The sequence below is a fragment of the Anomaloglossus baeobatrachus genome, chromosome 2 (genome assembly GCF_048569485.1).
Source record: "Anomaloglossus baeobatrachus isolate aAnoBae1 chromosome 2, aAnoBae1.hap1, whole genome shotgun sequence".
Classification (NCBI taxonomy): domain Eukaryota; kingdom Metazoa; phylum Chordata; class Amphibia; order Anura; family Aromobatidae; genus Anomaloglossus; species Anomaloglossus baeobatrachus.
Genome location: NC_134354.1, coordinates 174,600,180 through 174,744,358, shown reverse-complemented (window position 1 = coordinate 174,744,358; position 144,179 = coordinate 174,600,180). Strand labels below are relative to the sequence as shown.

The following is a 144,179-nucleotide window of genomic DNA, read 5'->3' as shown; positions in this document are numbered from 1 at the left end:
CGGTTCATCGCCTGAAATGCGATGTGGCGACACGCTGGAATTCAACTCTACACATGTTACAGCGACTGTGGCAGCACCGCAGAGCCCTGGTGCAATACGTCATGACGTATAGCCTGGGCCAACGAGATGCAGAGGTGGGGCAGATCACCCTGATGGAGTGGTCTCAGATCAAGGACCTATGCACCCTTCTGCACAGTTTCGACATGGCGACGAATATGTTTAGCTCTGACAATGCCATTATCAGCATGACGATTCCAGTCATTTACATGCTGGAGCACACGCTAAACACTATTCGGAGTCAGGGGGTGGGACAACATGAAGGGGAGGAACTACAGGAGGATTCATATGTGCAAGGGACAACAACATCACCAAGATCCAGACGTTCATCATCACCAACGCAGCAGGCATGGGACCATGGGGAACAGGGATCGACAAGGGCGCATAGTAGCAGGCGAAATGTTGAGCAAGGTGCAGGAGAACATGAAGAAATGGAGGACGAACTGTCCATGGACATGGAAGACTCAGCGGATGAGGGAGACCTTGGTCAAATTTCAGTTGAAAGAGGTTGGGGGGAGATGTCAGAGGAAGAAAGAACGGTTAGCACCTCTATGCCACAAACACAGCGTGGACTTGGTCCGCATGGCTGCGCAAGACACATGAGTGCCTTCTTGTTGCACTACCTCCAACATGACAGTCGTATTGTCAAAATTAGAAGTGATGATGACTACTGGATTGCCACACTATTAGATCCCCGGTACAAGTCCAAATTTTGTGACATAATTCCAGCCATAGAAAGGGACGCACGTATGCAGGAGTATCAGCAGAAGCTGTTACTCGATCTTAGCTCAGCTTTTCCACCAAACAACCGTGCAGGTGCAGGGAGGGAATCTCCCAGTTGTAACTTGACAAACATGGGACGGTCTCGTCATCTTCACCAGTCTACCCGTACCAGTAGGACCGTATCTGGTGCCGGTAACAGCAATTTTATGGAATCTTTTCATAATTTTTTTAGACCCTCTTTTGCAAGGCCACCAGAGACAACAAGTCTGACACATACTCAACGGCTGGAGAGGATGATACAGGAGTATCTCCAAATGAACATCGATGCCATGACTGTGCAACTGGAGCCTTGCTCCTTTTGGGCTTCAAACATAGAAAAATGGCCAGAGCTCTCCAGTTACGCCTTGGAGATTTTGTCGTGTCCAGCTGCCAGCGTTGTCTCTGAACGTGTATTCAGTGCTGCTGGGTGTGTGCTGACAGATAAGCGCACGCGTCTGTCCAGTGACAATGTGGACAGACTGACGTTCATCAAAATGAACAAGTCATGGATCCAGAAGGAATTTACTACCCCTGTGTCATCCTGGGGAGAGTAAATGCTTGTGGATTTGGCATGTGCTTGATGCAAATCAAAACATCCTGTTTGCAACTAGGGCCCAAGTGCTGCCACTGATGGGGTGGGTGTCTGTGTGGCCCAATTTTTGGAAAAAAAGGGAGACTCCGCTTGGAGTAACCCTTGCTTACATTGTTTTTAAAAGAAGCCAAGATGAACAAGTCATGGATCAGCAAAGACTTTATCTACGTACCCCGGTGTCATCCTGGGGACGGATAAGAATGGCGTATTTTTGAATGTGCTTGATGCAAATCAAAACATCCTGTTTGCAACTAGGGCCCAAGTGCTGCCACTGATGGGGTGGGTGTCTGTGTGGCCCAATTTTTGGAAAAAAGGGAGACTCCGCTTGGAGTAACCCTTGCTTGCTGTGTTTTTAAAAGAAGCCAAGATGAACAGAGCTGGGATCAGGAAAGACTTTGCTACCTACCCCGGTGTCATCCTGGGGACGGATAAGAATGGCGTATTTTTGAATGTGCTTGATGCAAATCTAGCTGTGAAGTGTACAACTGGGGCACAACTGCTGCCACTGAAGGGGTGGGTGTGTGTGGGCCCAATTTTTGGAAAAAAGGGAGACTCCGCTTGGAGTAACCCTTGCTTGCTGTGTTTTTAAAAGAAGCCAAGATGAACAGAGCTGGGATCAGGAAAGACTTTGCTACCTACCCCGGTGTCATCCTGGGGACGGATAAGAATGGCGTATTTTTGAATGTGCTTGATGCAAATCAAAACATCCTGTTTGCAACTAGGGCCCAAGTGCTGCCACTGATGGGGTGGGTGTCTGTGTGGCCCAATTTTTGGAAAAAAAGGGAGACTCCGCTTGGAGTAACCCTTGCTTACATTGTTTTTAAAAGAAGCCAAGATGAACAAGTCATGGATCAGCAAAGACTTTATCTACGTACCCCGGTGTCATCCTGGGGACGGATAAGAATGGCGTATTTTTGAATGTGCTTGATGCAAATCAAAACATCCTGTTTGCAACTAGGGCCCAAGTGCTGCCACTGATGGGGTGGGTGTCTGTGTGGCCCAATTTTTGGAAAAAAGGGAGACTCCGCTTGGAGTAACCCTTGCTTGCTGTGTTTTTAAAAGAAGCCAAGATGAACAGAGCTGGGATCAGGAAAGACTTTGCTACCTACCCCGGTGTCATCCTGGGGACGGATAAGAATGGCGTATTTTTGAATGTGCTTGATGCAAATCAAAACATCCTGTTTGCAACTAGGGCCCAAGTGCTGCCACTGATGGGGTGGGTGTCTGTGTGGCCCAATTTTTGGAAAAAAAGGGAGACTCCGCTTGGAGTAACCCTTGCTTACATTGTTTTTAAAAGAAGCCAAGATGAACAAGTCATGGATCAGCAAAGACTTTATCTACGTACCCCGGTGTCATCCTGGGGACGGATAAGAATGGCGTATTTTTGAATGTGCTTGATGCAAATCAAAACATCCTGTTTGCAACTAGGGCCCAAGTGCTGCCACTGATGGGGTGGGTGTCTGTGTGGCCCAATTTTTGGAAAAAAGGGAGACTCCGCTTGGAGTAACCCTTGCTTGCTGTGTTTTTAAAAGAAGCCAAGATGAACAGAGCTGGGATCAGGAAAGACTTTGCTACCTACCCCGGTGTCATCCTGGGGACGGATAAGAATGGCGTATTTTTGAATGTGCTTGATGCAAATCTAGCTGTGAAGTGTACAACTGGGGCACAACTGCTGCCACTGAAGGGGTGGGTGTGTGTGGGCCCAATTTTTGGAAAAAAGGGAGACTCCGCTTGGAGTAACCCTTGCTTGCTGTGTTTTTAAAAGAAGCCAAGATGAACAGAGCTGGGATCAGGAAAGACTTTGCTACCTACCCCGGTGTCATCCTGGGGACGGATAAGAATGGCGTATTTTTGAATGTGCTTGATGCAAATCAAAACATCCTGTTTGCAACTAGGGCCCAAGTGCTGCCACTGATGGGGTGGGTGTCTGTGTGGCCCAATTTTTGGAAAAAAAGGGAGACTCCGCTTGGAGTAACCCTTGCTTACATTGTTTTTAAAAGAAGCCAAGATGAACAAGTCATGGATCAGCAAAGACTTTATCTACGTACCCCGGTGTCATCCTGGGGACGGATAAGAATGGCGTATTTTTGAATGTGCTTGATGCAAATCAAAACATCCTGTTTGCAACTAGGGCCCAAGTGCTGCCACTGATGGGGTGGGTGTCTGTGTGGCCCAATTTTTGGAAAAAAGGGAGACTCCGCTTGGAGTAACCCTTGCTTGCTGTGTTTTTAAAAGAAGCCAAGATGAACAGAGCTGGGATCAGGAAAGACTTTGCTACCTACCCCGGTGTCATCCTGGGGACGGATAAGAATGGCGTATTTTTGAATGTGCTTGATGCAAATCAAAACATCCTGTTTGCAACTAGGGCCCAAGTGCTGCCACTGATGGGGTGGGTGTCTGTGTGGCCCAATTTTTGGAAAAAAAGGGAGACTCCGCTTGGAGTAACCCTTGCTTACATTGTTTTTAAAAGAAGCCAAGATGAACAAGTCATGGATCAGCAAAGACTTTATCTACGTACCCCGGTGTCATCCTGGGGACGGATAAGAATGGCGTATTTTTGAATGTGCTTGATGCAAATCAAAACATCCTGTTTGCAACTAGGGCCCAAGTGCTGCCACTGATGGGGTGGGTGTCTGTGTGGCCCAATTTTTGGAAAAAAGGGAGACTCCGCTTGGAGTAACCCTTGCTTGCTGTGTTTTTAAAAGAAGCCAAGATGAACAGAGCTGGGATCAGGAAAGACTTTGCTACCTACCCCGGTGTCATCCTGGGGACGGATAAGAATGGCGTATTTTTGAATGTGCTTGATGCAAATCTAGCTGTGAAGTGTACAACTGGGGCACAACTGCTGCCACTGAAGGGGTGGGTGTGTGTGGGCCCAATTTTTGGAAAAAAGGGAGACTCCGCTTGGAGTAACCCTTGCTTGCTGTGTTTTTAAAAGAAGCCAAGATGAACAGAGCTGGGATCAGGAAAGACTTTGCTACCTACCCCGGTGTCATCCTGGGGACGGATAAGAATGGCGTATTTTTGAATGTGCTTGATGCAAATCAAAACATCCTGTTTGCAACTAGGGCCCAAGTGCTGCCACTGATGGGGTGGGTGTCTGTGTGGCCCAATTTTTGGAAAAAAAGGGAGACTCCGCTTGGAGTAACCCTTGCTTACATTGTTTTTAAAAGAAGCCAAGATGAACAAGTCATGGATCAGCAAAGACTTTATCTACGTACCCCGGTGTCATCCTGGGGACGGATAAGAATGGCGTATTTTTGAATGTGCTTGATGCAAATCAAAACATCCTGTTTGCAACTAGGGCCCAAGTGCTGCCACTGATGGGGTGGGTGTCTGTGTGGCCCAATTTTTGGAAAAAAGGGAGACTCCGCTTGGAGTAACCCTTGCTTGCTGTGTTTTTAAAAGAAGCCAAGATGAACAGAGCTGGGATCAGGAAAGACTTTGCTACCTACCCCGGTGTCATCCTGGGGACGGATAAGAATGGCGTATTTTTGAATGTGCTTGATGCAAATCAAAACATCCTGTTTGCAACTAGGGCCCAAGTGCTGCCACTGATGGGGTGGGTGTCTGTGTGGCCCAATTTTTGGAAAAAAAGGGAGACTCCGCTTGGAGTAACCCTTGCTTACATTGTTTTTAAAAGAAGCCAAGATGAACAAGTCATGGATCAGCAAAGACTTTATCTACGTACCCCGGTGTCATCCTGGGGACGGATAAGAATGGCGTATTTTTGAATGTGCTTGATGCAAATCAAAACATCCTGTTTGCAACTAGGGCCCAAGTGCTGCCACTGATGGGGTGGGTGTCTGTGTGGCCCAATTTTTGGAAAAAAGGGAGACTCCGCTTGGAGTAACCCTTGCTTGCTGTGTTTTTAAAAGAAGCCAAGATGAACAGAGCTGGGATCAGGAAAGACTTTGCTACCTACCCCGGTGTCATCCTGGGGACGGATAAGAATGGCGTATTTTTGAATGTGCTTGATGCAAATGTAGCTGTGAAGTGTACAACTGGGGCACAAGTGCTGCCACTGAAGGGGTGGGTGTGTGTGGCCCAATTTTTGGAAAAAAGGGAGACTCCGCTTGGAGTCACCTTGCGGTGTTTTACATGATTTTAGAAGGGCGTGCCATGCCTATATCTGTGTGTCCTCCTCTTTTTCCTTGTCCAGCTGTTTTGTTTTCGCATGAGTATATGTCCTTGTCACTTTCCAATGTGTTTGAGTTGTTTGTCACCTTTAGGACACCTTTGAGGGTGTTTTCTAGGTGTTTTTCTGTGTTTGTGATTGCCTGCCATTGTTTCCTATGCAGTTCGAGTTCGGTTCGTCGAACGTTCGACGAACCGAACTCGAACGGGAGGTCCGTTCGGCGAACCAACCTCGAGCCGAACCGCGACCGGTTCGCTCATCTCTAGTAAATACATACAAAAATAGTGAAAATATTTTAAATCTACACACAATAAACCATGCAGACACATGAATATGTACAAAAACATAAAAATATATAAAATCTATACACAAAAAACACGCAGACGCATAAATATATAAAAAAGCATAAAAATATTTAAAAGAAATATACACAAAATAAACATCCAGACGAACACCTATAAGTACATACAAAAAATGATAAATACAGTATATATATATATATATATTGTATATATATCTATATATACATATATAATTGCCTTATTCTGTCTCTCTGTCTGTCTTGCTCCAAAATGACGTCATTACAGTGACAACTGTTGCATTGGTGGCTCGGCCCCGCCCCCCGCACGCATTTGCCGCTCAGCCCGGCCATGCCCCCTGCACACTGTGCCCGCTCGGCCATGCCCCCTGCACACTGTGCCCGCTCGGCCATGCCCCCTGCACACTGTGCCCGCTCAACCACGCCCCCCGCACACTGTGTTTGCTCGACCACGCCCCTCGCACACTGTGCCTGCTCGGCCACGCCCCCCGCACACTGTGCCCACTCGGCCACGCCCCCGCACACTGTGCCCACTCGGCCACACCCCCGCACACTGTGCCCGCTTGGCCACGGCCCCCGCACACTGTGCCCGCTCGGCCAACCAACCGCACACATTGGTCACCTATTAATTAGACACCTCCCCCAGGACTATGCCACCTATTAGACTCCTCCCCCCCAGGACTACTCCACCTATTGGACTGCTGCCCCCAGGACTACTCCACCTATTAGACTCCTCTCCCCCAGGACTACTCCTATTATACTCCTCCCCCCAGGACTACTCCACCTATTGGACTCCTCCCCCAGGACTGCTCCTCCTATTAGACTCCTCTCCCCCCAGGACTACTCCTCCTATTATACTCCTCTCCCCCCAGGACTATTCCTCCTATTATACCCCTCTCTTCCCAGGACTACTCCTCCTATTATACTCTTCTCTCCCCAGGAGTACTCCTCTTATTATACTCCCCTCTCCCCAGGAGTACTCCTCCAAGACACACACAATGCACAAAACATGCCTCCCCCAAAACACACACACGTACCCCGCACACACACAAACCATGCAACACACACAGCACCACACACACAACGCTGCAGACACACAGTGCTCCACAAACAATGCAACACACACAACACAACACACAAACAACACCGCTCTCACACACCCGCACACCCAGACAACACCCAGAACATTTACAGTGCCCTACACAAACACTTGGCAACTACACATAACAACATCTATATATATATATATATATATATATATATATATATATATATATACAGTGCTGGCCAAAAGTATTGGCACCCCTGCAATTCTGTCAGATAATACTCAGTTTCTTCTTGAAAATGATTGCAATCACAAATTCTTTGGTATTATTATCTTCATTTAATTTGTCTTCAATGAAAACATATAAAACAAAAATTGTCATAAAGCCAAATTGGATATAATTCCACACCAAAAATAAAAAAGGGGGTGGACAAAAGTATTGGCACTGTTTGAAAAATCATGTGATGCTTCTCTAATTTGTGTAATTAACAGCACCTGTAACTTACCTGTGGCACCTAACAGGTGTTGGCAATTACTAAATCACACTTGCAGCCAGTTGACATGGATTAAAGTTGACTCAACCTCTGTCCTGTGTCCTTGTGTGTACCACATTGAGCATGGAGAAAAGAAAGAAGACCAAATAACTGTCTGAGGACTTGAGAATGCAAATTGTGAGGAAGCATGAGCAATCTCAAGGCTACAAGTCCATTTCCAAAGACCTGAAAGTTCCTGTGTCTACGGTGCGCAGTGACATCAAGAAGTTTAAAGCCCAAGGCACTGTGGCTAACCTCCCTAGATGTGGAAGGAAAAGAAAAATTGACGAGAGATTTCAACACAAGATTGTGCGGATGGTGGATAAAGAACCTCGACTAACATCCAAACAAGTTCAAGCTGCCCTGCCGTCCAAGGGTACAACAATGTCAACCTGTACTATCCGTCAGCGTCTGAATGAAAAGGGACTGTATGGTAGGATACCCAGGAAGACCCCACTTCCTACCCCGAGACATAAAAAAGCCAGGCTGGAATTTGCCAAAACTTACCTGAGAAAGCCTAAAACGTTTTGGGAGAATGTTCTCTGGTCAGATGAGACAAAAGTAGAGCTTTTTGGGAAAAGCCATCAACATAGAGTTTACAGGGAAAAAAAAAGAGGCATTCAAAGAAAAGAACACTGTCCCTACAGTCAAACATGGCGGAGGTTCCCTGATGTTTTGGGGTTGCTTTACTGCCTCTGGCACTGGACTGCTTGACCATGGCATTATGAAGTCTGAAGACTACCAACAAATTTTGCAGCATAATGTAGAGCCCAGTGTGAGAAAGCTGGGTCTTCCTCAGGAGTCATGAGTCTTCCAGCAGGACAATGACCCAAAACACACTTCAAAAAGCATTAGAAAATGGTTTGATAGAAAGCACTGGAGACTACTAAAGTGGCCAGCAATGAGTCCAGACCTGAATCCCATAGAACACCTGTGGAGAGATCTCAAAATGGCAGTTTGGAGAAGGCACCCTTCAAATCTTAGGGACTTGGAGCAGTTTGCCAAAGAAGAAGGGTCTAAAATTCCAAGAGAGCATTGTAAGAAACTCATTGATGGTTACCGGAAGCGGTTGTTCGCAGTAATTTTGGCTAAAGGTTGTGCAACCAAGTATTAGGCTAAGGGTGCCAATACTTTTGTCTGGCCTATTTTTGGAGTTTTGTGTGAAATGATCAATGATTTGATTTTTGTTTCATTCTCTTTTGTGTTTTTTCATTGCAAGCAAAATAAATGAAGAGAATAATACCAAGGAAAAAAAAAAAATGCACGGTTTCGCTGCGCTGCTCAGAAAGGTAGTGATAAGGTTATTTGGGATGTAGATTTATTAATTATTTACATGCCACCTTTTTTATGTTTGGTGTGGAATTATATCCAATTTGGCTTTATGACAATTTTTGTTTTATATGTTTTCATTGAAGACAAATTAAATGAAGATAATAATACCAAAGAATTTGTGATTGCAATAATTTTCAAGAAGAAACTGAGTATTATCTGACAGAATTGCAGGGGTGCCAATACTTTTGGCCAGCACTGTATATATATATAACAAGAATCATACATTAACTACAATAAATTCTAGAATACCCGATGCATTAGAATCGGGCCACCTTTTAGTATATATATATACAGTTAGGTCCAGAAATATTTGGACAGTGACACAAGTTTTGTTATTTTAGCTGTTTACAAAAACATGTTCAGAAATACAATTATATATATAATATGGGCTGAAAGTGCACACTCCCAGCTGCAATATGAGAGTTTTCACATCCAAATCGGAGAAAGGGTTTAGGAATCATAGCTCTGTAATGCATAGCCTCCTCTTTTTCAAGGGACCAAAAGTAATTGGACAAGGGACTCTAAGGGCTGCAATTAACTTTGAAGGCGTCTCCCTCATTAACCTGTAATCAATGAAGTAGTTAAAAGGTCTGGGGTTGATTACAGGTGTGTGGTTTTGCATTTGGAAGCTGTTGCTGTGACCAGACAACATGCGGTCTAAGGAACTCTCAATTGAGGTGAAGCAGAACATCCTGAGGCTGAAAAAAAAGAAAAAATCCATCAGAGCGATAGCAGACATGCTTGGAGTAGCAAAATCAACAATCGGGTACATTCTGAGAAAAAAGGAATTGACTGGTGAGCTTGGGAACTCAAAAAGGCCTGGGCGTCCATGGATGACAACAGTGGTGGATGATCGCCGCATACTTTCTTTGGTGAAGAAGAACCCGTTCAAAACATCAACTGAAGTCCAGAACACTCTCAGTGAAGTAGGTGTATCTGTCTCTAAGTCAACAGTAAAGAGATGACTCCATGAAAGTAAATACAAAGGGTTCACATCTAGATGCAAACCATTCATCAATTCCAAAAATAGACAGGCCAGAGTTAAATTTGCTGAAAAACACCTCATGAAGCCAGCTCAGTTCTGGAAAAGTATTCTATGGACAGATGAGACAAAGATCAACCTGTACCAGAATGATGGGAAGAAAAAAGTTTGGAGAAGAAAGGGAACAGCACATGATCCAAGGCATACCACATCCTCTGTCAAACATGGTGGAGGCAACGTGATGGCATGGGTATGCATGGCTTTCAATGGCACTGGGTCACTTGTGTTTATTGATGACATAACAGCAGACAAGAGTAGCCGGATGAATTCTGAAGTGTACCGGGATATACTTTCAGCCCAGATTCAGCCAAATGACGCAAAGTTGATCGGACGGCGCTTCATAGTACAGATGGCCAATGACCCCAAGCATACAGCCAAAGCTACCCAGGAGTTCATGAGTGCAAAAAAGTGGAACATTCTGCAATGGCCAAGTCAATCACCAGATCTTAACCCAATTGAGCATGCATTTCACTTGCTCAAATCCAGACTTAAGACGGAAAGACCCACAAACAAGCAAGACCTGAAGGCTGCGGCTGTAAAGGCCTGGCAAAGCATTAAGAAGGAGGAAACCCAGCGTTTGGTGATGTCCATGGGTTCCAGACTTGGCAGTGATTGCCTCCAAAGGATTCGCAACAAAATATTGAAAATAAAAATATTTTGTTTGGGTTTGGTTTATTTGTCCAATTACTTTTGACCTCCTAAAATGTGGAGTGTTTGTAAAGAAATGTGTACAATTCCTGCAATTTCTATCAGATATTTTTGTTCAAACCTTCAAATTAAACGTTACAATCTGCACTTGAATTCTGTTGTAGAGGTTTCATTTCAAATCCAATGTGGTGGCATGCAGAGCCCAACTCGCGAAAATTGTGTCACTGTCCAAATATTTCTGGACCTAACTGTATATATATATATATATATATATATATTATACACACGGTATATATAAATATACAGTATATAAGAAGAGCAGCCAAATGCATACAGAAGGAAAAAATGATGAAGTACTCACCCTTTACTTAAAATATTGCCTTACAAAATGCAAGGTAATTTTAAATAAAATGATGAAGCGGGTAGTTACACAGCTCACATTTATTCACCCCTTTACCTCCTGGGCGACTTTCCTGGCCCGCCGGTACCGAACCGGGGAGCGGAGTGAAGCTAAGCACAAAGGCAGGGCCATCAGACCCCGACCAGGCTAGGAGCCGCCAACAATGGTCGAATCAGATAGTGACCGGAACGCCCGGGGTTCCCTAACACCCAAGACCCGACAGAAGGCAATCGTCCACACCGTGAGGATAGAAAGCCACCGCCATAGGCTAGAGATCCAAGGGCCAGCGCCAGCGGGCAAAACGGGCTCCTTCGTTACCTATACGCCGGGGAGCGGACAACCGTTGGGAAACCATTGGAGTCAATACAAGCTACAAAGGTGCAGGGAAAGACAGCCACCATCAGCCGTCCAGGGAGAGCAGAGACACTGCAGCCAGCTGCGGGACCTGTCCATGCAGCCGTTTGGTTTACTAGAGACTCTCTGCATCTGTGTCTGAGTGAGTACACACCAGTGTATACACCTGTTTATACACCAGTGCCATCCGGCACCGCGCCGCGCTGCCTCCGCAACCCTGCACCCCAGCTACCCTGCCTCCCCGTATCACCAGCGGGCCCCGGGATCACCAACCCCCTACCCACGGAGGGGACAACATCCCAGCTGCTCCCTACCATCTCTCCCGGGATCCCCGTCACCAGCAGCGGTGGTGCCAATAATCACCACGACCCGTGGGTGGCGTCACAAACTATCTCCCCAAACAAACCACCCACTTTTCACTCGTGGGCGAGGAGCGCTGCTCGAGTCCCCGGGTCCAGCCCACCTCTCGAGCCACCAAGCAGCAGCAGAAGCCCCGGACCCGAGCGTAGCGAGCCCGGCCCCTCCGCCCGCGACACTATACAGAGCAGTATATCAGCACTGCTCTGTAAATCACAATCTCCTATGAACACCGGTGTCACGTCCTTATCAGAGTCCACTCCTGCGACTTCTGCTTTGGTCAACAGGCACAGCCGTATTTTCACCATGGACTGTGCTGGCGATGGGAGAGGAGTTGGTGCCAGTGGCTCTGGTAGGCGCAGGCTCCGCTCATCCACTAAGCTGGATTTCCCTGGGACCTGCAGTACAACATGTGTCTTCCAGCTGAAGTTACCACAGTTCAACTACAGCCAATGGAAGACATCACACCCTTCTTATTCTTCCTCCTGTCTGCTGGTCCCTGCCAGATATAGTTTTGTTTTCCTGAAAGTGTCTGGTTCCTGTCCTGTTCTAACTATTTATCCCCGTGTTTGACCCCTGCCTACTCTCGGACTACTCTCCTGCATTCCGTTGTTGTACCTCACTGACATGTCCAGTTTTCACCTGTGCCTGATTTCCTAACTACACTCCTGCCTGACAATTTTGTCCATTTTTGTGCCTCCTGGTTTGGACCTTGCCTGACGACCACTCTTTCCTGGATTGCAGCCTTCCATAGGCAGCGGTCTCCTGGACCTCGTGTAATTCCAAATCCCTGTACAGGGGTTAAAGGGTTTCAGGGTTCTTGAGATCCTGCCGACTTGGTGGCTAGCCCTAGTCTGTCCGTGACAGTCATCCTGAGTCTGTGGTCAAGGTCAGATGTCACAACAGGCATGGGTCTGCATTCATAAGAGGAACATAATGACAGGCACAAGAGCAGACCCCCGGCTGTCATGGAAACTGATCGACGCCTTGTGATCACGTCCTGGACATAGAGATGAGCAGGAGGAATGACCACCCCCCAGCTGGCGCATGTTAAATTCTGCTGTCAGAGATTGGCAGCAGGATTTAACAGGTTAAGAGCCATGGGAGGAACTGAAATTAAGTCAGCCATCATGTGTGGGGAAAGATGCGGGCTCAGCGTGTGAACCCGCATCATTCAGGGATCCGGCATAAGACATACCTGTACATCATGTGTTGGTAAAGTGTTGAAGCAAGATCACCTCCATATAGCAAAATACTGGCAACTACTAAGAGGTGACATGAAAATTAGATGTGTCTAGTGTTTCATGGCTGGGGAGTGGGGACCCTTTAGAAGAATGTTTCACCTTTTAGAAAACAAATGATAGTTGTTTTTTTTCTCTTACCGGTGGGGATAGTTGCGGTGGTGGAGAGGGGGTCACAGGAGTCAGGGGCAGTGGTGGAGCAGATTGATGCGGCAGGTTGTGCAGCAAGCAGATGTCCCAGATGCTGTGTAGTAGGCAGCTTCCAGAAACTGTCAGCGGTGCAGGTTTCAACAATATGACACCCGGAGTTGGAACGTGCGCAGATTAAGCTATTGGCTCAATGACAAGCTGAAATGCGCCACCTCCGGGCACCATTATTTGAACCCCTCACTGCCGACATTTTCAAGATGTCCCTGCCTCACCACCTGCGACACAGCCCACTGCACAGCCCACTGTACAGGCCCTAGTACAGCCTGCCCTACAGGCCCCAGCACAGCGCCCCGCAGGCCCCAGCACAGCCCGCCACATGCCCCAGCACAGCGCCTGCCTCCTGTGACACCTCCACACCACCTCCCAGTAAGGTGCATTCAAATTATAAGACGCACCCCTCATTTTCCTCCTGATTTTTTGGGAGGAAAAGTGCATCTTATAATCCGAAAAATACTGTAATGAAAAATGGCCAGAAAGGTGAAGTTTTGGAATTCTGTTCTATGATAGTGTGGTGGATCAAAAATAAATAAGTAAATTAATCTTCTATTTTCCTGTGCATAACAATGATAAATATTCCTGCATTTCAGAGGGTGGGGGTTGTTAATTATTTTGTGACATTTTTACAAAATAAAATTATGACAGACCTGAAAGCTGCAGCCATAGCAGTGTGCAACCAAAGGCTACAGCCCCGAAAGTGGCCATGGTTGGGTAATATCTTTCCAAGCAGCACTAAATCAACTCATGATGTTTGGATGTGCGGTCTATGTCTTTTTCAAAAGCTTTTGTATATGGAGCATTGATCTACAGCAGGGGTGGGGAACCTCCGGCCCACAGGCCGCATGCGGCCCGCCATGACCTTTTATGTGGCCCCCGGGCAGATTCCCGGGGGAGCCAGTGCTGGTGCTGTCATCGCGGTCTTGCTGCCGCCGGCCCTTTAAATCCACACATTGCTGTTTGTGCTGCAATTTGTTCTCCCGTCGGCCAGTGCTTACTTTGTGGGCGGGTCCACAGCAGCCTCACAGCTTCCAGCCTTGTGTGTCCGCCCCCTGTCCTCCGGAGATCAGTGCCCGCCTTCTCCTTCTGATGCAGTGTTCGGCCCCTGCACTCCGGTGATGTGAATGCAATGCTGCTGTGAGTCCAGCGCCGGCCCTCTGCTGCTATGTGCCCTGCCCAATGCTTTGTGCCTCCCCACACCAGTTCTGTAAACCCTCTCCCCCAGAGTTGCATGAAACTCTCAGCGCAGTGTTCACCCCTCCCCCAGTCCTGTGTGCACCCCACCCCCAGTCCTGTGTGCAGCCCCCCAATGTCCTGTGTACACCCCTCCCCCAGTCCTGTGTGCAGCCCATCACCCAGTAGTCCTGTTTGCACCCCCCCAGTCCTGTGTGCACCCCCCCAGTCCTGTGTGCGCCCCCCAGTCCTGTGTGCACCCCCCCAGTCCTGTGTGCGCCCCCCCAGTCCTGTGTGCATCCCCCCAGTCCTGTGTGCGCCCCCCCCAGTCTTGTGTGCGCCCCCCCAGTCCTGTGTGCGCCCCCCCAGTCCTGTGTGCGCCCCCCAGTCCTGTGTGCGCCCCCCCAGTCCTGTGTGCACCCCCCCAGTCCTGTGTGCGCCCCCCCAGTCCTGTGTGGGCCCCCCCTGTCCTGTGTGTGCCCCCCAGTCCTGTGTGCGCCCCCCCAGTCTTGTGTGCGCCCCCCCAGTCCTGTGTGCGCCCCCCCAGTCCTGTGTGCAGCAGCCCCCCCAGTCCTGTGTGCAGCAGCCCCCCCAGTCTTGTGTGCAGCAGCCCCCCCAGTCTTGTGTGCAGCAGCCCCCCAGTCTTGTGTGCAGCAGCCCCCCCCAGTCTTGTGTGCAGCAGCCCCCCCCAGTCTTGTGTGCAGCAGCCCCCCCAGTCTTGTGTGCAGCAGCCCCCCCCAGTCTTGTGTGCAGCAGCCCCCCCCAGTCTTGTGTGCAGCAGCCCCCCCCAGTCTTGTGTGCCACAGCCCCCCCCCAGTCTTGTGTGCAGCAGCCCCCCCAGTCCTGTGTGCAGCAGCCCCCCCAGTCTTGTGTGCAGCAGCCCCCCAGTCTTGTGTGCAGCAGCCCCCCCCAGTCTTGTGTGCAGCAGCCCCCCCCAGTCCTGTGTGCAGCCTGTGCCTCCCCCCAGTGATGTCCGTGCCTCCCCCCAGTGATGTCTGTGCCTCCCCCCAGTGATGTCTGTGCCCCCAGCCCCGCGTGTGGTGTCTGTGCCCCCAGCCCCGCGTGTGGTGTCTGTGCCCCCAGCCCCGCGTGTGGTGTCTGTGCCCCCAGCCCCGCATGTGGTGTCTGTGCCCCCAGCCCCGCGTGTGGTGTCTGTGCCCCCAGCCCCGCGTGTGGTGTCTGTGCCCCCAGCCCCGCGTGTGGTGTCTGTGCCCCCAGCCCCGCGTGTGGTGTCTGTGCCCCCAGCCCAGCGTGTGGTGTCTGTGCCCCCAGCCCAGCGTGTGGTGTCTGTGCACCCAGCCCCATGCCCTCAGTTAATTAATTGCTTCACCCAATATAGCAGGGTCATTTAAACATTGATAATTTTGTGCGGCCCCCGAAGGTTAGTAGAAATTTCCAAATGGCCCCCGACAGAAAAAAGGTTCCCCACCCCTGATCTACAGTATAACCCCAGCAGCATGCAGGCAGAGAGCATAGAGAGCACTTCTTTGGTCACGTTTGGCTTAAAAGGAAGCAAACATCATTTTTTTTCAATGTAATCTGAGAGCAACATGATGTAGGGGATGTGACCCTGATTCCAGTGATTTGTCACTTACTTTGCTGTGTTTTGTTGCTTCAATACAACCCAACTTTATTAGCAGGAGATTATAATTAAAGGTCTAATAGGAGTAGGTAATTTGTGCCTGCTAGTCAACTTCTCTGTTTAACCTCACCACCGCCACTGATTAGCAGCTTTCTGTACAGCAGTGTAAAGGGAAAGCTGTCAATCAGTGGTGTGGGTGGAGTTATACAGAGCTCAACATTCAGAGAACTGGTAGATCTGCAGAAGAGAAAACAGTGATCAAAGTTACAAAAATCAGCTCAGTGACACACCACTGGAATCAGGGACTCAGCCCTTACATCATGCTGCTCTCAGATTATATAGTAAAAAAATTTCCTTTAATTAGCGTTTATAGATACATTTGATGTATATGTACAGAGCTTTCCAAGCACTTATGGCCAATGTACACTGTAAATGCAAAGTGGGTGCACTATTACAGCCAGAGATAGACAGGTTAAAAGAAGAAGAGTGGGACATGGCTGATCTTCTGGGACATATCAAATATTCTTTTTATTATTTTCAAACTTTTATTATAATATCAAACAAAGTAAGATCATAGGAAGAGATGACAGTAAAAGAGATTTTTCTTATATTTTGTATGCAATATTTATTGTAAAAAATAAACTTTACAAAAAATAAATCTATGGATAACTTTATTAAATTACGCAGTGTTCAAGGATTCTTAACTATGGGTTACACCAAATGATTGAGGAGGACAAAATCAGCAATATTTAGTAGAAGAAACAATTAAATCCTCCAATATTTAATTCCTGCATCATTAAAACTGTATCATTAAAACTTCAATAAAAGCTAATTACAGGACAGATAACGGTCTTTATTTCCAGTTTATTGCAAATAATTTAAATATTTAATGAACACTTAAATATACGTGGAAAACAATGATAGAAATGGAGAGCTAACTAATTGATAATTATTTTAAGTAATGCCGAGTGTGAGTTGAACATTGCATTCAGTAATGAGCGTAATTATAAAGAATAATAGGAATAGTCAATTATTTTACTTTGATAACTTGTATCAATATCTGCTGATGGCGCCAGGAGAGCAGTATTGAAGAACTATATGCTGGGAATTGCCACACAGGTATTTCTGTCACATGTGATTTTACATGGTGAAAGTCAAAAAACAGGACCGAGGCACTCACCAATAGTGAATTACGTCTTCTTTATTTCATAGCAAAAATTAAAATACGAAAGACCGGGAAGCGACCAGCAAGTAGCATTACCGGCAATAATGTTGTGAAGTCACGCTCCTGCGGGCTCGGAGGATGCGCTAAGACTATTCCTTTTCTCAGTGTACCTCACATGTGAATTTACCCCAATGATTTTCCTATTCTATTTTTCTAACGTTTAACTAAGTAAACTACATGTGGTGATTGATCAGTACAAACTGAAATATTTACATTAAGTGGTAGATCTGCAGTATTACTACGGTTAATGCACAGAGACAGGAGTGGACAATGGAAGTGGAAAAGTGACATTTCTAGCTACTGTTCCTGTTAAAAGGAACCTGTCACCAGGTTTCTGCTACCGCATCTGAGAGCAGCCTAATGTATGATAAGGGACCTTGATTCCAATGATGTATCACTTAGTTTACTGGATGTAACAGCTGTGACACAATCAGAGTTCTTAGATGTAGGATGTAACAGAGTCAGAAAGCTAACCCCGCCCACACACAGCTTTCTATGTATAATGTGTATTGACAATGAGCTGCTGATCTGAGGAAGAGTAATGGTCGGTTGACATGGCATGAGGCAGCTAGGATAATATACTAGTGATAAAACCTTAATTGTAAGTAAACAGCACACCACTTAATAAATGATACATTGCTGAAATCTGGGTTTAAACCCTTATCCACTGCTGTTTTCAGATTACATACCAAAAACCTTCAGATTCCTTTTGAATAGGAATTACATAGCAGATCCTTAACCCCTTCAAGACCTTGAATGTACCAGTACGTCCAATGTCGTGACTATCCCTTTAATATGGGCTCGAGAGGCAAGCCTGTGTGACGCCCTGGCCTATCAGGTCGTCACAGGGTGTTGCATAATTTTCCTTTCTGTGCAGCATCTATCTCTCTCCCTTGGTTCCATCTGCCACCCAGTGATGTGCTAAGACCAGCATGCAAATCACACACACACAAACCAGGGGCCAGGTCCAGTGAGGAAAGGGCCACCCCCGAAGGGTTAAGCAGACTGGGTGGGAGGTGGCTAGTTAGTCGTCGGCTGGGGAGCAAAGAGAGCAGAGGGCTCTCAAGTAGCTCTCAGTGAGGAGAGCAGGCTGGGGAGTTGGAGCTCCCAGACAGCGTGAGAGAGCAGCCTCAGAGAGTGAGGGGCCGTGGAAGTGGAGGCTCCCGGAGGGTCAGACTAGACCAAAGCACACTAGTAACATCACTGGGAACGGTCACCTGGATATGCTCCCCCTTAGCGGCAGCGGTACTGCAGGACATTTGGTTGAATCACTGCCTGTGTGTTCATTGATCTCACAAATCAGCACAGCCTCATCCAGCACCACGACAACCACTGTAAGTTTCTCTGCTCCCTGACTCCCAGGCCTACAGCCCACGGCTCCCATTCTCCACCATCACTGGGCCCCGGGGCACAAACCCCCTATCCACGGAGGGGTTAAACACCTTGGTGCTATACCACCGCTACCGGGCTCCCCCACTAACAGCAGCGGTGGTACACCATCTTACCACATACTTTGGGTGGCGTCACGAACTTCCAATCCCCCTGTACATAGTCCCCCTTTTATTGAGTGGCCGCATGACCTCCGGGTCCGGAGACCCCTCGAGCCACCGCGGATCTGGATTCTAGCAGCCCAGCTGCTGGCACGGGGGCGGCACACCTGCATTTTTCCCTGCACATGGTGCGAGTGGAACAGAGAGCCACCCATGCCTGTGAACCTACGCAACTGTCCTGGGTCAACTGAAGCGCAGATCTGTACATCAAAAGTGATCAGAGTTTATAAGCTTCACAAACCCTAGTAAAAAAACAATAAAAAAAGTTTGAAAAAATAAAACACAAAAGTTCCTATCAATCTTCTTTTGCCCCATTGAAAATAAAACGATAAAAAAATCCACATATTTGGCATTGCTGAGCTCAGAAATGCCCAATCTATCAAAATATAAAATAAATTAATTTGATCAATAAAAGGCGTAATGAGAAAAACAATCAAAACTCCAGAATGACTAATTTTTTTTTTGGTCGCTGCAACACTGCAATAAAATGCAATAACAGGTGATCAAAACATCACATCTACCCTAAAATGGTATGATTAAAAACATCAGCTCAGGGGGCAAAATATAAGCCATCACTCAGCCCCAGATCCACAAAAATGAGAACGTTATGGGCGACAAAAATGCAAATATTTTTGGATAAATTTCTGAATTTGTTTTCACTACTTAAATAAAAAAAAAATAGTAAGTAACAGTGAAAACAGTAAATAAACCCCCAAAAACAGTTGTGATTGTACTTACCGTATTTTTCGGACCATAAGACGCACTTTTTTTCCCCCAAATGTTGGGGGAAAGTGGGTGGTGCGTCTAATGGTCTGAACGTAGGGCATGGCTGCGGTGAATGAGGGTGCTGCGGTGGAGCGGGTCATCGGGGGCACAAGCAGGCTGCAGCAGCGCCTGCCGTGACCACGTGGGCCCGCTCATTACATATGCACGCCCATCTTCCCGCCCATCTCTCAGCTCTGAAGCTGGCACTGGTGTGTGGGCGGGGTGATGGGCGGGGACGTGCGCATAATTAACAGCCGGCCGTGATCACCCCTGGCAACTACAGCCTGGAGTGATCATGTGCAGCTGTATTCACTGCTCCCCGTGCATCATCATCAGCATGGGGTGCAGTGAATCAATGTACTCACCGTTCCCCTGCAGCATAGCGATGTCCTCCAGTCTGCCGGCCGCGCTGTGTGGACTGGAGACTAGCGGTGCTCACAGCGATGACGTCATCGCTGTGCGCACGTGTGTCCTCACAGCCACGCCAACAGACAGGAGGACATCGCGGTGCTGCAGGGAACGTGGCCAGCTCAACACAGCGCTGCTGGCACAGACAGGAGGAGGAGCAAGCGAGGAAAGGTGAGTGTAAACGTTTATTTTTGCCGCAGGATGGGATATATGAGCAGGATGATGGGGGTATATGAGCAGGATAATGGGGTATATGAGCAGGATGATGGGGGTATATGAGCAGATGATGGGGGTATATGAGCAGGATAATGGGGTATATGAGCAGGATGATGGGGGTATATGAGCAGAAGATGGGGGTATATGAGCAGGATAATGGGGGTATATGAGCAGGATAATGGGGGTATATGAGCAGGATGATGGGGGTATATGAGCAGGATGATGGGGGTATATGAGCAGGATGATGGCGTATATGAGCAGGATGATGGCGTATATAGCAGGATGGGAGCACATACCAGGATGGCAGTATATAGCAAGATGGGGCTATACCAGGATGAGGGACATAAATATATACACAAGGCAGGAGGATCATTACCAGGATGGGGTACCTTAGTAGAGAATTTGGGGACATTACCCCCATAATAGTGTCAGCAGCAGATCCTCGCCCCATAACAGTGTGTCATGACCACATTTTTTGCTTAAAATTTTATTTTCTTATCTTCCTTCACTAAAACCAGGGTGCGTCTTATAGTCCGGTGCGTCTTATAGTCCAAAAAATATGGTATTTTATGCAATTTCACCGTAATTGGAATTTTTTTCCCCATTTTCCAGTAAAATATGTGACATAATGAATGGTGTCATTTGAAAGTACAACTCGTCCTGTAAAAAACAAGCCCTCAAATGGCTATAATGACGGCAAAATAAAACAAATATGGCTCTTGGAGGAAAAATGAAAACAAAAAACGGAAAATTGCTGGGTGGTGTAGGGGTTAATATGACACGCCACTGGCAAACACAGATGTAATAGGGCCCCTGTGCAAGAACAATATATGGGCACTTTGCAGTCCAATATCTCATCATAATGCACAATTCCACCTGCTTTGGAGGTGGTAATGGGCCCCCTTACGGCTGCACAGTTTGCACCAAGGATATATCTGCCCCTATGTCATGCGCATAGGTTTCAATACATTTTATGTGTATGGCCTTCCTGGTAGTTAACACAGAAATTTGATCAAAAACACAGACCGTACAACAACACTAAATAATTAAGGTGTAAGGGAATTGGTACATATCCAGAAATAATAATAGTGTGTGGGTCATATGGACGTGGTTGACCTACGGTAACATAACAAGGCACCAAAACAGAACAAAAAATTCAAGAGAAAACCGATTAAGTCAAACAGTATAACAATTTTATTATTAAAAATGATTGCCAAAATGGCAGAGAACCTAAAAACAGTGGCATCACATGTATAAATATTTTGTACAGTGGGAGCCGGTATCAAGGTACAGGTACTATATTATTCATCTGAGGCAAAAAAATGGCATACAAAAATGTAAAAACTTCAGCTGATAGTTGGTTAGAATGCAATGAAAAAAGGGGGGGGGGGTTGGTGGAGTACCAAAATGATTCAACATCAATAGTGCAGTCATACAGGGAAAAACCAACAAATAACAGCCTGCACATGTATTTTAGTGTGAATGATAGTAATGAGTGAAGGTTTAAATGAAGGAAGTGTACCAGTGAGGCATATGCAAGAACAGTTGATAACATGCATAAGGATTATAAGATCTATGGTGCAAGGGGTAACTGAGGCAAAGAATTCAGCCAGGGTTTAAGTACAAGAAAGCATATGAAGAGGGTTTTTTTACCTAGACACAGAGATACCAGTGCTCGCATGTGATGCCAGCCCCGACGCGCACGTTTCGGCGTCACCTTCGTCAGGGGGTAGTTAGTCTGAATGCTGTTTTTAAAGCGACTCAAGAGGAATCCCGGAAGACACTTTAAAGACACAGTGGAAATATAAGCTAAAATAGGCTATGTTCACACATGTTTCTTAGCCACAAAGATGCAGCGTTTTTGGCCCCAAAAGACACACCCATGGCAAAAGTGCATAAAAAAAGCAGGCGTGTTTGACGCGTTTTTACCACGTTTTTCCCAATGCTTTTTTTAAGTCAAAACATGAAAATAATTGACATGCTGCGTCTTGGGTGCATCTTCAAAAACACAGCCAAGATGCAGCCAAAAAAAGATGACCAGTTTGGACGGCAAAATAGAAATCTCAGACTTTGCTGGGGGAAGGAAATGCATACATTTAGGTGTTTCTTTGTGACCTAAAAAATGCACCAAAAACGCAGCAAAATATGCAGTGTGTGAACATAGCCATACAATGTAGTGCTCAATATTCTTACTGCATCAATTTCAATGCCCTAGAACTTATAGGGGAAGACTTTAAAAAAAAGAGATGGTGTCATGCAACATTCATACGATTGATCAAATTGAAAAATAATTAGGTATACAGTAAGTGGTAAATATTAAGTAATATTAACATTAATGCCAGTACATAGGGTTTCCTACCTGAACATTTGCCCAGATCATCAAACTGTCTCTGCTGGATTGATTTGTTTCCAAAGTGCATCATTGTTCAATCTATTAAAGGAGTACGCATTCAGCTAGTCACAAAATGTAAAAGAAAACTTGAATCATTAAGCCATGTCAACCTCTCCCATTTCTCCATAGTCCAGATCTGATGCCGATGTGCCCATTGTAGTTGTTTTCAGAGTTAGACAGGTGTCAACACGGGCAAAGACCTGCCTGTGATTAATTAGTCCTGTACACAGCAATGTGTGATACACTGTGCGTTCTGACAATTTACTGTCATAGACAATATTATTTTTATTCTGTGATTTGGGGTACAATAATATGTGGCGCCCCTGAGACTTCAGTCGCCACAGAGGTACTGCACCTCATCCAGAGATGTGGTATTGCATCCTGGGTATGGAGGAGGTCACCACCCGTTCACACAAAACACAACACTCTCACTCAGCAACACCTCAGCAAGGGCGTGCTGTACCCAAAGCCAGGCCGGGGGATGGAGTCTTCGTTGTGGTAACATAAAGTTGTGGAGTTTCAGTCGGACTAAGAGAGTTGGAAGGAGCAGTGGAGGAAGAAAGACCTGTGGTCTGGACCCGGCGCCATTCGACAAAGGCGCAAGACAGAAGGGGTCCTAGAGACCACGGGAGGTGTAATATCCTCCCGTGGCCTTGTTCCACATATAATCTTTGGGTTGAAGGACTTGGTCGCAAATTGGGGTCTAGTCCTTAGGCTAGAGGAGAAGAACCTACATACTCCGCTAGTAAAGCAAGCGGCTGAGGTGACTGCAAGTACAGAGGCCACATCCGCACACAAATTTGCTAGAAGGTGACCCTACGAGACCAAAGGTATAGAGCTTCGCGCCACCCAAAAGGGTCCACGGGCATCTGCTCAGGGTTCAGTGAGCGAGGGCGCAAGGCAGGAGGGAGAAGCAAGCGCAGGAAGACAACCAGAGAAGGTACACATAAGAAAGGTGCACCGGACTCGACCTCCAAACTACCCGGGATCGGCTGGAGCCCATCACTGTGAAACCCCAGCACTTCAAAGGTGGTCACTGGCATGTCGTGTTACCTTGGAACCTGCTACAGTGAGTAAAAACCTTGAGACTGCATCCCTATGTCGCTCCGTTATTCACCTGTGCCTCTGCCCCTGCAATCCCTGCCTACTACTACCCTCATCTGCCCTGTGGCCCAGCTCTACCTGGGGAGAGTTGCACCATCCCAGCTGTGTCACCATCTGCCTTAGAGGCCACCCAATTTTGCAGCAGCGGCACCTAACTTGACGCATACCACAGGTGGCGTCACGAATAAACTGTCATCATCCCCTTCCTATTTCAGAAGCGACACTGCTGGGGTCACGGAACCGGGCCTCGCCACCGTGGAGCCCCAGAGCCAGAACCGCACTCCGGTAACGAGTCTCCCCATGGCCCTGGCATGGGCATGTCAAATACAAATGCTGTGTAGATGCAAAAAGAGAGACAGTGGCGCACTTATTGCAGTGCTCAAATTTTTGTGCTTTATGTACAGCACTATACATACCATGAAGACACATGACAGACTGTGAATGTTGTGGATAGCCGATCCAATAGGCTGACATTAGTTTTTCTCAATATTAATATCAACATATTAATTAGAATTTAGTTTATATTGATATTAATTCTATCACTTAATTTTGAACAGATTTAAGTATGCTTACATACACCTATATACCATATGAGCTGACACAAAGCGCCCCTATAATCAGCATGTGTCCACACACAGCCTCCCTATAAACAGCATGAGCCTCCACATAGCCCCCTATATACCATATGAGCCCACACAGAGCCCTTATATTTACAATATAAGCCCACACACAGCCCTTCTATATACAGTAGGAGCCCATACACAGCCCCCTCTACATACAGCATGAGCCCCGACATAGCTCCTATATACCAAGTGACCCCACACACAGCCTCTCTATACATAGTATGAGTCCACACACAGCACCTTCTATATACAGCATGAATCCATACACAGTCCCCCTATATACAACATGAGCCTCACAGCAATTATATACAGTTTAAGCCCCACATAGCCTCCCTATATAATGGATGAGCTCTCATATAGCATCCCTACATACAGTGTGAACCCCCACATAACCTCCTTTATTACACGATGAGCTCCCACATATACTTTATATAGGAAGGCTAAGTCCCCACATAGCCTCCCAATACACAGGATGAGCCCTCACTTAGCCCCCTATATACAGTGTGAAACGCCACATAGCCCCTATATACAGTGTGAGCCTTCACATAGCCTCCCTATATACAGTACATAGCCCACCCCTACATACAGTAATGAGCTCCCACATAGCCCCTGTATATAACATGAGCTCCCAAATAGCTCCCCTATATACCGAATAAGCTTATACAGAGCCCTACTATATATATAGTATGAGCCAACACACAGCCCCTCTATATACAGCATGAGCCCACACATAGTCCCTATATAAATTATGAGCTTATACACAGCTCCCAATATACAGGGTTGGTCATAAGTATGGATACACCCTGATAAAATGGAAGTGGTTGCTGATATCACCTTACCATTTGTGGCATATTAGTACATGGGAGGGGCCAAACATTTAAAGCCGAGTGATGCCCATGGCGGCCATCTGCAAAGCCGTTATTTTGAATTCAACTTTAATTTTTTTAAATGGGAAGGGGGTCATGTGACACATCAAATACATAGAGAATTTCACAAGAAAAACAATGGTGTACTCATTTTCAATGTAGCTTTAGTGATTTTCATGTTATTGACATGTTTGTGACATGGAACAACAACGATAAACCCACTAAAGGATGTGCTCAAAGTGTTTCCCATTGTGTTGAATTGTCAACGTGATTCTCTTCTCCCATCGTTGACACACTGAGAGCAATACCACAGAAAAAATGCTACCACAGGCCTCCTGTATCCGTTGTTTCAGGTGCCCCACATCCTGGATCCTGGATCTGCGGTATTGCTCTCGGAATCCTCTTCCACTCCTCCATGATGACATCAAGAAGCTAGTGGAAGTCAGACACCTTGCATTCTTCCATCTTTCATTTGAGGATGCCCCATAGATGTTCAATAGGGTTTGGGTTTGGAGATATGCTCGGCCAGTCCAGTATCTTTACCCTCAGTTTCTTTAGCAAGGCAGTGGTCATTTTGGAGATGTGTTTGGGGTTATGTTGCAATGCCACGCCATGCTGCCCAGTTTCCGATGGGAGGGGATCATGCGTTGCTTCAGTATGTCAAAGCACATGTTGGGAGCACATGTTGGGATTCATGATTCCTTCAATGACTTCAATGACCCACAGTCGGCAGCACTCATGCAGCCCCAAACCATAACTTTCCTACAACCATGCTTGACTGTAGGCAAGACACACTTGTCTTTATACTCCTCACCTGGTTGCCGCCACACTCTTTTGACACCATCTAAAACAAATGAGTTTACCTTGGTCTCATCAGATCACAGGACATGGTTCCAGTAATCCATTTCCTTAGTCTGCTTGTGCTCAGAAAATTGTTTATGGGCTTTCTTGTGCATCATCTTTATAACAGACTTTCTTCTGGGACAACAGCCTTGCAGACCAATTTGATGCAGTGTGCGTTGTATGGTCTGAGCACTAACAGCCTGACACCCACCCCTTTAATCTCTCCAGCAATGTTTGCAGTACTCATTCACCTATTTTGGAAAGACAACCTCTGGTTATGATGCTGAGCACGTGCACTCAATTTCTTTGGTCAACCATGCCGAGGCCTGTTGTAAGTGGCACCTGTCTTGTTAAACCGCTGTATGATCTTGGCCACCATGCTGCGCCTAAGTTTCAGGGTGTTGGCAATATTCTTATAGCCTAGGCCATCTCTATGTAGAAGAACATTTTTTTTTTCAGATCCTTAGATGATTCTTTTTCATGTGGTGTTATGTTGAACTTCTAGTGACCCGTATGAGTCAGTGTGTGGGCGTTAATGCCAAATTTTACACACCTGCTCCCCACTCACACCTAGAACCTTGTAATACTATTGAATCACATGACACCAAGAAGGCAAAATTGCTAAATGTTAACAGCGGTTTTTACATTAATGGCTGTGTGTTGAGTTATTTAGGGGGCACACCAAATTTACACCATTATACAAGCTGTATTCTGACTACTTTACAATACTTTGTAGCAAAGTGTCATATCTTCAGTGTCCTGCATATGTGGCGCCCTGGACTAGCCAGGTTGTCACAGGTAACACACAAACACCCCCACCCCCACTAGACAGTAACATTAGCCAAACACAAAACCCTTGTTGCCTCCCTCCAGGGTCTGATGTCCACACCAGGTGGGGCGGAGCCAAGTGGTTTGCCCCACCCACCGAGGAGTTCACAGGCCTGGAGGCAGGAAAAAGAGACAGTTTAGTCCAGGAGGTGGAAGTGAGAGGAGTGAAGTGGAGAGTGTCTGGGTTTGTGGCCCAGGCACTGACAACAAGGTTGGCAGACGGTGGTGGCCATCTGCAGGAGTGGTGAATCAACGCGGAACCGTAGGACCGGGGTCGGGAGTTGGCCCACCGGTACCGACCAGGGAGCGAAGTGAAGCCAGCACACACAGGCAGGGCCATGGGACCCCGGCTGGGCTTGGAGTCACCGTCAACAGTCAAATCCGAGTGTGACAGGAACCCCAGGGGTTTCCTAACAGCCGAAGACCCGTTAGAAGGCAACCGCCCACACCGTGAGGGTATACAGCTACCGCCTAAGGCTAGAGACCCAAGAGCCAGCGCCTGCGGGCAAACGGGCTCCTCCGGCATCCATACACCGGGGAGCGGACTACCGTTGTGGATCCATCATAGTCAAACAAGTACACAAAGGTGCAGGGAAAGACAGCCGCCATCACCTGTCCGGGGAGAGACACTGCAGCCGGCTGCGGAACCCGTCCATCCAGCCGTTTGGTTTACCGAGGACTTTGTGCATCTCTTACTGAGTGAGTACACCCGCGCCATCCGGCACCGCGCCGCGCTGTCTCTGCAACCCTGCACCTCACCAGCCCTGCCTCCCCGTCCCACCACCAGGACCACCGACCCCTACCAACGGAGGGGGAAAACAACATCCCAGCTGCTCCCTACCATCGCTCCCGGGATCCCCGTCATCAGCAGCGGTGGTGCCCATCTTCACCACAACCCGTGGGTGGCATCACGGACTAAATCCCTCAAACCAACGACCCTTTTCACTCACGGGCGAGGAACGTCGCTCAAGTCCCCGGATCCGGCCCACCGCTTGAGCCACCGAGCAGCAGCGCTGGACCCGAGCATTAGCGAGCGCGGCAGCGGCGTCCTCCCCGCCCGCGACAAAACTTGGCGTCACGAACAGGATTGAACCCATCTACTTACCAGTAGAAGTGCGCCTTGTGATCTCCGCCGGCGGTGGCCGGCCGAAAATTTTGAAGTGGCGCCATCTTTGGCGCGAAAATCTCCCGTTCGTGCGTCTTCTCCTAGCAGGGAAGGCGCGGAAGCGAAGCCCCGCCCCCAACAAGCGGAAGTGCTGAAAAGAACCAAGGAGGGACGGGAAAAAGATGTCAGCGCCCGACTGAGCTGTTGGAGGAGTGGCGGTCGCAGCCGCCGCCGCACCCGTAGTTGGAAACCGGATAGACCATGCTCCGGCCGCAGGAGCGGGGGAGGCCGTGGGCCCAGCGGTTGCCCAGGTGATACCGTTCTCCCTGCCCTATGTGCCCGGTGCTACCTGGCTACCGCAGTACGATGGGAAGCCTGATGCTTTGCAGGTGTTCCGGAAAAAGATTAGCCCGGTCCTCGATTTATATCGCTTGGCTGATAGGCAATGGGCAGCGGCAGTGCTAGGACAGCTAACCGGCGCGGCTGAGCAGGAGGCGGAGACCTGGATTGACGCGGACCGGGCCTCGGGGACTACCATTTTAGAGAAACTACAAATCACTTTTGAAACCCGCACGAAAGCGGAATTGCAGATGCAGTTCTATCAGTGTCGACAGCAGCCTGCGGATAATATAAGAGACTATGCCCTGCGCCTGCAAACAGCCCTCCATACGCTGAAGTGGGTGGACACTATTAATGATGTGGACAGCAATAAGATGCCAGTGGAACAATTCCTGCAAGGGCTGGGGTCTGTGGAGGACCGCAAGCAGCTACGGCTGTGGGCCCTAGAACACCCCAATCTGGACTTTGCAGTATTGAAAGAGCGGGCCATCAAGGCCCCACAGGCCCCAACACCAGACGCTCCTGAGGCACCTCCATGGCCGGCTGAGACCGCTCCTATCACGGTGGCACCTCCACGCCCGGCTCTACCGGCCCCTGCAGCGCCCGTCGGGATGATGGAGGAACTAGCGGCCCAGGTCCGCCGCATGGATCCTCGCCGCACTCCAGCTGCCGTCGAGAGTCAAGCCCCCAGGAGGGATTCAGCTCGCCGACAGCCCGGAGGACGTCCCCTGGATGCAGCGGAGAAGGACCAATGACTCACGGTATGGGCCTCCTATTTGTTACAGGTGCAGCAAGCCTGGCCACTACTCTAGACGGTGCCCATTAAACGAGCAACTCCTGGGGCCAAGGGCCAATCCTCAGGAGTAGACACCAACATCCCCCCCCTATTGGCGAGACCGGTACGTCAGAGCTCGCCCCATCATCCCTCTGGCAGTGGATGGCATCCCGCTCATAGCCCTCTTGGACACAGGATCACAGGTAACCACTATACCATACACACTGTACCAGCAGTACTGGGGTACTGACGAACTTGCCCCCTCTGATGATAGCCTGACCCTGGTCGCAGCCAATGGACTCCCTCTAACCCAAGTGGGATACAAACAAGTGACCCTGACCATAAGGCGTGCAGAGTTAAAGGACCAAGGAATGATTGTGGTAATGAATGAACCCAGCGACCATAACCCTAAAGTAATCCTAGGGGCCAATGTGATGGAGCATTGTATGAGTGAGGTGCTGAGTCTGTTGCAGCAGTTGGCCGCCACAGCAGGAGGAGGCAGACAGAGGGCTGTGCAGCGTGAGATCCGGGCCTTTCTGTATCGGCAGCAAGTGAACACAACTGGTGGAGAGATTGGTGGAGTAAGGGTGATGGATGTGGCCCCCTTGGTAGTGCCACCCCGAAGTGAGATGATGATTTGGTGCAGGGCAGCAGTAGGCCCCAAGGGGCGCGACTAGCCGGCGATGGTGGAACCCACGCCTTCTGAACACTGGCCCACGGTGATGGCGGCCAGAGGGGTGGTTGACGTTAAAAAGGGGAGAGTGAGTGAATTGTGGAGAGGAGGAAGTCAGGCTCCCCCGTTATGCTACCCTCGCCAAGTTGCTTACCCTAGACCCTCACACCATTCACGAAGCCCCTCCTACCTCAGCATCCCCGGCCAGTAACCTTGCACCCCCTGAACAGTTAGAAGAGTGGTGCCAGGAACTACACGTAGGTACTGAAACCACACCCATGCATCACAAAGAGGGGGTATACAGGGTAGTGCAAGAGTATGAACAGGTTTTCAGCAAGCACCCATTAGATTTCGAGAGGATTAAGGGGGTTCAACACCATATCCCTACAGGCCTACACCCACCCATCAAAGACAGGTATAGGCTCATTCCGCCAGCACACTATCAATGCGCCAAAGACATGTTGAGGAACATGAAGGAGGCAGGGGTCATTCGGGATAGTTGTAGTCCCTGGGCAGCCCCACTGGTGCTGGTAAAAAAGAAAGACGGCACCATGAGAATGTGTGTGTATTACTGGAAGATCAACCAGATCACGCATAAAGATGCCTATCCTCTTCCCCGTATCGAAGAGTCGCTAGCTGCGCTGAGAACTGCTAACTTCTTCTCTACCCTTGACCTTACTAGCGGGTACTGGCAGGTAGCGGTCGCACCAGAGGATCGTGAGAAGACTGCATTCGCCACTCCCATGGGACTCTGCCAGTTTAACAGCATGCCGTTCGGGCTGTGTAATGCCCCTGGAACCTTCCAATGGCTCATGGAGTGCTGCCTGGGACATCTCAATTTCAAAACGGTCCTACTGTACCTGGACGATGTGATCGTGTATTCCCAGACGTACGAGGCCCATCTGGAACATCTGGCTGAAGTGTTCGCCTCCCTAGCCAAATATGGGATGAAATTGAAGCCCTCTAAGTGCCACCTACTGAAACCCAGGGTTCAGTACCTCGGACATGTGGTGGACACGGAAGGCGTCGCCCCAGATCCCAAAAAGATCACTGCTGTTCAGGACTGGCCGAGGCCGACCACGGTGAGAGAGGTGAGACAGTTCCTGGGCCTGGTGGGCTACTATCGCCGCTTCATTAAGGGATACACGAAGATGGCTGCCCCCATGCAAGACCTCCTCATGGGACAGACCAAGGGTGGCAGGTCCCCTGGAACCCCGTTGGCGTGGGAAGAAAAGCATGAAGAGTCCTTCCGCCAACTGAAGGCGACCTTGACCGGGGAAGATCCTGGCGTACCCCGACTACAGTCTCCCATTCATCCTCTACACCGATGCCAGTAATGTAGGCTTGGGAGCAGTCCTGTCCCAGGTCCAGAACGGAAGGGAAAAAGTGATCACCTACGCCAGCAGAAAACTCCGGCCCACGGAAAGGAACCCTGAGAATTACAGCTCCTTCAAGCTTGAGTTCCTAGCCCTGGTGTGGGCCATTACCGAGCGATTCCGCCATTACCTCGCAGCAGCTAAGTTCACAGCCTATACGGACAATAATCTGTTAATCCATCTGGACACGGCCAAGCTGGGCGCGTTGGAGCAGCGGTGGGTGGCCAGGCTGTCTAATTATGACTTCACGATCAAGTACCGAGCCGGCCGCAAGAACACCAACGCGGACGCGCTATCCCGGATGCCCCACCTACCGGATGAGGGGTCGGAAGGCGATGATCTCGAAGAAATCGAGTTGCCCGCATTTCACCGGCCACCGGTCGAGAAGTTGCATGTCAAACAGCAACAGGCGAACCTGGACCCGCTACCCAGTCAGGGATAGCAAGAAGCCCAAGACCAAGCGCCTGCTGTCCAAGTGGTCAAAACCATGATTGAACAAGGTTCTGCTAGAATGGACCCTGCTGCTCCTCCCGAGGACCAACGGCTTTTCACAAGTGGAGCTCTTTTTTGCTGAGGTATGGCCTCCCATTCTTCTTCAAGGACAGCCCTCTGATCATTGAGGTTCTGGGATAAAGCGTTACGAGCCTCTAAACGGTGACTCAGCTGATCCCATAGGTTTTCTATGTGGTTCAGGTCTGGATAAAGTGCAGGCTACTCCATTTGAGGTAGCCTAGTTTCCAGCAGTCATTCCCTAATGATGTAAGCTTGATGAGCTAGAGCATTGCCGTCCATGAAGATAAAAGTAGGCCTGCATTGTTCATGCACATCTTAAACATCGTTAGCAGCTATCATTCTTGCTCAGTATGAATTGACATTCACTAATGAACAGCACAGAGGCCCACTGGTCCTTCATTCAGCTAAACGATGACGTCCGTGCCTGTGATGTGGTCAGATACTCTTGCAAGTCATCTAGCATGTAGACCACACTGATGTAAATGGTTTTGAATGGTCTGACGTGGCACTTGGGTATCTCTCACCTTTCTTGAATTTGCCTGGATTCCTGTGGTATTCATAATCATTGTTCACAATGATGCAGTAATCAGTGTTGGATGTGGCAAAGGGACGTTCACGCCTATGACTTTCTGTGACTCTTCCAGTCTGTGTGTTTCAACCTGCTAATGACACTCTGTGACACTCTAAGTGGCCACTTTCGTCTGAGAATATCTTGCTTGAAACTTTGCAATTGAGAGGTACTGATGTACAATTGTTAGGTGTTGTCTTAGTTTCATGATGTCAAAATGTGAACAGCACGATGAGGGGGTCTGTTTAAATACCAATTCCAATTGATCCCCAAAATGTATTTGGCGTTTCATGGTTAAAACCCTTGTTGTGAAGTTTGCCATTAAGTTTCTTTTTAGAATAAAGCAAGTTATACAAAAATAGCTGAAACATTGAACAGTTGGACATGTGCATTCAAAAGTTTAGAGAAGGTCATATTAAGTTTATTTGAAAAGGTTAGAGTGCATTTTAGGATCATCCTGAAATTTCACCCAAAAGACCCTAACTTTTTGTAAGTAGAGAATATGTAATGCTCCAAAGTTGGTGATTACATTAATGTGAATTTTATACATATGTGATTTTGGAATTTGAAGTTTGCACTGTTTTATATGAGAAATGAAACACACAGACATTAACTAGTTAACAGTCCTCACTAGCTGGTAACCTAGGAACAAGCCTGGTGGGTGGAGTTTTAGTTTTGTGCACAAAAGTTACTGCAGTGAGTTTTGCAAACCAGAGTAGTCTGAGCAGTCACAGAGAGCAGCCACAGCAAACATGTATCCCCTTGTCCCTGCAGGTCATATGGGCAGAAGACTTGTCTGAAGATCTGTGCAGGGCAGCATATCCATTTGTACTCTTGGCAATGAGGAATACCTTGGTTCCCTAGGAACTTGGAGGCCCATTATTGAACACACTACCCTAGTGGGGTGGAAGACTTTCCATAGTGCCAATATAGGACTTCAGCTTAGACTGCTTTCACACATCAGTTTTTTGCCATTAGGCACAATCCGGCAAAAACATGAAAAAAACGGATCTGGCGTCTGTTGCCGGATCCGTTTTTTCCCCCATAGATTTTCATTAGCGCCGGATTGTGCCGGATGGCCTTGCGTTTCATCCGTTTTTTACCGGATCCGGCAAAATTTACTTGTCCGGCGGCCGGATGAAATGTTGAAGTGAACGTTTTTGTGTTCGGCAAAAAAAATGGATCGCACCGGATCTGGCTTCGTACGGCATGTTTTATAATAAAAGCGTATGTTCGACGGATCCGGCCACCGGATCCGTTTTTTTGAACTGAGCATGCTCAGTATCACACCGGATCTGTCAAAAAACTGAAGGAACTGATGGAAAAAACTGATGCAACTGATCCGTTTTTTTGCCGGATCTGTCGCATCAGTTTTTTCACCGGATCGTGCCTGATGCCAAAAAACTGATGTGTGAAAGCAGCCTAAAGGGGGCTTTACACGCTGCGACATCGCTAATGCGGAGTCGTTGGGGTCACGGAATATGTGACGCACATCCGGCCGCATTAGCGATGTTGCTGCGTGTGACACCGATGAGCGATTTTGCATCGTTGCAAAAACGTGCAAAATCGCTCATCGGTGACATGGGGGTCCATTCTTGATTATCGTTACTGCAGCAGTAACGATGTAGTTCGTCGCTCCTGCGGCAGCACACATCGCTATGTGTGACACCGCAGGAACGAGGAACCTCCTTACCTGCCTCCCGGCCGCTATGAGGAAGGAAGGAGGTGGGCGGGATGTTCCGGCCACCCATCTCCGCCCCTCCGCTTCTATTGGGCAGCCGCTCAGTGACGTCGCTGTGACGCCGCACGGACCGCCCCCTTAGAAAGGAGGCGGTTCGCCGGTCACAGCGACGTCGCCGGGCAGGTAAGTATGTGTGACGGGTCTGCGCGATGTTGTGCGGCACGGGCAGCGATTTGCCCGTGTCGCACAACAGATGGGGGCGGGTACCCACGCTAGCGATATCGGGACCGATATCACAGCGTGTAAAGTAGCCTTTAGACACCTGTGGGACTTGCTGCTGTGTATTCCTCAGAAAGTCAATTTTCTTTATCTGTTGCAGAAAGCTTGTGTCTTGAAACCCGCTGTATGAGTTATGTCATCTGCTGTAACCATCTGCTGCTGTTAAGTAAAAGTTTATACTTGGTTTAACATCGACCTTGCCTGCTGACTCTCTCTTGCTTTTCTGCATCAACATCATGGGGAACACCACTAACCACCTAGCTACAGGGAAACTGTAATGCCTGCGTTAATTACCACACTTCCACAGCCATGAGCGGTTCACTGTCACCAGAGTGCTAGGTGCCAGACACAGCCACCACCATCTGGCACATGCTAGAGGATTCGACCCATGCCCGTCGTCCTGGGTACACTGTGAACAGTGTGTTACACATTTATAAATGTATATGGTAAATGATTAATATATGTGTGTGTATGTATATGTGACGACCCAGGACTGTGGTATACTCAGTCCCAGGCTCTGTAGTGCTCGGTGGGGTCAGTCGTGGTCGTGGCGTGGTACCGTGGCCCTTGGGGTGCCGTCCCTCAGGAAAGAAAAAGGGGTTTTTGGTAAAAATAAAAGAAAATATTAAGAGTGTTTGTCGACTATGCCAATTGCGGTGGGCAGCCAGGTTATTTGGGGCCGCCGTTGCAGGTTTCTGCTGGGGCTGATGGAGTGATGCAGCCTGGATGGTTAGAGCCTTCTGCAAGCAGGGACAGGCCCCAGCAGTGGATTATGGGGGTTGTAGTGGGGAAAGAGTCTATGTGAGTGCATGCCGTCAAGGAAACAGTCCACACCAGTGTTGCAGTTTAACTTGCCTTGTTTACTTTTGGTGATGGAGCCACGGGTGCCGGTTCCAGGTGTACCCTCTCCCCTTGTTCTCCATGCCAGCTGGACTCAGGATGGCTGTCCTCCGTGCACACTTGTGATTGGACTCCCGTGGTCTGGAGCTACTTGTAAGTCCCTTCTCTTCAGTCTGGGCCCTAAAGTAGGCAGCCTGGACTATTTAAGGGGTTCAGTCCCCGGTCCCATCTTTGCTGCTTGTGCGTTAGGCTTTCTTAGATTAACGATTGACCCTGGAGATCTTCTCGCCTGGCAGAGGTAACAGCTGACCATAAAGTGTCCCACTGTCCTAGGGTCTGCACCCCGCCTTGTGATGAGTACTGTGAGCCTTGGTTCCGAACTTCCACAGGCCCTCCGTGGTTCCTGGAGCTTGCTGCTTCCACAGGTAACCCACAGTGCCTGGAGTCCTGGTTTGATACTCCACAGTTCTCACTCCTTTTACAGCACTCCGTTGTCTCTACAGGTCTCTTTTTGTACTTTACTCTCTCCTTCACATCACTCCTCTCTCCTTCTCCTCCTCACTACACTCCTACTACTCCTCAACTGACTTTCACAGACTCTCTCTTCAGATTCTCCTGGCTGACTACACTACATTTCCTCCCGCCTTTTCCAACTGACCACTGATCCCTCCCAATCGCTGGGTCTCTCCCTCAGGTTGGGTGGTTACTATCCTATCAGTGCCCTTCCCTTTTACCTGGGGACTGTTTTGGTTCGTGGTCTTTAAAAGGAGTACAGAAAGCAACCTGCTTCACTTGAGATTTCAGATGATGATTTTTCCGTGGGGGCTAATTGATATCTGCATTTGAGGCCACATTGCAGAGTCTGTCTTTTTTTTTTGCACAACAAATAGTGCAGAATACTGTTTTTTGTAATATGACAGGTGCCATGATGACAGGCTCTATCTTGTGTAAAACCTTGTCCCTCAAGTGACAGATCAGAAAAACAAATAAGAAGCAAAAAAAACAGAATTCAAACTGCTAATGTGAAGCCAGGCTAATACCATCAGCCTTGGTGGTTTAAGGGCAGATAAATACCTAAACTTCTGGGTGGGGTTGCAAAATCTGTACTAGGCCTTCCATCTACCACATACTGCTTATTTAAAGGGGTGGTTCACCCATATTTGTTATTGTCTAGATCGATATTATATTGAGAATCAATGTTTCTCTCAAATACCTTGTGTTGGCAATAGTGCCTGTGAGAGGCGCTATTGCAGACCGCTGTTCCCCGTCCAGTGACGTACCCATCAAGTGCTGCACACGTCACATCCGTGCAGCCGGCTGCATTCTGAACCCATCTGCTCCCTGCTTCTCCTCCCTCCTCCCTCACAGCATAGCGCGTCTCTTGCTTGCAGCGTTCTGCGAGGAGGGAGGAGGAGCAGGAGACGCGCTGTGCTGTGAGGGAGGAGGGAGGGGGAGCAGGAGACGCACTGTGCTGTGAGGGAGGAGGGAGGGGGGAGCAGATGGGCTGTGACAGCAGTGAAACACCGCTCACAGCTCAGAGTCTGGAAGAATGTAGCCGGCTGCACGGATGTGACGTGTGCAGCATTTGACGGTGACGTCACTGGACGGGGAACAGAGGTCTGCAATAGCGCCTCTCACAGGCACTATTGACAACACAAGGTATTTGAGAGAAACATTGTTTCTCAATATAATATTGAACTAGACAATAAAAAATATGGGTGAACCACCCCTTAAAGAAGGCCACGTTCCCACATTGGGTATTTGCTGAGTTTTTTTTACCTTAGTAAGCAAAAACCAAGAGTGGAATAACCAGGGGAAAAGTGTAATAGAAACACAGGCACCACTTCTGCATTGTTTACCCACTCCTGATTTTGGCGTACAGATACTGAGGTAAAATACTGACTAAAAACTGAGCAAATACTGAAAATGTAATTGTGGCCAAACCGTGTTTGTGTGGCAGCGCAGCATATGCAGCTACACTTAATAGTGGAGTAACAACATATCACCAGACTATTTTATCATAGCAGCACATATACTGTATGTAGGGCTCAAACCTTTATAGGGGCCGTGAAGCAGTCCATACAGTTTTACCTATATTAATGAGGTTTTAGTCATATTATCATCATCTGTATTTTCAGTGTATAGACTTTTCAGTGCCAGGATAGAAAACATACAAACAGCTAACTAGAAAAAGCTTCTTAGCAATTTATCGTAACATAACATCAAAAACAGATAACTAAACAAAATATCAATCATCTGAAAGTGTATAGATATTGTATACATCAAAGTATTCAACTATGGCAAAATACATCTGCTAGAATCTGGAGGAACACAACCACTGCCGTCCATTATTCCAGCCACAAAGCTAATTTTTTATTTCAGACTGCAAAATACAGATTATTACCCTGCTACCTACATACAGTATATAATCCAATGAAATGTAACAACTTATCTATATTTTCTCACTTTACTGCACATTGTTTCTCCCTATGTTTCAGTGCATTAATTATATACTCTTTTTTTTCAGGCTTTTTTATATATAATTTTATCCCAATGTTGCATGATTTAATGATTGTTTGATCATTTATGCACATAGGACTATACTGTGTATACTCAGACAGTGGGCCACTGATTACCCAAACAATAAGTCAACGTTGCTTCCTGTTTGAGTGCTATACAGAAAATATATCACAGGACTAGATGTCTTTATATTTCAGTTTGAGGCTATGTGCGCACGTGTGCGTAATTCATGCAGTTACGCTGCGCTTTGTAGCGCAGCGTAACTGCATGCGTCCTGCGTCCACTGCACAGTCTATGGAGATTGTGCAGGGGCCGTGCGCACGTGGCGTCTTAGAGCGCAGCGCTTCGGCTGCTGCCCGAAGCGCTGCGTTCAAGAAGTGACATGTCACTTCTTCCGTGCGCTTTGCCGGCAGCTCCTGCTCTGTCTATGGCAGGAGCTGCAGGCAGAGCGCATGGAATCGGCTTTTTTTTTTTTCTCTACGGACATTTTCTGCAGCGATTTGAAGCGCACATGTGCTCTTCAGATCGCTGCAGAAAATTCTGCAGTGACTGTACGCAACGTGCGCACATAGCCTTAATCAGATTAGTTTTCATTTTTATGTAGGCTGTACTATACATATTTTGGAGGCCCTTGGATAACGTGGTCCTTATGGCACTTGTTATGTCGACACAATGACTGACATTATAGAGATAATGTGATCATTGCGGAAGCTCTGTAGATATTCTGTATGGTGCTGTGTATGTTACTGTAATGAGGCACTGGGACATGTTAGTTATGGCAGCACTGTAGTATAATTATGGAGGCACTGTGTCTCATTTATGGGAGGACTTTAAGCCGGCTAAGTTATGGGGTCATTGTGACAAGCACAGCTATGAGAACACTGTAACATATTTAGTTATGTGTGGTCATTGTGACAAGTTAGTTATTAGGGCACTGTGACTAGTTCAGTAATGAAGCCCTGTGGTTGGATGTTTTAAGATCATTTAGACTGGATTGGAACTGGAGCACTATTGCTGGAATTATAATTAGGGTACTATGAATCCTAACAATGTTATGGAGGTGTAAGAGGATGGACTGTGGTGGTCATGTTCCTGCCCCTGAAGACAACAGTCGCGTCAATGTCTTGTAGTGTAAATCATGTATTGCGTCTTTTGTTTATAATATGTAATGTGTCTTGTGAATTATTATTGTGACATAGTGTGATAATGTATAATATATAACATAAGATGGAGCGGTGCTGATGCTGTTAATGCAATGTAAGGTATAATGCATAGTGAATAAGATATAGTAATGTAAGATGGGATAATGCAGAGTATTATAATATGCATGTTTAGAAAATGTATAATGTTAGAGTCTGCCCAGTAAGGCTATGTGTCCACGGGAGAATGTATCTGCAGATTTTTCTGCATCAAAATCCGCAGCTTTCCCTCAAAATCCACACCTTTTCAAAGGTGCGGAATTGCCGCGGATTTGATGCGGATTTTGGTGCGGATTTCCGCAACAATAATTGACATGTTGCAGATTTTTCCGAACGAAAATCCGCACGATTTCCGCTGCGGAAAAATCCACAGCGTGGGCACAGCATTTCCAAAATACCATAGAAATGGCTGGGAAGTACCTGTGCTGCAGATTTTCGAGAAATCCGCGGCAAAATCCGCGCATTTTCCGCAGCGTGGGCACATAGCCTAACAGACTGCAGGGACAGACACAGTTAAGGTTGGGACTAGCCCACCCTGGGAGGGGTCCTGTAAGGAACAAAATGATGGTTTCTGCTAGACAGTGTAGTTCGAAGTAGTAGTTAAGAGAACCTAGTGTAAAGTAACACCTGACGAACGTTTGCTGCTGTCGAGGCCACGTGCACTGGGTAACTTGTGGCAGGAGGAGAGAGAGACCGGATGGGAGATAATATGAATGCTGATAGTGGGTCGAGAATGGATGAGAACATTGAGAAGGATAAAGATTATTGATTATCAAATACCTCAAATATTCGGCTTCGCGAATATTTGCCGAATAGGTCGAGACTATGCGAATATTCGATGCACAATGTAAGTCTATGGAAAACCCAAATAACAACTATTCATAACTATTCGGGCATCCCATAGACTTATATTGCGCATTGAATATTCGTCAAGCGGCGACCTATTCGTTGGATATTCGCGAAGCCGAATATTTGAGGTATTCGATCATCAATAATAAAGATCAATGGAATGGTGACAGGTAATTGGAGCCAGAGTACAGACAGAGCCAGGGATTTTTTAACCATAAGCCTATGTTCCCATGACCAGGATCAGTTGAGATTTTGACGCTGCAGAATTTCTGCACCATCTCTACACCTTAGGTTACTTGTGTTTTCTTATTGCGTTTTTGACAGTGTGTTTTTATTGTGGTATTGACTTGTACTTTCTGTCTCTGTTTGGTGCGTCATTATTTAATTAAAGCTGTTTTTTTTCAACTTCCTGGTATTGACATCATTAGGTGCGGATTACATGCGGTTTTGGTGTGTTTCCACAGATGAGTTTATGCAGCGTAAAATGAAGCACATGAGATTTCTATTTATCCCATCCACTTTGCTTGTTATAATTGGAACAATCTCACCCGTTCTGGTGCATTCATTATAACATTAAGGGCAATGCTACGAATGTGACACTGGTCTCTGGTATTTCCATAGTTCTTTATTGAGGATAGTCCTATTTGTTTGAATCAACCCATATTATTTGATTCAGATTTTGAGACCTGATTTATTACCATCTGTTGCGTGCCATTGTGGCAGGGTGCACTAGTCCCTAAGAATATTAGGGTGAGCAGTGATACGGTAGCATATTTGGCAGTGACTAATAGATTTTAACAGAGGAAGGTGTTCCTTGCTTCCTTTTAATGGTATATGTTAAAAGTTATGTTTTAAGGTATTTTTTGCTGTTTTTGATGACTTTACAGTAGGACCAAAATACTTTATGTGAGTTGGCATATATACAGCTCTGTTATGGCACATTCATTATAATACAAAAAATTGTACGGACATAATAGGATATTAATATCTAGGGATGGACATTTGTGTGAAAAATGTATGTATTCCTGGATTGAGGCCCAGTGTAAAACCAGGGTCAGGGGACTTAGGGGCACTTTGCACACTACGACATCACAAGACAATGCTTGCGATGCCGAGCGCGATAGTCCCCGCCCCCGTCATCCCGCCCACCTCTGTCCTTCCGCATAGCTGGCGTGAGCCGCAGGACGCAGGTAGGAGATGTTCCTCGCTCCTGCGGCTTCACACACACCGATGTGTGATGCCGCTGGAACGAGGAACAACATCGTAACATCGGTCATTTCCAAATTATGGAAATTACCAACACTACACCGATGATACGATTACGACGATTTTGCGCTCGTTAATCGTATCAAAAAGGCTTTACACACTACGATATCGCCTGCGACGCCGGAGGTGCGTCACTTTCAATTTGACCCCACCGACATTGCACCTGCGATGTCGTAGTGTGCAAAGTGCCCCTTAGATTTAATGCACCACTCCAGCAGTGAAATTAATAAAACAAAGTTGGAGTTGTGCTTTAATTTGTCTTCACCTCAATTAAAATGTAGAAGCAAGAATATATAATAGACTTTGGTCACTTGTACAAAAATACTGTTAAAGTCACTTAACATAAAATAATTAAATGCATTAAATAAATATATTTCTCATCATAATGTATAAACCAGGCAGCCGACTGTGAGTATCATTGAATGTGAACTTGAAAAAAGAAGTAAGAAGCTCAGATTAAAGAGAGACTTAGCGTATGTGCACTCAGTGTCTTCTTCAGGTTCTACCTGGAACCCATCTGAAAGGGCACTAGATAAATAGAGTGAACGTTTGCACAGTGAATTTTTTTGTGCATATTCTCCATCTTTTTCAACGTTTCACCTCTACAGGCTTCAAAAGTCGTGAAGCGGCTATCAGTTCTGACTTATCTATTCTTCTGGCATTTTTGACTTGGAATCCATCACTATTTTGTATATGGAATGTATATAAAAAAGACGCTGTTGGCAGAACTGCCGCAAAAACCTTCCAACCAGATGTAAGGAAAAGCACTTCATGTTAATCACCGCCATCCTGTTAAAAAATAATGCGGGTACGCAGACATATAAAAAATGCACATACCCAAACCAGAGGTTGTATACATGTATTTCTCGTAATATAAAGATTTAGATTAAATACTTCTCTTCATCTGTTTGTAGTAGTTTTTAGGGTTTTTTTATTATAAAATACTCTGAAATTCTCAAATTTTAGGTGAGAAATTCATATCTACTCACAAACATGCAATATAGCAAAGCAAAATGGCTGATCTTGAGTGACGTGCATTTGTCAGCGTCCATTACGGAGGGTGTATCATACATCATTGTGAGGATTCTGTTCATGTCTTGATCCTTTAAGACCTGGTGTGGCATGTTTTAGTTTCAAAGCCTAAATATAATTTGGACTTTTTGTTCCACTGTCTAATTAAAATGAGGGAAAAAGTCCTTCAAAATAATCCAGCACTTTTGCAGCTTATTCCTCCCATATGCAATGTACGGTCTAGTTGAACATAATGGATTCGGGGTCTTGATTAGCCATCTGAGCCATGTGTCTTAAAACATCCTTTTTCGTTATAATACCCAGAAGCCTCCTGTAGGAAAGAAACAGGAACAAGACATAAAAGATCATTAGAAAACAGTTCACTACATTTCATTTTACTGCGCACGTGGCCCCTGTAAATCACACAAAATCTGTCTCTGCGCCTCCATAAAACAGTGAGAAACGAGAAGAAAAAGACATGATGTGTTATTTGTTCATTTCCATTTGGACGGGGGAAATTTGAGCAGATGTGGTGTTGAAATGACTGCGCGCATTAGAAGCTGTGCTTTCTGACAATCAACACTTTTACCTAGCAGGTCATACATTGCGTTTTCTGTACCTTTCTGAAAAAATATATATTTTTTTTTAATTAAAATGGCTCCCAAGGGCATGAGAAGGGCGCCATGTTTCACAGTAACACAGGTGTTAAGACTTTGTACCAGGAATGTGCTGAAGCATTTAGGAAACTCAGCTGCCTCCTTTTTTAATTATAGCTTCTTGTTAGCATTTTGCCATAGAAAATAGAAGCACGAGATACTTTTATTGGCAGCTCAGTTATTTCTGTTTATATAGAGGGTTCCCACTTTATAGCATCCGCCAGAAACACCAAAAAATGAGTGAAAGCAATTGTGCTTCACAATGAGGGGGTAATAAAATAATTCTAGGATGGCCTGAAAGAATCATCTGTAATGAAGGGTAGCCAGGACAAAAAAGGATCATACTCGGATCGTGGTTATTCAATGGGGCAGTGAAGATGAATGATTATTTTCACTGACGAATTTGACTTGAGAAAAAAATCACAGCATGCATGATTTTGCTCCGAAAATCGTATGGCACACAGTCATTCAGGTCTACTATTAGTCTGTGAAAAACATCGAATCCTACTCAGATGACAATCAAGTGCGGTGTGATTTTCATGGACTGACATAATGGAGAAGGTGGAGAAAGTTTTTTTTTCTGTTAACCTCCAAGAAAAACTGATTACACCATGATCCCACTCAGATCAGAGTCTGATTTTCACATGTACCAAGCCAACTGATGTGCAAAACTGGCCTTAAAGGGGTTATCTGGGACGTTTACATCGATGACCAATCATTACCATAGGTCATCAATATATAATTGGTGGGGTGCAACACCCGGCACTCATGCCGATCATCTGTTCCTATTGATTTGAATAGGGAGCAGAATGTGCAGCACCTGTTCGTGGCAACTATACCGTTGAGTGAGCTGTACCATGCAGTACCACAACTGAGCACTTCCGGATGTTGTAGGCAACAGCTGATTAGCATGAGTTCAGCATGTCGCAATCTCACCAATCAATAATGATGACTAAGGATAAGCTGCATTTCATCAGCCTTAACAGTGGTGTTTTTTGTTTCCCATTAGGGACACAACCACCTGGATCTATAGAGTAGGTGATAGGTTATAAATTAATGAGCATCAGACCGGTAAGATCCTACCAATCTACAGATCATGGTTGAGCTTGTGCTCTGCACTCAAATGTGAGAAAGTGTAGGGTGGCGTGGAGTGGTAGTCGTGGGAAAGCGATTGACTCCAGATGCCCTTGCACGCTACATGAAAGATCTGGTCCTGCATGGGTGTGGGAACTTTCATATATTACACACTTTTTTAAATAAAAACTTCTGTTTGTTACATTTTTTAATAAAAGGCATAAAATTAAAAGTTTTCCGTATGACATGATTTTTCATATTTGGAGTAAATGAGAGCTACATGATATTTTAAGTATATTCAGTGCAAATATTGCAAACTCCTGTTGGAGGTATACCAATATATAGGTAATAATCAAGATGTATACCTGTGACTGAAGCAAACAAATACTTGTGACTGAAGCCTTAAAGGGAACCTGTCACCAGATCTTTCCCTATTAAACTAAACATATCACTTTCTGCAGCTCCTGGGCTGCATTCTATGAAGGTGCACCTTGTTGCTGACCCCCTTTCCAGACCTACAAAATAACTTTATAAAATATTACCTTTCGCCTTCTGTCCCCCTTCTGCTGTTCGCCATTCCCCAGTCTTGATTTGCATGGATGACGAGGGCTGCATCATCCTCCACGCTGATGCTGAAGTCTCGCGCAGGAGCAGTTAGCAGAGGCCACTATCGCGGGCCTGAGCAGAAACTATCCCTCTCGCGTGCCTGTGATTTATTTGTGTAGGCTTGACATTATGGGCAGGTACTAGGATGATGCTGGTGAGGTCATGCAGAGCGCTGCCTATAATCTCGAGCCTGCACAAAAACATCACCGGCGCACAAAAGTGATAGTTTCTGTTGAGGCCCGCGATAGTGGCCTCTGCTAACTGCGCCTGCGCGAGACTTCGGCATCAGTGTGGAGGATGACGGGGCCATCATCATCCATTCAAATCAAGACTGGGGGATGGCGAACAACGGCAGGAGGGGGGACAAAAGGTGAAATACAGTCCGCCCATCTGGCCAACCAAACTAATTTGCTTACGAAAAGGTAATATTTTATAAAGTTGTTTTGGAGGTCTGAAAAGGGGGCCAGCAAAAGGTGCACCCATCTAGAATGTAGCCCAGGAGCTGAAGAAGGTGATATTTTTGGTTTAATAGGGAAAAATCTGGTGACAGGTTTCCTTTAAATGGAATGTGTCTGCTAATTTATGCTACCTGAACCACACTGCTGAATGCACCTGTATATTTCATGCTGAAATATTTTACAGAAAATATATTTAGAAAATTCTCTATGGACTATATTACTCAAATGTCTAGTCCAATAGAGGTCCCAGATGGCTTCTTCCTGCTTCACTTGACTGACAGGTGTCTCTCTATACTCACTTACAGGGAGAGACCTGTTAGTCAAAGGAAGTTGTGCAGAGAGAAACCGCCAAGGACCTGCCTTGCACTACTCATCTAAGATATATAGGCCCCAATTGATTGAAGTGTTTTCCACAGAAATCTTGAGTAAATACTGATAAGTCACAAAATAATAGCTCAACTTTAGATTGCAAAAAATATTGCAAATTTTGGTGTTTTTATGCCGTTTTTGGCAAGCTGTGAGAGAGTTGTCGGAGCTGGGGAGAGACGGGGACAGAACATTATTTGTGACACCATAACTTAGCTAATTCATGACAGCTGTGGTGTATCTTACGCTAGAAAATGGAGTTGAGAGGCACACACTAATTTTCATATGTGCCTGAACCATTAAGAGCCATACGTCTCTAAATGAAACCAATGCTTTTGATTCCAACACACCACTTCATCAACCCCAATGAGAACAATGGCGGTCTTGAATTGGGACATGAGTTCCTGGCCAGTTGTACAAACTATTTTTTCACTGAAATGCCCCAACGTTTTGGAATAAAGTACAAACGGCTGAGGAAAAACTCAGTTCTACTTAGAGAATAAAACAAATGAGGATAAAAGAAGGGGGATGAATCTATATATAATATTTATTCTGCGATGTACATGATAGGAAGAGCTCAAAATCCACTTAAAATGATTCTTACCCACTCCGAGTGACAAGACATTGCCTCAAGCCAAGCTTTCTAAAGATGTCTACGACAGTTTCCATAGGTGTGTGGTCAGTAACAGTGAAAGGACTTAGGTTAAGAATACGTCTCAGTTTCAGAGGATGAGGACTGTTAGCTGGAAGTTCTGGTGGATCTTCTGTGAAATATATGATTGAGTTGCTCACCACTCCATCTTGCCTTTGTCTGGCATTCTCTAGAAATGAAGCACATTATTCTGTAAGTATCATTTCCCAAAGATATTAATAACCACAGAACAAAGTAATTTAATGACCAATCCCACACATGATGATACATTTCCAGATGCTACACAATGAATGTGTCATCTAAATATTCTGAATATAAAATAAACAGTATTTTACTGGTTTTAACAGCTAGCCCATCAGCTATGTATGTATTTATTGTGGTAGAATATACCAGGTGATATTTTATTTACTGTTGCCCACTGACTAGAAAAGCATGATTGATTACAGTAAAAAATATATCCTGAAGTTTACCAACTCATAGTGGGACAAACAGATGCATAGAGGGACCAGTGGAGCATACGTCAGGGAATATTCTGGTCAAAGACCAGCAACTTACTTAAAAAATGGGAGATGAACAGAGCCTAATAAAGCCGTCAGTCATTCTATTTTATATTTTTGGAAATGTACACTTACATTTATGTAGAAACCCACTTTACAGTGGCATGCAAACGTTTGTGAATAGTTAAGCAAGTTGAAGATTAATTGATTTCTAAAAGGAATGAAGTTAAAGATGACACATTTCCTTTGTATTTTAGGAAGAAAAATATTTTCATCTTTTACATTTTAAAAATTGCAAAAAGGAAAATGGGCCAATGCAAAAATTTGGGCACCCTTGGAGATTTGTGTGCTCCGATAAATTTGACTAAGGTTTCAGACCTTAACTAGCCTGTTAGTGTTATGGATTGTTCACTATCATGGTTAGGAAAGGCCAGGTGATGCAAATTTCACAGCTTTATAAAAACCCAGCCTCCTCTAAGTTTGTGCCAAAAACAGCAGCCATTTGTTCTGCTAAGCAGCTGTCTAGTAGAGATAAGCAAACCCGTGGAAGTTTGGTTAGGTGGGTGCAGCTGAACTGAAACACCACTGGTTTGGACTTGACTCGAACCCCAAAGGACTTGATTGGCAGATTGGCAGTTTGAGTCTCCACTCACATACAGCCAACCATAAGCAGAATACTTCTGTGGGATGGTGGGCCGGGTTTTTTCCATTTTTGGAGGAGTTGCACACTACATCCAATCATGCTGTTGTAACCCCCAGTGTGAGCTGTTCAAAGATTGCAAGCATCTCGCACTGGGCTGAGCACTGAACATACCTGAGCACAACAATGCTCGTGTGAGTGGTCAGCATACGTAAAGCACCCAAACGCCGAACGCCAACTCTGTTTTGTTTTTTTTAAAGTCGGTGTTCGGCCGAAAACCGAACACCAAACCTCAGGCTCGCTCATCTCTACTGTCTAGCACTCTGAAAATTAAAATGGAGGAAGCCCACAAATCAGGATAAACCTATAAGAAGATAGCAAAGTGTTTTCAAGTTGACATTTCGAAATGTAATTCAAAAATGGCAGTTAACAGGAACAATGGAGGGCAAGATAAGGTCTGGAAGTTCAAGCTAAATTTCTGTGAAAGTAGGATTGCTAGAGAGGCAAATCAAAACCCCCGCTTGACTGCAAAAGACTTTCAGGAAGATTTAGCAGACTCTAGAGTTGTTTTACATTGTTCTACTGTTCAGAGACACCTGCACAAAAATGGCCTTCATGGAAGAGTCATCAAAAGGAAGCTCTCCTGCATCCTCACCATAAAATTCAGCATCATAAGTATGCAAAAGATCATCTAAACAAACCGGAGACATTTTGGGAACAAGTATTGTGGACCAATGAGGTTAAAATAGAACTCTTTGGTCACAATGACAATAGGTATATGTGGAGAAAAAAAGGCAAAGAAATTCAGGAACAGAACATCTCACCAACCATTAAGCATGGAGGTGGATCAATCATGCTTTGAGGTTGTGTTGCAGCCAATGGCATGGGGAACATTTCACAAGTAGAGGGAAGAATGGATTCAGTGAAATTTCAGCAAATTCTTGATGCAAACATAACACCATCTGTAAAAAGAAGCTGAAATTAAAAAGGAGGATGGCTTCTACAAATGGATAATGATCATAAACACGCGTCAAAATCCACAACAGACTACCTCAAAAGACGCAAGCTGAAGGTTTTACAAGGCCCTCACAGTGACCTGATCTGAACGTCATTGAAAATCTGTGGCTAAACAGCAAAAGAGCAGTGCTCCAAGAAAGAATGGATGAAAATCCCTAAAACAACAACTGAAAGACTCTTCGCTAGCAATAAAAAGAATTTACAAGTTGTGATACTTGCCAAATGGGTTGCTACTAGGTACTAACCATGCAGAGTGCCCAAATTTTTGCATCAACTCATTTTGCTCTTTTTTTAATTTTAAAATGTAAAAGATTACTATATTTTTCCCAAAATACAAAGGAAATGTGTCATCTTTAAACTTTATGCCTTTTAGAGATCATTACAGTAACCGTAATTTTAAATAGGGGTTCCCAAACTTTTGCATGACACTGTATATTTTAGCAATCTTGTAATACGAGTTTATTTTAAAATGTATAGCTATTTTATTTCATTACATTTGTACCTTAATTCTTTTTAAATGAAATGACAAGAGCTTGGAGAGATATTCACCCTTTATATTAGGAAACCTTGCCAGTATCATGTACACCATCATGTCTACGAGCTTAATTTGATCCGACTGCAGGTAGTCTATGTTAGTCTTCATAAAAGAGTTAATTAATAGTTTGAGAGATGAGATTAGCCAGGCATAAAAATTGGCCTTTTCTCAGTATTGTGATTGATACTGTAGCAGATGTGAAGGACCCCGGAGAACTAACATCAATAATTACATTTTTCTGCTTATCAAGACAGGGAAAATAAGGCTGTGAACCTTTTATGCTTGCCAGCTGTATGAGAGCTTAGTCTTGGAGTTTCCTGCTTTACAAACTTTAGGAGACAGACTATTAATAATTTCTTCTTATGGACCTGGCTTAGTATATACCTCTAGATTAAAATCCCAACATCAAAAAGGTTAATATATCATCAGAAAATGACCCATTATGCTTTCAGTAGAGTTGACCCCAAATGCAGTTAAAGACAGGTCCTCTTTACCATGAGAAGCGGTAATCTGTGAGATAGCCTACACCAAAGGCTGGTCACCTTGAAAGTTGTCCATTATTCATAAAAGGCTTACATACTTTTTCTTAAGGGGGCTTTACACGCTACGACATCGCTAATGCGAACTCGTTGGTGTCACGGAATTGGTGACGCACATCCGGCCGCATTAGCGATGCCATTGCGTGTGACACCGATGAGCGATTTTGCATCGTGCAAAATCGCTCATCGGTGACATGGGGGTCCATTCTCAAAAATTGTTATGCGGAAGGAAGGAGGTGGGCGGGATGTTACGTCCCGCTCAGCTCCGCCCCTCCGCTGCTATTGGGCGGCCGCTCAGTGACGTCGTTATGACGCCGCACGGACCGCCCCCTTAGAAAGGAGGCGGTTCGCCGGTCACAGCGATGTCGCCGGGCAGGTAAGTATGTGTGATGGGTCTGGGCGATGTTGTGCGGCACAGGCAGCGATTGGCCCGTGTTGCACAACAGATGGGGGCGGGTACCCACGCTGGCGATATCGGGACCGATATCGCAGCGTGTAAAGCCCGCTTTAGAAGAAAATATCAAATACATCGTGTATAAAATTCTAATTCTGTTTGTTGATCCAGTTGATATGATTAGGGTAAAAATCTGGACTTTTAAAGGTAGATTGGTTTATATATTATGGGTGTAGCCTGTATTCTCTGACATCTCTCACTTGAAATTAATGGCCATTTGTCTTTTTTCAAAGGTGCTAACTATGTAACTAATTCAGCCCTTTTAAATATTAACTTAAGGGGGTTGTCCACTACTAGGACAAGCTCTTCTCATTCCGCATGTTTGGCCCCATTAAAATTAGAAAGCTTATACTCAGCGGTGTTAAGGCTAGTCTTCCCAGGGCTCACATGAGGTTGTTATATCATGCAAGCTTTACACCCAATCACCACCAACTTCTCTTTCCGCTTTTGGACGTATAAGTACTTAACAGGAAAAGAGCGGTCAGGCACAGCTTTCACTTCCTGCAGGGGCGGACATATCATTTGTGCAACCTGTGCAGGCGCATGAGCGCCCAAGAGGTAAGGGGCCCATTTCCACTGCTAAAGTAGGTATGATTGTGCATTATGGCAATCTATTGGACTGTAAAGGGCCCAATTACTATTCTTGCACAGGGGCTGTATTCCGTCTGTAATACAAGTCTACAACCTACAATAACCCTCAGTCCAGTACACCACTGCGCAACCAGCTCTGTCCTCACCTATTCCCTGTAGACTGTGAGCCCTCGCGGGCAGGGTCCTCTCTCCTCCTGTACCCAGTCTGTTTTGTACTGTTAATTATTGTTGTACTAGTTTTTATGTATATCCTTTTTCACTTGTAAAGCGCTACGGAATTGATAGTGCCATAATAATAAATTATATATCTATATATATATATATATATATATATTGTGATAACACGCTCCGGGATCGCCTTTGCTGGGTTCAAAGGGCACGTATTCACCTCAGGCAGACAGCCGAATTCAAGGTGTAACTGACGCTTGGTCAGGTTTATTGCAGTGAAGCATAAACAAAAAGAAAAAAAAACACCAACAAAATAAATCCTTGCCTGTCCGGCACTAACTATACACGGTGTTATCCTAACTACCAACTGGAGGGCTTCTCCCTTCCAGCTAAACCATACAGACATAAAGCACTGCTCCTCACAAGTGTCTCCTACACAGACAGACTTACTGCGTTCCCAGATGGAGACCCTCCCCCAACTTCCCAGATTCCTTTTACCTCCGTCCTTCACCTCCCATTAATCCATTAGTAGCCAGGTGATCCTGGCCAGGCTAAGTCACATAGGACCGATACCGGGGTGAGATATACCTGCCCTCATCCACTAATCCCACATGAGTCTCACAATATATATATATATATAGCTGTAGTACCCGGGCGTTGCCCGGGATAGTAACTGTCTCTCTCTCAGTCTCTGTGTGTCGCTGTCTGTCTGTCTCACTGTCTGTCTGTTTCTATCTCTCTGTCTGAATTTGCATCAGTCTATCTGTCTCAATCTCTGTATCTGTCTCTTTCTAGAACTGTCTCTTTCCAGGGCTGTCTCTTTCCAGGGCTGTCTCCTTCCAGGGCTGTCTCCTTCCAGGGCTGTCTCTTTCCAGGGCTGTCTCTTTCCAGGGCTGTCTCTTTCCCCGGCTGACACTTTGCCTGGTCTGTTTCTTTGACCGGCTGTCTCTTTGACCGGCTGTCTCTTTGCCCGGTTGTCTCTTTCCAGGGCTGTCTTTTTCCAGGGCTGTCTCTATACCAGGGCTGTCTGTTTCCCCGTCTGTCTCTGTCATTCTCTATCCGTCTCACCACCGACATCTTTTTACCTCACACATAAGCTTGTTATACTAACAGTTTATTTTGTTCCTATAGCAACCACTGACAGTTACTATTTATAGCCTGGAGCTCCCAGCTCCATTCAATTTAATAGCTGCAGGATTTTTGTAGAGTAACTGGAAAGAACGGGGTTAAATTTTCCCGACCAAACAAAGTCTATGACGTTCCCTGAGTTCCATGGAGTGTCTGTGCAAAATTTCGTGATTGTACATGCGACAGTGCGGATTCCTTTAGCGGACATACACACATATAGTCATATGAAAAAGTTTGGGCACCCCTATTAATGTTAACCTTTTTTCTTCACAACAATTTGGGTTTTTGCAACAGCTATTTCAGTTTCCTATATCTAATAACTGATGGACTCAGTAATATTTCAGGATTGAAATGAGGTTTATTAACAGAAAATGTGCAATCGGCAATTAAACAAAATTTGACCGGTGCAAAAGTATGGGCACCTCAACATAAAAGTGACATTAATATTTTGTAGATCCTCCTTTTGCAAAAATAACAGCCTCTAGTCACTTCCTGTAGCTTTTAATGAGTTCCTGGATCCTGGATAAAGGTATATTTGACCATTACTGTTTACAAAACAATTCCAGTTCAGTTAAGTTTGATGGTCACCGAGCATGGACAGCACGCTTCAAATCATCCCACAGATGTTCAATGATATTCAGGTCTGGGGACTGGGATGGCCATTCCAGAACATTGTAATTGTTCCTCTGCATGAATGCCTGAGTAGATTTGGAGCGTTGTTTTGGATCATTGTCTTGCTGAAATATCCATCCCCTACGTAACTTCAACTTCATCACTGATTCTTGCACATTATTGTCAAGAATCTGCTGATACGGAGTTGAATCCATGCGACCCTCAACTTTAACAAGATTCCCGGTGCCGGCATTGGCCACACAGCCCAAAGCATGATGGAACCTCCACCAAATTTTACTGTGGGTAGTAAGTGCTTTTCTTGGAATGCCGTGTTTTTTTGCCTCCATGCATAACGCCTTTTTGTATGACCAAACAACTCAATCTTTATTTCATCAGTGCAAAGGACCTTCTTCCAAAATGTAACTGGCTTGTCCAAATGTGCTTTTGCATACTTCAGGCGACTCTGTTTGTGGCGTGCTTGCAGAAACGGCTTCTTTCGCATCACTCTCCCATACAGCTTCTCCTTGTGCAACGTGCACTGTATTGTTGACCGATGCACATTGAAACCATCTGCAGCAAGATGATGCTGCAGGTCTTTGGAGGTGGTCTGTGGATTGTCCTTGACTGTTCTCACCATTCTTCTTCTCTGCCTTTCTGATATATTTCTTGGCCTGCCACTTCTGGGCTTAACAAGAACTGTACCTGTGTTCTTCCATTTCCTTACTATGTTCCTCACAGTGGAAACTGACAGTTTAAATCTCTGAGACAACTTTTTGTATCCTGCCCCTGAACAACTATGTTGAATAATCTTTGTTTTCAGATCATTTGAGAGTTGTTTTGAGGAGCCCATGATGACACTCTTCATAGGAGATTCAAATAGGAGAACTACTTGCAAGTGGCCACCTTAAATACCTTTTCTCATGATTGGATACACCTGCCTATGAAGTTCAAAGCTCAATGAGGTTACAAAAACAATTTAGTCGTTTAGTAAGTCAGTAAAAAGTAGTTAGGAGTGTTCAAATCAAGAAATTGATAAGGGGGCCCATACTTTTGCACCGGTCAAATTTTGTTTAAATGCGGATTGTACATTTTCTGTTAGTACAATAAACCTGATTTCAATCCAGAAATATTACTCAGTCCATTAGTTATTAGATATATGAAACTGAAATAGCTGCTGCAAAACCCCAAATTGTTATAAACAAAAAAGGTTAACATTAATAGGGGTGCCCAAACTTTTTCATATGACTGTATGCATACACACACACTGAGCTTTATATAATATATATATATATATATATATATATATATATATATATATATATATATATATATACTGTATAGTCTGTGTTATTGGATATTTTTTTTAATGTCAGATGCATGTAAAATCCAACAGAGAGAAACCTGTTTAAGGATTAGATAGTGCAGGGAATATCACAGATTTTTATTACAGGTGATAATTTTAGGTCACAGGTTAATTACTGTGTTGGTACATCCATATGGTGTACTGATTTCCTATTTGAATTAACATGGAATAAGAAATCTCCAATCAAATATTGTTGTGAATTCCCTGGGCATCAGCATCAAAATCCACAGATGCACATAAGTAGAAAAAAATCTTCAAGTTCCATGTTGAAAATAAAAAAACTCTATACTTACCTTAAAGTAATTCTTTGGGAATCAAAGAAAAAAAACTAAAAAAATAAAACAAAATTACTAAAGGAAATATCATTAGAAATAAATTCCTAAATACATTTAATTAACAATTCACAATTGTAGCATAATTATGCATGTGTGGTAGACACTCAGCCACCCCATCATGAGTAGGAATATGCACTCCAAGTGAATATTCTGATGTTTTAATGGAAATACCAGAGGTGCTGGATGAAGAGGCTGCTCACACTTTTGTTGTCCACCCTGTCTTTCTGATACACATTGCAATGGTACATTGCTATTGTTGGTCCCTGAAGAAGGAGCATGCTAGCTTCGAAACACATAGAACTATGAATAAAACCTCCTGATTTTAATGAAAAATCCTCTGAGTCTAGCCAGCATTACAACCACTCTCCTGCTTCACTAAATTACTTTTCCATGTTGGGCTGCAGCAGCCGATTATCCACGCTAACAAGAGTGATCTACAGTACTTGTGACTTGAACAACTTACCCAGGTGAGTGATTCCCTGCACCTGCACTGGTTTCATCAGGATAAGATGCCAGGTTTGCGTCTTTTTGTCTTTTCAGCTCCTCCATAGTGAAGTTCAGGCAGGATTTCAAAGGAGCGCTGTAATGACAAGCATGGAGGTCCTCAGCAGACTCCCTGCTGTCATAGGAACCCATCGACGACCGACAATCACATCTCGAGCATGTCAATAGGTGCTTAGAATTGCGCATCCCCATGCAGGCGCCTGTTACATACTGCTGTCCGTGTTTGACAGCAAGAGTTAACAGATTAAATCCATAATTGCTAGAGGCAGATCCTGGCTGTAATAAACAGCCAATATTTGCCTAGTATGTGGGGGGCTCACCCCATGAGCCTACTACATACACCCATTTTCAACTTGCATCGTACATGTACAGTGGATGACATGAAGTGGTTAATATTTGCCACCAGAAGCACAAACATTCTAGACATATGTATATAGAGATATATATATATATATATATACACCAGCAGGAGACCATAAATTTTAGACACACACACATACACACACTCGTACCATTATTCCATCTCCTCTTCAAGTCCTTCTGATGGTGACATCAGTCACATGACCAGTCACATGATCGTGATGCCACGAAAGCTCCTGAAATCCTGCAAAGTACAAGACCTGTGGTGACATCATGGTCACATGATCAATCACATGATTTTGATATTGTAAGAGGGTGACCTATGGTCAGTGCTTTCCTGCAAACACCGTGACATTGCATTATATATGTGTATCTGTAAAGTATGTAAATCTTAATGTGATAGTCAGTGTTATGAAGGTTCTAGGATGTTTTGTAAGGTAATGTTGCCACCTATTGGTCGGTTATTGTATTAGGGGTATTTTGTAGGATAATTAATAGTTAATGTGGGTGGAGACAGAGCAGAGACTGCAGGCAGCAGCCATCTTAGAAAGTCAGTTAGTGTGAGGACAGAATAAAGAGAGCATGTAGGAACCTGGCCTGCCAGGCCAGACTAGTCCGCTTCTGGCGGGCTGGACCCAGAAAATCCCTGATGTGAAGACTATTGGAGGTACAGAGCCTAAAGGGTGCTTTACACGCTGCGACATCGCTAGTGTTTGCTAGCGATGTCGAGCGCGATAGCACCCGCCCCGTCATACGTGCGATATATGGTGATCGCTGCCGTAGCGAACATTATCGCTGAGTCACACGCACATACCTTGTCAGCAACGTCGCTGTGACCGCCGAACAATCCCTCCCTCAAGGGGAGGTGCGTTTGGCGTCATAGCGATGTCACTAAGCGGCCAGCTAATAGAAGCAGAAGGGCGGAGATGAGCAGGACGTAACATGCCACCCACCTCGTTCCTTCCGCATTGCAGGTGGACGCAGGTAAGGAGATGTTCATTGTTCCTGTGGTGTCACACATAACGATGTGTAAACAAAAAGAACACCGGAGTAATTACGCATTACAAAATTACAAATTTTATTACACATATATATTTGACACTAATAAAACCGTACATGAACATTAAAAATGAAGTGTTACAGTGTTCAAAACACACACAGATGCAAAGGACAAAAATACAGGCTAAATCTCCGTTGCAATAAAGTGATTTGTGTAACAAACAAGGAGGGCCTACATAGGTCTATTCCTCCTGCCAATACAAAGCAACAGAGATATATAATTCACCTAGATGCTATGATTAAAGTGCTTAGTGCAAATAATAAGTGAATAATTGCTATGTTGCCCATAGGGTAGTATATCCATAGTGTCTGGTCAGAAGAGAAGACTGTGAAGAATGCAATCACCATGTATAGAACCCAGTGTCCAAGTTGGACAAATCACTGGGCAAAACATGGATCCACATATGAATCCACAATCATTATTCAGATATAACTTTCACAATCGGCTTATGGCACATGTGGTCCAGGCCACACAATGTAACACGGCAATAAAGTATTACCCATTGAAGGGGTGAATCAGCACAAAGCACATTTAGTCCAAATCACACAGTCTAACATAGCAAGATAGTATTACTCATTATAGAGAGGTGAATCAGCACTGTAAGTCCTCTACCCCAATGTACATTTCGCAGAAAAAACGCTTCCTCAGGGGGCTGCCATTAATCCACCCACACCTTTTATACTGTTGTGTTTGAATCGGATCTCACCTGCGATCCCACGCTGACGCATGTGCGATGCCACCGCACGTGCGTGCACCACGGCTGTGACGCCATGACGCACATGCGTCGGCGCCCGGTCCCACCTGCAATCCCAAATCGGCGCATGTGCGATGCCATCCACCGCTCTCCCGGAAGCGCCGCTCGTCAGCGACGCACGTACTGAGTGTCAGTGATGCCAAACGCACATGCGTCGCCTGTGACAGCAGCGTCATCCAGGAGAGCAAGCGGAGAACAGCGCAAATGCACACAGAGATGTACCTGGGATACAATACATCCTTGTGAGGGGACATAGTCCACTGTTCCACTTAACATCCCATTAGTGACAGTATGTACAAGAAATGTGCATATACAATAAAATGTACTATATGTCCAAAATTGCACACAATCATGGTGACTTTTTTTCTACAGGACTGGATGTCCCCGGATGGTAAGCAGGATTTTATTGTATATGCACGTGCGTCGCTGACGAGCGGCGCTTCCGGGAGAGCGGTGGATGGCATTGCACATGCGCCGATTTGGGATTGCAGGTGGGACCGGGCGCCGACACATGTGCGTCATGGCGTCACAGCCGTGGTACACGCACGTGCGGTGGCATCGCACATGCGTCGGATCGCAGGTGAGATCCGATTCAAACACAACAGTATAAAAGGTGTGGGTGCATGGATTAATGGCAGCCCCCTGAGGAAGCGTTTTTTCTGCGAAATGTACATTGGGGTAGAGGACTTACAGTGCTGATTCACCTCTCTATAATGGGTAATACTATCTTGCTATGTTAGACTGTGTGATTTGGACTAAATGTGCTTTGTGCTGATTCACCCCTTCAATGGGTAATACTTCATTGCCGTGTTACATTGTGTGGCCTGGACCACATGTGCCATAAGCCGTTTGTGAAAGGTATATCTGAATAATGATTGTGGATTCATATGTGGATCCATGTTTTGCCCAGTGATTTGTCCAACTTGGACACTGGGTTCTATACATGGTGATTGCATTCTTCACAGTCTTCTCTTCTGACCAGACACTATGGATATACTACCCTATGGGCAACATAGCAATTATTAACTTGTTATTTGCACTAAGCACTTTAATCATAGCATCTAGGTGAATTATATATCTCTGTTGCTTTGTATTGGCAGGAGGAATAGACCTATGTAGGCCCTCCTTGTTTGTTACACTAATCACTTTATTGCAACGGAGATTTAGCCTGTATTTTTGTCCTTTGCATCTGTGTGTGTTTTGTACACTGTAACACTTCATTTTTAATGTTCATGTACGGTTTTATTAGTGTCAAATATATATGTGTAATAAAATTTGTAATTTTGTAATGCGTAATTACTCCAGTGTTCTTTTTGTTTAAATATTGTAGTGGAGTTAGCATAATATTGTTTGATTATGCAAACCTGGATAAATGCATTAATTGACATAACGATGTGTGATGCCACAGAAACGAGGAACAACATCGCTAGTGCCCAAACAACGATAGTTTGTTTTAGAACGACCTCTCCAAAACCAACGATTTTTACCACTTTTGGGATCGTTGGAGGTCGCTCGTACGTGTCACACGCTGCGATGTCGCTAACGGCACCAGATGTGCGTCACAAACAGCGTGACCCCGACGATATATTGTTAGCGATGTCGCAGCGTGTAAAGCACCCTTAAGGCTCATGGTTAGCGTTAGAAGAGCACCTGAAAGCCTCCTTCTCTACAGAGGAAGTGAGACCAGCAGTCACCAGGTGGGAGAAACAAGGGGTCCGATGCAGGAGAGAGTGTCTGTGCCAGGAAGTCCTCAAGCAGTGAGCAGGAGAAGTCTATGTGTAAAGCAGGAACAATATGAATGTACACCGTACCATGAACTACGTTACTGAAAGTTGTTATGCCTCACATACTGTGAAAATTTTTGTTGAAATAAAAATGCCAAGTAAAGTTCTGGTTTAAAAAGAAGTGTCTGGTGTCTATTGCATTCTGTGTAACATGTATTGAAACTGAGGACTGGGAATCAGCTACTACTGGCAGCCTAGAAGCAGCCTAGAAGATTGAGACAGCAGGTATCTCTGGCCCACAAGTGAGTACCACGCACCACATGTCCCTGAAACTAATCCCTTTCACTGTGGAGGTGGCTGAGGCATGGACTGATTGCTGTAAGGCTACTCAGCAGCCGGGATTCGTCCCCGCCCATGATGACAACTGGCCCGTGCAACCCCTACATAAATTGGCGTAGTCAGCAGGATCACTTCACATGTCCTGGAAAGCAAGGCCCTACTCACAAGGTGAAACTAAGTTTGAGTGCCACTGCCAGAATGCAGCTGAATAGAACTCATATGGCCGCCACATCCTGTGGGAAGCAGCAGGCCCATTGTGAGCATCCCTGCAGCACTGTGGATCGAAAGTGTTGCCAGCCCCTGTGAGGATTAAAGAGAACTGTGTAGCCCTGGAGGGTGTGGCCGAAGAAGGCGCCCCACCCATTGCTATTCCCTCCCCATCTATGTTGTAATTGTGCTTACTATTGCGCAATAAAAATATCGCAAATGCTCCACTGTGAAGTGCCGCTTTTCCTGACTTAAAGATTTCATTGGATTTCTGCTTTCTGGCTTAGCACCACTGGAGTATGTGGGAGATCCAACATTCATGTGAACCATAAACCTGTGAGTACGCATCTGAGTCTGCAGTGCCTGGCTGTCTCTCTTCATTTCCACCTATTGCTGTGCAGAGAGGTACGACAGGCGGAGGCTGAAAGTGAATGGGTGTGTCAGCCGGAAGAGGCACCACCCTGCAAGGCATGGTCTGAAAAACAAAGACTCCCTCGGGAGAGCGGACATCTTGGAAGTTAGTGAGAGAAAAAAGGCTCCAACTGCCAAGCAGACTGGGGTCACTCATCAGTGGTGAGTGAAGTGACAGTGTTGGAGCGGTGCAGAGCATGGCCTGAGTGTGAAAGGTGGTGGCTTAGTGATCTGTTCTGCGGAAGCCCCGAGCATGTGGCCTGGAAGAAGTGGCTACAGCAGGAGGTGGTCAGGAGGCCTGAAGGAGTTAAAGGCCCCCTGTCAAGTTTGGGATTCAGAACTGGAGACACTGACAGCCGAGATGTGTGAGAGAGCAGCTGCAGTATAAAGCACAATGTATACTGGCGTCAACGATGCTAAGCCCTTCTTGTGTCTGTTACACAAGGAGAAGAGGAATTGTTCTTCATTCTTGAGGGCTGTAGCAAAGGACTGCTGTGAGTAAGTCTACCAATGGCCAAAGTTTGTATTGTTTTCCCCACTGTATGTGTTGCAAACATCGTATGCTCCCCTTCTTGACTGGCCCGTGTACTATGGACTGTTGCTTGTGCCCCATGGACCTTCACCTGTTCCCATGGACTGTGTCCCTAAACCCATTGTGTCCCTATCCCTGTGCCCATTGGGATGGTGACTCTGCTCGTCGGGCAGTGCTGGGCAAGTTAAGGGAACTGCTATCCACAAAAGGGGGAGAAAAAAAATGAGAAATTGCGGGCTAGTTGGACCCCATTGTAATGTTCAGAGGACTTGTGGACCCGCCAGGTCCTGGTTATAACGTTTTCAAGGAATTGCCCAGGGAGAGGACTCCAATGGTACCTGAGCTCCCTGTGATTTGTTTCTGTTCTAAGGAAGTGCCCGGAAAATGGACTCAAGTGTGGCCTGTGCTTTCCATGTGTTTTTTGATTTTCTTTTTAAATGCTCAAGGTGTCCTCACTAAAGGCCCCGTCACACACAGAGATAAATCTTTGGCAGATCTGTGGTTGCAGTGAAATCATGGACATATTGTTCCATTTGTACACAGCCACAAACCTGGCACTGATTGTCCACAATTTCACTGCAACCACAGATCTGCCGCAGATTTATCTCTGTGTGTGACAGGGCCTTTAGACGAGAAGTTCTGAAGATTTGGGCTGTTTTTGGGCCCTCGGGCCCTGTGTTGCTATGTTGATCTTTGGATCATGGCGACAGCTGCACTTTTAAGAAAATGTGAGAATTTTGAAAATGTCCGAGTGTTAATATATGCAGATGTTTTATATTGAGTGTTTATGAATAAGTAGATAGTGTATGTTCTACAAGTTTGATGTTTTGCAGGTCCAGAACAGACTTGGTCGGATCAACCAAGGTAAAAGGAGGGATTAGTATGGAGGTGGCACAGACTGATGCTGCAAGGCTGTTCAGCAGATGCGATTCTTCCCACTCTATGACTACAAGTCCACTGTGACACCCCTACAATGTCACCAAAGGTCCTCAAGCAGTATCCACATTGGAAACTACACTGATCAGTGTAGCTCTTCTTGGAATCACTGGTGGCCCCGAAGGGATTGGGGGCCCTGGGCAACTGCTCAGTTTGCCCCACTAAAACATCAGCCCTGCTAATACTAAAGATAGCAGGGGTGCTAAAATAAGATGAAACTGGTAATTGTGCTGTTGTCCACCTTGTTTTTCTCATTTAATACTGGAGATACCAGGGGTGTTGAGGCACGAAAAGGCTGCTCACAGTGCAGTCCTCTCTGTCTTTGTGATCTAATATTGTAGATACTAAGAGTGCTGAGGCAAGAAAAGGTTACTCACATTGCTCTCCACCACATTTATGCGTTCTAGCACTGGAGATATCAGGAGTGCTGAGGTAAGAAGAGATTGTTCACACTGCTGTCCACCCTTTTCTTCTGATCTAATATTGGAGATACCAGGGATGCCAATGGAAGAAGAGGCCACTCACACTACTGTCCACCCTATTGTAATTTATCTTTCTGTCATTGTAGTGGAGTTTCCTATTGACCATGGTCAGTCATAATATTTTAGGACAGGTTTCTGTCAATGTATCAGGAAGCTTGTTATTTTACCTCCCTAGAGATAATTATTGTAATTTACCAGTTAAATCTACATAAGTATTTATTTAAAATTACATTTTGTTTAGTTATTTATTTCTATTAGTGAACGCCTTTAACTCTTCACACACTTTAACACTTCAATGGCAACTCAGTTCTGATCCCATATTGGTCTCTGTACACCTGGCTCCCAGCATTGACGTGTTGTGTCAAAATACGGCCAAAACAGCTAACCAGTCAAAAATTAATTTCTGGAAGATCCTTACTCTTTAATATATCCAGCTTGTGCAAACCTATCTTTGGAGCTACAGCCTAGTACTGCAAGACTGGAAATACTAACGTTTTGCTGCCAATTTTTGTTTAGTTTTTTTTTTTTTTTTTGCCTTCTTCCGAAAGCCATTACTCTTTTATTTTTCAGTGCACAGAGACGTATGAAGGCTTTTACAGGTAAGTTGCACTTCTGAAATACACTATCCGTCTTACCATATAGTATACTAGAAAATTAGAAAACAAATCTAAGTGATATCAAATTGAGAGAAAAAGGCAATTCCATCATTGTTTTTTAAAGTTTTTTAAGTGGCATTACGATTCACCAGGTCATGATAAGTAAGATACCAAACTTGTCTAATTTTTTTTTTTTATTTTAACTGAAGGAAAAAATTGGAAATTTGTGAAAAAGCCTAAAATGTTAAAATATTAAAAGCCTAAAATGTTTAAAATGTTAAAGGCCTTTAAAAATGACAACACAAATAAAACAAACAAAAGCGGTTTTAACGCTTATGTTTGTTTTGTGTTGTCATTTTTAAAGGCCTTTAACATTTTCATTTTTCAACTAATGGAGAAGTGTAAGAGCTTGGGATAGATATGATGTTTTGATTGTTTCTTATTTAATTTTGTTATGGCATTGCGGGCATCAAAAGACTGCAGTTTTGGCGGTTTTAATATTTTTCAATTTACTATTCTTGCTTAATAAATTGTAGATGGACAGATAGGACTTTTATGGAAGCGCCAAACTAAATTTGTGTATTTTTGCAATTGTTTTAATATTTTTAATGCGGGTAAATGGAGGGAGGGAATTCAAATGTTTATGTTTTTCTATTTTTTTTAAAACTTTCTTTTTGTAGTCCCTGTGGATTTCAACCTGTGTTTGATCACCTATACAGCAATACTCCAGCAATACTTGGCCTTCAAGCTCGACCACAGGCTGGGTTTCAACAGAATGAAATTTTCGACAGAGTTGCCATTGCAGATTGCAGCCCACCATACCCCGTGATCGAATAGTGTGTTGGCATATAATGGTACACACCCGTGCTGGAAATGCCATTGTCCCATATTTACCGTGCCATCTAACAGGTTAACAACCAGCTGTTAGAGGCAGATCTTGGCTGTGTGTTGCAGCCATCATCTGCCAGGTATGGTGCAGCTCAGCTTCTAAGCCTTCTCCATATACATGCTCCCGTTTTGAGCTTGACACGTACTGTGAATGTCGGGAAAAGGTTTATGCTATTGCATTTCTACATATTACTTTAAATAAAAAAAAAATCTACAAAAATGTATGTTTACTAACATTTAAGAATTGCAGGGTAAGCACTTCTAGTCATATGAAACTCATCTACTCTATAAACACTAAATGTCTTGATTAAAAGGAGTTTAGAAAAAAAACCTTCCTGGCAGCATCTTCCCCGCAGCCCGCTGTGATCAAGTGGTTTCTTGTGTATGTTTATAAAATTATCATACGTTTGTGAGAAAATGATTCAAAGGTTTTAAATGTTTAGTGTTTTTTCCTCTTTGATTGTGGTTTGTTATTGTGCAATGAAACAGGATACCTGATGTGAACTTAGGGGCTTTATATGGAAAATCTTGGAGAAAATATGAATATTACATTTGTTTAGCCTGTGTTTGAGTATACATTTATAATGACATGTATCCATGTGGAAACCTAATGATTAACCATTGGGTATATAAAATTATAAACACAAAAAAAGTTGAGAAACCTCATACACAACCTATTCGTCAGACAGGTATCATTTTCAACCCCCAGACAAATGCACATTTAACTCTGCCAAGCTTGCTTGTGTTCTTAATGGAGAGAAGGGTATGAGCCTCTTCAAGGCACCTCTGGAGGAGACTAATTTCCACTGAGAACAAAAGGAGTGAACATATTGAAATCCAAATATTCAATCCTTTTTACCAACATCATCAAGGGAGAGTCCAGAGACTCAGTCAACATTTTGTCAGAATCGACCACCATTAGTTTAATGTGTAAAGTCTAAATCTAGTAATAGATATGGGATAACTGTTGGGTGGACATGTAATCTCCATCATAAACACACCCTTTTGGCTTCTATATACAAAATGTATATTTCTAAGATTGAGCAAAATTATTTACAGGACCTAGGTCTAGAGACTTTGTTGGTAATCTGTGGCAGCCAGACCTGAGCACTGTACAATTCATATGAGCTGCTATCACCAAGGGTGCATCTTCAGATTAGTTTTCATGACGTCGAGAAGGCCTATTAATTAGAAGAGGCATCAAGATGCAGGCAATAGGAATTTCCCAGTGCTCTGGTGGACTGGGAATCATTTTGCTTGACTTGTTTCCATAGTAAAAACTGAAGTAAGGTACAGTCAGATATCTCTACTATCACTTACTTGTGTTAGGACAAGAGACGTTTAGCTCAAATGCTAAGGATATACACTCCTCAAAATTTCAAAAACCAAGAAGGAAAAGTCATGGTGTTATGGAAATTACAGGATCAATAGTGGTGTTAAAGACATGCAAAGGATGAAATAATGGAAACTATTTTTTTATAAAAACAACTTGAGCGTCACATGCAAAAATACATGCACCTACATGCCTTGCATGGTCATGACATTGGGCTACAAGCCAGACATCCAGCAATAGGTATTCCATTACTACTCTCAAAGGCTATAATAGTGGAGAGCAAAAAAAGCCATGTAGGCTGGAATGAAGGTCTACCCTCTTCAGCAAATAGTCCGTCTTGAATCTTGGATGCAATGATAGTCTGATATCGTCTGGAGAACACGTGTGCAACACCATAAAGAGATCTTGATGAGATAACTACCCCCGGAATTATGAGTTGGGAAGGGAAAATATGCATTAGCTGGATTCCTCTAATTTCAGGTATAACAGCATCTCAGTTCAATTAATTTGGTTTTAGAACCAGTGGTATGGCCATTTTTTTTAAACATATCTCAGGAGCTATTTATGAACATAACAATGTCAGGCCTCATGTTGCTCGTGCTACGGTGAGCAGCTTGCATAGCTTAAATTTCTACTATGGCCTGCAGCTTCTCCAGACTGGTCTCCCATCGAGCACATAAAAGACATCATTGCATCAATATAATTTGCGTGCCAAGTGCATTCAACATCTCAGAACATTCCTCAGGCAACCATTAATAACCTGATTAATAGCAGCCAAGGAGTGTAAATGCATGTATGGAGCGCATACCCGATACTGAACATGTTTATCAATTCTGTGATTTTCCTTACTCCATGACTTATCCATCTTGGTGTCACAATTTCAATTTTGAAGTGGTTATAGATGGTATACATTATTATGGTATATACATTACTCACAAAAAATTAGGGATATTTGGCTTTCGAGGAAATTTATGTAAAATATAAAAAGTTCATGGCACAGTGATATTTTATCATGAAAATAGGGCATTTATCTTGAATCATGCAATTTTGGTTTCCTCATCACAAACAATTTCTTGAAACAAAAGTCAACAACAGTTCACAAGTACAGCTATTGTCTGCTGAAGCCTGGTTCCCACTCCTCGTTCTGGGGTACAGAGTTACTAGCATCTACTCGGCAACTTAGCTAATCCCATAGGTTCTCTAGGGGCTTTAGATCTGAAGAAACTCCAGGCCACTTCATTTGAGGTACTCCAATCTTCAGAAGCAATTGCTTAATGATGCGACCTTGATGAGCTGAAGCATTGTCATCTATGAAGTTGAAATTAGGTCTCAGTTGTTCATTTAGACGCACAATGACTGGATTAATTATGTTATTCAAGTAGTAGCGGCTTGTCAATTTAACAAAGTGTATGGGAGTTCTGTATTTACTAGACACCTGCCCACACTGTAACACCAGCACCATCCAAGGCTTGTCTGGAGATAATATTGGCTGATGCATAGCATTCTCCTTAATGTCTTCAACATCATTGGTGGCCATAATTTCTGCTCGACTTTCATCAGTGAACAGAACTGAAGCCCACTGGGTCTTTGCCCATCAAGACGATGATGCCTGTGCCTAGTGGTGTGGTCAGGTACCCTTGCAGGTCATCTATAATGCAGACCATGCTGATTTAAAAGCTTGTGAATCATCTAACGTGACACTTGGGTGCCTCTCACCTCCTTAAGTTTTGCCTGGAGTTGTGTGGCAATCATCAACCGCTTCCAAAGGGCATTGTTCACAATGGAGCAGTCATCAGTGTTGGATATGGCTAAAGGATATCCACTTCTATCAGTTTCTGTGACTATTCAAGTCTCTCTGTATCTCTGTTGCAACCTGCTGATGACACTCTGTGACTTTTCAAGCAAGCTTAATGGCCACTATGACAACTCAGCGTTTGCCCACTTTTGGGGGAGTGAACTGTTCTTAATTTGGCCAAAAGTATGTTTCTTTGTTTGTTAAACCAAGAGACATTAGTCATTGTCTCATGTGAGACTGATCGGAGTTTCATCTGCCTAGGGCCCCAAAATTTCTTATCCCAGCCCTGGGGTATGTGGCCAACACTACACAGCAATACTATTTTGTGTCCCACAATTCTAAAAATATAAAAAGTGGTCAGTGACTTTGATATATGTGCTGCCCATCAGCAAACAGTCTTATCAGCCCTCTATTGTGTTTCTCCTCTTAGCTTTAATCTTTGATAATACAGAAATGGAATTTTTATAGAACAAAAGTGAAGACTAAATTAAAGTGATATAAATGCATGATTTACCTAAATGCTGGTGTATTTAATGCTAAAGGAATAACCTACTCAATGATAAAAATAAAAAATATAAAAAATACATGTAAGATTATAATTCCCAAACTTACTGATCGCAATTATGAGTTCTCTCCTTTGTGCAAAGCCAATCAGACGTTCTGAGTCTCTGGATACCACAACAGGGAAACCATTATAATCGGTGTCTTTGATTAGCGTCTCCACATCTTCTACTGTCATATTGTCCTGAGTAAGAACAGAGAGTGGCGGCTCACCACGACGAGGCCTCATGACATCTGTTGCTAGAGTTCTGTGGGTGAATTCATCCTTGACATCCAAGAAGGGGTATCCATTTAAATGGATGTGTGCATCATAAATTCCTTCCTTCCCAAACGCATCTGCAACCCATTTACTTGTTACTGCGGCTGCCATTAATGGTACTATGTACTCCAGACCACCCGTCAATTCAAACATAATAACAACCAAGGAAACAGTCATCCTAGTTACTCCACCTGTAAAAAAAACAACATTATGATGGTAAAGTGATTTCTACAGAAAACACGGATTATTCATTTACCGAATTGTAATTTAACAGTCAAAGATTTTCTTATTTTGGCTATGGATGAGCGCAACACTATGGACAAATCAGACCAAAATCTACAGAAATGTAATAGATAATATGACCATTCCTGGGAATGGGAAGTCAAAGTCTCCACCTGGCACTTTCACTGCACAATGCTTTGTCATTTCAAGATAACATACCTGATGTGTAGGGCTAGTTCAGACTTGCTGCCCCGCTGCTATAGAAGCTGATGGTGGCTGTTTAATAGTCTATTTAGGCAGGCAGTTTGGCCTGCTCATGCCCACAGAATGATCAGAGATAGATCTTTCTTTGTACATAGTTCTTGCTCATAATTCTTTGCAGCAAATGTCCTATTTACACAGGATAAGTGTTGCTGAGAACGATGATTCAGGGATAGAGGGGACATACAGCTCTGAGGAATATACAGCACTGGTGTGGAGGGGATATACAGCTCTGAGGAATATACAGCACTGGTGTGGAGGGGATATACAGCTCTGGCGGGTATAGTGGTATGCAGTCTCCATATAGTGTTTTCTTTTATCTTATCTGGCACTATGTACAACCTGTGTCTCACCCTACAGGCATTTTAGGTTATGGACACACGTTCTCCAGTTTATGTGTTCCTTAGTGGGCGTGGTTATTGTCATTTCTATATCCTATTGTTTCTTATCAATTGGCTGTGATACAGGGAAAATTTTTACCTGCAGCCCCTACAGACGATTGAAAGAGTACTTGTGTTTGTCCCTACCTCGACTTCTGGTTGTGACTAGCTCCAGTTTTTTGTATATATTGTTTGGTGCAGTCCCCATATTCCTCCATATAGTATAATGCACCCCATATTGCTCCACATAATATAATGTAGCCTCATATTACTCCATATAGTGTTATGACGCCCCTATATTCCGCCATATAGTAGAATGCATCCAATATTCCTCCATATAATATAATGCACCCTATATTGCTCCACATAATATAATGCAGCATCATATTCCTCCATATAGTGTTAGGCAGCTCCCATATTCCTCCATATAGAATTATGCAGCCCCCATGCAGTGTTATGTAACCCCATATAGTATTATGCAGCCCCATATAACATTATGCAGCCCCCATATAGCGCTATGCAGCCCCCATATAGTATTTTGCAGCCCCCACATAGCATTATGCAGCCCTTATATAGCACTATGCAGCCCCCATATAGCACTAATAGCACTATTCAGCCCCCTATAGTATTATGCACCCAATGTAGTATGCAGCCCCTATATCATTTAATGCAACCCCATAGTCCTCTGGACACTGTGATTAAATACATACTTACTTCTCCCCATTCCACCACTGCTCTGGTCTCCTTAGCATGTGTCACTGTCAGCTGTTCTGCTACTCTGCACATCTCAATAGAGCAGGCACGCAGTACTGACGTCATCTCACTCCACTGTGCTGAGATATCAGAGCGTCAACACAGCGGAGGAATGATGAGAGAGAGAGCACACCACTCCCCCTCGCATCATCTGCGATGCCGATACAATTGAAAGTACAATCCTCAGCTGGGGGCCCATAGGAGGGGGAGGAGTACCAGCGCTGGCACTGAGCTACCCTGACTCACGGACCCCATAGTAGTCACGTGGTCTGTCGTCATTGGTTCAGTGCCAAATACGAGTGGGCCCCCCGGCAGTCCAGGGCCCTCGCACTTGCCCCTGTGTGCTAAGTGCTGACGTCGGACCTGGATGACTTACAGTGCTGGCCAAAAGTATTGGCATCCCTGCAATTCTGTCAGATAATACTCAGTTTCTTCTTGAAAATGATTGCAATCACAAATTCTTTGGTATTTTTATCTTCATTTAATTTGTCTTCAATGAAAAAAAAAAATAATTGTCATAAAGCCAAATTGGATATAATTCCACACCAAACATAAAAAAGGTGGTGGACAAAAGTATTGGCACTGTTTGAAAAATCATGTGATGCTTCTCTAAATTGTGTAATTAACAGCACCTGTAACTTACCTGTGGCACCTAACAGGTGTTGGCAATAACTAAATCACACTTGCAGCCAGTTGACATGGATTAAAGTTGACTCAACCTCTGTCCTGTGTCCTGGTGTGTACCACATTGAGCATGGAGAAAAGAAAGAAGACCAAAGAACTGTCTGAGGACTTGAGAATCCAAATTGTGAGGAAGCATGAGCAATCTCAAGGCTACAAGTCCATCTCCAAAGACCTGAAAGTTCCTGTGTCTACGGTGTGCAGTGTCATCAAGGAGTTTAAAGCCCATGGCACTGTGGCTAACCTCCCTAGATGTGGAAGGAAAAGAAACATTGACAAGAGATTTCAACACACGATTGTGCGGATGGTGGATAAAGAACCTCGACTAACATCCAAACAAGTTCAAGCTGCCCTGCAGTCCGAGGGTACAGCAGTGTCAACCCATACTATCCGTCGGTGTCTGAATAAAAAGGGACTTTATGGTAGGATACCCAGGAAGACCCCACTTCTTACCCCGAGACATAAAAAAGCCAGGCTGGAGTTTGCCAAAACTTACCTGAGAAAGCCTAAAACGTTTTGGAAGAATGTTCTCTGGTCAGATGAGACAAAAGTAGAGCTTTTTGGGAAAAGCCATCAGCATAGAGTTTACAGGAAAAAAAAAGAGGCATTCAAAGAAAAGAACACGGTCCCTACAGTCAAACATGGCAGAGGTTCGCTGATGTTTTGGGGTTGCTTTGCTGCCTCTGGCACTGGACTGCTTGACCGTGTGCATGGCATTATGAAGTCTAAAGACTACCAACAAATTTTGCAGCATAATGTAGGGCCCAGTGTGAGAAAGCTGGGTCTTCCTCAGAGGTCATGAGTCTTCCAGCAGGACAATGACCCAAAACACACTTCAAAAAGCATTAGAAAATGGTTTGATAGAAAGCACTGGAGATTACTAAAGTGGCCAGCAATGAGTCCAGACCTGAATCCCATAGAACACCTGTGGAGAGATCTCAAAATGGCAGTTTGGAGAAGGCACCCTTCAAATCTCAGGGACCTAGAGCAGTTTGCCAAAGAATAATGGTCTAAAATCCCAGCAGAGCATTGTAAGAAACTCATTGATGGTTACTGGAAGCGGTTGTTCGCAGTTATTTTGGCTAAAGGTTGTGCAACCAAGTATTAGGCTAAGGGTGCCAATACTTTTGTCTGGCCCATTTTTGGAGTTTTGTGTGAAATGATCAATGATTTGATTTTTGTTTCATTCTCTTTTGTGTTTTTTCATTGCAAGCAAAATAAATGAAGATAATAATGTGACGCCCTGGCAAAACCAGTTAGTCACAAATAGGCCCCTGCATAACACCGTTTCCTCACTAAGAAACACACAGCCAACCATTAAACTCTAGTCACCCCCCTTATGGACAGATAAACATACCAGTGGGCGTGGCCAGGTGGTTGGTGCACGCCCACCCAGGGGTTTAGACAGCCCAGGGCGGAAAAACAGTCAGTCTAGTCTGGAGTTCAGTGAGAGTGGAGGTCAGCCCTGTGTGTCAGGCCTGAAGTAAACTGACAGGTACCAGGGTAGGAGCCCTGGTGCCACTGGCTAGGAGGCAGACTGTGGTGTCCGTCGACAGGAGACAGGAAGACGGCTCGGTGGAACCGAGGTGGGCTGGGCCAGGGTTGTAGCCCGCCGATACCGACACGGGGAACCCACCCGGAAACCGAAGCACAAAGGGGGGTACTCGGACCCTGAAGCCAGCCACCAGAACCTACTGGAACTGGTTAATTAACCAATTGAGGCCAGGACTAGAGGTCCTGTCCCCCCCAAAGTCCCTCATAGAAGCCAAAAGCCCATCAATAAGGGATAAGAGGTCACCGCCAAGGCCCATAGATCCCACGGGCCAGCGTCTGCGGGCACGGATCCTTAGGCCATATCCAGCCGGAAGCGGACTCCTACGTTTCATACAAGGAAGTCTTTTCTACTAAAAAGGTGCAGGACAAGGATAGAGACCACCAGCTGGGTGGTGGATCCCGAACGCAACTGGCTGCGGCACCGGCCACCACCATCTTGGTTTACCAGAGACTTGTGTGTTTTCCTAACTGTGAGTACACTAGCACCCTCTGCGGTCGTCATTCCCCCTGCACCAGAGCCATCGGGTTCCGGGACCACCATCCCTGCCCACGGAGGGGTTAACATCTTGCTGCACAACATCTCCTCCGGGTGCCCCGTAACAGCAGCGGTGGTGTCCCACCTCACCACACACTGTGGGTGGCATCACAAACCTATTACGGCCTAGCCTATACATCTACAGTTAGGTCCAGAAATATTTGGACAGTGACACAAGTTTTGTTATTTTAGCTGTTTACAAAAACATGTTCAGAAATACAATTATATATATAATATGGGCTGAAAGTGCACACTCCCAGCTGCAATATGAGAGTTTTCACATCCAAATCGGAGAAAGGGTTTAGGAATCATAGCTCTGTAATGCATAGCCTCCTCTTTTTCAAGGGACCAAAAGTAATTGGACAAGGGACTCTAAGGGCTGCAATTAACTCTGAAGGCGTCTCCCTCGTTAACCTGTAATCAATGAAGTAGTTAAAAGGTCTGGGGTTGATTACAGGTGTGTGGTTTTGCATTTGGAAATTGTTGCTGTGACCAGACAACATGCGGTCTAAGGAACTCTCAATTGAGGTGAAGCAGAACATCCTGAGGCTGAAAAAAAAAGAAAAAAATCCATCAGAGAGATAGCAGACATGCTTGGAGTAGCAAAATCAACAGTCGGGTACATTCTGAGAAAAAAGGAATTGACTGGTGAGCTTGGGAACTCAAAAAGGCCTGGGCGTCCACGGATGACAACAGTGGTGGATGATCGCCGCATACTTTCTTTGGTGAAGAACAACCCGTTCACAACATCAACTGAAGTCCAGAACACTCTCAGTGAAGTAGGTGTATCTGTCTCTAAGTCAACAGTAAAGAGAAGACTCCATGAAAGTAAATACAAAGGGTTCACATCTAGATGCAAACCATTCATCAATTCCAAAAATAGACAGGCCAGAGTTAAATTTGCTGAAAAACACCTCATGAAGCCAGCTCAGTTCTGGAAAAGTATTCTATGGACAGATGAGACAAAGATCAACCTGTACCAGAATGATGGGAAGAAAAAACATTCTGCAATGGTCAAGTCAATCACCAGATCTTAACCCAATTGAGCATGCATTTCACTTGCTCAAATCCAGACTTAAGACGGAAAAACCCACAAACAAGCAAGACCTGAAGGCTGCAGCTGTAAAGGCCTGGCAAAGCATTAAGAAGGAGGAAACCCAGCGTTTGGTGATGTCCATGGGTTCCAGACTTAAGGCAGTGATTGCCTCCAAAGGATTTGCAACAAAATATTGAAAATAAAAATATTTTGTTTGGGTTTGGTTTATTTGTTCAATTACTTTTGACCTCCTAAAATGTGGAGTGTTTGTAAAGAAATGTGTACAATTCCTACAATTTCTATCAGATATTTTTGTTCAAACCTTCAAATTAAACGTTACAATCTGCACTTGAATTCTGTTGTAGAGGTTTCATTTCAAATCCAATGTGGTGGCATGCAGAGCCCAACTCGCGAAAATTGTGTCACTGTCCAAATATTTCTGCACCTAACTGTACGTCCCCCATTTTATTCGGCGTATCCGCAAGACCCCCGGGTCCAGAGACCCTCGAGCCACTACCCCTGAAGGTCCGGATCCGAGCAGCGGCAGCTGCTGGCATGGGGGCGGCACAATAATACAAAGAATTTGTAATTGCAATCATTTTCAAGAAGAAACTGAGTATTATCTGACAGAATTGCAGGGGTGCCAATACTTTTGGCCAGCACTGTATTTATTATATAGATACGTCATCAAATACCTATGCCTACACAACCCCTTTATGAGTGTATTTAGAGATTTCCTAGATTCTATAAACAGCAATTTATGTATATAAATCAGGCAGGCAAGTTTCTGAGATTCTCAGATTCTAACTTTACCAGGCAGCACTACATGTTTTAATCGGGTTGATTTTGCTGCTAAAGACAGGTATTCAAGTAATTACAGTAATTTAGGGAATAGCTATTTCAGCAAGACTCTAATATATTATAATGTGAACCTAACCTTTAATTACCCCCCTTGGAGTATGCTATGTTATGCGTCACAATGTTACTATTGTTCACATTTACAGTTGTACTATGGTCGGGGTATTGATTTCCTTTAGTTCTCTTCTTTTATTGTTTCACAGTTTCTCTTTTCACCATCTGCAATATCTACTTTACACTTTTGAAGATGAATTACCAAAACAGAGAAAACCCAGCATGACGCGAGATTATGAATATAGCACAACATCAGGAAAAATTACCGATTGTGCTCTGGCTTGAAAATACATGTTCAGCTTCTATATACATTTCAACACATTGGAGCAGATTAGATGTGATTTCCAGACCTGAATTTCTAAGGCTCGGTTAATATAGGTATTGAGCGGCATCGTATGCCCGGCATAATTAATTTCCATTCATTTTAACAATGAATGATAAACTACTAAAACAAAACAATGAAAAAATAACCAACTACCTGATTATATTTATTGAAATATTATAAAGGATTGATTAATTTATCCTTTTTAATCCCATATCTCTACATTCAGTATTTAGCCATAATCTAGCACTCATGAAGGTAAATGGGTCCCTACTTTAGCTGTACTGTACATGCCATAGTTCATCGGATATTGTGTCTTATTTTATTACAATAGTTTGTGGTGTGGTGGAAGTCAGTAGGTCAGTACCTAGGCAAGCTGCAGCTCCCACCATAGCATAGAGGCCTGGAGTAACACAATCTGCTCCTGGTCTGCACCAGTTCCTAAAGATGATCCAGTCATGGTGGTGATAGGCCAGCTGCTCAACTCCAACACCGACTATGCGACCGGCTATAGCTCCCACTGCTATGCTTGGAATAAATAGCCCAGATGGAATCTGTAGAAATAAAGAAAATCAGTTGGGTAGATGAAAATGCAACATAATATAATAAAATATAATGTTCCCATAATCCTGCCAACTGTTGACAACAATGCAGGCTATTTCCTACCACTAGATGTAGAAACTTGGCACTCAAGATAAATGAGAATTGTGGTCTTTTATTGAGAAGAACTTGTAGGACCAGCACAAGCACAGACGTTTCAGTCAAAGACCTTCATCAGTGTGATTGCCACATAGACAGCGGTGGACACCGCGTCTTACCTGACTACGCCAGTTGCCAAGTTGCTATACCTTCTGAAGATCTCCTGCACACACACCGATCAAGGTCTTTGACCAAAACGTCTGTGTTTGTGCTGGTCCTTCAAGTTCTTCTCAATAAAAGACCACTATTCACATTTATCTTGAGTGCCACGTTTCTACAACTACTTGAAACCGTTTTGGACCCTACTTGAGCACCACCCCAGAAGTGCCGTGTGTATCAACTCACTAAGTATTTCCTACCACTGTCCATATGATCCATACAGGAAAGACATTAAAATGGTTGGTTCCTGATGAAGTTTCAGTGACCTATCAGTGGGCCCAAGCTCTGACACAAAGCCTAAAAAGTCCAGTAGAAAAAACTCTATTTGGAGAAGACTTATGGATGATGACTATTAGAGTCCACTCACACTTGCGTATAAATACAACACATAATCTGATAAAAAAAAATCACATTGCCCTCAAACCAATGTTATTTAGTGAGGCAGTGCTGATCTGCATCTTTTTTACTCTGTATTCCGTCTGAGGAAACAAAATCTCAGTATGCCGTGTATGGTAGCATAAAATGTCGAGACTTGCAAATGCAAGTCAAATGGTGCAAGAAAAAAAAAAAAAACAGACATCACATGGACTATCCGCTTTTTATGGATACATTACCACCACCATAGAACACTTAAATTGTCCTATAATGATTGTAGAATAACAGGTGTTGATAAGAAAAACACATTACAGTACATACGGATGGCGTAGTTGTCCAACTTTTCTGGAAAAAATATCGGACCATTTTTTTATACACAGATGTGAGCTAACTGTTAAGGCCACTTTACACGCAACGACATCGCTAACGAGATGTCGTTGGGGTCACGGAATTCGTGACGAAAATCCGGCATCGTTAGCGGAGTCGTTGCGTGTGAAACGCACGAACGACTGTTAACGATCAAAATTACTTACCTTATCGTTGATTGTTGACACGCCGTCCATTTCCCAAATATCGTTGCTGGTGCTGGACGCAAGTTGTTCGTCGTTCCTGCGGCAGCACACATCTCTGTGTGTGACATCGCAGGAACGAGGAACATCACTGTCCCTGCGGCCACCCGCAATGAGGAAGGAAGGAGGTGGGCGGGATGTTCGTCCCGCTCGTCTCCGCCCCTCCGCTTCTATTGGGCGGCCGCTTAGTGACGTCGCTCACTTAGAAAGGAGGCGGTTCGCCAGCCACAGCGACGTCGCAGGGAAGGTAAGTCCTTGTGATGGGTGTAAGCGATGTTGTGCGCCACGGGCAGCAATTTGCCCATGACGCACAACCGACGGGGGCGGGTACGCTTGCTAGCGATATCGATAGCAATATCACAGCGTGTAAAGTGCCCTTTAATGTGCACATAAAAGGTTTCATGATAGGTAGATATTTGAATCCCATGAACGTTCCACATTTTTTCATTTTACACCCACAAATATGTATATGTATTATATTGGCATTTTATGTGATATATCAACACAACCAAAATAACTAGTATGTGAAAAGCAATTTCAAGTCTTGTCATAGATTCTAAGTGAGATTAGTTCTGGACTTTAACTGGGCTATTCAAATACATGAATATGCTTTGATATAAACCATTCCATTGTAGCTCTGAAAGACTATTTAGGGTCTTTATCCTACTGGAAAGTGAACCTACGCCCCAGTCTCAAGTCTTCTGCAGCCTATAACAGGTTTCACTTCAGGATTGCCCTGTATTTAGCTCCATCCATATTCCCCATCAATTCTGACCAGCTTCCCTTTCCCTGCTGAAGAAAAACCTCTGGCAGGCATGATGCAACCACCATCATGTTTGATGGTGGGGATGGTGCTTTCAGGGTGATGTGCAGTGTTAGTTTTCCATCACATATAGCATTTTGTATTTAGCCCAAAAAGTTCTACTTTGGTCTCAGCTGACTAGAGCACCTTCTCACACAGGCTAGCTGTCACATACATAGCTTTTTGCAAACTGCAAACAGGAATTCTTGTGGCTTGCTTTCAAAAATGGATTTCTTTTTGCTACCCTTTCATAAAGGCCAGATTTGTAGAGTCGTATGGACAGATTCTCCCAAATGAGCTGCAGATCTCTGCAGCTCCTCCAGAGTGACCATGGGAGTCTTGGCTGCTTCTCTCGTTCGTGCTCTCCTTGCTTGGGATGTCAGTTTAGGTGGACGGCCATGTCTTAGTAGGTTTGAAGTTTTGCCATACTCCTTAAATTTTTGGATGATGGCTTGAACAGTGCTCCATGAGTTGTTCAGAGCTTGGGTAACCCTAGCCTTGCTTTTTTTTCCTTCACAACTTTATCCCTGACCTGTCTACTATGTTCGTTCGTTGATTTTCATGATGCTGTTTCATTACCAATATTCTCAAACAATCTTCTGAGGCTTTCACAGAACAATTGATAATAAAACAGGGGGGCTCAATTTGCTAATTAGGTGACTTCTGGAAGAAATCAGACTACAGGAGGCTGAATAAAAATCACATCCCAATTTTGAGATTTATATTTCTAAAATATTTTTAAAAATCCATGTACAATTTCCTTTATATTCCACAAATACTTGCTATTTAAAGTTATTCTATCACATAAAATCCCAATAAAGTACATTTACGTTTGTGGGTGTCACGTGAAAAAATGTGGAAACATTAACAGGGAAGGAATACTTTTTAAAGGCACAGTGTACAGACTTTTGACATTACTTTTAAATCTCCACCATTGAAATGCTTGTTTTTTTGGTCCAAATCTAGTGTCCTCTTTGCAATAAGGACGAGCACGTTCATGGGCTTTACCCAATATTTCTTCTAGTATACGGCTTGGAGATTCACAAGAACATAAAGTGGCGTAATGATATTGTGCGTGCAGTGCAGTGAAATATGCTACAATGATAGCGTAAAAATTAGGAAAACATGTTAGATACATCACAAAACCTAAAACATTAGTAACAACAAGTTTCAGCAGCTTCCCTGTATGGCCGATTGTTATATAAGGAATATATATGCACAAAATGTCTTCAATAAAAGACTCACTGTGTCATGGATTCTTTATAACTATTGTAGGTTCTTCAAATATTTAGAGAAGTGCTCCGAGGCGACCTTCTAGGGCTGAGACTCATGGTGGTCTCACTTATTAAAACAGCTTGTAAATATTCATGAAACAGGAAAGACACCTGCAAAAGTCTATGGGCTAATATAAAGGAGAACATGTCCTTGATGCAAAAACAGGCTGAATAATTGATCACTACTAAGAAGCAAATTTACTAGAAGTAACATCAGGACTGGCACGGATTTATTAGGTGGTTACGACATAATGGTTTGATGCCATAACAGGATGCATTCACCCCGGATAATTTTGAGTGATACTTTAGTTTGTTAGTTACTGTAGCTGTACTATTATATATTATATCAATATATGTAGGGGCTGACCATAATGAATCTATAGTTCACAAGAACCACAATGGATGGATGGATGGATGGATGGATGGATGAATGGATGAATAGATAGATAGATCGATCTTTTGAAGATAAAAGTATTATTTAATCTAATTTATGATCTTGATTAATCAAAGCCTTTACTCCAGAAATGTCGTAAAACACTTTGAAATGTAGCAACATTTTTGCACAATACAAAAGTTGCTTAAAAATGTTGTGACTTTTGGTGTTTTCAAGCCAGTTTTGGTCAGCTCCACCAAAATGAGTGGACTTGGGGATAAAGCCAGAGAAGGACAGGGCGTGGATATGCTCACTCATCAAATTTATCCAAAGTGGTGCTGTTTCTTACCCCAGAAACGTTATTCCAGTAACTGAATGAAGTAATCTTTGTGAAGAGACACACTGAAGAACACACCATTGATAAGATGCCCCAAATTCATTAAGCAGTGTGGGTCTCTTAATACATTTGGTACCTCCTATTCCTTTCTTCCCCCTTGTTTTGTATGTCAGTCTTAATGAATAAGGGCCTGTACTTTTATATTCTGTGCTCAACTACAGAATTCAAACTCCACCTCAAGCCCCCCATTCTCGTGATTGTTGGGGTTTCCATGAATCTGAGATTCATCCCTTATGTGCTCAGGAAGGCTCATTAATGGTTAGAGTTACTGATGAGCGAGCACTACCATGCTCAGATGCTCAGTACATGTAACGAGCAGCTGGGAGCTCAGATGGGCATGACTCGTGTACAGCGTATAATGGAAGTCAACTGGGAACGAACATTGTTCCGGAAAATCTTCAGCCGCTCGAGTTCTCTATTGACTTCCATTATACTCGGTACACAAGTCGCACCCATCCAAGCGTCTTACTGTTCGTTACAAGTACAGAGCACCCAGGCATGGTAGTGTTCACTCATCACTAGTTACGAGTACCGAGCACCCGAGCATGGTAGTGCTCACTCATCACTAGTTACGAGTACCGAGCACCCGAGCATGGTAGTGCTCACTCATCACTAGTTACGAGTACAGAGCACCTGAGCATGGTAGTGCTCGCTCATCACTAGTTACGAGTACCGAGCACCCGAGCATGGTAGTGCTCGCTCATCACTAGTTACGAGTACCGAGCACCCGAGCATGGTAGTGCTCGATCATCACTAGTTATGAGTACAGAGCACCCGAGCATGGTAGTGCTCACTCATTACTAGTTACGAGTACTGAGCACCTGAGCATGGTAGTGCTCGTCCATCACTAGTTACGAGTACCGAGCACCCGAGCATGGTAGTGCTCGCTCATCACTAGTTACGAGTACAGAGTACCCGAGCATGGTAGTGATCACTCATTACTAGTTACAAGTACAGAGCACCCGAGTATGGTAGTGCTCACTCATCACTATTTACGAGTACTGAGCACCTGAGCATGGTAGTGCTCACTCATCACTAGTTACAAGTACCGCACACCCGAGCATGGTAGTGCTCGCTCATCACTAATCAGAGTACTTTTAAAGAACTTGATAATCTGGTAAATAATAATCTGTAAATCAATGTAATTAACAATTATGTTGTCTTATCCCAGAAAAAATGACTCCCGAATTGCCAGCTACAATGTGTCTCTCTTTTGTCTTAGGGCGTTTTCACACTTGCGTTGTGTGGCATCCGTTACAATGCATTGGGTGACGCATGTGACGGATGCCTTGCAAATAGTGTGATAATAAAGGCAATGGATGCCTGTGAAATAACGCGTTGCGTTAAGTTTTTTAGCCGCGCGAGAGAGAGACCCCATCATCACCGCACATGCAGGCACTACCTCACTCATCATCATCACACACATCCCGGCACTACCGCCCCCATCATCATCACCGCACACGCAGGCACTACCGCACTCATCATCATCACACACATCCTGACACTACCGCCCCCATCATCATCACACACACCCCGGCACTACCGCCCTCATCATCATCACACATATCCTGGCACTACCGCCCCCATCATCACCGCACATGCAGGCACTACCACACCCATCATCACCGCACACACAAAGGCATTACCTCAGTGACGTTCCCGTTAACAGCGCGACTCCCTTCAGTTTCTGCGTGGAGCTCACAGGAGCTGCGGTGTTCTACTGCCGCTCCTGTCAGCTTCAGTAGCAGAGCTGGATGCGTCGCGGGATCTCGTGTGGATTACGCCAGACCTGGAGGGGTATTTGGGGATTTTAATAAAGTGTTGAAAGAGGGTGTTTTTTTGTCTTTTATTAAAAATAAAGTATTTTTTCGGGTGTATGTGTTTATTTACTTTAACTTACAGGTTAATCATGGAATGTGTCTCATAGACGCCTGCCATGATTAACCTAGGACTTAGTGGCAGCTATGGGCTGCTGCTATTAACTCCTTATTACCACGATTGCCTCCGCACCAGTGCAATTCGGGATGAGCCAGGTAGAGTCCCAGGACTATCGCATTTAATAGATGTGGCAATTCCGGGTGGCTGCTGACTGATATTTTTAGGCTGGGGGTCTCCCCATAACGTGGGGCTCCCCATCCTGAGAATACTAGCCTTCAGCTGTGTGGCTTTACCTTGGCTGGTATCAAAATTGGGGGGACCGCACGTCGTTTTTTTTAAAAAATTTATTTATTTATTGTACTGCACAATTTAGACCCACCCACCGGTGGCCGTGATTGGTTGCAGTGAGACAGCTGTCACTCACTGTGGAGCGTGTCTGACTGCAACCAATCATAGGCGCAGGTGGGCGAGGAAAGCAGTGAATACTAGATGGAATAATGAGCGGCCGGCATTTTCAAAAGCAGGAGAAGCCGCCAGAGGAGTGTGACAGCCATGCACCGCCGCGCCGGTGATCGGTGAGTATGAGAGAGACCAGAAGTGATTTTAAATGATTTAAATCGGTCTGCTAGACATGCTGAGCATGTGCAGTAGAACGTGATGGAATCAGGCAGCGGATTCCGCCGCTTAGTGCATTGTGGCGGAATCCGCCCCATAGACAATCATTAGATACCTTGGCGGATCCTAACGGAATCCATCAAAGTGCGTTATTTTAACGACCCAAAAAACATTATATGCAGCGTTCCCTCCACCCGACACTGCGTCAAAATAACGACGCAGCGTTGTCCAGCGGATGCAACGCAGACACTTGCGTTACGGTGCGTCATCAATGCGTTAACGGACTGCGCTATTCTCCATAGCGGCGGATTGCGCTGAATACAAGTGTGAAAGCGCCCTTACTTGCTGCTCACTGCCTTAGCCTCATATAATCTGTCCTAGCAGCAGATACACTGAAATAGATTATTTAAAGAGGTGTGGATCTTTTCTTTCTGCTCCTGCTGTTCTATCTGGAAAATCCACGTAAAGGTATAACAGAGTTGGGCTTTCAGTTTAAGGTGGGCAAGTTATTGGGCAATGGCAAGAGCAACACATGCTGGAAAGTGAAGAAAATTAAGTTCCAGAACCTGTAATTCTGGAAGAATGCTTATGCAAAGGATTTGACTACTCAATATAAGTGGATGGCAAGATTTAGAGACTTGAGAGTTTTTGGACATATTAACTGGTATGTTCCCCCAAAAGCAATTTCAACTTGTTGTGGATGGCAGCAAGACTTAGCTTAAGTAATTTTAGGTAAGGCCTATCACATTGAGTTCTGATGAAGATGTAGTAGACTGCATCTAGGTGTCCGCCTGCAAAATGTATACTCCCAAAATTCATGCACAACAGAGTATACGGTAACTCCATCTGTACTATTATAGTCAATGGCCTCATTGGCGCATAAGTCCTAAACCCGTTTTGCAGGGGTTTCGGACGGAAGCCCTGATGGGACCACTGAACAGAGATCAGAACCCAGTGTGGAAGAAGCCTAAAAGGACAGGTATGCATTACACAATAAAATTATGTATATAAAAATGGTAGAGGTGAAGTAGCTGGCACCTCACATATCTTTTATGGCAGTACTGTAGAAACAAGATACCGCTTATGTCTGACAACCAACATAAAAACTTAACTGTGAAAAAGGCACCGTTAAAAAAAAATAATAAAAAAAAAAATTATGTAGAGCTTAAATAAAAACACCAGTTTACAAAAATTAGTAACGAGCATCACAAAATGCATGGGTTAAAAAAAAAAAAAATGAGGGACAAGTCTCTCATTAAATTTGTAGAGCCTTCAAATGTTTTCCTTGAAGGGCTTGTTGAGTTGAACAGCTAATGATGTGTTGCTTGTCTATAGGGTTAAATGAGATGTTATACTGATATATTATACATTTGAGTTTACATTATTAATTGATTGTCATCTCCAGAGTTTGTTTCAGTATATCCTTTGAGCTTGATGTATTTTTTATTGCAGTCTGATTTTTACCATGGCAAGATCTGAAGGCTCTGAACAGGAGACATCATTAAAAAGACTTTAGTGATTGTACTAATTCTCCAAGGCAGTAAGTAATGTTCATACAGCGCTAATGAGCAATAAAGGTTTTTGTCTTTTTTTTTTTTATAAAGCTGTTGCTTTTGTGCTTTTCTTCCATTTAGAAATACAGACTTTTAAAATGACATGTATTTGATTAAGATAATTGGCGTACAAAGCATATGTGGGTTAATTTAGAGTCTAAATCTAATTAGTCCTTAATGAAGAAATTTGGGGCTAAATTTTCATCATACAAACATTTGAATTCCTTAAATTTCTTATCAAGCCTCTACTGCTAAAAGTTTCCCTCTGGACCTTCATGATACGAAGATGGATTTGTATGGATTTCACTGATCTTTAAGGGCACCTGTCACCAGATTTGGCGACTTAAAGCTGCAGCCACCACCAGTGAGCGCTTATATACAGCATTCTAAAATGCTTTATATAAGAGCCCACGTCGCTATGTATAACATAAAAACCACTTTTATAATACTCATCTAATGGGCGGTCCAGTCCATTGCGCGTCGCTGCTCTGCAGTCCAGCGCCTCCTCTCTGTGGCGATCGCCGTCCTCCTTCTATCCCGCCCAGTGTGAATAATGCGATCAACGTCATCCACACCGGCTGGCATTGCTGTCCTGTGCAGGCACACTGTGATCTGCTCTGCTGAGGGCAGATCAAAGTACTGTAATGCACAGGCGCGAGGAAAGGATAAAGACTGCTTGTGCATGCGCACTACAATACGTTGGTCTGCCCTCAGCAGGGCAGATCACAGTGTGCCTGCACAGGTTTACAATGCTGGCCTGTGTGGATGACATAGATCGCGTTATCCACACTGGGCGGGATAGAAGAAGGACGGTGATTGCCACAGAAAAGAAGCACTGGACTGGAGAGCAGCGACACCCATCAACTGGACTGCCCCCCTAGGTGAGCATTATAAAAATGTTTTTTACATTTTACACAGTGGCCTGGGCTCTTATATACAGCATATTAGAATGATGTATATAAGAGCTCACTGGTGGTAGCCGCAGCTTATAGTCATCAAATCTGGTGACAGTTTCCCTTTAAGACCCTACAACTATCGTAAAAGTAAATTCACTGTATTTACCATATGAAAAACAATATTACATAGACTTACCTTCATGCCAAATGTAAAAATAGTGATTATAATTTTAAAAACTAGAGCGAGAGCCAATTGCCACATTGCCGTGTAAACTCCTGGGCCAGCTGGTCGATCTGGGATGTCATCCACCGGTCTGGTCATGTTGATATCATTAATGTAATCACAGAGTTGAGAAGATTCAAGTGCTCCACAGTCATTGAACAGCTCAGAGATGAGTTCACTAGTGCTTCTTCGTGTATATGGGTTTGGATAGGCTATAATGGCTGTAATGGCTGTGACAGCAATAACTTCCAGTACTGGGTACTTCCCAAGGCTCGTTGTTTTACGCCTGCGGCACCAAGCAATGTTACAACGAATAAAGAGGGTTCCCCAAAGTCCTCCAAACACACCAAGAAGAATAAAAGGAAACAGCTCAGCCATGTACCAAGGAGTATGATATTCAACATAAAAGAGAACCAGACGACTGTTCCCAAATGGGTTAATTGATCTCAGAGTAAAAGCAGCCACGAGAGCAGCAAAGAAGGAACGCCACAGGGTTTTTAGTGGAAAATAGTAACTGACCTACAAAAAAGGCAAATTGAGGTAATGAGCAAATGTAGATAAACATTCTCCTTTACATTTTAAAAATGAGACATAGTATTTAATTAGAAGACAAGAATAAAACTATGTCTCATTAGGAAACAGGAAAATGTATTGCCATCAATTCAGGGTATTGCATTTTACCTATTATCAATATATGGTATCATATCTTGACACTCTACATGAAAAATGTAACTCATATTTGCAAAGCATTTAGACCTACTTGTCAATAGTTTGTTGTTGACCCTTAAAAGAGCAAAAAGTCAAAATAAGGTGTATAAAAAACTTGGATGTATTATGTGATGTTGTTACAGTGGTACATATCATTGGTGTAGCCTGTGCAGCCGCATAGGGACCCAAAAGGTTGGAGGGCCCATTTCTACCTCAAAATTAGATGTAATTGTGCATTTTGATGAGCTCTTGGACTGCAAGGGGCTCATATATTGTTCTTGCACAGGGGCCCTTTTCTATCCATATCTGCCAGTGTAGCGGTGTATAAAATGAAATAAGTAGAGATGAATGCATCTTTTAAGATTCAAATTAACAAACTTTGTCGAATTTTCCCACAAAATTTGAATTTCAATACTTTCTAGCTTTAAAGTAGTGCCAAACCATAAATAGGGGTAACCAAGCCATTTTCATTATTTTACAAAATGGAGTAAGTCACATTTATATAAGGTCGAGAAACATCTACCAATGGTCAAGTGACATATAAAGTGGAAATTAAAAATATATGCATCAATGTCATTTAGAAAATGTAAATGTTAAAGGGAACATGTCAGGTCAAAGCACTATAACCTACAAGCAGGAGCATGTGTGAGCTAGTAACCCCTTCCTACCCATCCCTGTGTTGTAATATTGTTTAATTTGAAAGTAATAAAATACGTTTTATTATTTACATATTTCTTATGTAAATGAGCAGGTCTCTGGTTCCCTGGGCATTGCATCGCACTGTGGGAATTTGCATGGTTTCCATGGTATCACGCCCCTGTGGGCCTGATACCATGGATTTACATCAACGACGTCACCGTCTACTCCTTCAGAATCCTGCACGTGCGCACTTACCATTCCCGCAGCCATCTCATCCTGGTGTTTACTTGCCGGGTTCAGATGCGAGCTGTGCATGATTGGAACCGCAGGAGTCTTTTGAGCATGAGCAGTGCACGTCTGAAGTTGACAAGTAAACACCAGGATGAGAAGGCGGCGAGAATGTTAAGCACGCATTCGCGGGATTCTGAAGGACCAGACGTGACGACGCTCATGTAAATCCATGGTATCACGCCCACAGGGGCGTGATACCATGGAACGCATGTAACGCCCACGGGGCAATACAATGCCCAGGGGGCTAGAGACCTGCTCACTTACATAGGAAATATGTAAGTAATAAAACATATTTTATTACTTTCATATTACACAATATTACAACATAGGGATAGATAGGAAGGGGTTACTAGCTCACACATGCTCCTGCTTGTAGGCTATAACACTTTTTTGGCCTGACAGGTTGCCTTTAAGAATAAATGAATGAAGAAGAACTCAGAATTTGGAGAATCTTAATAGATTATATTTTTGTAGCAATATATTGTAGCTTTTAAAAACTGCTTTTCTTTGAACCTAAATGGCTGGGATTAGAGTGCCTAAAATAATTTGATTCTACTAAGATCCAGAATACATTTTTATCAGCTTTGACAAACATTCTTAAGATGCTTTATAGACATAATACCACCTAAACTGTAAAGTCTAAAGAAGTAACCTTATTCTGAAGAGTACCTCTTCCAAACTGAAAAGCACTCCACCAATTGGGGCTCCAAAAGCAACAGAGACTCCCACTGCCGCTGCTGCTGAGAGCACCTGTAACACAAATATTGTAGGATTAAAAAAGTGGCATATTAGTACATACAATAAATAACATTTTTTCAGCTTAATTTACTTACTTCCCTCCTCTTCCCTTCATTCTTGCTGTACTTGGTCAACAGGCTGCTGAACAGATTGCCGCAGCAACATGCGACGTGAACTGAAGGTCCTTCTTTTCCCAGACTTAATCCTGAAGACACAACTAGAACTAAAGTCACGGTTTTTATCAACAGTGTCCATTTTCCTAGGTAACCTCTTATTATGAACCCACTGAGGATGGTTTTTATCTAAAAAAGAAAAGAAAAACCTTTAGACTGAACATATATGAAGTCTTGAAAAAATATTCATACCCTGTAAACTTTTCCACATTTTTTCATGTTACACCCACAAACTTAAATTGATTCTGAATTGAATTGATTGGAATTTTATGTAATACTAAACAGCAAATATTTGTGAAGTGTAAAGGAAATTATAGAAACTTTTGTAAATATTAAAAAATATAAATCTGAAAATTGTGACGTGCATTTGTATTCAGCCTCCCGAGTCAATACTTTGCAGGACCACCTTTTGGTGCTTCTACTGCATCAAATCTTTAATATGAATACTTGTATGAATATTTTTTCAAGACACTGTATGCTGGACTTTAAAAAATGAAACTCACATTTGATCTTTTGAGCCGTTAGCGTTTTTGGAAGAAGAAAATATATACAATCTAAAAGAATCATTATTTATTATATTATCAATGTGCTACTGTAGAGTCAACAAACTTAAGTTTGTTGTTCTGAAGAAGAGCAACATTTATAATATAGCATTTGTAGTTCAAGTGATGCCCAATATAAGGAAAAAAAAGTGAGGGTGAGATGCAATATCAGATATAGCCCATAGCCAGGAGTGAAGCTCATTCAGAAAAGCAGACAACTTTTTCTTATAGTGGGCAACCCTGACACAAGCTACAAGTCAAAGGACCCTGTGACAATTGAAGACTTGTAGGACGAACATATAGCGGGGATAATTTAGGAAAACCTGCACTCGCAGGGGGTTGGACCCTATGGCCCTTGAGGTTCCTTCCAACTCTACCATTCTATAATTGGTAATTCATACGACAGCTATATCCCCCAACTAACCCATATGACACACTTAACTTTTCTTAACTCCCAAAAAACATTATCTGTCAGGTAAGAAATCAGAAATCCGCATACACCTTAACCATGCTCATCCGGATGACAGCCATCTTGGAAGACTCCCCATACAGAGGAGAGCTTGTCCGACTGAACTCTCCTATGCTCTCTATGAGAAAGCCATGAGACATGTCTGAAGACAGCATAACTTTGGGAGGACAAAGCAATTTGCAGTCCATAATTGGTCATGCCTGATTGACATCTTCCCCGACAATCAGTTATTTGGGGCCCCCATACACATTAGTCTGTTGCCAAAAGCCATTGATATTAGCAGGTCTGGCCAACATTAGACTAATTTGTATGGAGACCTTTTGAGTGTCCACCAATCCTACCAATATTGGTGGGTTCGGCCAACATTACTCTAGGCCTTTAGTTTAGTATATGATAAAGTTGTACAATTTTAGACAGCTAATAAGGCATCTCAGGAGGAACACTCAAAATATATACTGTGCTATATACCATAGATATCTATACAAAATGTGTGGCTTGAGCTAAAATATATATGTATAATTATTTACTCCTTTTTTACGCCATGGCCCATGACACATAAGTTATAAATCTATAGAGTCTTGTTTCTAAAGACGAGCAGCATGTGCAAAATGAACCAAGGAATCGACTTTAAATATAATGGGCTACAAATTGTGGGTCTGAGTTTTATTTCACTATAAAACTAGAATTTTGTAGCACACATGACACCATTTAAAGTTACATTAGCCTTTCTCTAACTTCTTCATATACACAGGTGTCAGGGCTCCCATCTCTCTCCAAGTTTTCCGTGCCTAAATAAAATGTAATTTTCATGTCTGGAGGGTGGAAATAAAGCATCAACTCGCCTGTAGAGCATTTTTATTTTTCTAAAAATATAACATAGAAGTGCATCTCAATAAATTAGAATATCATTAAAGAGTTACTTTATTTCAGTAATTTAATACAAAAAGGGAAACGCATATATTATATAGAGTCATTCTCCTGAAACTGACGTTTTTTTCTTTCTATTGTTTTATTGTTCCGTTCTATTCCTGAGATATGGCTTCCTGACCTCAAAGTCTATATTTTGTCTTTGGTCTTGATAGTCAAATGGAGCGTGGTCATCAACTCTTCTGTAAACGAGTTTTTAGGACCACGCCCAGTTGGCTAAAATACTAGATTTATATATAATGAAAAATAGGCCATATCTAAGAAATGGTTAGTGAAGGAACAAAATTCAGGAGAACAGCGAATATAGACCAGGTTAAAAAAAGCACATATTTTGCCAGGTCCTCCAACAACATTTGAAGAGTCACATATTTTTATATAAACTGACACAGAAAAAGTGTAGTAAATATAACAATATTAAGCAGGACCATCAAAATAACTAGAAGAATAAACAGATTGAGGGCTAAATTGTTGAAGCAGTTCGTAAATAAGAAGTGTAAAAGTCGATTTGTTCTCTTGATCTCCATCAGAACAAATCAAACATCCACATTCCTTATCACCAAGGAGTTCATTTTTACATAAAGGTTAATGACAATGCAATGACGAGCTTTTTGTCCCCAAAATACAACTGTCAGCGGGTACAATACAATCATTTGCAAGAGTATTATTCCGGTCAAATCCTGCGTACATACTGGCATGTAGATATAATGATAAAACGTCAGAGCATCTTACCTCGGGAATTCCAGAGCCACACGCATAGGGGGCAAAGACTCTAACCAAGGACACAGCCAAAAAGGAGAAGGTCAAAGCCCACATAGTATAAAGGAAATAATTCAAAACATATGCACTGGCACCCTGAAAGAAAATTACACAAAGAGTCAAAATAACATGCCTCTTAATATGAAAATTTCGAGAAGACATTAGAACAAGAAGCAAAAGTCTTATATGTGCAGTATGTATTCTAGAGGTGGGTAAGAGCACTGGAATAAGCAAACCATACTAATTCAGCTGGAAACAGAAATTAAATCAGAATTAAAGGGAACCTGTCAGTGGCAGCATGAGTCAGGGGTTGGCTGCAGAATTGCAACCAAGTATATTTTATCTGAAACGCTTCCACGTTTCAAAGGGAATATATTTTCAAAGTCAGGCTGAGGACCACAGATGGAGATGAGACTAGTCCGGCTCCACCCTTATCTGGCTTCTCCAGGTGATTGACAGGTCTCTTCCATAGCAGTACTAGCAGCACTGATAAAAGCTGACCAGCGGTTGAGCCAGATTAGTAAGTCTCCGTCTATGGTCTCCAGCCTGAACAGTAAAGAAAATGTTCTCTAACCATAGCTTCAATGTTCACAGATAAATATACTGTAACTGGCTTCAATTGTGATGCAGGCTTTGGTTCATGCTGCTCATGTTTTAGGCAGCATGAATTAGCTGACACGCTCCCTTTAACATACAGAATTCATTACTTAATACCCTAGGAATAGAATAGAGTCCTAATACCAGTGACTATCAATATTAATCGGTCCACACATATCTTGTCAGCTAAATGTATAAAATGTCTAAATTCCATGATGCCCAAGTGTTCACAGGTTTCTTGTCGACTATTAAAACTGTTAATGAATCCCTCAGTTCCTCCTCTTGTAGCCTGCATAATATTATACTTGAGACTGTGAAAATTGTGTGTGTTTCATTCTGTGTTAAGTGAGGTTATATGAGGCTATTCGTGACTATGAATATGAGTTTGTTCCATCGATATATCGGCACAATAGTATGGTCACAATGACTCATTTACCAGTCTTGATAAAGACCAAATTGGTTCGTAACATTGCTGTCTTTTTTCATCTGATGGAATAAACATGGATGGAGTTTCACCCGGTGGGACGCTGTCATCCTTTCTCGTTTCACAGTCAGTCTTATGCAAAAATTGCCGATACAATTAGATATTATATATTAAAAATGTTGAACAGGTGACTGTTGTAGGTAGTATCTATCGTTGTCTTCTGCCATTATGTGTAAGATAGTAGAAATATTTTTCTAGAGGCAGATAAAATATTAATTTCTTTTCAAAGCAATGTGGATGATGTATGAGATTAAAGAAGAAGCTTCAAAAACAGAATAATGGAGCAAAAAAAAATCAGCTTTTTGCTTTATTCGTAAACATGTTGTAGACCATATGAGAAGTATGTAGCAAAGAAGTACTTACTACTTATATATTGCACAATAATGATTTGACCTACGAAGAGGATATTTCTGATAGCAAAGAAAGTATCTATAAAGTTCTGCTGATCATATGCTGGAAAGAGGGTTCATTTGGCAGGTTACAATCGGAATACTTTTTATTATATTTACTTATAGAGCGCTGTAATTTCAACAGAGGTTCTCATACATGATCATTCTCTCCATTCAGGATCACAATCTACAATCCCTATTAGGCTTTGTTCACATCACAATTTAGTATACATTCACTTGTCCCGTCTACTATTCGATCCCCTGCAAAATGGGAATTAGATGTATGCACTGACAGGGCCATACACTATAATAATGTAGGCAAAGTCATAGAGTCATTTTCCACATTATACACGTCTGCATAATTATATTCAGCGCATACACCTGAAACCCGTTTCTCAGGGGTTGGATCATAATCCCAGGCTGAGCCACTGAACATATACTAAATTGTGTCTTTAGAGTGTGGGAAGAAACTAGAGAAAATACACGCAAAAACAGGGAGAGCATCTCCTGGCAGATGTTGTCCTTTGTGGGAATTAAAACAGGGACCTCAGCGTTGCAAAGGAACTGTGCTAACCACTGAGCCACCATCTTGTGGTTTGACAGTTTTGAAATGTGTAGTCCATAACAGAGCATTAGAAATAAGAAAGATACATTAAGGAAAAAAGGTAAAACTGAAAAAGGTAAAAAAGTTGTAAATCAAATTTAATTTATTGTAATAATAAAGCAGGTTTGTCTTCACCAGTGTTTCCCAAATTCCAGTCCTCAGGGCCCCTACCAGGTCATGTTTTCAGGATTTCCTTAGTGTTACACAGGTAAGAGAAAATGTGTCAATTTCTGATGTCTTAATAATGATTCCATCAGTTTTGCAATGCTAAGAAAATCCTGAAAATGTGATCTGTTGGGGCCCTGAGCACTGGAGTTTGGAAACACTGGTCTAAGCGCTACCCAAGCTTTAAAATAAGTGGTGACTAGTGTTGAGCGGACCCGGATCCGCAAAATCCGGATCCGCACGGTTTGAGAGCCTGGTCCGAGTCCGACCAGTACCCAGGATTCGGGCTGCACGATCCGGATCCGTTTTTTTTTTTGTTTTTTTTTATTCTTTCTCTCTCTCTCTCTCCTCCCGGATCCGGCTCCCCATTGATTTACATGGACGCGGATTCCGGATCGGATCCGGACTTATGCGGCAACCCGATCCGGATCCACCGGACCCAGATTATAACTGATCCGCTCAACTCTAGTGGTGACCCAAAGAGAAGAATTCTTGCATATTCATTAGCTTATATGTAGGTTGTGTGAGTGTTTTGACAATATGGCGTAGATTTCCCTTGGGTAGTAATCAAAATAGGCAGAAAAAAATTAAAAAATTAATATAACTACTGCTGTACCAACCATAGTAGTCACTATGGTGACAGTGGTGTCTGGGAGGCCTAGACTGTCCGACACAGTGTAGTGAAGTTGTCATTTTTGTTTTGTTGAATCTGAAACATTAGTGATATACAGTATCTGTGTGTAAGGTTAAAGACAGGTATCTACAGTACCCTAAATAGCTGACTAATGTAACTTCTTCTTATGACAATATCTAAGTAATAATATTGACCTTCAAAGCTATTAGAAGAACATATATGTTCAGTCCATAGATGCTTTGCCAGAAATTCTGTCTCTCCTTCTCAAGCAACCCTGGAGCATCTGTAAGGGCATCTTTTGCGCTCCGTATTCTTGTTTTGTCACTATATACTCAATGCTTACTTTCACTGTATAATTGCTGGTGGCTACTGTTATGTTACATTTAGGTGTCTTGCATTTAAGTGATTTATATTATGGGTATGTGCGCTCACTGCAGATTAGGTGCAGTAATTTTCTACCCCAAAAAGCGCACTTTTTGGCAGAAAAACAAACAAAAAAAACCTTTTTTTGTGTGTTTTTGGTGCCTTTTCGTGCCATATGTTCTTTTAGTGAAATCATTGGCTGGAAGAGCTGACAAACGCAGGGAAAAATTTCACCAATAATTGACATGCTGCTTCTTTCTTCTGCACCCAAAACTGCAAGGAAAAAAGAAGCAATGTGTGCGCAGAACTTCAGCATGGCTACTTATGTCCCCTTCATAATGTAAAAATGTCACCATCCTGTACTAATGTTCTCCTATCCTGTGCATATTCACCATTCTGGGTTCCTTACAGTAATGACATTCCCCACCCTGGTGTAATATCCCCATCCTGGCCCCTTCCAGTAAATTATGTCCCCCTTCCTGGTATAATGCCCTTCATCTTGGGCCCCTTCCTGATATAATGTTGCACTACAAACATAACAAGCATTTGCAGTTGTCATCTTATGTCAGCCCTGCTCATCCCCCACACTGGCTGCCTGTGAGATAGAAGCTGAAGCACTGTGAGAGGAAACCGCAGTGCGATGTGTTTGTAATGAGACAAAGTTCCCTTCTGCTGTACTATGTCAGCTCTGGTGTACTGTGTCAGTTCTGTGTGTGATTATAGGTGCATTACCGAGTCCACACTGGTAAATGTCCACATTTATTTGAAATAAGCTCAGTACACTGGTGTAAAAATGCCAAATGTTGCAAATTTTTTGCACCACTATAAGTGGCGAAAACATTTTGTGACATTTCAAATTGGTTTATGCAAGAATTTTGACCAAAGCTGTTTGATGAATTGGGGCCAAAAAGTGATATAATTTAATAAGTCAGCAAAGTAAGAAGGATCAGTATTAACATTTTAGTCATGGAGTCTGGTGTTTCTGAATTATGTATATCAGAGGCATAGCCAATAGTTTGCTCGGCATAGTATGAACTGAAGTGTTATATACTATTGCAGGAATGCAGTGACTTGCCAAGGCAAATTAAGATGATCTGCTGTTATTTTCACAGGGCCTTAAGAGAGGAAAACATATTGGCTTGAAAAACAAAATGCTCTTTGCTCTGTATCAATCCAAGTACTTTACACTTCTCCTTCTCAGATGAAATCTCTGGATACAAAATGCAAGTCAACCTCGCAGAGGTTATCAGTGTGGAATACATTGACCCCTATAGATAAATCATATTCATGTTTCTGGCTCAGTGGTTAGCACTGCAGTCTTGTAGCACTGGGTTCCTGGGTTCAAATCCCACTAAGGACAACATCTGTAGGGAGTTTGTATGTTCTCCCTGTGTTTGCATGGGTTTCCTCCTGGTTCTTCTCTTTCCTCCTACACTTTAGGACATACTGATAGGGAACGTAGATGGTGAACCCCAATGGGGACAATGTTGCTGATGTATGTGAAGCGCTGTGGAATCAATGGTGCTATATAAGTGAATAAATATTATATCATGTTTTTGTGTGTCACTTGATGGTTCAGTTTTAGATGATCATGTAATAGTCCTCTTTATTTTATGGGCTGAATTTGTTCAAAAGAAGTTGTCCTGGAAAAAGCAGTCTGCCATAATTGGAATCGCAGCAATGCTATGTGACTGGAACAATAAGAAGGGTCCAAAATTAGTCCATCAGTGCAGACTTTACAATTAAAGTACATAATAGTGTACCGCCCCCATGCCAGCAGCCGGGACTGCTGCTGGGATCCGGATCCGCGGTGGCTCGAGGGGTCTCCAGACCCGGGGGTCATGCGGCCACTCAAAACAAAAAGGGGGTATTTACAGGGGAGTGGTATGTGTAAAATTCGTGACGCCACCCACGGTGTGTGGTAAGGTGGAGTACCAGTGCTGCCGTTGAGAGCACCCGGTGGCGATGGGATGGCAGCCAGGTGTTCCGTGGGTAGGGGGAATGCCCCGGGACTCAGTGATGGTGGCAAAGGGATACAGTTGGGGAGGTAAGGGGCACTGCATACTCACTCAGTCCAATAACGCTGACACTGACAACTTGTAAACCAAAGTTCTGAGCACCACTGCAGCAGGGAGGGAGCACACCTGGATCCTGTGCCCGTTGGTGTTGCTTGTTAGCCTGTGACCTTTTCTTTGGCACTTTATTACTGATTGGCCTCTATAGTGTAGTACTAACGGATGAAGCTTGCTCTCAAGGTTCACGCTTGGGATTTTCTGGACTGTGTATTGGGGAAGTCCTATCCCCCTCGTTGCGCTAGTACCCCGATTTTGGAGCGAGTGGAGAACGAATCTTGAAGGCTCCGTCCTCCTCGGGTGAATTACCAAGACACTTGAAGCTACTTCCCGGCCTAGGATCCACGTACCCCGTCATGCCCTGGCCCCTGCCCGGAGATGGCACAAGGCCGCCGGCTGCCCTCCTCGGCAGTTCCGTGCCCCTTGTTATGATCACCTGCAACCGGGGTTCCAGCTCCTACCTGGCCCAGACCAACGTCTGTCACCTAGTATTCTCAAGGAGCCCAGCTCCTATCCTCCTCCAACCTTGTGACCTCTCCTCACGAGAGTCACCACTCAACTGACTGACTGCTCCTGATCCTCCTGACACTCCCGAACCAACCTCCCCCACTGGGCGGCCCCATTCCCTTCAGGCTACCCAATGGTGTGTCTGGTGGGAGTGGTGCAGAGTGTTCCTAGGATTTTTGATTGACTGGTTCTTAGCAACACCAAAGGTCAGGGACCCGTAACCAAGGAGGAATGTGGATACTGTGTTGAAGGGAAGATTGCACAATACCCTGTGATGACCTGATAGGCCAGGGCGTCACAATAGCACCCTGTGAGAGGGGCAGTAGTGTTGTGCGTGAGTCCTTCCGATATGTCATATTAGTTTAATAAAATAATGCCTGAGACTGGTGTATGTACAGGCTCATATAAGGAGACACAGTACTTATGGACCATCCCTTTCCAACAAAAACCAGTATACATAGTTTGGTGGGGAAGTGGCATAACACTGGATCTGTGTTTCTATAAAAATCACCCACTTATGACTTCCAGGAGAGGATTAAAAGAATTATTGTTATTATTTATTATTATAGCACCATCAATTCCATGGCGCTTTACATGTGAAAGGGGTATACATAATAGGGACAAGTACAATAAACATAAACAATACAAAACACAAACAGGTACAGGAGGAGAGAGGTCCCTGCCTGCGAGGGCTCACAGTCTACAAGGGATAGGTGAGGATACAGTAGGTGAGGCTAGAGCTGATAGTGAACCCCAAGAAAATTTGTGCAAAAAGTATTCCTGTAAACTCAAATCAGCAAAACAACATGTCCACACGTATTGGAAATCTGTTCATCTGAAGCTATATAGAGTATCAGATTTACAGAAGCGTTAGCATATTGCACTTGGCCACTGGATAAGATCGTAGATGGCCATTTGTCCTTCCATTTCCTACAGTGTTAAGTGCATTTTGTTTCCATTATCTTGTGCAAAGCACAGTGTTCTGGGGGGTATTTTGTTTCTTTTTTGTGGCCCACCCTGTGTTTTAGTAAGTTTTACTAATTTAGATTTACAAAACAAAGAACATTTTCTATTACTGGAGAGTATGAGAGCACAACAGTATCTGGTACTGACTGTATGTGTGTTTGCCGCAGTAATAGAATGATCCCTTCAAAAATTCAGCTTTACATAGTTTGTATGTTGTTTTAGTACCACAATAATGAGCACAAATTTACCGTACATATTTTCAAAAGCAATTATATCAAAAGGTAAATTCTACAACATGATCTAAAAGAGGACTGAGCAAATCTGAAGCAACGCAGGACCTGAAGTGTGAAGTGTGGAGCATGAGACAGTTCTCTTCTAAAGCCCCTCGGTCTGGCCTCCCCTCCTCAGCATCTCCACCAGGCATGAAACATCGAATAATTCAATAGGATCTTAATTTAACATGCCAATATTACCTCTGATTTCTCAATCATCAGTTCAGACCATTTCTGCCATTGAGGGCATTTATCCCGGTCATCAAAGGTGGTTTCATCTGATGTCCAGCAGCACTGCTCACGACTGTACCAGAAGCCTTTAAGACATATCCCCTCCTTTAGATCAGTCATCCAATCCACTGCTAAGTCTATAACTCCCGCTAAGGTGCCTATAAAATATAAGAACAATATAAATCATTGCAATAAAAACATATTATGCCGCGACTCTATAAATGAGAGTTGTTCTAGAGCATTCCAACACAACCCTACAGTTTTCAGCAGCTCTTACAAGTGGACCAGTCACCAGAACTCGCAAAATAAACTGCATATATTATTCAAGAGTTGTTTTCTACCTGATGAAGCCAGTGTACTTACTGTGAAAACCGTTGTCAGAATCATTTTGAAAGTTTCACTGTCTAATAATACATTTATTAATTTGTGAATCCTATTCTAACAAGATTCATACAATGCTCATTTGCATTTCAACATTATACAGCCATTCTGACATGGATTTTCATAGCTAGTAATCCAGCACCATTAGGTCTAAGAAATTTTAGTAATAATATATGCAGGTTAATTGTGAAATCTTTAGATAAATATGCGATAAATTAACAGGACTTCTAGAAATGAAATATAAAAGCTACAAAATGAAGTTTCTGCCCCTTTTTCTCTTCATTCCAGTTTATAGCTATAAAAGAAAGAAGTTATCAGCTGCCTAACAGCTTTATTATTGGCAAATCTCGTCAGTGTGACCCCTGTGGGCAAACTCAAGGTATTCACTAGGACAGTGTATTTAAAGAGGTGCCAAAGGAAAACTACATCCAGGTGAATGGTTTCTTATAGGTCTATAGTTTCAGGCACTAACTGTATATGGTATTAGCCTCCAGCCTAGTCCAGACAATTGTCCAACTTGTAATAATTGCCTGGGACAGAAAAAGTTTATAGACTAAACACCAGGACACAATAAACCAAGTTATGAATTGGAGTAATATGTATACATTTTCTCACTATACACACACACTTATAAGTTTTAACTACCAGAAATAGACCTAATTGTGGTAGAAGATTCCTTTTAAGAGAGATTGTAAAGGTGGCCATATATCTTAGATAGTTGTTGGCCGAACACTTAAGGCCACGTCACACTAAGCAACATCGCTAGCAACATCGCTGCTAACGAACAACTTTTGTGACGTAACAACAATGTTGCTAGTGATGTCGCTGTGTGTGACATCCAGCAACAACCTGGCCCCTGCTGTGAGGTCGTTGGTTGTTGCTGAATGTCCTGGGCCATTTTTTAGTTGTTGCTCTCCCGCTGTGAAGCACAGATCGCTGTGTGTGACAGCGAGACAGCAACAACTGAATGTGCAGGCAGCAGGAGCCGGCTTCTGCGGACGCTGGTAACCACGGTAAATATCGGGTAACCAAGAAGCCCTTACCTTGGTTACCCGATATTTACCTTCGTTACCAGCGTCCCCGCTCTCACGCTGTCAGTGCCGGCTCCCTGTTCCCTGCACACATAGCCAGACTACACATCGGATAATTAACCCAATGTGTACTGTTACGTGTGCAGAGAGCAGGGAGCCGGCACTGGCAGCGTGAGAGCGGGGACGCTGGTAACGAAGGAAAATATCGGGTAACCAAGGTAAGGGCTTCTTGGTTACCCGATGTTTACCGTGGTTACCAGCCTCCGCAGAAGCCGGCTCCTGCTGCATGCAAACGTAGCAGGTACACATCGGGTAATTAACCCGATGTGTACTGTGGCTAGGTGTGCAGGGAGCCAGCGCTAAGCGGTGTGCGCTGGTAACCAAGGTAAATATCGGGTTTGTTACCCAATATTTACCTTAGTTACCAAGCGCAGCATCGCTTCCACGCGGCGCTGCTGGCTGGGGGCTGGTCACTGGTTGCTGGTGAGATCACCAGCAACTCGTGTAGCGACGCTCCAGCGATCCCTGCTAGGTCAGGTTGCTGGTGGGATCGCTGGAGCGTTGCTTAGTGTGACATCTCACCAGCGACCTCCTAGCAACTTACCAGCGATCCCTATCAGGTTGGAACGTTGCTGGGATCGCTGGTAAGTTGTTTAGTGTGACTGGGCCTTTATTCTACCACCAGCCTTTCCTCCATATAAACCATACACATACACACTTGTACAAATATAGGCAGTTCTTCACCCCCCAGTAATGTAAACAATGATCTTTGTCCTGTATTATACATATATGTGGTAATGGTGTAAAGTTATAAACTGTATTTATTAGTTAGATAGGCATTAGTATAAAGTTAGAAATGTTGCCATCAAGTGGCTATTTTAGGTAATGGAAACGCAGGACACCATAGTAGTAACGTTGTAGCTATGAATCTACATAGGATAGGGTTAATGATAATAAGAGGAGGGGAAAGAATAATAAAAGTGGCCATCTTAGGCTGCTTTCCCACTTCCGTCTTTTTAGATCAGTCACAATCCGTCTTGTGACTGATGCGACTGAGTCATCGCAGATATTGGCAAAACTGATGCGACCAATCCTGTGAAAAAACGGATCCGTTGTACAATGTTTTTTAGGCAGCAAAGGTTATTTGCCATGGAAAACATATGTGAATCAAATCCGGGGAAGAGAGAGAGAGAAAGAGAGAGAGGAAAGAGAAAGAGAGAGGAAAAAGAAAGATAAAGAGAGAAAGAGAAAGAGAGAGAGAGAAAGAGAAAGAGAGAGAGAGTATTTTTGTAACCAGAAAGGAATTTACACATTGGAGCATGCTCGGTTGCTAAAAGAAGGATGCGTCACCAGAATCCATCATTTGACAGATTCCGACGCCCATAGGCTTCTATTATAAAACACGATGGACGGTGACAGATCCATCGCAAAATGGATAAAACGCAAGGCCATCAGTCACAATCCGTCATTAATACAAGTCTATGGGGAAAAACTGAATCCTGAAAAAGAAGGAAGTGTGAAAGCAACAGACTAGGTTCGAACAGGACCAGGAGAAGACATGGCCCTAGGTGCACGGGCTGGTCCCGGAAACGGAGGCCACCTCTAGAAGTCTGGAGTCTATGGCTCACCCCGGTGGGCTCGGTTAGGCCGTCCCAGAGGTAAAGGACCAAGATTGGCAAGAGGGACACAGAGAGAGTCTTGGAATACCAAGGGCTACGTCATAACAGTGAGGGAAACTGACGGAGAATACCAGGCCACTATACCCATATTGGGAGGCTTAGGTGAAGGGAGAAAGACCATTCCCCCAGCAAGGGTTAAAGGATGTCAGTTACCTTGCCTGCCATGAAGGTGTTACGAACAAATGAAACGAGCATGGTTAAGAAAACCCTGGTGTGGCATGGTTTCTTCACAGCGGTGTCTGCATCTGTGCACCAGAAGGTGAATGGAGACCCAGGAAAGCAAGCAAGTCTCAAGCACCCCACACAGAAATGTACCCACACAGGGATCCCTAAGAATAGGAGCACAGGGAACGAGGGGCCTGCATATATATTCAGGGATGGGGCATAAATGGCTGCTGGAACCCTCTTCTGTGAAGATATAAGAATTTTACAGATACAATATTCCTCACACGTGTTTGCACTGACATCTGAAATTGAAGGAGAGTTGAGAAACCTCAAAACACATTTGATGGATGGGCAATACAAATACATTTGGCATGTCCAGTGGACTGTCATCTAATGTATATAGTAGAGATAGATGAGAACAGGTTTTGAATGCCGCACTATCACAGGAAATAAGAAATAACGTTTGGAACTCCATTCTATGTCTGAACTGGGTGCAAAAACCTAAAAAACATCACTATGGGGAGATAAGGTATGCACACCAGTGACTATGTAAGGGGAATACATGGAATAGCAGAAACTGCTGTGTGAATACTGACATGAAAAATTCAATAGCTATATGTACGAATGAAATGTGGAAAAATGGAACCTGCATTACTGCTATGAATATATGAATAAAGAGAAATTTAGCTACTGAATTGATCAATGCAATAGAGCCCCAACACTACGCCAAAGTATTTCTCTACGTTGGGGTCCCTAGCTATTTTCATTTGGGAACCCTCCCCATACACACCTATTGCCAATCCACATCGTATATATAGCCTGGGTCTCAGCTTCCCATACACGGTAAGTTTTTTAACTGCATGAGAGGACACACACAAGCTAGGGACCCCAACGTAGAGAAATACTTTGGCGTAGTGTTGGGGCTCTATTGCATTGATCAATTCAGTAGCTAAATTTCTCTTTATTCATATATTCATAGCAGTAATGCAGGTTCCATTTTTCCACATTTCATTCGTACATATAGCTATTGAATTTTTCATGTCAGTATTCACACAGCAGTTTCTGCTATTCCATGTATTCCCCTTACATAGTCACTGGTGTGCATACCTTATCTCCCCATAGCACTATCACAGGAAGCAATGTTGATTAAATATTCTCTTTATTCATGTGCAGGTCAAGTCAACGCGTTTCCCAGGTCACAGCCTCCTTCATCAGGACTACAGAGAAAATCAACAATACATGGAGCTGCTACAAGGCCCCTATACATACCCGTGATGTCATATGATCGTCTTTAGATCAGCCCACCTGTTTTTCAAAAAAATCAGCGGGATTCTATTACACAATAGCAACTGAAATGTCAAATATTGCAAGATATAAAAAACACAGAAAGACAATGTCCCGACTCCCAATGAGTAAAAAATTTAAATTACATCATCACATTAAAAACAATTATATTCAAAAAAAATGGAAAAAAGAAGCAAACAGAAAAAAGTAAAAAATAAAGAAAAAAATATTAAAAAAATAGAGAAAAATTAAAGCGGGCTCAAAGCTTCATTGGTATGAAGACATGATGTCCAAGTGTGCAGTATATTCTCTCCTCCACCCAGGAACTATATACTTAGTCTGAAACCATAAGTGAGCATATGATTAATTCAATGAATAAATATGTGTTAAATATGTGTGATAGAAGTTTTGTGCAAAAAATAAAAATAAATACATTTTGGACTAAGTATATAGTTCCTGGATGGAGGAGAGGATATACTGCACACTTAAACATCATGTCTTCATACCAATGATCTAGGTTCGAACCTGCTTTAATTTTTCTCTATTTTTTTTTTATTTTTTACTTTTTTCTGTTTGCTTTTTTTTCCTCCATTTTTTGAATATAATTGTTTTTAATGTGACATAATTTAATTTTTTTACTCTTCGGGACATTGTCTTTCTGTGTTTTTTATATGACATTTCAGTTGCTATAGTGTACTAGAATCCCGCCGATTTTTTTGAAAACCAGGCGGGCTGATCTAAAGACGATCATATGACATTAGGGGTATATAGCAGCTCCATGTATTGTTGATTTTCTCTGTAGTCCTGATGAAGGAGGCTGCGACCTCGGAAATGCGTTGACTTGACCTGCACATGAATAAAGAGAATATTTAATCAACATTGCTTCCTGTGATAGAGCGGCATTCAAAACCCGTTGTCATCTATCTTTACCACTGCTTCCCCGGGGCTGCTGCTATCACAATTTCCATGTTACAGCTGTTGTGACTATCACAACTCCATCAGGTGAGTGGGTTCAAGTACATTTTTGACCTGACAATTATATTGGATAAGACCCTATTGTGCTATATCTCTCCACAGTTTCTTTTGCATCTATTGTATATGACCAATTTAAGATCCTGGCAATTGCAATGCCACAAAACAGACCGTGATTCCAGCGATGTGTCACTTACTTGCTGGTCTGCTAGCTGTCATTTTGATACAATCACTATTTCTTTGCTAAAGATGTAGAAATGCTCAGAATGCTGAGCCCTTTATAATCCCACCCATACTACTGATTGGCAGCTTTCTGTGTACAATGTATATTGACCGAGAGCTGCTAATCAATGATGGGGCGAGGTTACACAGAGCACCAGACACCTAGTCCTGTAGGGATAATCTCATGATAAAACCCTGATGTTAGTGACACGGTAACACAGCTCAATAAGTGACACATTATTATTATTTATTATTTTAGCGCCATTTATTCCATGGAGCTTTACATGTGAAGCATCACTGGAATTAGGGAGTCTGCCCTTACATCATGCTGCTCTCAGATTACATTGCAATATTGTGATGACAGATGCCATTTAATATTGTTTCTAAACTGTATACAAATATGATCTGCAACATATAATATTTCAGAAACCAAAGGGGACGACTTACCTCTGAACATTACATGCATTGTATTATGCTAATAAGTGCTGTTTTTTTTTTTTTTACTGTTCTATACATTTATTTCCCTCAAATACCTATTCGGACATTAATCAAAAAAGATGTCCCCATTAATACAGAAAGTAACCATATACTAGAATTAATCTGAAGCATAATAATACGATCCAAGAAAAGATGATGAGAGCGGCCAGTAGCATGAACAACACTGACATCTTGTGGTGTTTGAGGCTAATGCATCTTGTTCATTGTGATAGGCTGTATGATACATTGAATAAAAATACGCAATGCTTATACTGCTATAGCAGTGCTGAATTAGCATGTGGATGTTCAAGCTTGTGTGAGGGTAATGCAGTAAGTAGGATCATACTACTACTAATATAAATTGATTCTATAATTTATGTGGCGCTATTTCTGGTTTACAAGGCAAAAAAGGTAAGAGTCAGGGCTAATTGGGAAATTGCCCAGGGCCTCCAGCCTATACAAGCAGAGGCAGCACTGATGATACCAGTCCTGCAGCATTAGTGCAGTTCCCAAGTTTAGAAGTTTAAAGTGACCTTTGATGACATTATGGCCATGTGACCAATGGTGTGTAACATGCAGTGTGTGCTTAATATGCAGTGTTTGTTAAACATGCAATGTGTGTGTGTGTGTGTGTGTGTATAACATACAGCATGTGCGTGTGTGTGTGTGTGTGGGTGTGTGTGTAACTTGCTCTGTGTGTGTGTGTAATGCGATCAACAATTCAGACTGCATCATTAATGTAGAAATGAATTTGAATATTGTTTCAGCAATTGCCCACAAGGGGGCAGTGTCAGACTGTGCAATCAAAAACACAGAGGTGGGAAATCCCCTACCGCAGCTTGTGTGTTTAGACCAGGAAGAAAAAGTGCGGGAAGGTGGTTCAGCTCCAGAGCTCAGCCAGAGGAGAGCTGCGTGTGGTCTTCCTGAACAGAGGGCTCTTTTGCCACCGGAGTCTTGGAGGAATCACCCTGTGGAAGTGGTTTCTGCCATTCCCGGTCTGCAGGACTTTGTTTTCACCAAGGATCTAACCGGACTGCAGAGCATCGCACCCTGAGTGCAAGTGCAGGGGGCTGTGACCTCCCTTCTTCTGCTCGGCATGCCCCGGGACTAAAAGACTGACTAGAATCCGTTACCAGCGGGGGAAGATCAAAGGAAAAGACCGAGGAGCTGCATCCCTTCAGCGCTACACCGGGACCCATCATCGTGAGACTCCAGGCCTGCGACGTGGGAGCGGCATCTTCTTCCGGGATAGACTGGTACGTGATTGTAGGGAAAGTTAGGGAAAGTTGCCGCCATTTCTTTGTTGTTTTTTTTCTTTTCTTCTTGCTGCGTACCCGGAAGGAGTGAAAATCCGGGGACTCCACTATACTCATGTGCGCAGATAGTTCGGTTGATTGTATTATAAATATGTTTCCTAGTAAAGAAATGTTACTACCGGTAAAATCTGAGTATGGGGATTTTGTTGGAATAGAGCATACACACACACCCGCGGCCCTACCACCGGTCGCTTCATGTGGCGTAGTCGGTAGGATGTGTGACCAACAAAAGCAACACGGCTAACGTGAGCGTTGACCTAGAAGCCGGGACACAGCTCGCCCGAGTCTACGCTCTAACCGAAGAGGTGAACCTTATGAGCCCCCTCCAGTTTGTACCGTCTACAGAGGGAGATTGGACAGTGACGGTCTCTGCCATGGCCGCTGTCGCGGGTAACACCAACGCGGGGCGAGAACTACGAGAGAAGTGTCAGTTGGACGTATCCCAATACTCCAAACGGGAGGTGTCCCAGGTGGAAGAGCTACTTCAAGAGCATCAGGCGTCCTTTGCCCGGCATGACACCGACTTTGGGTGCACCATCAGTATCAAGCACGAAATCCCCACCGGTGACACTGCTCCTATCCGTGAAAGGTACCGCCAAATTCCTCCCCAGCAATACCAAGAAGTGAAAAATCTCCTGAATTCCATGTTACACACGGGAGTGGTACGAGAAAGCCAGAGCCCCTGGGCGGCACCGGTGGTGTTAGTCAAGAAGAAGGACGGATCTCTGAGATTCTGTGTGGACTACCGCCGTTTGAATGCTTGCACCATCCGGGATTCGTACCCTTTGCCAAGGATCGAAGAATCCCTGACAGCCCTGAAGAAAGCCAAATACTTCTCTTCGTTGGATCTGGCCAGCGGATATTGGCAGGTACCTATGCATGAGAAAGATAGAGAGAAGACTGCTTTCATCTTACCCATGGGCCTGTACGAGTTCGACCGGATGCCCTTTGGTCTGAACAACGCGCCGGGGACTTTCCAGCGGCTGATGGAGCGCTGCTTGGGAGACTTCAACTTCGACTTCACCCTCATCTACCTGGACGACATTGTAGTCTATTCGGCCACATTTGAAGAACACCTGCAGCAGCTTGGCCGTGTGTTCAGTAGGTTGAGAGAACAAGGCCTGAAGTTGAAACCCAGCAAGTGCCGTCTTCTGCAGCCCGAGATAAATTACCTGGGCCACCGGATCTCAGCCGAAGGTGTCCAGCCATCTTCAGAGAAGATAGCCGCCGTACGGGATTGGCCGCAGCCCACAAACGTCAAGGAGGTCAGGGCTTTCCTGGGGTTGGCCGGCTACTACCGCCGGTTCGTCAAAAACTTCGCCCGACTTGCTGCACCCTTGCATGACCTGCTTCGAGGGACCACCAACAGCCCCAGAGGATGACCCATCAGCTGGGGACCCAGCCAGGAAGAGTCCTTCCAAGCCCTAAAGGGTGTCTTAACGTCTCCCTCCATCCTGGCATATGCGGACTACAACCTGCCCTTTCAAGTACACACCGATGCCAGTCTACAGGGTCTAGGGGCAGTACTTTCACAGGTACAAGAAGGCAACGCTACCAACACGACTGACGTCACGGACGTTTCCCAGCATAGTGATCACGTTGACTCTGAGACCGGTGACCCACCTACACAACCCAGTTCTTCCCCCAGAGTGCTGACTGAAGTGGGGCGTAAAGACAGTGACAGGGAGGGGAACAACCGAGCCTTGAGACGCACTGACCGCACCACTGCTGGGATCCCGCCCGGGCGGTCTTACAGGGACCAGTATGTATGGCCCACTTCTCAACCAACCCCTGTGACATCTGCAGTCATCGCTGCCTGGGAACCGACGGTAGTTGACAGGGACTGCCAACCTTTAAGTGGGGGGTATGTAATGGGATCAACAATTCAGACTGCATCATTAATGTAGAAATGGATTTGAATATTGTTTCAGCAATTGCCCACAAGGGGGCAGTGTCAGACTGTGCAATCAAAAACACAGAGGTGGGAAATCCCCTACTGCAGCTTGTGTGTTTAAACCAGGAAGAAAAAGTGCGGGAAGGTGGTTCAGCTCCAGAGCTCAGCCAGAGGAGAGCTGCGTGTGGTCTTCCTGAACAGAGGGCTCTTTTGCCACCGGAGTCTTGGAGGAATCACCCTGTGGAAGTGGTTTCTGCCATTCCCGGTCTGCAGGACTTTGTTTTCACCAAGGATCTAACCGGACTGCAGAGCATCGCACCCTGAGTGCAAGTGCAGGGGGCTGTGACCTCCCTTCTTCTGCTCGGCGTGCCCCGGGACTAAAAGACTGACTAAAATCCGTTACCAGCGGAGGAAGATCAAAGGAAAAGACCGAGGAGCTGCATCCCTTCAGCGCTACACCGGGACCCATCATCGTGAGACTCCAGGCCTGCGAAGTGGGAGCGGCATCTTCTTCCAGGATAGACTGGTACGTGATTGTAGGGAAAGTTAGGGAAAGTTGCCGCCATTTCTTTGTTGTTTTTTTTCTTTTCTTCTTGCTGCGTACCCGGAAGGAGTGAAAATCCGGGGACTCCACTATACTCATGTGCGCAGATAGTTCGGTTGATTGTATTATAAATATGTTTCCTAGTAAAGAAATGTTACTACCGGTAAAATCTGAGTATGGGGATTTTGTTGGAATAGAGCATACACACACACCCGCGGCCCTACCACCGGTCGCTTCATGTGTAACATGCAGTATATGTAGGTGTATATGCATGTGTGTAACATACAGTATTTGTGTAACATGGAGTGTGCCTATAGCGGGCTTTACACACTGCGATCGTACCCGCCCCCGTCAGTTGTGCGACACAGGCAAATCGCTGCCTGTCGCGCACAACCTCGCTTACCCCCGTCACATGCACTTACCTGTCCTGCGACGTTGCTCTGGCCGGCGATCCGCCTCCTTTCTAAGGGGGCGGTTCGTGCAGCGTCACAGCGACGTCACACGGCAGGCGTCCAATAGAAGCGAAGGGGTGGAGATGAGCTGGACGTAACATCCCGCCCACCTCCTTCCTTCCGCATTGGCGGTGAAGGCAGGTAAGGAGATGTTCCTCGCTCCTGCGGTGTCACACACAGCGATGTGTGCTGCCGCAGGAACGAGGAACAACATCGCTAATGAGAGGTAAATCATTTTTTGTTTTAGGACGACCTCTCCGCTTTTGCCGCTTTTGCGATAGTTTTAGGTCGCACATAACTGTTACACGCTACAATATCGTTAATGACGCCGGATATGCGTCACAAACAACGTGACCCCGACGATAATTCATTAACGCTTTAGAGTAGCATGCAGTGTGTGCATATGTGTAACATGGAGTGTGCATATGAGTAGCATGAAGTGTGTGTATGTATGTAACATGGAGTGTGTGTATGAGTAGCATGCAGTGTGCGCATTTGGGTAACATGGAGTGCGTGTATGAGTAGCATGCAGTGTGCGCATATAGGTAACATGGAGTGTGTGTATGAGTAGCATGCAGTGTGCGCATATAGGTAACATGGAGTGTGTGTATGAGTAGCATGCAGTGTGCGCATATAGGTAACATGGAATGTGTGTATGAGTAGCATGCAGTGTGCGCATATGCGGCCCCTCAGGCTGCTTCGTGCGGCCCCCAGGCCCGTTTCCCTGTTAACTATCGCGGCCGGTGCAGGGGCCGAAGCCACTGCCTGCACTTTGTTAGATGAATGTTTGCCGGCGCTGATCTCTCTGAGTCAAGGGGTCTGCATGTGCAGCGCTGGCAAAACAATCATCTGACAGAAATCACTGACAGTGGCTGCGGCTTCTGCACCGGCCACGATAGTCATCGGGGGCACGTGCCTGGGGGCCACAGGAAGCAGAGATGAGGCAGCCGAGGGAACGCAGGACAGGTGAGAAGAATGGTGTTTTTTTTTATTGTGTGTGTATGTGAAGCACGGCACATTAACCCCTTAGCAACCTATGATGTACTGGGTACGTTATGGCTCCCTGGTACTTAAGGACCCATGACGTACCCAGTACGTCATGGCGAAATTGCGGCATCGGAGCCCCGGTGGCTGCGATCGCTTTGCATTGCAAATACCTTATATTCGGGGAGGAGGGGACCTCAGGAGAGGTGGTGTCTCCTTCCCGGACCTACGGAGGCTGTGATTGGCTGTGCTTGACTGGCTGAGCGGCGTTCAGCCAATCAAAACCAATGTAATGTTTCAGCCGTTGAAAATGGCTGAAACATTGAAATCCAGCCATATCAGTGCAGCTGTAGCCTTGTGACCAATCTCTCCAATCACTGTGGATCTGGGGCCGGAGACCACTCCCCTCAGCTTCACTCCTGCGTCTGTGGAAGCTGAGGAGAGCGATCAGTAAGTTATAGCCACTGACCCCTTTCAGCCTCTGCCGCCACTGCCCCCCCCCCGAACCATTGCTACAGGATGGGGACATTACTATAGGATGACGACAAGGTGGGCACATGACTATAGAATAGGGACAAGGTGGGCATATGACTATATGACTATAGGATGGGGACAAGGTGGGCATATGACTATAGGATGGGAACAAGGTGGGCACATGACTATAGGATGGGGACAAGGTGGGCACATGACTATAGGATGGGGACAAGGTGGGCATATGACTATAGGATGGGAACAAGGTGGGCACATGACTATAGGATGGGGACAAGGTGGGCACATGACTATAGGATGGGGACAAGGTGGGCACATGACTATAGGATGGGGACAAGGTGGGCACATGACTATAGAATAGAGACAAGGTGGGTACATGACTATAGAATAGGGACAAGGTGGACACATGACTATAGAATAGGGACAAGGTGGGCACATGACTATAGAATAGGGACAAGGTGGGCACATGACTAAAGAATAGGGACAAGGTGGGCACATGACTACAGAGTAGGGACAAGGTGGGCACATGACTACAGAATAGGGACAAGGTGGGCACATGACTATAGAGTACGGACAAGGTGGGCACATGACTATAGAATAGGGACAAGGTGGACACATGACTATAAAATAGGGAAAAGGTGGGCACATGACTATAGAATGGGGACAAGGTGGGCACATGACTATAAAATGGGGACAAGGTGGACACATGACTATAGAATAGGGACAAGGTGGGCACATGACTATAGAATAGGGACAAGGTGGGCACATGACTATAGAATGGGGACAAGGTGGGCACATGACTATAGAATAGAGACAAGGTGGGCACATGACTATAGAATAGGGACAAGGTGGGCACATGACTATAGAATAGGGACAAGGTGGGCACATGACTATAGAATAGGGACAAGGTGGGCACATGACTATAGAATAGGGACAAGGTGGGCACATGACTATAGAGTAGGGACAAGGTGGGCACATGACTACAGAATAGGGACAAGGTGGGCACATGACTATAAAATAGGGAAAAGGTGGGCACATGACTATAGAATAGGGACAAGGTGGGCATATGACTATAGAATGGGGACAAGGTGGGCACATGACTATAGGATGGGGACAAGGTGGACACATGACTATAGAATAGGGACAAGGTGGGCACATGACTATAGAATAGGGACAAGGTGGGCACATGACTATAGAATGGGGACAAGGTGGGCACATGACTATAGAGTAGGGACAAGGTGGGCACATGACTACAGAATAGGGACAAGGTGGGCACATGACTATAGAGTACGGACAAGGTGGGCACATGACTATAGAATAGGGACAAGGTGGGCACATGACTATAGGATGGGGACAAGGTGGACACATGACTATAGAATAGGGACAAGGTGGGCACATGACTATAGAATAGGGACAAGGTGGGCACATGACTATAGAATGGGGACAAGGTGGGCACATGACTATAGGATGGGGACAAGGTGACCACATGACTATAGGATGGGGACAAGGTGGGCACATGACTATAGGATGGGGACAAGGTGGGCACATGACTATAGGATGGGGACAAGGTGGGCACATGACTATAGGATGGGGACAAGGTGACCACATGACTATAGGATGGGGACAAGGTGGGCACATGACTATAGGATGGGGACAAGGTGGGCACATGACTATAGGATGGGGACAAGGTGGGCACATGACTATAGGATGGGGACAAGGTGAGCACATGACTACAGGATGGGCACAAGTTGGGCACATGACTATAGGATGGGGACAAGGCTGGGGACATTACTAAAGGATGGGGACATTACAAGGATGGAAACATTACTATAGGATGGGGACAGTACTACAGGATAGGGACATTACTACAAGGGGACAAGGATGAGAAACATTACTTTAGGATAGGGATAAGGCTGGGGACATTACTATAAGATGGGGACAAGGATAGACACATTACTACAGGATGGGCACATTATGATAAGACGGGGACAAGGCTGGGGACATTACTATAGGATGGGGACAAGGTTGGCACATTACTATAGGATGGGGACAGTACTACAGGATAGTGAGATTGCTACAAGGGGACAAAGATGGAGAACATTACTATAAGATGGGGACAAGGCTGGGGACATTACTATGGGATGGGGACAAGGATGAGCACATTACTGTAGGATGGGGACTAGGATGAGGCAAAATACTATAAGGGGACAAGGATGGGCACATTACAACAACAAAATTTCTATATAGTGATAATTGTAACACTATTAGTAACAAGAAAGGGATAAAATATAAAAAATAAATAAATAAATAAGGCATGGCTTTTTTTTTACCATCAATTTTTTTTTCTTATATTTAAACAAAGAATGTGCACCTTTATTATAATAAACAGGTGAAAAATGTTCAAAATCAGTGATCTAAAGGTGTGTAAAAAATATATGGTACCAATAAAAATGTCACTTTGTCCTGCAAAGAATGCGGCCCCCCAAATTATTTTTTTCCTTTGTGCGGCCCATACACCCAGCCGAGTTTGAGACCCCTGTTATATACTGCATTATTCTATATACAGGATGAGCCTGTGCAGTAAAGGAGTTCCACAAAATAAGGAGGGCACTGAAGAGACCATGCATCCAAGCAATGTGCAGTGACGACGACCATACCTGCCAGCAGCCCAATGAGAAGCATGACAATCCATCCTGACCAGGCATCTAGGAGTCCTTTGATGAATTCCCAAATAGATTCTTTGCTCTTGCTGGTAATCTGGAAAATGTGACCACATTATATGTTATCCAAGTAGCGTAATAATTCCTGCATAATCTGGCGAGATATTATACTGAATTACTTCCCTAACAACCTATCAATCTGTTTTTACTTAATTAAAATAGGCCTGATACTCTCTATGGATTAACACCTTATCTTTTTAGGGGAGAAATTTGAAAATGCTGGGTGCATTTTGTCCCAAAACCTTTGCCATATAGATCAGTTACCTATGACCATACATTATGTATCTCTATGGATGATACATCTGTTAATAGCATAGTCCCAAGGGTATAGCCCTTTATATACCAAAAAATGTATTGTATCTGTAACCCAAAGTGAGACTGACGATGCCTATCATCAGACCAGGGATTCTTAAATTGGGCACTGTTCCCTTTTCGGTTTTACTAATCGCTTCTTTCTACATTGTTGTTGAGGTTGGCACTTGAAAATAACTTGTAGCTCCAAAAAGATGGGAACCACTATCAGCTATAAATATTGACATTACAAATGTGGTACCCCAGTGGTTATGGGAGCCACAGTGGCGTTATTCTCCTCACCGGGATCAATGCTCTGCTTGGAGGCAGAACATCACATACAATATCTCCTACTCTAGGCCAGCAGGGGGAGCTCATAACCTGATTTGAAGGGAGTCTCTCTGTACATGCTGACCTAAGGGAAGGGTTCGAGTGAACAGGAAGGAAGTGAGGCAGAACAGTGTTGGCGAGGAGAAAGAGTGGTCGCTGATTGAGAGCGGCTATGTGAGCTTTCCAGGACCGAGTGCTAGGACAGGACACAGGGTCCTCGGCTACTGCGTGCTAACAGCCTAATAGTAAAACCCGGAGGGCAAGAGATTCTACATTTCCTGGCCCACCTTAGTTCCAAGACGCAGCAGCAATACAGAACCCGGGATCGCGGGTCCCATAACCGATTCACGCTGTTCGTCATAGGGGACAGTCATCTTCAAGTAAGGCGAGAGAAGGGAACACTGTGTTGCTCCAGGCCACAGCAACTCCCACCAAGAGCGCATAAAGGAAGGCCTCCAACCCGCCAGGCAATGAGAGATCCACGCTGCTTATGGGCTGACTGGATCACTGTAAACCTGGACAATAACCCCTGACCAGTAAAGGTAAAGAGGAAACTACCAACCTGTGTCGTACAGTTACTGTCAGAATCCCAGCCCTGCAACCCATTGCACCACTACAACCCCCACCATCCTCCTGGGGCTCACTCCGCCTGTGGGAAATGATCACACCCGAGCTGCACTAGCACCAGACTCAGCAAGGAACCCTGCAGCGGCGGCTAATCCCTGGCCGCATACCACAGGTGACATCACGACAAACTTTCCCAATCCCCCCGTTTTCCCTTCCTTTTACTGCATGCCTCGGGGCAATGGAACCCCGTGACATCGCCTGACCCAACCCGCAACGACCCAGTAACGAGTAGGTTACCCACCTGCCCTGTGGGGTGCTGCACACAAGTAAATCATCACATCACACACACAGTCTTACCTTTCTATGTCTGTCTGTGTCCCGTGATTTCTCTCTTAACCAGTCAATGGTGTGGAAATCCTCATACGTCCCAACATCTGGAATAGGTTCATCAAGGAAATCCATAAGGTTGCTGGAACCATTTACCTCTCCGGTATTAACCATGCTGGCTTCTATAATAAAACAAGATATACATTATTACATATCCTCACATAACACTGCTCTTCCAGACTGTATTGGACGGCTCAGGGTATATAATTATAATTTGATATGTAGCCTTTGATGTGGAATTAGCTGCATACATTGATGCCAGCCTTAGATGAAACATCTTCATAACCCTGAGAAAGAAATCTTGGAGTAATAATTAGAATTTAATAAAGCAACACACATGTAATACATTCATCACATATGATAAATGTGTACTGCGGACCATGAGAAGTAGAGCACCATGCAAAGTAGTCCATTGTAGAGAGTGTCGTGAATCAGCATATCGATTAATAAATGCCAGTTTGTCAGTCCTAAATGCCATTTTGCTAGTATTAAAATTCTATTGTTTGGTGCTTCCTTTATTTAAGTACAAGAATTGCACTGTAAGGAGACATACTAGAAGAAAGCTTTAATATACTGCTTGGTATAATTGACCTTTCTTTGTATAATAGGGGAAGGCACAGAGTTATTCTGCCAGCAGATGTGCTATTTCTCGGTATAGCGGCTTTGTGACAAAGCAGCTGATCCCAAGAATCGCTCCACTTTCAGAAGCCACAGACCATTTGTGCCAGGTAGAAGAAGCACAAAGAGGCAAAATGCATCAAGATTAATGAAGGAAAGTTAGGAGAATGGGACCAGCCTGCCCTTGTGTAATTTCCTACCTGCAAATGGTGTATCATGGGAGAATTTTGAGAAGAGTATTAGGGAAAAAGGGCACTTATGTGAATACATGAATGAAGGTGGAATCAGTTCCGTGACTACTGGGGGAAAAGGGGCAAGATACTTGTGCCACCCCCACACCCGCAGCAGCCGGGCTGCTCGGATCCGGACCCGCTGTGTGGCTCGAGGGATCCTCCGGACCTGGGAGTCACGCGGACACGCCGAATGAAAAGGGGGACGTAGTTGTACGGGCTTGGCCATATTTGGTTCGTGACGCCACCCACTGTGTGTGGGGAAGTGGGACACCACAGCTGCTGTTGTGGGATACCCGGGGGCGATGTAGTGGCAGCCGGATGTTAACCCCATCGTGGGTAGGGATGGTTGCCCCGGGGCCCAGTGTCTCTGTGCAGGGTATGGCGATGGCAGGGGCTTGCGCGCCTGGATGGACCAGGGGATGTTCGGTTGCTCACAATTAAATGAATCACACGAGTCTCTTGGTAAACCAAGGTGCTGGTAGCCGGCCGCTGTGTCTGGTTGTACTCTGGTCCCCCATCCGGGCTGATGGTCGCCGTCTCTTCCTCTGCACTAGTTGTGGTTGTGTGTTCAGACTTCCCGGTATGGAACACGGGAGTCCGCTCCCAGCTTTCTGTGTGCCTGAGGAGCAGTGCCCGCTGAACGCTGACCCGTGGGATCTATGGGCCCTGGCGGTTGCCCTATCCCTATCTGTGGGTGGTTGTCTGCTTTTGGGACTTTGGTTGGGACAGGACCTGTAATCTTGCCCTGAATCGGTTGATTAGCTAGGCCGTTGGTTCCGGTCCTGACTTCAGGGTCCGAGTACACCCTCTGTGCACGGTTTCCGATCGGGTCTCCGGTGTCGGAATCGACGGGCTCCAACCCTGACCCGGTCCTCCTCGGATCTGCCGAGTCATCTTCCAGTCTCCTGCTGACAGAGACCACCGTCTGCCACCTAGCCGAGGTACCAGGGCTCCGACCCTGGCACCGTCCAACTTGAACTTCTCCTCCGCTGGAGCTACACCTAGCTCCAGCCTCCACTCCTCTCAACTCGAACTACAGACTTGAACTGTTTGTTTTCCCGCCCCGGGCTGTCTAGACTCCTAGGTGGGCCTCTCCAAACTGCCTGGTCCCGCCCACTGGTGTGCCTGTCTTGCCCTGAGGGGGGTGACTAGGGTTTCAGGTCGGCTGTATGTAACCTAGGTGAGGGAAGGTGTTATGCAGGGGCCTATTGTGTGACTACCTAATTTTGCCAGGGCATCACATGCTGCTATGACTTGTATAGGAAAAGCTACTTCTGCGACTGTTAGAGGGGCAGATGGGGGCAGTTGTAGTAATTGCTGAGGCTTGGCTGCAGCATAACCTGGTGTTAATGCTTTGCGCCCAGATCGCCTCTCCAATGCAGTTACTTATCAAAAGTAGCTTCTTATGTTGATGTAAAAACACAGACACTTGCACAATTCTTTGTACCACAGTAACTTTACTTGTAAACTTCAAAAACAATTCTTCATCACGCTTATAGCTGGCACATACTTGTTCCCCATAGGGGTTCCTGTTAGCAACAGTTATATATACTTTATCAGACAACTGCTTCCCTGGTACTCGGGCCTCTGTAAGTGCCTCTAAGCCCCTCATCCTCTCTTCTGACTTCATAGTGCAATGGCAAATTCAAAAAGTCCTCAGAGCTCACCTAGTCTCACCCTGAGGCATTCTATATGAGCAAAGGGGCCTTCCACGACAACACTCCTCTGCCTGGACGTTCAGTTCCTACTCTCTTTATAGCCAACTGACTTTCTGGCGGAATTCTAGGGGCATTCTCCAGGGAAAGACGGTGACCACCCAGGAACACACAGACTTAACCCACTCATAGGGACGCAGCGACTTGCACCATATGCTGGGTGCTCAACCCTCTTGGATCCTGCATATCCGGGATCCTAGTTCGACCGGAGGCTTTACCAATTCTGATTATTGGGCACCTCACTTTCTATGCCTCCAACAAACGCAGCTCTTACTCTCTCTCTCACATGGGACTCTCCAGCCACGTTCCAATGTCCCTGACCTTTTTATTCACCAAACTCCTCTTTGCAGTTCACTCTACCTAACCCAAAATTACCAGGAAAGCAGTCACTGCAGTGTAGCCACCTAGTGGCCACATCATCACATCACCTTTAAACATTTTAAAGTTACCTGTTTGCACTCAAATAAATGGTGGATTGCAGGCCAGGGGCAGCTGAGCCTAACACCCCGTTCCATGACTATAGGGGGATGAGGGAAAAAGGTGGTGACTATTATAAATACAGGGAAACAATGTTGGAGCAACTGAGGAAAAGTATCTTAAAGGGAATCTCTCAGTAAGATCAATTCTCCTAAGCCATCTAATTCCATGGCACTTTACATGTGAAAGGGGTATACATAATAGGGACAAGTACAATAATCATTAACAATACAAGGCACAGACTGGTACAGGAGGAGAGAGGTCCCTGCCCGCGAGGGCTCACAGTCTACAAGGGAGGATACAGTAGGTGAGTCTATATGGGTATGTAGGTCATAGGACGCTGAATAAAATGTTATCTTGATATATGTGACTCCCATGTCTTATTCCAGAGAATTACACATTTTTCTTATATGAAAATGAGCTGCTAAGATCTATGGGCCAGACACAGGTCTCCTTTAGAATCTACCTCCAGAAATTATCCTTAATAAAGGGCGCGCTACCAGTGTGAGACATGATTCACATAAATATCTATGTCCAGCCCGAAGCCTAGAACAGCTCATTTACTATTTAGGAAAAACATGAATTTCTCTGGAAGAAGACATTGAATCACAGATATCAAAGTATCAATTTATTCAGTTTTCTATGACCTATATAGACAGGTTATGGGGAGGGTTGCCCTACGGACACATTCCCTTTAAGAGTAAAACTGCTTAACAAAACACATAAGACTCTGGGACCAGTATTGGATGTACTCGATGTTTTATTCTATATACTAATAAATAAATATATTTTTTGTATAGGTATCTCCTGTCACCTCTCTTCTGGATTTCACTTCCCAGGTCATGTTGGTGCCATAGATTGTGTATCTTCCACAGTGACCACAGGCTTTAACTGAGGAACAGTTAGTATACTGGCATTACAGGGAATCTATGACTACTGATGAAAGGGGCCTGTACTGCTGTTAATGTAAGCGGACGGGTACTAAAATCAAGAGGGTTTATACTGCTGCAACTTCTAGAAGTGAATGTGGGGGTCTCGGTAAAATTTTGTATAAATGTACCGCCCCGCGCTCGGCTGCAGCCGAGCCGCTCGGGTCCGGGCTCGTTTGGTGGGTGGCTCGAGCGCCTCCGGACCCGGGGGTCACGTCACTCTGCAAGGGGTTGCTGGCGATCTCGATGGGGGTGGTTAGGTGGGTGTACGGCCGGAGTCGTGTTTGAGTTTGTGACGCCACCCACGGGACGTGGTGAAGGTGTAGACACCACCGCTGCAGTTATGGGGGCACCCGGGGGAGATGGTTGTGCAGCAAGATGTTAACCCCTCCGTGGGCAGGGATGGTGGCCCCGGGACCCGCTTGGGGAGAGTAGTGGTTGGGCGGTGCAGAGCGGTGCACTGCTGGATGGCACTGTTGTACTCACGATTATTGACACACACAAGTCTCTGGTAAACAAAGTTGATGGTGGTAGGTGCCCGCAGCCGGCTGCGTCTTGTCCCCCACCCGGGTTGGTGGTCTTGGCCTTTCTCCTGCACGCTGTTATGTTTGTGTAGACTGCCTGTGCCTCAGCAACGGGAGTCCGCTCCCCGGCTGTGTATTTCTCAGTGTAGTCCGTTTGCCCGCAGGCTGGCCCGTGTGATCTCTCTGCCTGTGCGGTGGCTTTCTATCCCCTTCGGTGGCCTTTTGCCTTCTGTCGGGACTTGGGATGGGAAAGGACCTAAGGTCCAGACCTCAACCAGTAAATTCGACGTGATCCAGTGGCTTCTGGGCCATGTTCTGGGTCTGAGTACCTCCCTGGGGCTCCGGTTTCCAATCGGTTTCCCAGTTCGGTACCGGCGGGCCACTACCCTGTCCCGGTCCCTTACGGTTCCACTTGGCCGTCTTCCCGGCTCCTGAAGGCCAGGCCACCGCCTGCCTCCTAGCCAAGGTGTGCGGGCTACGACCCTCAAACATGTCACTTTTTCCCTCTGCAGACCTGTCACCACAGGCCTGCTGCACTCTACTCCTCTCAACTCACTACTCTGACTGCTCGACTGACTGACTACTCTTTCTCCTGCCTCAGGCCTTCTGGACTCCTCGGTGGGCATGGCCCACCTGTCTCCGCCTGTCTGACACCTGTCTCCACCCCCTGGTGTGTCCATTAAGCTCAGAAGGGAGGTGGCTAGGTTTTAATGTGGTTGGCTGCTGTTACCTTTTTAGGGGGACGGTGTTATGTGGGGCCTATCTGTAACTACCTGGCTAGCCCAGAGCATCATATAAATATGACATCCTGATGTCAAACTGCAATCATTTTCCAGTTTGAAATAATGCACCCAACCCTGTCATAAAGAAAATTAGGGGCTCCATAACCTTTCTAATTGTACTCCTTCTCAGGCCTCATCCTTCATGTATGCTCCATAGTGACTTCTAACTTTCTTATAATGTATCCTACAGAGGATATCATGCTCTACATTATCTCTCGTTACAGGAGAACATGCAGCACTCTCAGTAAATCTTAATAGAAATACTTTACCTTTTTTTGCTGATCTGAAGGGATTTTTTCCTCTTGCTTGTTGCTGGTGATGCAAACTGACTGTGGCTAAAGAGAAGTTTCCACCATGTATAATCCGGTCCCGATGAGCTGAAGCATAGAATTGGCCAGTGTTTCCATATTACAGTGTACTGGGCTGTCAAAAAAAATACAAGATTCGGAAAATAAATTCTCAGATAGTCTGTACGCACATGCTGGGCAAAATTACTGCAGCCCCCAGATGTAAGAATGCCACAATGGGCTATTCAAATGCAAGCAAATGTTTGGCTTGGTCGTATTTTTGTCCCAGTTGCTATCAAGAAAGAAAACTGTAGCAATGAAAACAATATAGAAATTCTGCAGCCGATTGATCTGGAAAAAATGGTTAGAAGTCAAATGTGATCTCTTGACAAACCTAGAATTAGATGGCAAAATGTTAGGTAGTGTATAATGAGTCTAGAAAGATAAGATACCGCCACGATTTCAGAGGTCGGCAGCGCCCGAGTTGCTGCATTAGTCGCTATTTCTTGTGGGTGAAAAGACAATATTAACAGAGATAAAGTGAATACATTTGACAAATCTTGGGGCTCCTTGGCGTCACACTTCAAGATTGTCTACTAGAGCAATGTTAAGGGAATCTGTCATGTAAAAAAGAATACTATTAATCTGCAGGTATTGGGTTAATCTGAAGGATAATAGCCAGCTAAAGCTGTGCCGCCGCCAGAAAAGCACCTCTGGCTTTGAGTCATAGAGGAAGAGGCTGGAACAGCTTCAGTGACAGCTCAATATATAGCGACTGTAACTTCACCCCAGCACTGACCGACAGTTCAGCAGTGTATCAGTACAGAGCAGGCCATTGATCAGTGCTGGGCTGTGGTTACAGTCACTAGGTACTGAGCAAGCTGTGCCTCCAAAACTGAAAACTGGAGGCTGCTGAGAGAAATAAAGTGAATTTCTTCCCGGTAGCCGAGCTTTCAGTGCAGCTTCTGGGCAGCTTTAAAACACTATTAACCTGCTAATTCACCCCACAGCTTCAGGTCAATAGTATTTTTTTTTTTTTCACATGAAAGCTTCTCCTTACAAAAATGTCCCATCCTATACTTGAACTCAATTGAATATATATATATATATATATATATATATATTTACACACACACATCTCCCACACTGTGTGTGTGTGTGTGTGTAAGTATTTGATACTCTGCCGACTTTGCAAGTTTTCCCACCTACAAATTATGGTGTGGTCTGTAATTTTTATCGTTGGTACACTGCAACTGTGACAGACAGAATCCCCCCCAAATATCCAAAAAAAAATCACATTGTATGATTTTTAAATAAATAATTAATTAGTATTTTATTGCATGAAATACATATTTGATCCCCTACCAACTAGCAAGAATTCTGGCTCTCACAGACCTGTTATTTTTTCTTTAAGAAGCCTTCCTGCTCTGTACTCATTACCTCTATTAATTACGCCTATTTGAACCAGTTGTCTGTATAATAAAGACATCTGTCCACACACTCAATCCAACCTATCCACCATGGCAAAAAACAAAAAGCTGTCTAAGGACACCAGGGAGAAAATTGTAGACCTGCACAAGCTGGGATGGGCTACAGGAGAATAGGCAAGCAGTCTGGTGAAGAGGAAACAACTGTTTTCGCATTTTTTAGAAAATTAATGAAACACAAGATAACTGTAAATCTTCGGTCTGAGGCTGCATGCGATATTGCACCTCGTGGCATAAAGATGATTGTAAGAAAGGTCAGATTAGCCCAGAACTACACTGGAGGACTTGGGTCAATGACTTGAAGAGAGCTAGGACCACAGTCTCAAAAATTACACACTAAGTAACACACTACGCCATCATAAATTAAAATCCTGCAGGGCGCACAAGGTCCCCCTGCCAGCACATGTTCAGGCCCATTTGAAGTTCGCCAATGACCATCTGGATTATCCAAAGGAGGCATGTGGTCAGATAAGACCAAAATAGAATTTTTGGTATCAACTACACTCGCAGTGTTTGGAGGAAGAATAACTATGAGTACAACCTCAACAACACCGTGCCAACCATAAAGCATGGGGATTGAAACATCATACTTTATGAATGATTTATCTGCAAAGGGGATAGGACGACTGCACAGTATAGAAAGAGAGGATGGATGGGGTCATGTATCATGAAATTTTGGCACACAACCTTCTTACCTCAGTAAGATCATTTAAGATGTGACCTGAAAAACATAGCCAGGGCAATTAGGAATTGGCTCTGTAAGGCCTTGTGCGCACTAGGAGTTTTTGCTGCGTTTTTAACCACGTTTTTGTGCTGAAAACGCAGTGACATTGCTTCCCCAGCAATGTCTATGGGTTTTCAGAAGTGCTGTCTGCACACAGCATTTTTTTTGTAGCTGCGTTTTTGTGGTGACCACAAAAATGCAGCATGTCAATTATTTCTGCGTTTTTCACTGCGTTTTTCACCCATTGAGTTCAATGAGATGTTCAACAACGCAATGAAAAACGCATATAGCTGCGTTTCTATGACTACGTTTCTAAAAACGCAGCTATAAATGCAAGGGGTGGGCAGTAAAGTGACGTGTACAGGAAGAGGATTCCTTCTGTTGGTAAACACAGAAGCATGAATCCTCCCGGTACCGTCACCGCTGCGTCCACAACCCGCCCGGTGCCATGTCAGCTCTGTGCGGCGCCATGTCTGGGAGGGAGGTGGAGGCAGCGGCGAAAACAAAAGTGAACAGTAGAAAAAAAAATGTCATATATACTCACCTGTCTGCAGGGTCCCGGTGCCATGCCCGCTCCCAGCTCCTGTCCCGGTACCGCCGCTTTGGCTGTGTGCAGTCTCCCCGGGGCACGTACGAAGCTTGCAGGACCTGGCGGTGGATCACCTGATGCAGTCACCTGACGCATCAGCTGATGGTAATTCTCGCGGTGTCGCCGGCTTTTTCGCGCCCGGCCGGCTATCAGCTGATCCTGCCGTCAGGGGACTTCATCAGCTGATTACCGGCAGCTCCTGCAGCGATGGGACAGGATCAGACTCTCATCCGATCGCTCCAGGAGCTGCCGGTAATCAGCACAGACGTGAGTATTTATTTATTTTTTTTTTTTTGCACTGATGCTTCAGCTGATTGTAGAATCGGCTTTTATACAATCAGCTGATGTGTAATGTGCTTCAGCCCCTAGAACCTGACACATCATCTGATCGCTTTGCCTTCCAGCAAACCGATCAGATGATATTGGATCCGGATTGGATGGCCCGGGACCCTTGACCCAGGATTACTGCAGAGGGGGGTTCTTTATTTCAATAAAGATGGAGTCACTAATTGTGTTGTGTTTTATTTCTAATAAAAATATTTTTCTGTGTGTTGTGGTTTTTTTCTATCATTACTAGAAATTCACGGTGGCCATGTCTAATATTGGCGTGACACCATGAATTTCGGGCTTAGGGCCAGCTGATAATATACAGCTAGCCCTAACTCCATTATTACCCAGCGAGCCACAGTCACCAGGGTAGCTGGAAGAGTTGGATACAGCGCCAGAAGATGGCGCTTCTATGAAAGCGCCATTTTCTGGGGCGGCTGCGGACTGCAATTCGCAGCGGGGGTGCCCAGAAAGCTTGGGCACTCTGCACTGCGGATTCCAATCCCCGCTGCCTAGTTGTACCTGGCTGGACTCAAAAATTGGGCGAAGCCTATGTCATTTTTTTTTTAATTATTTCTTGAAATTCATGAAATAAAAAAAAAAAAAGGGCTTCTCTATATTTTTGATTCCCAGCCGGGTACAAATAGGCAGCTGGGGATTGGGGGCAGCCTGTACCTGCCTGCTGTACCTGGCTAGCATACAAAAATATAGCAAAGCCCATGTCATTTTTTTTTTCTTTTTGGGAAAAAAACTCCTGCATACAGTGCTGGATGGAGGATGCTGAGCCTTGTAGTTCTGCAGCTGCTGTCTGCTCTCCTGCATACACTAGTTCTGCAGCTTTCTGCTCTCCTGCATACAATGAACATTTTGAAGAAGGAAATGACATCAGACCTTTTTTTTTTCATCAACAATTTTTAATGGCATTGTGCACTGATTATAAACGCAGTGAGCAAAAACGCAGCAAAAAACGCACCAAATCGCGGTAAAAACGCATGCGTTTTTGTCGCGTTTTTTAGCCGCGGGTGCATTTTTTGAGCCAAAAACGCACATAAAAACGCAGCGTGAAAAAAACGCCTAGTGCGCACATACCCTTAGAAGCATTTCAAGGTCCTTGTGGGAGCTGGAACTGAATGTTGCCCAGCAACAGCACTGAAACCTGAAAGATCTGTAGAAGATCTGTATGGAGGAGTGGGCAAAAATCTTTGCTGCAGTGTGTGCAAACTTGGTCAAGAACAACATGAAATGTCCGACATCTGTAATCGCAAACAAAGCTTTCTGTACCAAATATTTAGTTCTGTTTTTCTATTCTATCAAATACTTATTTCATGCAAACAAATGCAAATTAATTACTTAACAAATCATACAATGTGATTTTCTGGTATTTTTGGGGGGGGGGCGGAACTCTGTCACTAATTGAAGTGTAGCTACGATAAAAATTACAGACCTCCTCATTCTTTGTAGGTGGGAAAACTTGCAAAATTGACAGTGTATCAAATACTTATTTTGCTCACTATATATATATATATATGTATATATATATATATATATATATATATATATATATATAGGGACCTGCAGGGCATAACTCGTCACTGGGCCAGTGGTTTTGTGGCATTGCTGTGAATGGCCTGACCCGACTCCGTGGCCCCGTCAGCTACAGGAACACAGGGGATGCGGTTCCAGGTGTTTTACTTACAGTTCGTGTGAAGTGCCCGAGGAGTACCGGTCATTGCCGTGATGGGCCCCACCTCTTTGATGACTCATCCTGCCCAGGAATTTCCCAGTCTGGCTTCCTGAGTAATGTAAGTGCTGGCTTGCTAACTGGGTGTTTATGTAAGTGTATTGTGTAAGCTCAAAACACCAGTGGTTTACTCCTCCTACCCAGGATAAGCATTACACCTTAAGACAGATGAAATACTCTGTTGCAACTGAAGCCTCAGGAGCGCCATATATATTATTTACATATATATATATATAATATATAGAGCTCGCTATATGAATGTGTGTATGTGTGTATGTCCGCTAAAGGAATCCGCACCGTCGGATTTACAATCACAAAATTTTGCACAGACGCCTCATGTGACCCAAGGAACATCATAGACTATGTTTTGACGGGAAAATTTAACCCCGCACTTTACAGTTAATCTCCAAAATCCTGCGTCCATTAAACTGAATGGAGGTGGGCTATAGGCTATTAATAGCAACTGTCAGTGGTTGCTATAGGAACAAAATAAACTGTTAGTATAAGAAGGTTATGTGTGACGTAATATGATGTTGGTGGGGAGACGGATAGAGAGAGACAGACAGAGACAGCCGGGCAGAGAGACAGCTGGGCAGAGAGACAGCCGGGCAGAGAGACAGCCCTGCAAAGAGACAGACAGGCAAAGAGACAGACGGGCAAAGAGACAGACGGTCAAAGAGACAGCCCGGGAAAGAGACAGCCCGGGAAAGAGACAGCCCGGGAAAGAGACAGCCCGGGAAAGAGACAGACAAAGACAAATGGGGAGAGAGATAGACGGGGAAAGAGACAGACAGACACATATATAGAGACAGACACAGAGATAGAGAGAGACAAACAAACAGAGATGGAGACAGATAGACTGATACAAATACAGACAGAGAGATAGAAACAGACAGTGACAGACACAGACAGACAAAGAAAGAGACAGACAGAGAGACAGACGGAGACACACAGACAGAGACTGGGAGAGAGACAGAGAGACAGTTACTATCCCGGGCAACTCCAGGGTACTACAGCTAGTATAGGCTAGTAGAGGCTTCCTCCTTCTCCCTTCTGTTTAAAATAGTCTATTCTAACAGAGCAGTTGTGAATCTGGATTAAGGCAGTTTTGTGCCGAAACATGTAGTCCCTATGTGAACTCAATGCTATATTTGGACAAGTGTATGTCTCATGGACTTTTACTCATCTGAATAAAAATTTAGATTTTAAAGACGGCCATGGATTGTGATCATGCTGGAGAATTTTTTTCCTTTTTTGATTATGTATATATATATATATATATGCGCAATAATTAGACCAGATGTTGGCTACGAAAGGCAGGGAGAGGCAGAATGAGATGGTGGGAAACACCAATAAAAATGGTTTGATTAAAGAAGGTACAACCTGTCTGCAGTTTGCAATAACCCAATCAAGCAAAAACAATCTGTATAGCTCTACAACTAATGTAGTATTTGGTTTGTCGAAATTCAACACAAAGGCCTGATGAATCAAAAAGCTTGCACCTTAAAGCACTTTAAAAAATGTACATTTTTTGTATAAAGTGAAGTTGCGCAAAAATTTTGCAACCTTTGCCCTTTTCGCGCCAGTTTCAGCCAACTCTTCCAAAATTGATAGAACTGGACTGAGGAAGGGGTGTGACGACGCATGGTCTTGTAATTCATGACAGGTTGTGGCATACCTTGCGCCACAAATCTAACTCTAATCTTTAACGGGACTAAGATTTTTGGCAAGGCACACAAATTTGCACACCCCTTTTAAGATGCGCACAATCTGTTAAGAGGAATCAGGCACCTGTGCCTACACCATGCCCCTTTGTCAAGTCTGGCACGAACAATGCCAGTTCGGGGGAAAAGTGCCACTTTTATTCACTACTGCAGTCTCTGAATTATTCAACCTCCTGAATAGAATCTTTCATAAAAGCACATGTCTGCAGCACACCAGATGTAATGATCAAGGTCTTCATTATTTACATCAAATATGCTTGAGATAAAACACATCAAAACATCTAGACTGGCAAGAATGACTGTGACATTTGACTGCATATTGGACATATGTCTGAAGGTGTATTCACACCATCCAATCTTACAGTGTTAAACAACCACCGATTGGTAAATCTTCTAATAGATGTCCCTAGAGTTCAAGTTCTCCTCCTCTCTGAAGAGACAGTTAGCATATTTAATTTGCCAGAAAAGCATTGCACAGCTTATAAGCTTCCTTACACTGGTGTTTCAGACATGTCACTTCACAAGGGGCAACGTTACCCAAGCCCTCTGTTGGAAGCCTCTCATACAGCCCAATCAGATCTCATGCTTTGCACTGATGAGCAGCAACACCCTGAAACATGTGGTTGCAAATTAAAATTCTGGTTTGTCTTTTATCCTAAGTCATTGGTAAGGCTTGGTAAAGGGTTAATAGTGACCTTTAGCATTGCTACTTCCAATAGGTGACACTAGAATTTAAGTTATGTTCCTCTCTAAAAAGTTTGCATAAAAATTAAAAGACACCTGGTTCTTGGGAATGGAGAGTATACTTAATAAGTCGCTTGTTTTTGGTAGAGATATACCCCAAAAGTCTTGCAGCAGTAATTGCAGCAAAAAGTACAAAGGATCAAAAAGGTACAAAAGATACAAAGGATCGTATCAGGTGGGGGCATGAATGCACGTTGCAATTTTCATATTTATATTTTTTGAATATTGAGAAAGCCATGTATCATTGCTACTTAGTGTTGGTATATCATGGTATATCACATAAAATCCCAATAAAATACTTTTGTTTGTGGGTGTAACGTGAAAAATTGCTAAAAAGTTCAGAGTGTGAATACTTTTTCAAGGCGCTGTATGTAAGTTTATATATACGATGCAATCGTTCTCCGTATTCCTGATCTCTTCTCATGTAGATGAACACTAGACTGTTTAGCATTCGGTTATCTGAGCCCTGAGCTGTCATGTCACGTCTGACACTAATCCAGGATTAGTGGGGGCTATTTATATTTACCGGACCCTTCTTTCTCTCCGCACATACATTATGTATACCGCTAAGCATTCAGTGACAAAGAGCTTTTATCCTCACACTTGAACAATAGGCCTTCAGCTTCCCAGCCCCATATGGCAGCATATATGCGGAGATGTCAGCTCCTTGCAGAAACGTGGTACTGTTATATGAAATATCGTCTTTCCTTCCCCACCAATGGTTTTATATATAAGATGCACGTACCTGCAAAAACTGCAATGTAGCATCGCTCATCCAGGGCCTAAAGTAGAGCACAGCATCCTTCCTATAGGTACTGAAGCTGCGGAGGCAATGATGTCAGGCAGGGGAAGCAGAAATCATGTGACTTAAATCTCCTTTTTCAGAAGGGCTGATTTAAAGGGACAATGTCCTAGTCTCCTATGAATATCAATAAGTGCACTTGTTCGTGTGCCCGTGTTTTTGTTAGTAAAGCCGCACTTGGAGTAAAATACCAGTCAGGCTTTACTCAAACTACAGATTAGCAGATTAACGTCTGCTAAAAAGAACAACTTCATTCATAAACAGAACTAGAACATCACTGGGTTTCCAACATATCTCATAATATCACTAAAATTCACACTGTGCGCTGTTCTTAAGTACATTAATAAAATGGCATTTTTTTTTAGAACAAAGAAGGTGGCATTATATTCCTGCAATTTTTACATTATTATCGCATTTATTTATAATATTTTACATACTGGACATAGGCCGCACTGTCCTAGTGATTGGTTTCCACTTTGTTCTGTAACATCACATGATGTGTATGGAAACTAAAAAGAGCTATTGGATATTACATATTAAATACATAAAAAATAAATAAAAACAAAGTGACAAAAAAAGAAAAGTCAGTAATCACTATTAGTCCGAATTCACACATCTAAAAGACGCTTAAGGGAAAATATTTTCCTGAAGTGATTTCTTACTGAAAAATGTATGTGCACATTGAGTTTTAAGGAGTTTTTAGAGCAGAAACTTAAAGGGAACCTGTCAGGTCCCATATGCGTTCTGACCTACAAGCGGGGTGATGTGTGGCCTAGTAACCCCTTCCTACCCATCTCTGTGTTGTAATATTTTGAAATACGAATGTATAAAAAAAGTTTTAGAACTTACATGTTCCCTATGTAAATGATCAGAGGGTCCAGTCCCCTGGGCGTTGCATCGCCCCGTGGGCATTTGCATGCTTTCTGTGGTATCACGCCCCTGTAGGTGTGATACCATGGATTTACATGAGCGATGTCACATTCAGCTCCCTGAGATCCCGCACATGTGCACTTGCTATTCCCGCAGCCTTGTTATCTGGATGTTTGCTTGTCGGCTTCAGACGTGCACCGCACATGCTCAGAAGTGTCCTGCGGTTCTAACCATGTGCAGAGAGCGTCTGAAGCCAAGAAGCAAGCACCCGGATAAGAAGGCTGCAGGAATGGCAAGCGCGCACGCGCAGGATCTCAAGGAGCTGACGGTGACATCGCTCATGTAAATCCATGGTATGACGCCCACAGGGGCATGATACCACGGAAAACATGCAAATGCCCACGTGGCGATGCCACGCCCAGGGGACTAGACCCTCTGATCATTTACATTAGGAACATGTAAGTAAAAAAAAAAAACATTTTTTTTTTTATACACTCATATTACACAATATTACAAGACAGGGATGGGTAGGAAGGGGTTACTAGATCACACATCACCCTGCTTGTAGGTCAAAATGCATATGGGACCTGACAGGTTCCCTTTAATATAACTCTTTGAATCCTGCTCAAAAACTCCTTGGAGTTCCCGCTCAGTTTCTGCTCCAAAAACGCAGCAAAGACTCAGTGTGCACATACCCTGACTGTTCACATGAGGAGTTTTGTTTAGTTTTTTGTTTTGTTTTTTGCCTAAAGAGGTTTTGAAAACTGCGATTGGAAAAAAAAGTAGGTCCTGAAGGACATATGTAGAAACTAGGCACTTTCCAAAGAAAAGGCTGAAAAGAGCGCTTCACAAAATAACTGTTACAAAACTCTCTAAGGCCCTGTGCGCACGCTGCGGATTTACCGCGGATTTTCCGCAGAATTGCTGCTGTCTAACATTGCTGCAGTCATTCCCCAGCAAATCCTATGGGTTTTAAAAAATGCTGTGCGCACACTGTGTTTTTTTTATACCCAATACCCGCGGATTTTCCGCTGCGGAATTAATGATTATGTCACTTCTTTTCCGCAAGTACCTACGGTTTTTGCCATAGATAATGGTAAAAACTGTGGGGACCAACTTGCGGAAAATCCACGGCAAAACTGCGGCAAAAACGCGGGTGTGGGATTCTTTCAGAGGGCCCGTTTTTTTCTTAAGAAAATGGCACTTTCTAGTGCGCACATAGCCTAAGGGTATGTGGACAGTCTTTATGCTGAGTATTCAGAGCAGAAACTCAGTTTTTGAGAAGTTTTGAAATTTGGAAGATTATTTGAAGAATTATTACTACTAATAATAAAAAAAAACTATACTTATTTGGAATTTATAAACTCATACTGACCTGGGAAATCATATTGCCAGGTCCGTTTTACCATACAGTAAACATGGTAAATAGAAAAAAAAAATTGTGGAATTGCACTTTCTTGCAATTTCAACGCACTTGGAATTTTTTTCACGTTTTCCAATAGAATATGGGGCAGAATTAATGGTGTCAAAAGTACAACTCGTCCCTCAATAAACAAGCCCCCCTATGGCTATATCGATGGAAAAATAAAAAAAATTCTGACTCTTGGAAGAAAGTGAGGAAAGAACAAAAATTGAAAACCACTGTGCTCAACTGCTAGGTGGCGCCAGCTGCTCTTCGGTCCCGCGTCAGCTACCTCAGGGACCCGTAAATCATCAGCAGAAATACATCAGGACAAATACATTTACAATATGCCTGGTACCCAAAACAAATAATTTTTACAGCACAATTAGCATAAAACAGTAGGAGGCAGCGACCACCTCCACATAACTATGTACAGTGCTGGCCAAAAGTATTGGCACCCCTGCAATTCTGTCAGATAATACTCAGTTTCTTCTTGAAAATGATTGCAATCACAAATTATTTGGTATTATCTTCATTTATTTTGCTTGCAATGAAAAAACACAAGAGAATGAAACAAAAATCAAATAATTGATCATTTCACACAAAACTCCAAAAATGGGCCAGACAAAAGTATTGGCACCCTTAGCCTAATACTTGGTTGCACAACCTTTAGTCAAAATAACTGCGAACAACCTCTTCCGGTAACCATCAATGAGTTTCTTACAATGCTCTGCTGGAATTTTAGACTACTCTTCTTTGGCAAACTGCTCCAGGTCCCTGAGATTTGAAGGGTGCCTTCTCCAAACTGCCATTTTGAGATCTCTCCACAGGTGTTCTATGGGATTCAGGTCTGGTCTCATTGCTGGCCACTTTAGTAGTCTCCAGTGCTTTCTATCAAACCATTTTCTAGTGCTTTTTGAAGTGTTTCGGGTCATTGTCCTGCTGGAAGACCCATGACCTCTGAGGAAGACCCAGCTTTCTCACACTGGGCCCTACATTATGCTGCAAAATTTGTTGGTAGTCTTCAGACTTCATAATGCCATGTACACGGTCAAGCAGTCCAGTGCCAGAGGCAGCAAAGCAACCCCAAAACATCAGGGAACCTCTGCCATGTTTGACTGTAGGGACCATGTTCTTTTCTTTAAATGCCTCTTTTTTTTCCCTGTAAACTCTATGTTGATGGCTTTTCCCAAAAACCTCTACTTTTGTCTCATCTGACCAGAGAACATTCTTACAAAATGTTTTAGTCTTTCTCAGGTAAGTTTTGGCAAACTCCAGCCTGGCTTTTTTATGTCTCGGGGTAAGAAGTGGGGTCTTCCTAGGTATCCTACCATACAGACCCTTTTCATTCAGATGCTGACGGATAGTACGGGTTGACACTGTTGTACCCTCGGACTGCAGGGCAGCTTGAACTTGTTTGGCTGTTAGTTGAGGTTCTTTATCCACCATCCGCACATTCTTGCGTTGAAATCTCTCGTCAATTTTTCTTTTCCTTCCACATCTAGGGAGGTTAGCCACAGTGCCATGGGCTTTAAACTTCTTGATGATACTGCGCACCATAGACACAGGAACTTTCAGGTCTTTTGAGATGGACTTGTAGCCTTGAGATTGCTCATGCTTCCTCACAATTTGGATTCTCAAGTCCTCAGACAGTTCATTGGTCTTCTTTCTTTTCTCCATGCTCAATGTGGTACACACAAGAACACATGACAGAGGTTGAGTCAACTTTAATCCATGTCAACTGGCTGCAAGTGTGATTTAGTTATTGCCAACACCTGTTAGGTGCCACAGGTAAGTTACAGGTGCTGTTAATTACACAAATTAGAGAAGCATCACATGATTTTTCAAACAGTGCCAATACTTTTGTCCACCCCCTTTTTTTATGTTTGGTGTGGAATTATATCCAGTTTGGCTTTATGACAATTTTTTTTTTATCATTGAAGACAAATTAAATGAAGATAATACCAAAGAATTTGTGATTGAAATTATTTTCAAGAAGAAACTGAGTATTATCTGACAGAATTGCAGGCGTGCCAATACTTTTGGCCGACACTGTAACTCTTTTGTTTGGTCGGTCTTATCAACCAATTACAATGAAGCTTTAATTTTAACAGAAACGTTTCAGAAATGAAAGGTAGGCTCTGATTGGTTGCTATAATTAACAAAGAAACCTATTTTTAAACAGTTTTAATAAATGAGGCTCAATGTTTGCTTATTTCCAGAATCCAAGGTTTTCCAGTAGAACGTTTCTCACCTTCATACTACCTCCGCCAGCTTGCTTTCTTCCCATAATGCAATCTGGTGCCACGTCTTCCTCAGGTAAGTAATGCATAGAACATAAGCAAAAGCATCATTTACTAGACCCTCATGCTTCCTCCCATTCCATCATAGTTCAGTTCTCTAGCTTATACTATATGTCCATTATAGGCACACAGACAGGTCCGCAGGTACTCAGCCACATATGCAGCAATCTGCAATGCATGTTGTGCTCTGACACATTTTTATTTAGCCGGCATTAACATATTAAGTAAATTCTCTCAGCTAGCAGTGAGACTGAGGTTACTGCAGTTCAAATTGCCCTTGGTTTGACCCGGTGAGTGTGCCTGCAGTATGCTCACTGAGGTCACTGTAAGCACACTCCTTACATGGAGTGCCTGTACTTCCAGAAAAAGGGGGATGCGTTCTGCGTTCACTGAGCATGCCCCCCCCCCCATATACTGGAAGACCGAGGAGTCATGGGACCTCCAAAATGGATCTCAGACCGGATTTTAAAATAAATTGGTGAAAAAGGGAATGTGTTTGGGAGTGTTTTTTCAAATATGCTTTTTATTTTCGTCTTTATTTATTTTTTTATTAATGACTGAGTTAGTAATCTCCGTTATCTGATAGACGTCGCAACATTACTAACCCCTGGGCTTGATGCCAGGTAACTTTACAGTCAGTTTCAACCCCTATATCACCCAGTTTGCCACTTCACCAGGTCAACGGGTTGAGGTAGGGCAAAGTATCTGGACTGGTGCATCCGGGGGGAGATTAGAGTTAAAATTCACAGTGGCAGGAAGCATGATCGTGGACATCTGTGTTCTCCCGTTGGCAACAGTCACATCTTCGCAGGAAAACTGACACAACGTTCTAAATGCAGTGTCACCAGATCATGGGTATTGCCTAAAAGTGAGAAATTTGGCGCTACAGCAACATTTTTGTGAAGTACCTATGGGTTTAAAATAATCACTATACCCCTGAATAAGATCCTTGAGGGGTCTAGTTTCCAAAATGGGGTCACTTGTTGGGGGTTTCTGCTGTATAGGTACCTTAGGAGCCCTGCAAATGCGATATGGTGCCCACAATTTATTTAAACTTTTCCAAAATTCAAATGGTGCTCCTTCTGTTCTGAGCCATCCCGTTTGTTCAAACAGAGGTTTTTGACCACACGTGAGGTATCCCTGTGCTCATAAGAAATTGGATAAACTGTGTGGTGCACTTTTTGGTGTTGCGTCTTGAAAAAGCGAGAAATTTAAATGCTAAAAGCAACATTTTTGTGAAAAGAATTAGTATTTTCAACATGACGACCTAAGGTTATCAAATTTTGTGAAGTACCTGTGGGTTCAAAATGTTCACTATACCTCTGGATGAAATTATTGAGGGGTCTATTTTCCAGAATGAAGTCACATGTGGGGGACTTCCACTGTTTAGGCACATCAAGGGCTCTCCAAATGGCATTCACTAATGATTCCAGCCAAATTTTCCGTCAAATGGCGCTCCTTCCCTTCCGAGCACAAACAATTGATTTCCACCACATTTGAGGTATCAGTGTACTCAGGAAAAATTGCACAATAAACTGAATGTGCATTTTTTTCCTGTTACCCTTGTGAAAAATCTGTGGTTGAAGTAACAATTTTGTGGTAAAATGTATTTTTTTTTATTTTCACACCTCCACATTATAAAAATCTGTGAAGCACCTGGGAGTTCAAGGTGTTCACCAAACATCTAGATAAATTCCTTGAGGGGTCTAGTTCCATAATGGGGTCACATGTGGGGGAGCTCCACTGTTTAGGAACCTCAGGGGCTCTCCAAACACAACATGGCATCCTCTAATGATTCCAGCCAATTTTACAGTCAAATGATGCTCCTTCCATTTCAAGCCTTGCCATGCGCCCAAACAGTTGATTTTCACCACATATGAGGTATCAGCATACTCAGGAGAAATTGCACAATAAATTTTATGGAACATTTTATCCGTAAATCTTTGTGAAAAAAAGGCTACCTGGTGAAGTAACAATTTTGTGGAAAAAAAAAATAAAATATATAATTGGAATAAAAATAGTGAGATCTTGGCCTCACTTATCTCCCCCTTAACGCAAGTCTCTGATATTCTGGACGCCAGTATAAACCTGGCGAACTCCGCAAAAAACAACCAAGTAACGCAAAAGTCCCTGTGACAGATCTTTTGATCGAGGGCGCTTTGGCTTCTAAACAAGACATGTGTAAGATCCCTCTCCTTACCAAACTTACCTTTCTTCACTATATGAAGATAAAACAAGAGATCCAACCGTTACTGACACAATCTTGTCTCGATAGGCCCCCAACTACCTTTGAATCCTTTTGTGCGCAAAGACACCCAAAAAGATACTATCACATTTATACAACACTCTACTCACTAAAAAAATTGATGATAAAAAGAGCATATCTGCTGGGGTGGGAGAGAGATTTGAATATTATGTTCACTGAAGCACAAGCGAACCAAATATACGAAGCATCACATGGGCCGTCATGCTGTGTTAGAGTTCAGGAGAATTCGTTTAAAGTGGTTGCGAGATGGTACATTGTTCCCACATTATCTAACACCTGGAGCACCTCCTCCTCAGACCAATGTTGGAGATGCAAGGAGGCCAGAGGGTCTTATTTTCACATGTGGTGGACATGCCCGATTTTACAACCCTTTTGGGAGATTATGTCCCAACTACTATCTAAACTCACAAGCAAAGCGGTACATCTGGACCCGAGACAAATCCTTTTAAATCTCCCGATGTGGCCTAAAGATAGGACCAACTCGAAACTGGTGACATTTGTGGGCTCGGCCTGTAAGCTTCTTATAGCTCAACTGTGGCGCACAACAAAGACACTCACCCTCGCGCAACTCCTGCTGAAAATTGACCAATTATATTACGCAGAAGAGCTCTCAGCTCTGACACAGCAAAATATGCCCTCTTTCACACGAGTCTGGAAAGCTTGGCAAGTCTATAGGACTAAACCCTGTTTCCTAGCAATTACGGCAGAGAGGGGGGCACATGAAGTACCCCGGCAAAAGGAGACAGAACAGAGGCCTACGAGACATTCATCGCCACATGAGAAGTGATGAACTACTGATAGAGCATTTAGCACACTAACTATCAGATGAATAGATCCCAGACCACCCACTCCCAACCCTCTATCCTCTTCTTTCTTCTCCTACTTCCTAATTCCTTGATTCACTAATTTTAATTTTTCCTAAGGGCTGAATCTCCTGAGTTAAATAGTTGCTTTCTTTGATCTCAGCCATCAACCCTTACCTCACAATTTCTTTTGTTTTCATTTTATAAAATAGATACATTACAATTTAGAAAACAAGTTAATGATGTTGCTCTGATTAACCCACCAACCTATTGAATGTTTTAACACTATGTTCAGCGCAAAGTGTATTTGTATCGATGGGACTCGATTATAGTGGGATGAGCCAAATGTTATTCGACTATTCGAATTGATCTTAAACTTGATTAAATGTATTGTTGAATAGGTTATGCTAAACTTGCATCAATAAATAAAACTTTAAAACAAAAAAAAAAAATTATATATATATATTTTCACGGCTCAACTTTATAAATTTCTGTAAAGCCCCTGGGGGTTCAAGTTGCTCACCAAACATCTAGATGAATTCATTGAGGGGTTTAGTTTCTAAAATGGGATCACTTATGGTGGAGCTCTATTGTTTAGGCACCTCAGGGGTCTCCAAATACGACATGGTGCCTGCTGATTTCAGTTAATTTTGCTTTCAAAAATTCAAATGGCACTCCTTCCCTTCTGAGCCCAGCCATGCGTCCAAACAGTAGATTTCCTCTACATTTGAGATATCAGCATACTCAGGAGAATTGCACAATAAATTGTATGGTAGATTTTCTCCTGTTACTCATGTTAAAAAAAAAAAGATATCTGTTTAATTAACAATTTTCTGGTAAAATGTATTTTTTTATCTAGATAAATTCCTTGAGTCCTTGTTCCAAAATTCAAATATTGCTCCTTCTATTCTGAGCCCTCCCATTTGTCCAAGAGAGGTTTCTGACCACATGTTGGGTGTCAGTGCGTTCAGAAGAAAATGGGTAACACATTTTGGGGTCCATTTTGTAGTGTTATTTCTTCTAAAAGTGAATAAATTGGGTCTTGAGCAACAATTTTAGGTAAAATAATATTTTGGGTTTTTTTCATTCCAAATTGTTTTAGTTCCTGTGAAGCACCTAAAGGGTTAATAAACTTCCTGGATGTGATTTTGAGTACTTTGAGATGTGCAGTATTTATAATAGCGTCACTTTTTGGAGTTTTCTGTCACCTAGTCTTCTCAAAGTCACTTCAAATGTGAGGTGGTCCCTAAAAAAAATGGTTTTGTAAATTTTGTTGAAAAAAAAATGGGAAATTGCAGATGAACTTCCTAACCCCAAAAATATGTATGAATATATACAGTATGCATATACTTGTCATTCTCTCTTTGAATAGATTCACACAGATAGTTGGTGCGAAGCAACATGCTTTTGTATGATCAGATATAAATCTGGGGAATCTAAGGCTATGTGTGCATACTGCATCTTTGTGGTGACCACAAAGATGTACATTTTTGGTTCCGAAAAAACGCCTCCTTGGCATGCATTTCTTGCTGCGTTTTTTTACAGCAGTTTTGCCCAGTGCATTTTTTTAAGTCAAATCTATTTACTAGAAGGGCTCAAAAACACTGGCAAAACGCAGAAAGAATTGACATGCTGCATCTTTGTGGTCACCATAAAGACGCATCCAAAAAAAAGCTGCAATGTGCACACAGCAAAAATGAAATATCATACACTTTGCTGGGGAAGGAAATGCATTCAGTTTTGTGACCAAAACTGCGCCTAAATAAACGCACAAAAACGCGGCAAAAAACTCAGCGTGTGCACAAGGACTTGGTCAACATTTTGAACTCTATCATGTTCTTCAAACGATTCTGCTGAAACTGACCATTGCCATTAGGGAAAATTGTTGCAATAAACAGGAGTACTTAAGAGATTTAAGTAATTGTTTCAATCTAAAACAGTGTTCGTTCACCACCTTTAGTTCTTATGTTGGTGAGTTTTCTACCATGAACTGCTCGCTTCAGAACCTTTTACAACATATCTACAGAATTAAGGATAAGGCTTTGACTTGGCCATTACAAAACTTTCATTTTGTAATCAATCTGTTGCCAAAGACTTGTACGCTTTGGGTCATTACTTTGCTGCATGACCAATGTTCTCCTGAGATCCAGCGTACATTTTTTTCTTTTAAAATTTTCAGTTCATTGTTCTATCAATATGGCAAGCTATCATGCCATGGATGCAGTGAAACATGCAGAAGCTATGACACTACAAACTCCATATTTCACAGATGGTATGAGGTTTTTATACTGTAAAACAATGTTTTGCTTTCTTCAAATATAATCATTTGCACTGAAAGCAAAAAAACAACTATTTTCATGGGGCCGAGACGAAGCAGTGGGTGGATATTGAAGCTAATCTTTTAGATTGGACCTTGACCTCCTTGCACTGGATCGCGAAACATAGAAGACCTAAGAGCATTTTGAACTCCCCTTTGACAAGGGACCTACTCATCATTTGGGACAGAACTAATGCTCATTTTAATCTGTCTGAAGCATGGGGCCCCCTGACACCCCTTTTTTTGATAATCCCGACTTCCCGCCGGCTTTTGGTGTGGACAGGTTTATGATGTGGTCTTCATCTCAGAGGCCTAGGGTTGGCGATACCCTATTGGGAGCGCCTGCTCTGCCAACCTTACAGCATTTCCGAGCCGCCTTCCCTGATCAACAAATCTAGCGGTTTATGTATTTGCAGTTGCAATCGTTCATTTCCTCTGCTCGCTCAGCCTCCGACCTGGCCAGGGTCTGTACCAACTTTGAATCCCTTTTGATCCAACTAGAATCTCCATCCCACGTAATTTCCCAGGTTTACTCCATTTTGATTGACCCAATCAATTCGAATCCAGTCTGGTACGTGAAATCCTGGGAGAAAGATCTGGGGAGTGCTTCCTCTGACCTGGATTGGGCAAAAGCTCATATGTGTGTACATAGGCTTCTCTTGCCTTGTAAAATGCAGGAAAAAAACTTTAAGATCATTTCCCGTTGGTATAGGTGTCCGAAGGAGCTACACAAAATCTTCCCGACCGTCCTTGACACTTGTTGGAGATGTAATGCTGCTGAGGGATCCATGCTACATATCTGGTGGTCCTGCCCGATAATTCAGGAATTGTGGCATAAAGTTTTCCAAATTCATAACCACATAACAGGGCTGACAATCACATGCTCTCCGCAGATCGGTCTCTTGTCCATGATCCCCGGAGCTTTCAAAGAGATCAAGCAAGGTCTTCTCCGTCATTTTGTTGCCGCGACCAGAGCAATCATCCCGAGAAAGTGGAAGTCGGGCGTAACCCCGACAATTGTGGAGTGGTTGGCGGAAATGGACCACATTTGCAGGATGGAGAAACTATCCTCCCACTCTGAGCTCCAGCTGAGCAAGTTTTTCAGCTGTTGGACGCCGTGGCTTCTATTTAGAGAATCCGCTGATTTCGAGGTCATCCTTTCCTCTTAGGAACCAATCGCTTAATTTTTGCTTGGTTCGTGCTGAGAGGTGGAGTGTAGATCTCCTTAAACCGGTTGTGTTCCAAGGGAGACCCCAAGTCCCTCCTTCCCTGCCCCCCCTTCTATCCCCCCTTTCTCTTCTTTTTCTTTCTCTGATCTGTCTTTCCTCTCATTTGAATTCTTCTTTGCTTTTTATTAACATTCTTTTCTCTTTCCAGTTTTTTTTATGAATCTAAATTTAGTGCTTCAGAAATCAACGTTCTTATGTTCATTGACTCATTACCAAAATCCACGTGGAGATTGTGTGTACTTGATCTCTTATTGTGATTGTCTTTATTTCCTCGATATGTGGAAGTACTCATGCACAAACTGAAAATATGCCACTATGTTACAGAATTACTTATAATTGATTTTGTATGATATTTTCTCTTTTCAATAAACATTTTTGAAAAAAAAACAAAAAAACTATTTTGGTCTCATTTGTCTATAAAATATAAAAAAAAAATTGTTCCATGGCCTACTAGCTTCTCCAGGTGATTTTTTTTAGCAAACTGCAGCCAGGCAGCAATGCTCTTTTTGGAGAAAAGTGGCTTTCTCCTAACAATGCTGCCATATACACACACACACACAACATTGTAGTCTATTGTCCTCTTCATGGTGGATTCATAAACCGTATCATTAGCTAATAGGAGATAAGCTTTTATTAAATTAGAGGTTCTTGGGTTCCTTAGTGACCCAGTGGATTAATCTACACCTTGCACTGGGAGTGATCTTTATTGGTCGACCACTCCTGGGGAGTGTAAAAATGGTCTTGAATTTCCACTATTTATACACAACCGACTTAATGTAGTTGGTGGAGAACACCTCTAGAGATGATTTATAACTTTTTCCAGCCTGATGAGCAACAACTACCCTTCCTCTGAGGTCCTCCGAAATATTCTTTGTGCACATAGCACTTTTGTAAAAGTGCACTAAGAAGATCAGACTTTGATAGATTCCTCTTTCAATAAAACTGTCCATACCTGATTCATCCCATTGATTGAAAACACCAAGCTATAATTTCACCTTCTAATGGTCTGTTAATTCTAAAGGCTTTCATCATTTTCTACTATTGTAATATTGGATTATTTACCTCTAGAACAATAAAATAAATTCTAACATACTTTACTCAACTGTTTTTGGTTTTCTTTATCTACTTTGAGTGAAAATTCTAATCTAGGTTTTTGTCAAATTTATGCAGAAACATGGAAAATTCTGGAGGATTCATAAACTTTAAAGGACCACTGTATACACACACACACACACACACACACACACACACACACACACACACACACACACACTATTTAGAAGTATTGGGACACAGTTCTTGATCATTTAAATCATGTTTATTCGCTGCCTCTACAAACACTTGTGAAAGCTCACTGAAGTTATGTGGGACGCTAATCACTAAACAGACACATTGTGAGGAAGGATAGTCAAATGTTCTGGGGTTAGGTACCAAGGGAACATGACAAGATTAAGGGGATAGGCACAGGAGTAGTCAGGTCACAGTCTGGAGTCAGAATAACTGCAGGGTACCGGATCAGAACAGAGGGACAAGGGAAAAGGATAGTCAAACAAAGTCAAAAGGTTGGGCAGCAAAAGATCAATTCCCAGAGTACAGATACAAAATGACAACTAGCACAACTGAACACAAGAATAAGATTGGCAGTGCTCTAGGATAAACTGCTCAGCTAAAAAGCTGGGCAATTTCAGGAAAAAATTAATATCTGCAAAAATCCAGCACCTCCCAAAATGAGATTGGACAACTGAGCGGCCACTCAAATTACTGGCAGCTAAGCACACTCCAGTTCGAGTTTGGATGATTGAGCTGTCATTCACCCAACTGACATCCCCGTATACCCTGAACACAAATTGGAGAAATCGTGACATGCGTTACTACATTAGAATATGACTGTTCTAATAAGTCAGTTAGAAATATTTCTTTATTCTAAAAGATTACATTATCAACTGTGAGTGGTATTATTGAATAGTAGAAGCATGCAGGAATCACCGCAATTCTGCCACAAAGTGATTGACTGTGTAAAGTTACAGAGAGTGGTCACTGAGTGCTGACGTTCATAGTACAGTATAGTGTATAAAAGTCACCGAAACTCTGCTGAATTAATAACTGCATAGTTACAAACCTAATCTGGTATTATCATCCCCCCATATTGTTACTCAAGAGCTTCATGGCAAGAGTTTCCATGGTCACGCAGGTGCAGGCAAGCAGCTTGGGAAAGGTCCTCTTCTGTTCCAGCATGACAGTGTGTTCATGCATAAAGCAAGGTCCATAAAAGGCATCATTGGGCGAGTTTGGTATGGAAGAACCTTACTGGATCGCACAGACCCCAGACCTCAAACCCATTGAACCTCTTTGTGACGGACTAGAATATAGATTAGGAGCCAGGCCCTCTTGTCCTAAATCAGCAGGACAAATTCACTTATGAATTAATGGACAAAAGTTCCCATCAGACACACTCCAAAATCTTGTAGAACGTCTGGACGAGTGGGAGCTACAAGGGAAGGGGGCAAGGATTGGGATCATTGACTATGGCGTTAGAAGGGGATATCATAAAAACTCCTCTAAAGGCCACTTTACACGCTACGACATCGCTTGAGCGATCTTGTTGGGGTCACGGAATTTGTGACGCACATCCGGCCGCTTTAGCAATGTCGTTGCGTGTGACACCTATTAGCGATTTTCAATCGTTGCAAAAACGTTCAAAATCGCTAATCGGTGACATCCCTCCCTAATCTCAATTATCGTTGCTGCTGCAGTAACTATGTAGTTCGTCGTTCCTGCGGCAGCACACATCGCTATGTGTGACACCGCAGGAACGAGGAACCTGACCTTACCTGCGGTCACCCGCAATGAGGAAGGAAGGAGGTGGGCGGGATATTCCTGCCGCTAATCTCCGCCCCTCCGCTTTGATTGGGCGGCTGCTTAGTGATGTCGCTGTGACGCAGAACGAACCGCCCCCTTAGAAAGGAGGCGGTTCGCCGGTCACAGCGACATCGCTAGGCAGGTGAGTATGTCTGACGGGTGTTAGCGATGTTGTGCGTTACGGGCAGCGATTTACCTGTGTCGTACAACTGATGGGGGCGGTTACGCACGCTAGTGATATCGGTAACGATATTGCAGCCTGTAAAGCGGCCTTAAGTGTAATATGTAGGTGTCCCCATACCTCTGTCCAGATATACCGGTACAGTATGCACCATAAAAATATGCTTATACATATAACAAATATAGGAACAAGATTTCTGAAAAATGCAATGCCATCTTTAATCAGTATTAAAAACCTTGCAGTGATAATATTTTAATAGAGAACACAGGTGGTGTAAAAGAATAAAAGATACATTATGAAAAAATTAGTAATAAGAGAAAAGGTAACAAAAAGCTATTAAAAAGGTGATAGTTTGCAAATAGCATTTTCATTTCAGGTAACAGAAAGAAAGCGAGTTCATCCGTTCAATTCAGCTGTATGACAAAATACTCGGAAGCATAAATTCAGTCTAAACATCTTAAAAGCAGGTATTTTCCCTCAAGGAAAATAAGGACCTATAAATAAATTACAATACAGCGAAATTGCCTGAACTTGCCTTATTTCTGATCTCCAGCCTTTTATTAAAGTCACATAAAACAGCATCAACACTGTACACATTTCATCAGAACAGAGGAGTTGATCTATAAAATAAATTGCCTTCAAGGATGTCAGTGTTACAGCAAGGAAAAACCAAGCCTCGCTGCAGTCGTATTATAAAATATATAATTATAGATATTTATATATGCATATATGCTTCTGTTTTTCAGTTTTTTCTTTTGTACAAAATGAAGAACTTTGAAAATGTAATATTAAACTTCACTAGTTTAATAACTTCATGGAGATTCAAACAGAAGGGTCGATGCTTCTCGAGCTTGAAAACACATCATACGTCATCAGCTGGAAGAGGAGGTATGTTTATTCTTGGTCTGGTGAAGAATGCGATCTTTTCCCTGTTGGCAATGTACAAAAATATTATTTAATAGGTCTTAAAATTCTATAAAATTCACAGTATTTCAAATTGAACAGGATCAGTATACAAAACGTGTATGGATGTGGCAGATTTACTGCAGCAATTTCTATGAGAATTTCTATGCGTTTCCTACGACAAAAATTCCAACCCACGTGGAGTTTTGTTGTTTCTGCTTTCACCATTCACATGTATAAAACATTTGCACAGACTGGACGTGTGAAAACACCCCAGCGTTCCTAACCCAAAGCGATATTAAATTCAGAATATTCTTAAATGTATCCACCTTGTACCTTTTTGGGGTTTATCATAGCAGAGTATGTGCGTGTTTTTAATAGGTAAAATGGAGAGCGCGTTTGGAGTACGTTTCTGATGATGACTTATGTTTTCAAACAGATAAAGGACTGAGCAGTAAAATTCTGAATATCCAATTCTTCTCTCCATGTGCCAGGGTAGTGTGGAGGGGCACCAAAATTGGTGGGTTCTCTGTTGTGTATGGGAGCCTTGAAGGGAACCTGTCAGGAGCAGTTCTGGGTGCATATTGCTTATCCCTGCCTAACTGTCCGTGTATCTAGTAGCATAGATAAAGGGATCTTTAGAAAAAAGTATTTCTAAAGATCCTTTATGATATGCTAATGAGCGCAGGGACTATTCGCAAAGGCGTTAGTTCCTGCGCTCATTCCGTGCTAACATGCTATTCAATGCCTAGCGTCATCAGCGGTGACACGCGTATCTGTGACCATTGTCACCGCTTCAGAACGCCGGGCCTAAGATTCGTGCGCATGATCACAATACCCCACACGTCTGGTCATGCGCACTAGAGATTTCTGAAGCTGGGATGCGTACACCCAGCTTCATAATACACATGACCAGGCGTGCGGGGAATTCTGATCATGCACAATGACCCTAAATCCAGCATCTGAAGTGGTGACATCGGACACATGTACGTGCATCTCTACTGAGGACGCTGAGCATTGAATAGCAATAGTCGAGGGAAATAACACCCCTGCGACTAGTACCTGCGCTCATCAGCATATTATAAAGAATCTTTAGAAATACTTTTTCTAAAGATCTCTTTTACTGTATGCTAGTGTATACAGGGAAGGTTAGGCAGGGATTACCAATATCCATCCAGAACTGCTCGTGGTTCTGGCTGCATATTGCACCTGACAGGTTCACTTTGAGATTACTTAAATATGATAAAATGATACAAAAATGATTGTCAATGCTAAAGTGCATGAAGACATTGACAACTTTAATACTGCCTGTTAGTTTTTGAGTATAATTAATAGCTGTACAGCAATAAAAACAATTAGAAAAAAAAAATACTTTTTATTGATTTACGGTTAAAGAAAAACTGTTGCTCCAAATGGCCATTTAAAAATATTAATTTAACTTCTGTGCCAGTGGTGGATGACATTTTCTTCTAAAAAAATATATGAATTGCTCTGGTCGGGAATCCAGTTTGGTCATCGATGGCAACAAGACTTGGGTAGTAGTGCCCACTTCTGTGTCAGCAATCCTCGGACTGGCATCATTGGCGCCTCTACTGCTTGATAAGTGGTGCAAAATAAGTTATGTTGTATTATGCCTGGACACTAGGCCTCATATCCTAGTAAGTAGTAGAGGCACCCAGGTTGAGGAATGCTGGCACAGACAAACTTCAGCTGAGGACTGAACTTCCATGGAGGACTGAACTAGAAGCTGGACCAGTGTAGTTTGATTCTTTTTATATAAAGTGTAAGAAGCATCAAGATTGCACATGAATACTTTTCTCTTGTTTGAGTGTTGAGCCCTTGGTTACATTGTTGAACTAATAAAGATTTGAAATAATTACAATGGGAAACATTTTTATTAAAGCTCCAGTGTTTTGTTTTGTTTTTTATTTCACTGCTTTAAATCTAAGTTTCCTCCCCCTAGTCTTATACTCATCCTCAGGATTCTTCAGCTGTTATTGGCAATAGACATTTCTGTCTCTGGCAATTTGTGACCCACTAGGTAACTCTAGTGTTTCATGGAGCGCACCGAAGGTCATACTTCAATACAAGTCTATGAGAGCCTCGTTCTGGCTTTCAGACTTGTAGTGAGAGCTTGTGATGTAACTTCTGGACAGAAGTTGCGGTCAAAAATACTGATGCAGAACCGGAGCAACGTCTAAAAAAGTTGAAGATGCCAGATGGTCATTGTAAGACCGGGGGCAGGGAACTTAGATTTAAACTACTACTCAAGCAGTGACACTAAAAAATATCCACTGGAGTGATGCCTTGAAGTTTTTCTTTAGGAAACTAAGGGGTACTTTGCACGTTGCGACATCGCTAGCATCGGCTAGCGATGCCGAGCGAGATAGTACCCGCCCCCGTCGCATATGCGATATGTGGTGATTGCTGCCGTTGCGAACATTATCGCTACGGCAGCTTCACACGCACATACCTGCTCGGCGACGTCGCTGTGACCGCCGAACTATCCCTCCTTCAAGGGGGAGGTGCGTTCGGCGTCACAGCGACGTCACTAATCGGCCGGCCAATAGAAGCGTAGGGGCGGGACATAACACGCCTTCCACAGCCCAGTGACTCACAGAGACTGGCGCCAGCCGCGGTGATGTCAGGTGAGCAGGAAGTAGACGTGACATCACCAGATCCCCGAGGTCACAGAGCCAGGGGATCAGGCAATGGTGAAGAGCGGTCCGCAATAGCGTCGCTCATAGGCACTATTGTGAACACAAGGTATTTGAGAGAAACCTTGCTTCTCAACATAATATCGTTGTGGCCAATAATGAACATGGGTAAACCACCCCTTTAAATTCGACCCTAGAAATAAGTAATATGATTAACTCAGAAGTTACAAATACAGAAAAACTACATTTCTGCATAGTGAGGGAGATGACCGGACGGGCAAATGATGACAGTATTATACTAGTGCAGCATCTAAAGAGATCTTGGCTCTGTAGGGATTTAGAGTATTCAAATTGTTACTTGGCATGGTTTTTGAAAAAGAGTAGAGTGGTTGACGCCTACTATTACATAAGCTGCTACAGAAGTAATATACCTGGATATGATATGTATTTTGTAGATTTTACTAGATTCTTAAAATGCTCATCTTACCTGAAGGTCTGCACCTGTAAAGGTTCCTTCTGGTTTCGACCACGCAGCTGGAATATTTCTTTAGAGGCTTTCTTCAGCATTTTCTCCGCTGCTTGTTCTTGGTGCTGCTCAAGTTTGGTCTGTCTTGTCTGGTTATCAGATGCAAAAATACAAAATATACTGTCAATAGCAATAGATCAACAATCTTAAAACCAACCCCTGAAAGGTATAAGGCCTCATTCAGATGTTGTTCACATGTCTGTGTATGGAATGCTCTGCACAAAATCATGGAAATATGTCCAAGTTTGATCCAAGTCTTGTATTAAATTCACTAGTACAAGTCTTTGGGTCCCTGAAAAAAATTGGTCAGCGCTCAGATGCCATCTATTTGCTGTCTGGTTTTCACTGACATTTTGATAGGAGAAGCTTGAGAACCTTCCATATTTTTTTTTATTTAAGAGAATCTAATGACACCACTGACCAAATTTTGAAGAAACGCTGATAGAACACACTGGTGAAACTTGGACCGTACAAGAAAAATCACTAGTGTAAATAAGCTCTAAGCCCAATGTTCGAAAAAAAGAGAATTTTGTTTACTTACCGTAAATTCTTTTTCTTATAGTTCCGACATGGGAGACCCAAACCATGGGGTGTATAGCTACTGCCTCCGGAGGACACACAAAGTACTACACTAAAAGTGTAGCTCCTCCCTCCGAGCATATACACTCCCCGGATGACAAATCCAACCCAGTTTAGTGCCAAAGCTGAAGGAGGACATCCACCCATAAGTAGAGATAGAGTAAAACCCGGAATAACCGGAACTTCTGTCTACAACAACAGCCGGTGAAAACACACGGAACAAGAAAACTGCCAACAGGCAACAGGGAGGGTGCTGGGTCTCCCATGTCGGAACTATAAGAAAAAGAATTTACGGTAAGTAAACAAAATTCTCTTTTTCTTTATCGTTCCTTATGGGAGACCCAAACCATGGGACGTCTCAAAGCAGTCCATGGG

At 43.9% G+C, this 144,179-nt stretch overlaps 2 protein-coding genes across 2 annotated transcripts in view; both read right to left on the bottom strand.

Annotated features, from left to right (window-relative positions):
- Window positions 1-41,427: 41,427 nt before the first annotated feature.
- Window positions 41,428-124,961, bottom strand: CLCN4 (chloride voltage-gated channel 4). The gene is made up of 13 exons (XM_075335494.1): window positions 124,853-124,961; window positions 116,754-116,907; window positions 111,177-111,328; window positions 109,569-109,668; window positions 94,992-95,179; window positions 87,711-87,833; window positions 84,966-85,172; window positions 84,802-84,882; window positions 82,468-83,013; window positions 73,049-73,235; window positions 65,818-66,216; window positions 45,358-45,574; window positions 41,428-41,924 (listed from the first exon to the last, which is right to left on the bottom strand). Exons 3-13 carry the CDS (start codon window positions 111,318-111,320, stop codon window positions 41,834-41,836), a joined length of 2,283 nt encoding a protein of 760 aa, XP_075191609.1. The 5' UTR covers window positions 111,321-111,328; window positions 116,754-116,907; window positions 124,853-124,961; the 3' UTR covers window positions 41,428-41,833.
- Window positions 124,962-139,332: 14,371 nt separating this feature from the next.
- Window positions 139,333-144,179, bottom strand: part of WWC3 (WWC family member 3) — a 233,001-nt gene continuing 228,154 nt past the window's right edge. Inside the window, 2 exon segments of the mRNA XM_075335493.1 lie at window positions 139,333-140,068; window positions 143,187-143,314. Of these exon segments, the coding sequence (XP_075191608.1) occupies window positions 140,002-140,068; window positions 143,187-143,314 (195 nt within the window). The 3' untranslated portion in view covers window positions 139,333-140,001.

Coding starts and splice junctions, on each gene's coding strand:
- CLCN4 (XM_075335494.1), bottom strand. CDS start 111,320: ATGGTTAATACCGGAGAGGTAAATGGTTCCAGCAACCTTATGGATTTC. Junction 85,173..87,710: donor GTGGCTCTGGAATTCCCGAG/GTAAGATGCTCT, acceptor TTTCTTTTTTAG/ATAAAAACCATCCTCAGTGG. Junction 83,014..84,801: donor TGCTTTTCAGTTTGGAAGAG/GTACTCTTCAGA, acceptor CCTTTTTTGTAG/GTCAGTTACTATTTTCCACT.